Consider the following 121,896-nt stretch of genomic DNA (forward strand, 5'->3'; position numbering starts at 1 on the left):
CCGCCTGCTGTCCTCTCCTAATTTCTGCAAAGCCCTTAGTTTGGGACCCAACGCTGGAGCTACTTCTCCAAAGTAAATCACCAGAGAGAAAGGCAAAGTTTCTGGCAGGTCCCCGGGTCTGGAAACATGCGGCTTTCTGGGCGTGCAGCACCCTCTAGTGTCCATCCTGGGTAAGGCAGGCCCAACGTGCAACTTAAATAGATCCCTATCTATGCCAAAGATTTCTTCTCTTAGTTTAGTGCTGTTTATGGCTAAGTGGCTCTCAGGTCTCCGCTAGAAGACAAAACCACTGACAGTTTATGAAATAATGAATAACATAGTTGCCAACATATTTTGAGCACTTATTATATCCCAGGCCCTGGGTTAACTGCTTGCCTGGTTACCCACAAGCAGGATTCTATTATCATTATCATTATCATTATCATCATTATGATATGATATGATTAGTAATTATTTCCAGTATACAGAGGAAGAAACCAACACAAGTGACACAGCAAGCTAGCAGCAGTGCCAGAATTCAGTCCAAGTGGTCAGACTTCATAACCCTGCTCTTAATTAGTTTTGGTTTATTATCAAAAGAAAAGCCATAACCATCGGCAATCCTAAGATAATTCTGGTCACATTTCTCCTGGCTGCTGGGGAGAATTATAATTGATGGAAATCAAGATTTATTTGAAATATCAAATATGGAATGAGAATGAGCCTTTCTTGGATTCATACTGAAAGGGACAGAAAAAAATAATTATTTCTAGCATTTTTGAACTGTGGGCTGTGACTCATGGATGGTTTGTGTAAACAGCTTAGTGCATTGTGACCAGAACTTTAAAAACAAAAATACAATAGACTGGGAAAGTGCTAGAGTACATAATAACCCAGTACTTATTCTCAAATTCTCTCTCTCTCTCTCTGTATGTGTGTGTGTGTGTGTGTGTGTGTGTATGTATGTATGTATATATATATATATATATAGGACTGACCCAAGCCATACAAAAACCAGTGATCGAATTCTCTTACTGCCTGCCCAGGACTATGGCCAGGCCATTTTCCTCTGAGTGCCCCATGCTGCCAAAACTATTTTCTTGGGTCTAAACTAAATTCTTCATGCCACAAGCCATCCCCTCTCCTTTTTTTGAAAATGAAGAATTTAGATGTCATATTTTTTGGGTGACGGGACCTGCGGTGAAAACAGTAAGCTTATTTTAAAAATCTCACTTTGCAGGGATGCCTAGGTGGCTCAGTCAGTTAAGCATCTGCCTTTGGCTCAGGTCATGATCCCAGGGTCCTGGGATTGAGTCCCACATCTGGCTCCTTGCTCAGTGGAGAGCCTGCTTCTCCCTCAGTCTGCCACTCCCTCTCCTTGTGCGTGCACGCACGCGCGCTCTCTCTCCCTGACAAATAAATAAATCTTAAAAAAAAAAAAAAAAACAACTCACTTGCTTCTTCAATGCTTTTTTTCTCTAAATTCAGGGTTTGGAGTTAACCTTCTCTAGGGGTACATTGAACGATGATAGGCATGAATTAGTCCCAGTTTGTATTTGCGTTTCAGGGAAATGAAGCAATCTGTGCCGTTTCACACAGCTGATAAGCGGAAGATCTGGGGTTTTAAACGCAGGACAATCTGCCTCCAGGACAGCAACTTTGAACCATGATATTGTATAAAAGAAAATCCCCCCTCGGCTGCCGGGGCCGAGAGTGTTTGGGATGCTGATGAACTAGGTGGGAGAACAGGGTGTGTTGAGTCGTGTTGTACGAGCTGCTACATTTTATAGAGATGTTCGGGTTCTAGAGTGTTGGAGGTCCCACGACAATAACCTGGGTCATTGGTTCTTGGTGTTTGGGCCCTGTTCTGTTACACAGAGGGTATGTGAGTTCCAGTGTGAGACACTGGGCAAGGCCTCCAAACAGCCCTGAGATGCTCACTCTTATTTTCCTCACATAACAGATGAAGAGACCAAGGTTCAGGTTTGCTCAGAGAGTAAATAGCAGAGAAGCAAATCAGGTAAGAAACATGCTCTTAAGTTCTCGAAGGCTTATTCCATGACAGGCACTATGTTAAACCACTTCCATAGATTATCACATGTAATCGTCTCAAAGAACTATTAGCTGAGTTTTTTTTTTTTTAAAGATTATGTATGTATTTATTTGACACACACAGCGAGAGAGGGAACACAAGCAGGGGGAGTTGGAGAGAGAGAAGCAGGCTTCGTGCTGAGCGGAGAGCCTGACATGGGACTTGATCCCAGGACCCTGGGATCATGACCTGAGCCTAAGGTAGACACTTAACGACTGAGCCACCCAGGAGCCCCATGAGCTGAGTTTTAAATTAAGTTAAGGAAACTGGGACTCAGAGCAGCTGGTTTGGTGCCCAAGGTTACACAGTGAGTGTAGAGTCTATCACACTTCGGTCTGCCTGTCTCCACTCTAAGGCCACCACTCACCACTCCAAGGCCTAACCAGAGATTGTTTGACCTTTTCCTGGGTCATAAGGCAGAGTGAATTTAAAAACGGAAAAAAAAATTTATAGCCATATAAGCATCAGGATGGTATTGTGGTTGGTACTCAGTAAATATTGGAGAGGAGCACCTGGGTGGCTCAGTTGGTTAAGTGTCTGACTCTTGATTTTGGTTCCGGTAATGATCTCAGGGTCAAGAGATGGAGCCCTGTGTGGGGCTCCAAGCTCAGTGGGGGGTCTGCTTGAGAGTCTTTCCCTCTGCCCCTCCGCCCCCAATTTGCATGCAAACATGTGCACTTTTATCTCTCTCTCAAATACATCTTTTCAAAAAGTAAATGTTGGGGTGCCTGGGTGGCTCAGTGGGTTAAAGCCTCTGCTTTTGGCTTGGGTCGCGATCCCTGGGTCCTGGGATTGAGCCCTGAGTCTCTGCTCCACAGGGAGCCTGCTTCCTCCTTTCTCTCTGCCTGCCTCTCTATGTACTTGTGATCTCTGCCTTTCAAATAAATAAATAAAATCTTAAAAAAATAATAATAAAAAATAAATGTCGGTGATTATTTTTTCCAATAATCTATTGCTGCATAACAAATTGTCTACAAGCCTGACAAGGCCATCAGTGCCTCCTTGCTAAAATAAAAATATCTAGGGGAGCCTGGGTAGCTCAGTGGGTTAAGCCTCTGCCCTCGGCTCAGGTCATGATCTCAGGGTCCTGGAATCAAGCCCCACATCGGGCTCTCTGCTCAGCGGGGAGCCTGCTTCCCCCTCTCTCTCTGTCTGCCTCTCTGCCTGCTTGTGATCTCTCTCTCTGTCAAATAAATAAATAAAATCTTTAAAAAAAAAAATCTACAGGGCAGAGCCAGACCTGGTCTTGTAGCATATTCCACCGGTAAGAGGGGGGATGCTCTCCTGCTCTCAGTTCCTGACCATAGGCCACAGTGGGAGAAGGTCATCCCTGCCTCACACTCCATGGCTACTTGGGAAGTCCCTTAGGATCAAGTGAGGAAGCAGCAGAGGGACCTCATATATTTTAAGGATGACAGTCCCATTGTCACACCCGATGAGTCTTGCCTTCTGTCTCTCCCTTCCATTCCTTAACAGACATCTCTGATTAAGGACAGGACCCCAGGGTCCACAGGATTTCCCAAATGTTGGCTGTTGTCTTAGCAATAAAGGCTGCCTTGGACAATAATCAGCCCCATCTCTCCATTTTTTCAGACTTTTAGGCCATCGCCAATGATCTAGCCACCTTATCGGACCAGTGGCAGTAACAATGACAACTCTTTATCCATGGTCACTCCCTTTGGGGTAAAGGCATGTTCTTGCTTTACGGATACCCCAAAATTCAAATCAAGGTCAGCCACGGCTCTGCAGATATACTAAGGCCACAACATAAGGCCTCGCCCAGACACTTTTTATCCTCTTCAGAGTCACAGATGTTACTGAGAGTGACTAAGGCGTTCATTTCCCTTCTGAAAATACATAACCCTGGGCTCCTAAACAAGGTGTTCAACAGAACTTTCATGGAGCCATAGGCCTCCTAGAGAGCCATGATGGCTGACTCAAACAAGTTCAAATTTAATTAAGTGAAACAACACATTTTAGTTATCAGTCAAGTATCAGGATGAATTGTAATAGAGTCCAGGTTTGTTGGTGGACTTGACTATCTTTCCATGTGGTAATCAGTTTATCATGTGGGCAATAAAATAATTCTCAATAAATTTAAAAGGATTGAAATCACACAAAGTATGTTCTCTGACCAAGACAGAATTAAACCCAAATCAGTAACAACAGATCTGACAAGTCATCAAAATTTCTGGAAATTAGGGGCACCTGAGTGGCTCAGTTGGCTAAGCATCTTGATCTTGGTTTCAGCTCAGGTCATGATCTCATGGGTCCTGGGGTCAAGTCCCCTGAGACGCACTCAGCATGGAATCTCCTGGAGATTATCCCTCTCCCTCTGTTCCTCCCTCTGCTCCTGTGTGCACACGCGCGCCCTCTCACACTCTCCCTAATAAATAAAATTTTTATTTAAAAATTTTTTTGAAAATTAAATAAACACTTCTAAATAACATCAAATTAGAAATAACAAAGGAAGTTAGAAACTATTTTGAACTGAACAAAATTGAATAATAGTGTATCCCAACGTTTGGGGGCAGCTAAGAAGGTGTTTCAAAGGAAATTACAGCATTCATTACTTATATCAGAAAAGAAACAGGGGCGCCTGGATGGCTCAGTTGGTTAGGCGTCTGCCTTCGGCTCAGGTCATGATCCCAAGGTTTTGGGATCGAGCCCCGCATCTGGCCCTCTGCTCAGCAGGGAGCCTGCTTTCCCCCCACCTTGCCTGCCTCTCTGCCTACTTATGATCTCTGTCAAATAAATAAATAAATAAACAATAAAAAATAAAAGCTTAAGGGCACCTGGGTGGCTCAGTCTGTTAAGGGTGTGCCTTAGGCTTGGGTTATGATCTCAGGGTCCTAGGACAGAACCCTGCATCAGGCTCCTTGCTCAGCGGGGAGCTGCTTCTTCCTCTGCCCCTCCCCCTGCTTCTGCACTCTCTTTCCCTCTCTCGGGGGCACATGTCTGTGCTCTCTCAAATAAATAAATAAAATTTTAAAAATAAGAGTAAACCCTTAAAAATAAATACATAAAATGAGCTAAGGTTTTAAATAGGCAATTTTTAAAAAAAACTTTATCTTATTTTTTTTTTAAGATTTTTAAGATATTATCCTGGATTATCTGGGTGGGATGATCTAATCACATGAATCTTTAAAGCTGGAGAAACTTCTCAGGTAGAATCAGAGAAATGAGACCAAGGAAGAATGAAAAGAAATTTGAAGCACCAGAAGGACAGGGCATTGGTGGCTTTGAAGGTGGAGGAAAGAGGGAAGGGCAGGGAGAGGAAGAGAGAGAGAACCTCCAGCAGACTCAGCCCTGAGTGTGGAGCCCGATTTGGGGCTTGGTGTGGGGCTCAATCTCAGGACCCCGAGATTGTGACCTGAGCCGAATCCAAAAGTCGGCTGCTTAACTAACTGAACTACTCAGGTGCCCCAAGGGGAAAGTTTTTTAAAAAGAAAAGATGCAAAGAGCACACCCAAGAGATATATCAAGAGATATCAAGAAGGGCACCTGAGTGGCTCAGCCTGTTGAGCGTCTGCCTTTGGCTCGGGTCCTGGGCTCGAGCCCCACATCGGGCTCCTTGCTCAGCAGAGAGCTTGCTTCTCCCATGTCTGCTGCTCCCCCTGCTTGTGCTTGCTCTGTGTCTCTCTCGCTCACTCTGTGTCAAATAAAGTCTTTAAGAAAAAAAAAAAAAAGGTAAAAAGTTTAAAAAAAAGATATCAAGAGATATATGAAAAGATGGACAGCCTTGGCAATATCTCAGGTAAAAGCAAATGAAATAAAAGAGATAACGATTCTCTATCATACTGGCACATGATTCATCACTGGCACGTGATGAAGGATAAAAACACTATAGCCAGAAATTAGAGTGCTGAAATTAGAGCTTCTCCACCTAAGAAAGTTGTCTGGCAACAACTATGGAAATGTGTGTACCCTGTGACCAGCTCCCCAACTCCTAGAAACAACTTGGCTCTAAGGTAATATATATATATTACGTTATACATATTATATATATTATTTATAATATTTCTATCTTTTTAAAAATTATTTTATTTATTTGTTTGACACAGAGAAAGAAAGAAAGAAGGCACAGACAAGTAGGGGAGCAGCAGAGGGAAAGGGATAAGCAAACCTCCTGCTGAGCAGAGAGCCCGATGAGGGGTTCAATGCCAGAACCCTGGGATCAGGACCTGAGCCGAAGGCAGACGCCCAATGACTGAGCCACCCAGGATCCCCAAGTAAATATATTTTAAATGAATGGAAGGCTCCCCTCTCCGGCCCCTCATTCAGGTAAGGGCCCTCCTTAGGGTCCTTGGACCTATTTCTTGACACTTTGCAAAGTGGCTTCAGGCTTCCTCTCCTCTTCCCCTCTAGAATGTGTTTTCTGCCAGACTTGGCTAAGTCTTATTTGTCACTATACCTCCCAATGCCCAGCAGTTGACGATTTCCAAGGAATGAATTCTTTACTGAGAGAAGACTCTCACAGAGGATATAGGAAAGGCCAATAAGGCCAATAAACATGTGAAAATGTGTTAACCTCACTAATCTTCAAAAAAAAACTGTACATTAAAACTACAATGAGGGGCGCTTGGGTGGCTCAGTGGGTTAAGCCGCTGCCTTCGGCTCAGGTCATGATCTCAGGGTCCTGGGATCGAGTCCTGCATCGGGCTCTCTGCTCAGCAGGGAGCCTGCTTCCTCCTCTCTCTCTTCTCTGCCTGCCTCTCTGCCTACTTATGATCTCTCTCTGTCAAATAAATAAATAAACTCTTAAAAAAATAAAACTACAATGAGATAATACCTCATACTTATTAGAATGACAGTTACAAAAATAAATAAACAGAAAGTAGCAGGCGTTGGTGAAATGAGATGTGGAGAAATTGGAATCCTTATGCACTGTCCATAGGAATGGAAAATAGTGCAGCCTCTGTGGAAAATAGTCCAGAGGCTCCTCCGAAAATTCAAAATAGAGTTACCATATGATCCAGCACTCCCATTTCTAGGTATAGATCCAAAAGTCTTGAAAGCACTTGGGGTGCCTGGCTGGCTCAGTTGGTTGAGCCTGTGACTCTTGATCTCAGGGCCATGAGTTTGAGCCCCACGCTGGGCACAGAGATGACTTAAAAGTTAAATCTTAAGGCATGTGGGTGGCTCAGTAGGTTAAGCATCTGCCTTCGGCTCAGATCATGATCCAGGGTCCTGGAATTGAGTCCCTTGTTGGGCTCCCTGCTAAGCAGGGATCTGCTTTTCTTTCTCCCTTTGCCCCTCTCCCCTGCTCATGCTCTCTCTCTCTCTCTCTCTTTTTTTTCTCTCTCTCAAATAAATAAATAAAATCTTTTAAAATGTAAAAAAATAATAAAACTTTAAGAAAGAAAAAGACTTGAAAGCAGGATCTTGAAGAGCTACTTGCACACCCATATTCACTGCAGCATTATTCAAAATAGTCAAGAGGTAAAAGCAACTTAATGTCCATCGACAGATCAACTAATAAAGAAAATGTGGTATACAAGGACCTCACATCAGTCAGAATAGCTAAAATTAACAAGTCAGGAAACAACAGGTGTTGGTAAGGATGCGGAGAAAGGGGAACCCTCCTACACTGTTGGTGGGAATGCAAGCTGGTGCAGACACTCTGGAAAACAGCATGGCGGTTCCTCAAAAAGTTGAAAATAGAGCTACCCTATGACCCAGCAATTGCACAACTGTGTATTTACAGTGTATTTAAAGATACAAATGTAGGTGCCTGAAAATAGAGCTACCCTATGACCCAGCAATTGCACAACTGTGTATTTACAGTGTATTTAAAGATACAAATGTAGGTGCCTGGGTGGCTCAATGGGTTGGGGCCTCTGCCTTCAGCTCAGGTCATGATCCCCGGGGTCCTGGGATCGAGCTCCGCATTGGGCTCTCTGCTCAGCAGGGATCCTGCTTCCTCCTCTCTCTCTGCCTGCCTCTCTGCCTACCTGTGATCTCTGTCTGTCAAATAAATAAATAAAAATCTTTTAAAAAATAAAAATAAAAAATTTTAAAGAGATGAAACAACAAAAACAATAGCTGGAACAAAAAAAATTAGTAATAAAATACCTATAATACATATTATATATAATTGACAGTTATATAAAATATATGTGCATAAAACAGAAAATACTACTATTGTAAAGGAACATTTAAAAAGCACCTAGTAGCTTTTGAAATTAAAGTGTTTAAGGGCATCTGGGTGGCTCAGTAGTTAAGCATCTGCCTTCCGCCCAGGTCATGATCCCAGGGTCCTGGGATTGAGTCCCTCATTGGAGCCTCTGCTCAGGGGGAACCTGTTTCTCCCTCTCTAGCTCCCCCAGCTTGTGTTCCCTCTCTTGCTCTCTCGCTCTCTCTCTCTCTCTCTCTGTGTCAAATAAGTAAATAAAATCTTTTTAGAAAAAGAAACTAAAATGTTTAAAAATGAAAAATTAAAGTCTTTTTAAAAAATATTATTTATTTGTCAGAGAGAGAGAGAGTACACACAAGTAGGCTGAGTGGCAGGCAGAGGCAGAGAGAGAAGCAGGCTCCCTGCTGAGCAAGGAGCCCGATGTGGGACTCGATCCCAGGACGCTGGGATCATGACCTGAGCCAAAGGCAGCCGCTTAACCAACTGAGCCACCCAGGCGTCCCACAAAATGAAAAATTAAGAGAAACATTGGTATCAGGGTTGTGCTGGAGGCAACTGTGTGAGCCCGTGAGAGCCACTCCTTAAATCTTTGTGACATTTTGTGAGTGTGGTTAAAAGTTCATTTATAAACTTAAATCATATTTAGAAAGATTAAAAAAGAAAAAGAAAAAGTGGTATACACAGTTCAGCCTAAAAAAATCAGGAAATCCTGCCACGTGCTACAATGCAGGCAAACTTCGGGGACATTACACGAAGTGAAATAAGGCAGTCATAACAAGACAAATATTATATGACTCAACTTATACGAGTGATCTAAAGTGGTCAGCCTCATAGAAAGAGAAAGTAGACTTGGTTGCCAAGGTCTGAAGGGAAGGGGAGAGGAGGAATTATTGCTGAGTGGGCATAGAGAGTTTCAATTCTGCAGATGAAAAAGTTCTAGAGATCTGCTGCACACTGATGTTAATATAGTTAACTGTTAAACCGTCCACCTAAAATGGTTAAGATGGGGAGCTTTATTTGTTTTTATCACATTTTTTTAAACGCACCCCCCCCCACACACACACACATTGGAATATCACCAGAATGATTACAAGGAACAAGACAGGCATTGCCGGTATTAGAAAGTATGCAAGTGACCAGCTTTCCCACACCTTGGTGGTGGACCAATAAAATGGTCAACCACTTTAGAAACCCATACATATCATGGTTTCCTTATATAAAGCTTAAGGACAGACAAAACTAATCTATGGGAATAGAAGGCAGAGTTATGGTGGTTTCTGGGGGTTATTGACTAAAAGGATATTGATTAGAAAGAGTTATAAGGGAGCCTTGTGGCAGGCTGGAAATATCTTCATCTATGTGGTGATTATACACGTGTACATATGCAAAATACACTGAGCCATAGAATTAATACCAGTGCCCTGTTCTGCGGGCATATTATAATCAATAAAAAGTACAGAAAAGGAGAACAGAAAAATAGAGTCGTGGAAGCAAAATTTAATTTTACTGTTATTTCTGTATTTGTGTTTAAGTGGCTAACGAATCAAATCACCATCTGGGTGTGTTTTTGTCTCAGCCAGGCAAGTTCACCAGAACCTGCAAACCAGAGGAGGGTGCAGAGGCAAAACACCCAGTCTGCCCCGCAGACACAGAGGAAACTAACTGAAACCTACAGAGGGGGTGGGGCTGAACTTCCACGTTAAGTGCAGGGGAGCTGGGCCTAGAACTCAGATCTCAGACACATTCCATCCCCCTGCCCCCCTCCGGACAACCATTTGCAGGAACGGGGCTGTCTTACCAGTGGGTCCCCAGCCTCATGCTGGCCCAGGTCTGAGAGGTCTCAGGTCTGAGGCCAGGTAATCCCTGGAGACCAGCCAGATGGACTCTTTGCAGCCCTTTCGCTGATTCTGAGTAAGTTGGGATCCCTAGCTGGGTCTCAGAGCAAAAGCAGGAGAGAGCCTGTGGTTTCAGGATGTTGCTCTGGTAACCAGAAGGGCAAAGACACAAAGGAATCCTAAGGGCTGGGAGGGAAAGTGAAACTTTCAAGTTCTTCCTTGACCTTGGCCAAGGTCGTTTCCTTTGGCGTCACTTGTCCTTAAAATTTAATGAGGGGAGAATCCTACTTAAGGCCCTGAGAACAGAAGAAAGGAACAGGTAGTAGGGCAGCCCTCAGCCGGGTGCTGTTGCCCAGGCGGGACCGAGCCCCTGATAGGTGGGGCCGCAGGAAGGGAGCGCGCGGGAAGCCGGTTGCTACAACCAGCCGGAGATGGGCTGCAACAGGGTGAGGGTCTGGGGGAGGGGAGAAGGAGGAGGGTCCCGCGCTCTCCTTCCGCGGTTCTGCATCCACGTAGGTCGCCTCCAGCCAAGGGTCTGAGCGCCCCCTCCTCTTCTCAGACTCCTCTGGCCTCGCCCCTCCCTCTCACATTCCCAACTCCCAAGGACAACTTGTCGCTTCAGAAACCCCGGGGCTTCTTTCTGTCCCCCAGACTCTTTCTCCCCTACTTCTTTTGTCTATTTCTGCATCTGACGGCTTCTCTAGGAAGCGTTCCCTGCATCTCCCTCTCTCTTGTCCGTTCTCTCTCTCTCTCTCTCTACACACACACACACACACACACACACACGAGTCTCTGTCTGCCGGCCATCTCTGCGCCTTTCCTCCGCTCTGCCTTTCAGAGGGCGCAAGGCCCACTCTTGGAGCCGCCGCGCGGTCATCCGACGGCGCAGCAGGAAGGGGGCAGGTGAGATTGGCAGGAGCCCCGCCCGAGCGGACAAGCGGCTCCCGCGCCAATCCGTCGCCTGGGCCCTGTCCTCGCCCCCTCACCCCCTCGCTGGCGCCAAGGGGACTGAGGACGCACGAGTACCTTCGCGCCCCCAGCGCCGCTGTCGGCGCCGCTGCCCCAGACCTAGACACTGAGCCCAGAGGCCTCACTGGGCTGGGGGGTGGGGGCAACCCGCAGCGGCTGAGCCCTTGGCCCTGGCGTCGTCACCTGCGTCCTTAGGCTCTGGAGCGCCCAGAACCCCGGGTCCCTGCAGCCTCTGAAGACGCGTGGAAGACGGCGCGGTACGGAGAGGTAGGTGAGACACTCCCCGCCCAGCCTCTCGCTGCTGGGGGCCGCGACCACGCAGATCAAAGCGGTGGCGTGAAAGACCCCTCTGGGGCCCGGCAGCCTGGCAGTTCCCCTGCAGCGCTTTGAGGACTGGTCGGCCGTGGCCGGCGTGGGCTACCCGGGCCGCCATTTATCCTTGGGCTCCGGAGCAATCCCAGCTTCCCGGGTGGGGCCCCAGGGCACCCCCCTCAACTCCTTGACCTCCCCGCCCCTGCTCCTCTCGCACTGGACTCTCTCTCTCCAAGCGAAGGTGTGTAAGGGGCAGAGACTCGCCTCGCACCCTTTCCCCGCAGCCCTCGCTCCCCAGAGCCGCGCAGCCTCAGGCCCTCACCACCAGGTCTCCCTGCTTGCAACTCCGGATTCCAAGCGGATGCAGCCAGAGAGACCGGGGCGACTGTCCCCAACAGCCTCGTGGTGGGGGTTAGCTTGGAAAGGGACAACGGTTATTCCTTCTCCATGGAAATTAGAAATTGGCCTGGAACTCTGGGTTCAGACGGGAGTACCAGGTCCCCCAGATGCAGAATCAGCTCTTTCTCTAGAAGTCCCCTGGAAGGGATGGAGAATGGTTGGAGCAGTCTCTTGCCTTTGGCTGTTTTTCCGCTGCTGCAAGGGGACCCAGGTTTCCTTGCCCTCTGGATTGTACTGGGGCTAGTGTGGCCTCCTGCCTGGGAAAGCTTGAATCCGAATCTGGTCTGATGTCTGGTGCCGCCATCTTACTTGAAACTCACACTCACAAAAATGATGCTTGTGCATTTTTTGTAGAGGCGCCTGTTGTTTGTGGTAAGGGGCAGAAGGCAGAGAAAGGACCTCAATCTGTAGACTAATTCAGGGTCCATAAGTGCTGTTGAAAAGCATGTAGAAAGAAGTAAGCATAAAGGGTTATGCAGTATCGTGGGGTCTCTGAGGAATTAGTAAACCTCAGGAATCAGTGGGGAACTCCTGTATCATGGCAGCTGTGCCTCTCCCAGTATTTAAACACCATGTAAAGATTGAGGGTTGGTAAAAACATGCAAGAGAGACAGGAAATTATATGCTCCCAATTGTGCTCAATAATAAGGGTTGCTGGCAGGAAATTCACATGTATACCTGTATACTCCCATCTGCCAAATTAGATCAATGCGTGGTCAATTTCACAAATTCCAGATATGCTAAATGTGGAAACATACAGCACAGAACTGTACTTTCCACTATCTGTATAAACACAATGACCCATAATGGAAAGGAGGTGTTCCCTGACTGAAAGTTCACATTTCTCAGTGTATTTCTCTGATTCTTGGAGGGAGAGAGACTGAGGCTTTTCCTCACCTGATCTTCCCTGCAAATCCCTCTTTGGAGCTGCAGCTTCTCCCTTTCCCTAGAATCTGGAGCGCTTGGCTTTAAATCCGGAGAGGCCTCCTCACCCCCCCAGCCCAGAAGGGATGAAACCCCTTTCCACTCCGGACCATATCACCAGATTCCCCCAGGTGGTGAGTTGTCTGTCCTCTGCAGTGGCTTAGAACCACCACCCCAACACGCACATACAGGTATGCACACTGCCCCAGAAGAAATGCAAGGAAAGGCTTTACTAACCCTGGGCAAGGTCCTGTGGGAAAGCTCCAAAGCCTGGAAGGAGAGCCCCTCATTTTTCCACACTACACTTTGGGAGGCTCAGGAGAGTTTTGACTTCTCACCGCCTCAGAAACCACTGACCCCATGAGTGAAGCATCTGTTATGCTGGGAACTTAGTCCCTCACCCGTCCTGCCTCCAACTTCTCTTCCTGGCCTGATTAAAACAAACATCAGGTTTCAGATGCAGTTGGTTTAGAAAGAGAGGTAGATTCTTTTAACCTGCTGGAATTATCTCCCTCGTTTTCTCCTCCCTCATTGCTTGTTCTCTGCCTCTTGGGTTTTGTCCTCTCTTTCTCTCCAGACACAGAAAGACGGAAAGTGCAGAACTTTTCTGAGCTTGGAGGGAACGGACGGAGAGGGAAAGGAGGGAATGTGTGACCCATCCAGGCGGCACTGAGAACTGTGATTGGAGGTGCTAAGTCATCAGAGTAGCAACCGCTGTCCAATGCCTAGAGGTTGTTTGATTCCAGGGTCCCTCACACCCCAAGAATCCAATGGCACGTCTTCCTTAAGCGGAACTAAGGATTTGAGACTAATGCAATTTTCAAAAACAGGAAGGAGAAAAAATGCTCTGTTGTTTGAGTGGCCTGATGTGGAGGGAATGTGCAGTCTGGGCAGAGGTCTGGGCTTATAGAGAAATGAGTCCTCAGGGCGGAGGGGGGTGAGGCAAGGCCTGCCACCAACTGGGGCTCAGTGAGGGCAGGTTTGGCCCTGACCTGGCCAGCAGAGGACCCTGGGCTGTTCACAAGGTGGAGGTGAGATCCGGGGACTGGAGGTCTAGGTCCCTCTCCTGCCTGGCTGCCCCACAGGCCCTAGAGCTCACTCAAAAATCTGAAACAGCTGAAAGGGGGGGCAGAAATCCCTGAAAATACCCAGATCTGTAATCTGCTTAAACATCCAGACCCATCTTGACAGAAAAATTTTTCTCCTTGGTTGACTTGCAATTTTCCACTCTTCAATTTGGTAATGTGCCCCTGGGGCCAGTTTGAGCTTTCAGATTTGGGGGTTCAGAGCTCAGTCTCTAGGTAGCTAGACTGAAAGGTCTGTGGCCTTTCCCCTCCTTTCCCCATGCTCCCCTTGCTTCCTTCCCCTCCCAGAGCTTCTCAGAAGATGACTAGGGCCTTCTTGTAGAGCCATGAAATCCCACCATTTCAAGGATGTCAGACTCTTGGAATATCAGGTTAAGAACGGCTATTTGGATAGATCAGAGGAGTCTGTGCCTGGAAAATGTTGAGACCAAATATGGTCTCTCATATGTGGGTTTCCCCTCCCCCTACCTTGAGCTGATATCTCAGTGCTTACCAGGTTGAGCTCCACCTGCAGAAGCTCCCAGGTTCTCTCCTCTCCCCACCCCTGTCTGTAAAGCAAGGGACAAAAGCCACCTGGGGCCTGAAAAGTTGCCCAAACCTCAACTCCTTCTCCTTCAGCAAGATGCTGGAGTGGCTACCCTCAGCCAACTTTCCATCCTCGCCCTACCTCCCTTCCTCCCCTTCCTCAGCCCCAGTTATAGGAAGAACAGCCTTTGTCTTGTAGAAATAATGAAGGCCAAAGCTTCCCCATCCCTATCCCATCGCCCATGGGATTGGGGCCACGCTCTGTGTCGCCCCCTTCTCAGCCCTTTGCTTTTGAAGAACCCTCAGCAGCTGTTCAAGGCTGAATCTTGGCTGGAGTGGAAGTGAGGGCTTAGTCCAAAATAACCTGGCTATTAACTAATCATAATGAGAAAAACAACCATGAACTCCTGAGCCTTCAATGAGCCTTCACTATCCAACCTTTTTTTTTTTTTTTAAACCCCCCTTTAACTATGGCCAAGGCCCCCGCGCCTCGGCCCTGACCTGCCAGTTGTAATCAGATTGCCCAAAACTCTTTTATGGCGAGAAAAGTCAATACCCAGAGACTTCATCCTTTAAAACAATAAAAAGGGAGAGGAGCCAAATTTCTATTCGTTAAGCCCCTTACCTCTTTCTCAGCCCGTGCGCTCCTTGGTCCCGAGGGCCTCCTGGGCTCGGAGGTGAAGCTCCTCGCAGCAACCTTTTCCCCCCGCCGCTCCTCCTGCGGTCTGAGCTGTCCCTGCCTTGCGACTCCTGCAGCAGCCGCCGGGAGAAACTGCGTCACTGCCCTCTGCCGTGGGACCAGGTCTCCTGGGGATCGGGACGGTCGCCCCTCCGCGCAAGGGGTTTGAAACTGATGCGCCCCTCTGTCCCCCAACTCCAGACACGCTTGGAACTGCGCGGAACGTCCCCAAATCCTATGCAGGGTTCCCTCGCTCCCGGGCCAGCGCAGCCGTCCCCGACGGCATACGCGCTCCACAGCGCTCCGTGGGGGATCACGTCCCGACGGGGCGCGGAGCGAAAGTCCCAGCTCTGGCTGAGCTACTGCCTCCCCGCTGCGGGCAGGAGGACCGGGAGGTCGCCGGGGCCGGAAGGCGGCCGGCCGTAGTAGCCGCAGAGACTCCGCGCGCCCCCAGCCGCCGCCGCCACCCGCCCGCCCAGCTGCAGGCGGGCGCGGCAGGGGTGGAATCAGGAAGCCTGGCGGGGCCTGGCTCGGAGCCCCTGGGCCCCCTGAGGCGGGAACCTGGAGGAGGGATTCGAAAGGAGGCTTTCAAATCCTCCCAGGCGTCCGGAAGCGGCAATAAAGGGGGCGAAGGGAGGTCGCAGTTCCGCGGGTGCCCCCTCGGACGCCGCAACGCCAAGGGCCGGTAGACTCACGGCCTCTGCCGTCTTCCGGAGGAGAAGATGGGCTGGGGGGCTCCGTCCAGCCCCGGGCGGCGCGGGGAGCGGCTGTGAACGCTGACCCAGCGCCTCGCCCCAAGCGGGATCTCGGCGCGCCAAGACCTGCAGAGGCTGGGGCGGGGCGGGGCGGGGCGCCCTTTCCCAGGGAGCCTCATGCGGCGGTTCTGCTCCGGGGGCGAGTGGGTCCTAGGCTCGGCTACTCCGCGCGCGAAAACATTAGCTTCCCTCCGGCCTCTGGCGCCTGCACCACTTGCCCCCATTTCCCGGCCCTGGATTTCCCCTCCTAGATGAGCCCTTCCTCCCCACAATGAACAAACGATCTAGCGGTACCCCGCCAGGTCCACCTCTAGCCTCCCGAACCGACTAATTAATTGGAGAGCCTTAGGAGACCGAGGAGTCATAAATGGGCAGTTTGGAACGAGGGGGCGCTGACGAAGTCATTAACCTCCCGGTAGAGAAGCGGAAAGGAGACGCGCCTGGCTGCCTCCGCGGCCCCTGTGGACCCTTCTCTGCACGCGGGTTTTGCCTGCCCCACCTGCCCCCGCGCTCCGGCTCCCAGCTTCCGTCTGACGGTTTCGGTTCCCTCTTTGTCATTCTCTCTGGTTGCTTTCAAGGGCCCCGTTCTTTGTTTCTGCTTCTGTCTACCTGTTCAGCTGTCTCTCGCTCCCCTTTCAGCGCCCAATCCGAGGCCAAGAGAACTTTAAGGTCATGAAGAGCGGCCTGGCTGGCGGTCTAGGCTCCCGGGGTCACAGACAGGGCCCCTCAGCCTTGGCTGGGACTGGGGAAGCTAGAGATCCGGGGAGGTATCCACAGCACGTCCCCCCCAGGAGCAAGGGCCTTCCCGAGGGGAAAACGGATGCTGAAACTTTCAGCTCCTTTTCGGTATGGACCAACTCGGATCAAGGCCACAAATGGCTGGAGAAGATCCAAGCCCCAGTCGAGAAAAGCTCCATAGCATTTAGAATAGAGACCCAGAGACCCTGCTCACTCCTCCTCTGTGGGGGGCAAGGGTGCAAGGAGGTCAGGTCGGGCTTGTGGGCCATCTGTCTCCGTCCTAGGGTCCTCAGCACCTGTAAGCAGGTGCCCGTTGTTCGTTGTTCCTGGGCAGGCCAGGTAACACTATGCTCCTGACCTTGTGATACACTTACAATTGTTCATCCTCTCTTTTAATTTTTCCCATCAGGTACCCAAATCTATTTCACTGTCTCCCTCTGCATCTCATTTGAGGTATTTGTATGTATATGGTGGATGAAAGGTTCTTAACATTTTTGGGTTCACACAATGATGCTTTAAAATCTGATGAAAACTTTTGGTTCCTTCCTGGGGCAGGGGGAGGGGGGAGTACTTATATAGTGCCCACCAAATCCCACAATTTCAGAGGATCAGTATCCTTGGACCTCAGGTTAAGAACTCCTATTTGGATTGATCAAAGAAGTAGGTGTCTGGAAAATGCTGAGACCAAATATGGTTAGTTAATATAGGTCTTTGCTTTTATTTTCTCCCATAGCTGATATCTTGGTGTTTACCAGGTAGACCTTCATCGTTAAAAACATATATGTATCAATGTTCCTCTCCCCCCGCCACTACCCTAGGGTCTAGGTTCCCAGTGGGGGGGGGGGTGTCATTCTTTCTTTTCTTTCCCTGACGGGGGATCCAGAAAGTGGGAAGAGCTTTGCTGGGGAAAACTGACCATGGAGTGGTCCAGGGTGGGACCAGATGCTGGAAGGAAGTGAGACTTGGGCAGCCACCCAGGAAACTAAAAAAAAAAAAAAAACTACTGAAACTCCTGGGAAGGGAAGGCTATCTGGTGACAGTCCCCCACATGATGCTGTTTGTGAGCCAAACAAATAGGAATCAGGCAGGGAAATGTTCTTTTGTGTCCCTTGTTAATCTACTTAATTCCATTTCCTCAGAGACCCCAGCTCCTCATGGAGCTGAGAGCTTAGCGGTGGGGGTACTGAACTCGGGGTTAAGAGGGGGCAAACTTGCTCCCGAACATTTCTGTAAGTTTCTTAGTAGGAGCCAAACATATCAGGTAGCCCCTGACAAGACTGGGAGACTTTCTCATCTCACCCAGCACGTGTGTTGTTGTGGTTTCTTTAAACTCTTTGTCCACAGCTTAGTATCAGCTTTCTGGCCTCCTCCCCACTCCTGTGACTTGACCAAGATCACCCGGAAAAAAAGTGAGATTTCATTGGGGTCTGGGAAGTGAACAGACTTCCTTCTTCTAGGACTATGTTCAGTCAGATTAAGGGACCAGCTAATTATCTGGCTTACTGCAACCCTCCCAACACACACACACACACACACCCCCAACCCCTCCTGCTTGGTCCTCAGTCATTTACACATTTCAAGCAAATGTGACTTGGGGAAAGAAAGACCCCAACCCATTGCTAGTTGCCTCTCTCTGGGCTGATACAAACACCACTTACCACAGTTCTAGGCTCTAACGGGAAGCCAAGGGCTGGCTAATAGTATTCAAACCCCTGCCTGCAAATAAAAAGAAAAAATAAACAATTTTCTGCTTGGGACAACTTAAACTGAAGAATTCAGGCTGTGAACACCTGACCTAAATACTTCTAATCAGAGCAGAAGAAATATATGCCCATTTGTTCCCTACTTTACTAATTAAAAAAAAAAAAAAAAGCTAATTGGTGTTCTTGGGACTTCCGACTGAGGGTCAGGAGCCTCTAGCCATCTCTCCACCCTTTCTCAATTCCCTGTGTCCCCCACCCCCTCCCAGAAGGCCATCTCCACCATGGAGTTGGCCTCTTTCAGACAGACAATGGGAGGGGGCTGCCCTCAGACCATCTGGCCCCTCCTCTGCACCAGAACTTTGGCCCTGGAAAGGCAGTGCTGTCATTGGCCAGAAGTTCTTGCCCAGCAGGGTCTTCCCCCTTCCCGGATCCCTGGACTAGTTTCTGGGGGCAGAGACCTCTTACTGGCTGCAAGTCAGCACTGCTAACTGGTGGAGTGCAGCTCCTGCTGGAGCCCCAGAGCTTAGCCCCGTCCCGGGCACAGAGTAGGCACTCAGATGTTTCTGGAATGTGAAATAAGAGTTCCCACCAGGCAAAGGTCTAATGATTTGTTTGGGGAGTCTCCGAGGCTGATGCATGGAGAACTTGAGGGCCTCCTGACGCCCAGGAGATAAGCAAGCCCTCGTTTTATTCCGAATTATTTCTCAGATGTTCTGGTTTAATTCCAGCTTTCTGGGCACCCTATTTCTTTTGTATCCATTCTCTAAGGCAGGATCCTGCTCACTCCAGCAAAGGGGAAAGGCTCATTGAGAAGCTGCATGAGAATATGCCACCACTCCCCAGACTTTCCCCCACCAGATCCAGATATTTCAGGCTAAAGGGAGTTTGAACCTGAAATGAGCCAGATAATTGCCCCAATTCTCTGTTTCTTATTGAAGAGGTAGTTACAGGCCAAGGGGTTCAAGGGGCCTCACTTTTATGGACATTGCTCTAAGTCAAAAGAATACATTATACATATACAGGCTGAGAACATACCCTCCAACCTAGACTAGGTCTCTGAGAACAAAGCAGGTTTCCTCCTCCCCCCCTTTCCCTCCTACTCTCCCTCTCCCCCCTCCTCTTCCTTGTTATTAATAGTTATTATTTACTAAATGCTCCCTGTTCACCGGGCATTGCGCTAAATCCTAGACACATTGTACATTAATTAATCCTTACAACAACCCTAAGAGTTAAGACGCCGAGATTTTGCAGCTGCAAAAACCGAGTTACTTTTCCCAGCATAAAGCCTGTGTGTGTATGTGTGCGTGTGCGTGTGTGTGTGCTAATGTTGCTGGGATAACCGCAGATCTGAACGTTCGAGTGGTATGACTCCGATGGAAATGAAGAAAATTGACAATGAGAAGATCTTAAAGTTTTTGAAATATGGAATGTCTTAATAGAAAGCGGATAGTTTCTCCTGCCCTAAAGTGAACAAAGAAGTGATGCAATTAACTGGCTAATTCCCAGCCCCAAATGCTTTCCCTTGAAATGGGCAGATAATGAGGCCGACAGTATGTTCGCAGTTGAATTCGCCTGATGTTGCTCCATTTCTCCCCCTAACTTTGACGAATCGATTGGGCCATCACACTGAGACGCACAGACGCCTCCCCGACGCTCACATACTCGCGCGCGCCCGCGCGCGCACACACACACACAAGACTGCTGACACACGCAGACCCGAATTTATCCTGCCTCTAGAGCCTTTTACGATTCAGCCTCGGGAATGAAAATAGGGTTTGGCGCGGAGTAATGTGCCCGAGGCCGGCTAGGGCGCAGCTGCTCCAGATGTGCTCTCGGTAATTAGGCGTCCACGAGAGCCCCTGCCCCGCGGGAAAGGCGCGTCTCGCGGGCCGGCGGACGAGGACCAGCGCTGCGCCCCTAGCCTTTCGCGCGGTGGGCGTGTGCCCTTTGCTGCCCCGCCCCCCCCCGCCGGCCGCCCCCCAGCCCCTCTTCCCTTCCCTTCTCGAAGGGGACCTGTCTCCTAAGAGTAACTTTGGAGAGATGTCTCCAAGAAGGCCCCGCAGTATAAAATGGCGTCTCTGCCTTGGCAGAAGAAGAGGGACCCCGGTTTCTCCTACACCGTGCTCCTCAGGTTTGGGGCATCTCTGAGCTTAGACTCAGAGGGATGAGATCCCGAACTAGGCTTCTTTTTCCCATCTGTAATATAGCTTCCTTTTCCTGTAATTCGACAGGCCATTTGAACCAAGGAGAGTGACCCAACTGTCTGCGCTAAAGGCCTTTCTCCTTTGGGTTTAGGGGGCAGTCGTGTATCCGACACCTTCTCTTAGTCATCAGGGCCTCTGACAAAGTGTTCAAACCTCACAATATCCCAGTCCAGTAGGGTCGTTTTTCATCCGTGCCCTTGAGGGTCTAAGGCATTTGCCCTCCATCCCTCCATCGGGCACGTCTAGGGAGGTTATAAACATGGAGGGGCCCAGATCCTGGAAGGGAGGGGGCCACACTTGTCGGCTCCCAATCCTAGCTGAGATGCTTTTATATCCGCGTCCACTTCCCTTATGTGCTCCCCCAAATCTTAAATCCAGAAACCCCCAAACTTCCAAAATAGACAACACCCTAAGGCTGCTTTTCTGGGAAGGGGTTTTGCTTCGGAGAAAGACGTTTTTGCTGGGGTCGTCATCACGTAAGAACATTCCATTTGGAGTACAGCGCATGTCTGTCCTCTAGCCCTACCTCACCATTTTAATAGTTGCTGTGATCTTGGGCTAACCACTTCTTCAGCCCCCAGCGTCTCCGTTTGCAAGTTGGGGGGAGGGGTTAAGGATTCTGGCGCTGCCCTTGAGCAGGCTCCTGGGGAGATCAAAGGAGATTGGGCTGTGGAAGGCTCCCTAGAGTCGGGAATGAGTGTAGGGGGTGGGGAGCGGATGGAGCCGCGATTAGCTGCCGATTCCTTTCCCAGCCCTCACTGGTTTCACCGTGTTTCTCTTACTTGGCAGAGGGCGCCAAAGGCGACGCGCCTGCGGCCAGCTCCAAGCCAAGCCCAGTGCGTCTGCAGGAACCGGCCCCTTCGCCGCGGGACCCAGAGCAGCGCGAGGACGCAACGCCAGGGCGCCGCCTAGAGGTCGGCCGCGGCCTCAGCCTCACCCGCCAGCCGCCGCAGACCTGCTTCCCCAGTGGGAGCCAGAAATCAGGAGACAAAATAATCCAGGCAGGGTCTCAGGGATGCGGCTTCCGGTACCTCTGACTACTCCGAAACCCACCCCTCCAACGTGATGAACCGTAGGAAGAGAGACGGAAGAAGAAGGCCCGGAAATACTTATTCTCCTTGTGACTCTAAATGGAAGAGGGTCTGGATTTCGGTTTCTTTGAGGATCCCGAGTTCTGCGTCTGTGTCTATACCTGCTTCCTCTCACCATCCAATGCCCAGTCCCTTCCAATCAAGCTAGACCTCTAGCTTTATCTTCGAGGGGGCCCAAGAGTAGGGAAAAGTTGCCCCTAAGTCATACAGCGTGTTCGTCTACATTTTCAGTTTTCTGAATAATTTGGAGATCGAGGAGCTTTGGGGAGAGTATTCAGAAAACACCTGAGGGTGAAAAGCAACAGTGCCTACATGGCCTTTACTCACTGAGTGACTAACAGCTCAGGAGTCTGAATGGCATCTGGGAGCGTACCTCTTGGCACTAGTGGCCCTGTTGGTGGGTGTCTGTGTTGGATATGGAAAGTTGACTCCTTTGGGGCCAGGCAGCCGTGGAATGAGAAGGCAGGCCGGCATCTATGGGAAGGCATTTGAGGTCTCCGTTCAGCCCCATATAGAGAGTTTTATTTTTTTAAACCACAATCCATGGCCTGGGTTCTGGGAATGGGGGTAGTGGGCGGCTACAAAGCCCTTGAAAAGTGTATGCAAAATCTGTGTGTGCACAGGTCCATCTGTGGCCTCTTCAGATCTCCCAGAGTCTAAGACTCTAAAATGGTTTAATCCCCTTTCCTCGCTCTAGGGAGTAATAGGACCCAGGTCAGCAATGGGCAGGGAACTAGCACATGGGCCTGCCCCCACTGCAGGCTTCTAGAGTGGGGCAGGTTGTGGGTAATAAACAGTCTGGAGGGGTGTGGAAACTGCTGGCCCCTCAGTCCAGCCCTCCGCCCATCACTAACAGCTCCCAGAGGCAAATCCTCATAGGAGGGGTGACTGCCAGTAGCTGCCATTACAGTATTTTTAATAAAAATCTAGCATGAGAAAGAGTGAAATGAGGGAGTTCCGGCACATAATAAGGAGGGAGCTGGAGATGCCTCTTCATGCAAATCCTGGAATATGAATATAGGGATGGAAGCAAGCTGCTTCCGGGCCTCCAGCTGTTAATAAGCTCCCCCCTTCCTCCTTCTGGGTGCAAGGAAGGAGCCAGAGGGCACTGCTCCCATCGGCCCTGGCTGTGGCAGAGTGAGACTGCTTTTCAAAAAAATCTGTGAACCACAGACCATAGTATTTTCCCCGCCCATTCCATTTTTTTATAACTTTATTTTAAAATTTGTCTTTCTTTTTTAAAAAGTAACCCTATGCCCAATGTGGGGCTCAAACTCACCACCCTGAGCTCAAGAGCGACAGGCTGTATGGACTGAGCCAATCAGGTACCCCCATTTAAAAAATCACTTTAAAAAAGAGGTCTCCAGCATTGCCCTGGGGACTTTTCTTGGAAAGAAGGTTGGGCGGGCCTGAAACTGGCGGGTGACACAGGGCCACACCTGTGTGTGTCTGTGAGAAGGAGGGGTGGTCAGTGTGCCCGACCCCCACCTGGGCCCGCAGCTGGGGCTCAGTGGGGCGCCCCAACTCTGGCTGAACTGTTCATCTTAACCCTCTAGCGCCTCTTGGACCTGAATCCTTGGTAATTTTTGTTTGGTGAATAACTGTGAGGCACGATCAAAATTCCTTTGCTCTCCCGCCCAGAAGTGCACCTAACTGCCCCCCACCCAGCAGACAAAGTGAGCAGGAAATCAACACACTTCACTCTCTGTTGCGAAAAAGGGATTTTCCTTGGTGTTGATTCACAACGGCCTGATGGCGATTCCAAATCCGGATTCCACAAAGTTTGGTAAAACAAAAACAAAAACCCAAAACAACTACAGAAACAGAACCACAGCAACAACAACAACAAACGGTCTGGGGCAGAAGAGAACTCTGGAGAGGGCAGTGGAGGTGCAGGTGGTGGTTGTTTCTGTTTGACTTGGAGGCTTTGAAGGAGCCGGACAGCGGCCGGTGGCAGAGCCCGGCAGAAGCCAATCTGGACGCTTCTCAGCGCTGGCCGTCACCTCCACTCCGGCCCGGGACCGGCCTCTCGGTTTCTCCCCTGGGAGCCCTTGCCCGGCTCAGCCCCTTCAGGCCTTCTGAGCCTTTTTCCCCTTCAAGCAAGTACCTGGCTATACCGGGGTGGGGCCCGGCCAAGGTCGGGCGGCTAGAGAGGAAAAAAGAAAAAACAGGGGGGGGGGGGGAAAGGAAGAAGAAGAAAAGAAAAAAAAACCCGCTTTCAGCGGAAAGATGCGAAACCGGAGGCCACAGGGCGTGGTGGGCAGATCCCGGGCCGCAGCGAGGAAGGACGGGGCGTCTAACTCCGCCGCGGCGAAGAGCCCGGGGGAGCCGAGCGGAGGCCGCGCGCGGGGCTCGGTGCATGGTGGGCCCGGGCGGTGGCTTCCAGTCCTGGCCGCCGCGCGGGCGACTCGTGCGACAGAAGAGGCCCTGGCGGCGGGCGCGGCCGAGGCAAAGTCCCGGGGGCCGGCGGCCGAGGCTGCTTCTCTCCACGCGGACGCAGTCCGCTCTCGGGCGAAAGAAAAGGGGCCGAGGCGGCTGCTTCTGCGGCTCGTAAATTTGTTTCCCCTTCCTTTTAACCCGCCCCCGGCCTTCTTTCTTTTCAGGACGTGAGGGGATGTAAACCATTTGAAGTTCATCAACACGGTGAAGTTTTATTGTATTTCCGGTCCCCAAGATTTATACCCGGGAGGGGGAGCGGGCGGCCAGGCAGACTCCCTCGCTCCCTCGGACTTCCCCGCCGGACACGTGGCCACTCGGACCCTCGCCTCCGGGGCCGGGGCGGGAGGGAGCCGGGTCCCGGACGGGGACAGGCCGCTGGCTCCGCACCTTCCGCACCTTCCGCACCTTCCGACGGCCGCTCCCGCCCGGCACCGCCGCCGCCGCCGCCGCCCAGGTGAGTCCGCCGCCTCCGCCCACGGGGCTGGCCGCCCGCTGTGGGGCGTGTGCGTGAGCACCTGCGACGCTGTGGGTGTCTGGAGGGGGAGAGGTGGCTGGAGGGGGACATCGGTGGGGGCGGGGAGCGAAGGGCCCAGGCTGAATGAAGGCCAGGAAAGGAAGATGCAAACTTGTTCTCTGCGTCCCAGTCGGAGTCCTCAGCCTCTCAGGTTCGTTTATGAATTCGGAATGGACAGTCTTACCTGGGGCAGCTCAGCCTCTGCGGAGCCAGGGGGCACCCCCAGGATGTTTCTGGCAGGGTGACTTCACAGCGACTCTTCAGGTCAACCCGCTTCCTGTGCCAGTCATACTCTTCTGTTGGCTCCCTAGTGTTCCTGGTACTTTCTCACACTCTGCTTTTCCGTCTGTGTCTCCTGCAGCCACTTTCTCAGCACTCCCCTCCACTGTCTCGACTGCAGGCTCAAAGCAGGGCTTTGGCCTCTCAGAGCTGCCCTGAGTGACCCTGGAATACAGGCACTAGCCCGCCGGCGAGTGTAGACGCCCCTTGATAACAATTCCAAGGTGAGAAATCTTATCTGTGGAGACCTGCAGCTGCAGAGACGGAGGCGGAGAGGCGGTGACCAGGCAGGTGTATCAGTGAGGCCTTGCCCAGGTCTGGCGCTGGGCCCAGGGTCCCCATCCACCAGGGCTCCTGGAAGAGAGCAAAAGTCCCTGGAATCTGAGCTGCCAGGCCCAGCTCCAGAATGGTTTTTCCTGGAGTTCTGCCTCCAGCTCTTTGGACATGTTGTTTACTAGAACCGGGTTCTGCTGGGGAAGTCGTGGAGGAAAACGGAGTTAGCTGGCCAGCTGCTTGGGCACACAAAATGGCTGCGGGGGGGCTGCCCTCAGGGAGCCCTTGACCTGGAGCGTGAACTGGAACTGCTGAGTGAATTAGGTAGTTTCATGTTGTTGGGCCTGGATTTCTGAACACAACGACATTAAACCACCCGACTCACGGCAGTTACTGCTCCTCGCTTAGCTGGAGGAGTGGGGAGCTGGGTAGGGAAGCAGCCTTAGGGCTGACGTGTCACCCTTGCAAAACGGTGACGAGGTTTGAGGTCCCGCACCCAGAAGTAGCGAGGGTGTTCCCCAGAGGAGAGATCTGGGAAGTTTCTAGGGTGTCTTTCCACTTCCGTATTTTTTAAGTGTGCCTTGGGAAGGAAAGGGGTGGGGGAGCATTCCACATGCCAGAGGCACCTTGCTGGGCTGTTCCCCAGAGCCAAAGGATGGTAGTTTGGGGTTTCAAACTTTCTGCCTTGGGATCTTGGGCTCCTTTCTACATTTAGAGTCTCCAGAGTAAGTCTCTCCAACTTGACAAATGCTTGATTTCAGGAGAAATGGGGTGGGGGGTGGCAGCCCTTGAGGTCTTTGTGACCCTTGGAGGGGGGACAGGACTCCACTTCAACAGGAAACTTGAGGTCCTTGGAAAGGGCTCAGTATGTCCCATTCTGAAAGGGAAATATCAGGATCCCATGTAGCCTCACCCTGTGGGCCTCCAGGGTCCTTCCTAGGGCCCCCTAGTGGGGCAAAGATGGGTCAGAAAAAGCCTTACCTTTCGCAGTCCCTCAGCTCCTTCCCCACAAAGTGGCCAAGGCTTCCCCATAGACCCTGGGGCTGGGCTGCAGGTTTACCTAGGTCCAAAGGGCCACCCACTGGCTGAGGGGCCTGGCTGGCGGGTTAAAGGGGAGCCCAGGTTGTTGGGCTTCATTCCAGACTGATGGACTGATGGGAGATGGAACAGGAGGGCGGGGCAGGGGCACAGCTCTGATACCCTCTTTGACCCCAACCCATTCCAGGCTGCTGGCTCTCTGCCCAGGAAAGGAAAAACTGGAAGTACTGGCGGAAGGAGGGGGACGGTCCAAGCATAAGCTAACTTTTGTTCCCAAACTTTTCCCCCCTGCTTGAGGCAGAGGAAATGTAGAAAGGGGCTGGGAAAGAGGCCCGACCGGATGGGGCTCCGGCGCCAAACTGACATGAAAGGGGGCGGGGGTTGTCTCTGAACAAGGGGCATCTGCTGGGAGTGGAAGGGTCCTTGGGAGACCCACCCCCAGCCCTGGAAGAAATGTAGCCTACAATCCACTGTCAGCAGGCAAAGACCAACAATGCTGTTCCTTGACATTTTCTTGTCCTCCATCCTGGGTGAAAGTGGTCTCGAGTGTCATACTGCCTTACCTTACTTCTCTCTGGGCCTCTCACAAACCTGCCCAGCCACCCGGGGCCTGGAGCCTGACTGTCTTCCATCCCTGGCGTCTCTTGGCCAACCCCTCCCAGGAACAGTGCTGTAAAAAGAAAAAAGGGGGATGTTAGAGAGAAAAGAGGAAATAAAGTCTTTGGAAAGCAGAGAGTTTTACAACAGCCACAGGTTTTATGGAAGCAATTCCGTAATAACCTTCTACCTGCTCAGCTCCTTTCCGCCCCGCTGCCGCCCACCCCGTTTGGCCTCCTGGATGCCCCCTCCCAAAGAGCCAGCCACCCCCACCGCCTTCCCTGTCCCTGATGGCTGAGAGTTGGTAAGAAGATTCCCGAGGTCGGTTTGGGCTGCTGACCTCTCCGTTCCTCCTTTTACCACTGACATCCTGGTAGGGTGGGGGAGATCTGGCAGGAGATTTCGTTTACTTTACAATTAAAACCCCCGAGTGGAGGGTTTGGAAGCACTGAGATTTGAACCCATGGGTGTAGATTTGATGTGATCCATTTTAGAGGCTGTTTTGGATAAAGGCTGAAGGTTCTGGGGACCTTGGTTTCTTCCCCCCACCCACTCCTGAGGAAGCATCCCTGAACCTCTTTCTTCACCAGAGTGGGTCTGGACTCTGGTCCTGAGTCAGAAGAAATATCTCCGGGTAGTTGGGGACATAGGCGTGGGGACATTTCTGATTTCGTTGGAGACAGCAGAGCTTTGTATGGCCCCCACAGACACCTGAGGGCTTTCACAGTCCACTCATCTTTGCCCACTGGCCAGATTCACACTTGTGAGGGACACACTTGTGCACAAGTAAGGGTACCTTGGTTCATATGGCCATCACTGCCATGAAATAAGCGTCCCACGATATACGCTGTCCCTGCAGTTTTGGGTGAGATCCTCAGTAAAGGATGTCATGGTCAGACCAAAAAGTCACAAAATTTCATGCCCTCTCCTGGGCCAATTCGAGGTATTTCCTTTACCTTCCAGAGATATATTTTAGGAGAAAGTTGTAAAGGAATTCAGATTTAAGTCACATGCGCTTGTTTGCAGATACAACATACATTTTGCTTGAATATCAAATCAACAGGAGATTTTCAAGCAAAGCTTCCTAATCAACTAATGTTTTATAGCCAAAATTCAAGTACACACATACTCAAGTTTTTGTCTTTTCCGTAGGTGTGTGATTGTTATAAAAAACATATGTACCAGCTTTTGGGTAATAGATCTTCTTATATGAACAGAATTGTAAACCCACATTATTCACACGGTTTATACACGCGTCCACATATGCACCCCTGGATCGTCTATATGAACGCCCAAGCACGTCCAGTATTATAGCTGGGCATATTTATTGATTACATGGTCTATACACAGCATAGAGCACAGTGCATTTGCACACCGGGTCCTCATAAATAAATATCGATTTGAAATATACCTACAGGATACACACATCTATTCAAATACAACATGCATAAATTTCAGCTTAGCTTATCCATTAAAAGCAAACTTTCCCCCTTTCCCCATTTATTGTCTTTCTTTTTGTTTTTCCTTCTCTCTTTCTTTTCCTTCCCTCTGTCTAGATTTTCTCCTTTTCTATTGATAAGATTCTTTCCAAAAGCCGCCCCTATAGCACAGGCACTCACCGGCTGGGCTGATCCTGGCCAGGGTCGGCCTCTGCTCTCCCCACCTCGGGCTTCCTCCTCGCTCTTGGCTGCTCTGGGCCCCAGGGTGGCCAAGGGTCGCAGCTCTCCCCTGCCTTCCCTTCTCCGAGCCACCAGATCCTGGCCCTAGCTGTGTTCAGGCGCGCGGCTCCTGTGCTGGGAATGACTAGAGGCTTCCAGGGAAGGCAAGAGTTTCCTTCTTTCTCTTTAGGATCGGGGTGGGAAGTGGGGAGCAGTTTGCTCTCTGGACAAAGTGAACCCCTACTCAAGCAACCTCTCCATTCAGCATCTTTAGAAGCTGGACTCCAGGGGCTGCAATCCTGTTTGCCTCCCTCCTCCACGGTGGGTACCATTGTTTGGGAGAGGAAACGAGGTTTTGAGAGCATCCACAGACCCTCACAACACCCAAACAGGGGGCTCCCTCCCAGCTGACCCTTTAACCCTTTCCCTGAGCTGGAATGGAGCTCCAATTTGGGACAGCAGTATTTTCTAGAAAGCCTGGCTAGGGTGGGGGTATTGCCTGATGGTCTGCATCCCCACCTGGAGGGAAGAGAGCTGGGTGGGGTGCGGGGGCCCAGGGCATGGGTGTTTGCTCACTGTCTTCCTTCCAGAGTTCCCGCTCCTGAGAGGACTGAGACCTCAAAACCTGTCATTTCGAGAAATTGTCCCCACCCTCCAGTTTTATGAGCGAAGCCCAAGCTCTGGTCTCAGAAAAGAGGCCTGGGTCTCCTCCTTTCCCAGCACCTGGGAGCCACCAGTGTTTAGGAGCAACTCCTCATACAGACAGCCACTCACAAACTTAGCCCCCCAACCCATCCTATCCCCGTCTGCTAGGACTCTCCACACTTGTAGGGCACAAGTCATGAGCCCAAATGATCGTTCTCTAACTTCTTCCCTAAACTCAGTGTCCCTCTCAGCATCTCTCTTATTGTAAAAGAGGCAGCATCCAGGTCTGGGCCGGGAATGGGAACCAGAAGGGCTGCAGTCAGAGTCCAGCGCCTGCACAGCCTGAGTCTTAAGAACAGCCCAGTGCTGTGACTTTTCTATAAATAAAAAAGGCCCTGCCCACAGTCCACATGGCCTTTTGGGCCCTAATTTATATACTACAGAAAGTCATATACCCAGCCTGCCGTGCTTCATAACACCATTATTTATGGCAGGAGAGGTTTTTTTTTTTTTTTCTTTGAAGAATATATTTATTACAGGTAAAGCCAACAGCAGACTCCATACGTCTGGCAAATCGAGAACAGGTGCTTTACCCTAACTGTGATTCATACGCTCTGCGCTCTGCTTTCTCGCTGTTGAGTCCAGGGAGCTCCCTCGACTTTCCTAAGCGTCCAACCGCTACTTAGAAGAATTTGCATCAGATTTTTGTTTCCCCACTTGGGTCCCATGGAAAAAGCAGATCTTCACGCTGTTTGGTTCCGGATCTGCTGGGCTGTCGCCCTCGGAGAGCTGGGGCGGAAAAGGAGGGGGCCGGCTGGGCGCTGGCATTGATCTTTAAAAAATCATTTTGAAATCGCCATAATGTGAAGAAATATGGCGCTTCACCCTCGTATTTCACACGTAATGACACGAGATGGCTTCATTTGGAAAAGAAAAGCGTGTGGGAGTGTGTCTGTATGTGTGCGTGCACGGAGGTGATCCCGCAGCCTTCTGCAGGGCAGAAGGGTACGTGGCCAAAAAGATAAAACCTCAAATTAGAATGGCCTCGCTTTTGTTAAAAGGACACGGCTGGGGACAGCCTATCGGTTGAGGGCCCAGGGCCCGACAATGCTGAGAAAACCCGCCCCAGCCTGCTCCTAGATCCAACCGGAGGAGAATCGGTCTGTCCAGGGGCTGTGCCCCCCTGTGTGCCTACACCACAAGACACGACTATACCCAGGGCAGAAGCTGGAGGAGCAGCAGCGGCTGGGAGATGAGCCAGGAAGCCAGCCGGTGGCCCCAGGGGAGTCCCAGCGCAGGGCCGCATAGTAGATACCAATAAAACGGGCTATCTGAAAGCTCCAGCCCGAGTTCACAGGAGGGAAGACGACGGGTGGTCCGGAGACTGACCTGCCGGCTCTCCGCCTACACGGGTACCCAGTTCGGTATTTGGAAATCTATCAGGACACCAATGCCCGGGAAAGGAGCCATCCAGAAGAGGCGATGGTCCCCTTCTTCCCTGGGTGTAAGGGGAGATAACCATCATACCCCTTTCCCATTCCTCTGCTATGCTGACACCTTAGGGAAGTTCCCTTAACCTTTTCTCACATTCAGCTTCCCCAATGGGCAATTTTGAGGGCCTGGGTGGTTATCAGGGAAGGAAAGGCATCATGGCTATGTCTCCACCCCAGGGACCCCATACTTCCATACTTCGCTCGCTCAGAGCAGGGCCAGAGAGAGGCCCTAAAAATTTAAAGGAGCTTTGGCTAGTTGTATTAAACTCTTTGTGAGGCTCAACTTTCCAGAGCCTTCCAGAATACCTTTACCTCATGTAGGTTCTGATTTTAAGAGGGCTAAATTTTAGGACCAGATCATTGGACACTCATCCCCTTTTATTCCCCTATCTCCTCTCTCAGCTATGGAGGGGGGTCGGGAGAAGCTCCCAGGCCTGTAAACCTCCCATCATAGTCACAGAGAACCCTCCAAAGCAGATAACGCCCTATAAACCCCCCAACTTCTCTCCCATCCGCTTTACTTCATCTCCAGTGGATTGCCGCTGCACTGCTGTTTAATAAACATCTTGTGTCAAGGGGACAGAGGAGAGGAAACGAGGCCTGCGGGGTGGAATGGCTGCGCATTTGGGGGGTGGGAACAGGACCACCTCCTCTTTAATTATGCTGTGGGCCTCTGGGTCTGCGCCCCAGGCTGGCTCTCTCCCTCCCTCTGCCCGGCTCTCCCTCTCTTCCTCCCGGACCCGCCTGGGGAGAGGGCTCCACAGCCTGCATCCCTCCCGAGGCAGCCCGCTGCTTTCCCTCCGCCTCTCCTCCGCCCCCGCCGCCCCATGTCGAGAACAACCCCCCTTCCTGCAAAAGGGAGGGGGGGTGGCGAGCGGGCGGGCGGCCGGCAGCTCTGGCTGAGGTTACGTGGCCGCCGGAGCCCTGACGTGATAGCACATTGCATCAGCATAAAACAATCCATCCTCGATATGGAATGCGGTGCGGACGGATGACAGCGAGAGCGCAGCCCCCTCGCCCGATTGATTTATGTCGGAGCTGACGCTTTATCAGGCAGTCGGAAAAACTTTGACCAATCATTTTGCAAGGAGCGCTGAGCCGGGCTGCTCCACTGTACTTTGTTGGCTGAGAAGTTGAGCAGGGGGTGGGGGTGGGAGGGTGGGGGGCTGGGGGGGTCGCGTCCGAAAGCCCTCACACCGGTCTGGGTGCCACCTCTCCCTGCTTGGGCGCCGCCGCGCGAGCGCTTCCCTTCCCCCTGCGAGCGCCCGGATAATGTCTGAGAATGTCCATTTCTGGGACGCTTAGCAGCTATTATGTCGACTCGATCATAAGTCACGAGAGTGAGGACGCGCCTCCGGCCAAGTTTCCTTCCGGCCAGTACGCGAGCCCCCGGCAGCCGGGCCACGCGGAGCACCTGGAGTTCCCCTCCTGCAGCTTCCAGCCCAAAGCGCCGGTGTTCGGCGCCTCCTGGGCGCCGCTGAGCCCGCACGCGTCCGGAAGCCTGCCGTCCGTCTACCACCCCTACCTGCAGCCCCAGGGCGTCCCGCCGGCCGAGAGCAGGTACCTCCGCACCTGGCTGGAGCCCGCGCCGCGCGGCGAAGCTGCTCCGGGGCAGGGCCAGGCGGCGGTGAAGGCGGAGCCGCTGCTGGGCGCGCCTGGGGAGCTGCTCAAACAGGGCACGCCCGAGTACAGTTTGGAAACTTCGGCGGGCAGGGAGGCCGTCCTGTCTAATCAAAGACCCGGCTACGGGGACAATAAAATTTGCGAAGGAAGCGAGGACAAAGAGAGGCCGGATCAAAGTAAGTTATAAAAAGTGAGGAAATACCAGGCCGAAGGCCAGGCGAGGGGGAGGGGAGGGGAGAGGCAATAAACTGCGGACAATGTGAAGGGAGACCGCGGCGGTGGCCGGAGAGCGAGCGGGGGAGGAGGGGAGAGGGAGGCAGGAGGCCAGCGAGCGGGGTGCCCCCCGAAGGGGAGACTGAGGCCGCTGGAGGAGCGCCGCCCCCAAGGCTCCTTGTCCTGGAGGGAACCGGGACGCGGGCACCACCTCGCTGCCCTCTCGGCCTCCCTTCCCCCACTCCCCCGGGGCTCGGGCTCGGAGCCTGGGAAGAGGCTGACGACCGCCGGCCGGGAGAGGGGCTGGCGGGGCTGGGGACCGGGCGGCCGCCAGCGAGGCCGAGAGCCCGCGCGGGCGAGGGCGGGAGCGCACGGGGCTGCCCGGGGCCGCCCGGCTGGCAGAGCTCCCCGCGCCACGCGCAGACCGTAAAAGCCGGCCAAGGGGAAGTGGGAGGGGGCTCATTAGGATTTTATTTGCGATGCAACAGCTTGGCGGAGGATTGTTCCTAGCAGATCTCGCGCAAGAGCCGCTCAGGGTCCGCAGCCGGCGCCGGGAGGGGCGGGGAAGCCCAGGACCCGGTGGCTGAGCCCCCTCCCCGGATGCGCCGGCCCCTCCCCGGGAGCCTTCCCTCCGGTCGCCCCCTCCCCTCCTTGGCATCCTCGCCCAGGTTGCAGCTTCCTTTTCTGCAGCCCCCGCTGCGCTCCGCGGGGCTCCCTAGTCCCAGCCAGAGCTGCCCGCGTCTGGGGGAGTCCGGGAATCGCTTCTGAACTTCGGGGCAGACAGCCAGAGTGAAGAAGGAGAGATCCCGAAGGGACCCTGGGGAGAGGAAGTGGGGGGGCGGGAAGAGGCTTGCGGAAAGGCGGAGAACTTTACCCTCCGCTGGTAGTTACTCCCCGTATCCCACTCCTTCTGAAGCACCCCGCCAGGAACCCAAGTCTGGCTAATTTCCAGGAGGTGCTGCTGGCGGGATGTGGGGTGGGGTGGGGGAGTCTCGTATTTTTCGTTTGTGAGGTTGAGAAAGGCAAATTGGTTGGGGGCTCTCAGCTCCAAACATGACCCCCAGGCTGGCCAGAACAAGCCTCACACCTTACTCTTTTGGGGGAGCGAGGGTCAGATTTTTTTTCGTCTCTCCTTGCCTGCCAGATTTCCCATCAACATAGTGGCCCACAGGCCCTTGGGAAGTCCTCATCTGCTGGAGGATAGAGAGCTGCCCCCACTACCCTGAGACCCCTGCAGGGTGCTACTTCTCCTGCCTGCCCTAGTTCAGAACCGGGATAACGTTTGGGCAACACGGGCTCTTCCCAAAACCTACCGGCTCACACCCAAACAGACCCCCCACCCCAAACCCCCAAACTCTGCCTGGAAAGCCCATTACTGAAAGGCAGCGGTTTGGCTAGGATCAATTATTAACAGTTTTTTTCCTCTTTCATATTTAATGCGGCTGTGGGTCCCCATCCCAGGCAATCACATTAAGGAAATAGCACTGCAAATTGGTAAGACACGGTACTTAGTGTAGGAGGAACCGGATTATTTTTTAAAAATATATTCAGTGCTTTTCATTTGGGGAGAAGAATCTAGCAAAGGGTGGCTGTTATTTTTAATTGGCTCTGCTTTATTTGGCAACTTTTCTGAGTTCGGGAGGGTAGGGAGAGAGCCGGTAAGAAGGAGACAAGCCTGTATATATTTTTGTTTTCTCTCCCCCCCTACCCCTTCCACTCAATTACCCCTTTCTCTGCTCCTCCTCACCACATGGAGCTGGTTGGAGTTAGGTGTGCTGTGAAGGGTTGTTACCCCCCATCATCCACGGTTCCCCACCTTGGGAGTGGAGCAATCTTGCTTCCCAAATTCCCTGAACTTGCTTTAACCAAACTGCGAGCTGAGCAGGAGCGGAAAAGGAGAGACTATTGCAACCATAAGTTATCTGTGAGCCCCTGGCGCTCCCTTGTCCACAGGCTGGAGTTGATAAATGGTTGCAATTGGGTTGCATGTGAATTGGAGTGTGCTGGGTGTTTGCGTCTCTAAGTGCAGACCCATGTTTGCGGGTGTGTTGGGGGGGAGGAGGATAAGATATCTACAGACACACATGCCTGCTGCCATGTGGCCAAGAGATCCAAGCTTGTGATTAAGGCAGGGTGTCCTCAGACTGGACTGGAGAGCCAGGAGGTGTCTCGCCTGTGGCTGAACAGAAGCCTCGGTGCTCCCTCAGCTCAGCCCTATGCTAATCTCCCCAGATCCAAGGCCAGGACCCTTCAGGTCAACCGCCTCTGGTTAGTCTGGCGATTGCTGGGGCGGGGGTGGAGGTGGGGTGAGCTTTAGCCACGGGGGGGGGGGGGGGCTTTGACCTGAGTCCTGACCAGTGTGGACCCAAGTGGAGAAAGAGATTGAGAGGAGGCCTGAGGCAGGCGCAGGTTTGGAAATGCCGAGAAGCCTGGTACATGTTTGGCTCCACTCTGCCCCAGTAACTCTCACCTGAAAGTGTCACTAGCAGCTCCTGGCCCATCCCTGGGACCCTTTCTGGGAACTCGAAGGCCCAGGTCCCCTCTCTGCAATGCAAGATGGGGAGTGGAAGCCAGGGGGACGTCCTCTTGGAAGGAGAACATGGGGCCTTTCATCCCCCCTTCCTTTCTTTGATTCTATCGCTGCTTCTCTTTCAGCCAACCCCTCCGCCAACTGGCTGCACGCTCGCTCTTCCCGGAAAAAGCGCTGTCCCTACACGAAATACCAGACGTTGGAGCTAGAGAAGGAGTTTCTGTTCAATATGTACCTCACCAGGGACCGTAGGCACGAAGTGGCCAGACTCCTCAATCTGAGTGAGAGACAAGTCAAAATCTGGTTTCAGAACCGGCGGATGAAAATGAAGAAAATGAATAAGGAACAGGGCAAAGAGTGAAGATTCCCCCCACCCCAAACCTCCCCGCCCCTTCCCCATCTCACGCGTATTTATAAGTGATGGCTGCCTGGCCAGTGCTGTCTGGGATGTATTCAAGTGAATGGGGAAGGGAGTCTTTCTCCTCCAAGTCCTTTTCTGCATCTAGAGCATCTCCCTTTGCCCTTACCTGTCCTTCTCTTCTCCCTGAGCCTCAGAAGGAAGTTTTGTTGATTTAGAAGGTAGACATGTAGTTGGCTTCTAACAAGGTGATGGGCCACAAGGAAAGAGAGACCCTAGTCGAGACCCTAGCAATCCCCTTAATTTTTCTGGGAAGCCCCAGCCCCTCACTTCCAGCCTACCTATCTCCACCCCTTACCCACTCCCACCCCAAAGTCACCCAGGGACACTCCAACTGCATACAGCCCAACAGAAGCCCACATACATAAATCCTGGAGCCCAGAGTAGTAATAGGCAAAGCTCACAGCCAACACTCAAATGAAGTGACACCCCAAAGGCAGACCATCGCACCCTAAATCTGGCAGAACAGCCCTGAGACCACCAGCAAGCCCAGATTTTACCCTTGACACAAATATACATCAAGAAGATGTCTAGAGACACATTCCTGAATGAGGCTCACAAAATCATCTCTATGGAGTCCCCAACTATAACCACTCTGGACCCAAGGGCAAATGGGGGTAAACTCAGCCCCCAAGCTGGTGGGCTAGAAGGGGCAAGGAAAGGAGCTGTAGTCTTAGGAAGGTATCCTAGGACTTAGGAAGGTGTTACACACACACATGCACACGCACACACACACATTCTGCTGCAGGAAACGTTTAATTCTGCATGTTGTTTTCCTCTCCTTCCAACAAAAGGAGGTCAAATCGTGGGTCGTAAGCCTTGACAATGTCGTCTGTTCTTCTGTGCCCTGCTTGACAGAGACTGTAACTTCTCTTGCTCTCAACCAGCCCTGCATCCTTCCACATCCTCCCCAGCTCTGAAATCAACTCTGTTCGGCTAAATCCACCTTGCACCAGCGAGTCAAGCCGCCCCTTGTAGAGCCCCCCCCCCCAACCCATCCACCTTCTATCCCCTGCGAGCTCAACCCACTAGAGGCAGGAAAGCCAGGTCAGGAGAGTCCTACTGAGAATTTATTGTGAATCGATTCCCGAGCTCCCTTCCGGGATAACTTGTGGAGAACAGGGAGGAGCAAAGGCTCCAGCGCCGGGGAGCCTGGCGCGTTCCTCCCCATCCTTCCCACGTTTCAACCCAAGCAGAGGCTTGGCGGCTGCCCGCCCCAGCACAGAAGGGAGACCTGCCCCAGGCACTGGGCTGTGCCTTCTGCGACTCGGGCCTGGATGGCGGTCTGCTCGGCTGCTGCGAGCGCTTCTGGGGAACGGTCCCGCGTGCAAAGGAAAGAGGCGAAATTGCACCTAAGCATCAGGGGCTGAAGCTTACTCTCTGCTTCCCTCCTTCCCTCTGCTTCCTCATCTGTCTAGTCTCCTTCAATTCCATGAACTCTTCTTGCTCCTGCTTCTCCCGACCCTGCAAGGGGACATTTCCAGTAGAACTTCTTTGCTTTGTCGGTGGCTGTTGTGAAATTGTGCTGTGTTTTGTGATTTCTTTGGGGGTGATCGTCTCGTCTGTTTTCAGTTGTCGCTTATATGGGAGGGTTGAGGGTGGGAAAGGGGAGGGCAAGGGGCCTAGAGCTCTGATTGTTTGTTTTGGAAGAAAAAAAAAAAACAAGAAAAAGAACAAAAAAATATATATCACTCTAGAAAATAAATCTCTCCTTGTGTCTCATTCTGTGTTGGCTCTCCTCACCTGGCCAGAGGTAGAGGTCCTAGTTCCAAGAGGGCAGCTTGGAAAAAACAGAGAGTCGGTGCCCAAGAGGTGTCTCCTTAGGCCTTGCTGAGCAAGTTTCCTGGCGGAGCTGAGAACTGGTCTGGACCCAGGGTCCCAAGACCTCTGCTCAAAGTGAGCAAGAGCCTTCCAACAGGAGAGCTGGGAGACAGGAAGGGGATGAGAGGGAAGATGAGTGATTTGGAGAGGGGTCTGGGTCTGCGGGGGGTGGGGGGCATGAGATAATCCTCCAAAGTGGCACTGCAGACCTCCCTACCAACTCCAGAGCCAGGGGAAAGGCAAGGCCTGCCTTGTTACTCCTGGAAGCGGCTCCTCTCTCAGCTGGCCAAGAACATCACCTTGGTTTGGCCACTTAAAAATAGCATGCAAGGGGAAAGGCACTACCTTCCTTCAGTCATTCCCTGCAGCTGGGCTGCCGGGTGTAGAGAGAGACCTTAGGAAGGCCATGCTGTCGTTCCTTCCACTCAAAAGGACAGAACCTCTGAGGGTTCTGACCCCCACCCGGAATCTGAGGATCGGATCTGAGCCACAGGGTAGTCGTCTTGGTGTGAGGCGGGTCTTTTGGTAAAGGGAGAGGCCTGGGCAGGCAGTTCCCATAGACAGGCAGGGAGAGGAGATTAGGAGTGGAACAGAAGTGTCTCACCAGGGGGAAAAAAATCGCTCCCCAGTCGGACCCCCAAATTAAATTCGATTTCCAGAGGCACTTTTCTGTCCCTATCAGACCGTGGTGTCCCCACCAGCGCCTCTTAGAAAGACCGCTGCTGCCCGCGGCCTTGCGGGTCCCGGCTGGCCGGGTGCTGGGATTGGGCTTCTGCCGGGCTCGACTGCCCGGAGCCTCCCGCCAGGCCCACCCCAGCGGCGCGGCAGCCCCGCCGAGCCCCCCAAGGGGTCGGAGGAGAGATGGGGACAAAGCGTGTCCCGAGTGAGAGGCGCCTGGAAGTGAAAAGGCCAGGCCGACCCCTCTCCAGCGAAGGAAAGCTAGAATCGGACAGATAGCCAAAGGCAGGAGCAGGGGCGACGCTCCTGGGTACGGCCCTGGGTAAGGTCCCCGGAACCGCCTCCTCCAGAAAGGGTTCCATTCGGGTCATAAAATGAATCTGGCTTTAGAGCTTGTGTAGACTAGGCTCCCTCCCCATCCTGGGCTCCCGGGAGCCCGCCGGCGCGGAGGGTGAGCCGAGCAGGCAAGCTTCCGCCGAGAGGAGCGGCCAAGGCGCGGCTGGAACCGGACGGAGAGCGGCGGGGCAGGGGGCGAGGCCTCCCGGGGAAGCCTCCGGCGGCGGCGTCTGGGTCCCGAGCCGGGGGTGGCTTCTTTAAAGACAAACAAAGGCGAAGATGCGGAGGCTGGGAAGCCGGAGATGGGGAAATCTGCTGTCATAAAAGAGAGCGAGAGATTCAGAGAGGGAGACCGCGAGAGTGCGAGACGGAGAAGCCGGGAGAGGAATTCAGTGCCGTGCGCGCAGCCATAAAAGAATATGACCGCTATAAAACTTTATAGCGTATAAATTTCTGAAGGTTAAGAAACTAAACAGCAGCAAAGCAAACAGTGAGGGGAAACTTTCCGGAGCTGAGCGAGCCGCAGCTGGGCCTGGGCTCTGGGGCTGGCGGGCGAATGGGTGGGCCGGGCTCCTGGGTGGGGATGGGGTGGGGGGTCCCCACACTCACCCGCCCCGGGGTCCGCGGGGCTTGGAGTTTCCGAGGACGGGGGTGGGGGGGCCCAGGGGGCAAAGAGGGGAGAAGAGGGACGGGGAGGGAAGAACACTTTGTTGTCACACAAGCTTCAGAGAACGCAGTTGGGACTTTTGTCTTTGTTCCTCACACCCACTCCAGAATCATAAACGAGAAGCCCCCTGCGCACACGCACGCACACACACACTCACACACACACACACACACACACACACACACACACACACACGGGTCCGGGGAGGCCAGACGTCTGGGCGCGGGCAGCCTCTTGATCCTTTTACAGCCCCGTCCCACCCTCCCAGGCCTCCTCTGCCCCCCACAAAAAGCCCAATTGTTTCTTCTCAGAATTTGAAACAATCGTGTTGGGTTTGAAAAGTGCTCGGCTGCCCCCCTTTTACGGGCCATAAACGGTGCACTGCCTGGCGGGGTCCGCCAGAAATTAGGGGGTTGGGGTGGGGGTGGAGGACGGGGGGCGTCGGGGGTCAGTACCAGAAGAAAAAATCTTATGGTTTCTTTTTTCGTTTTCCTACCCCTTCGCCTTTTTTTTTTTTTTTTTTTAGCTTATCTGCACAATTTCATGAGCCATTTCCTGATTTCCGATGGCTTTTCTCTCGCCTGCTCTCGTTTCCCTCCCCTTTTCTGCTAATAATGAAAGTTTCTCCCGCTTGTCGCCTCGGTGGCTGACTCTTCGGAAAAACCCGCCGAGCCTGTGGCGGCGGCGGCGGCGCCTGTTCTCAGGAGGACCGCTAGATGGCACCCTTGCTCCACGCGAAAATCCCCGGTGCGGCGGCTGCGGACTCGCGGCTGCAGATCGCACCTTGGCCGGCCCTGAATCTGTGAACTGAGCGCTACCAAAAGTCATGAATAATTTGCGCGTAATAAAAATATAGGGTTCATTATGGCCGTTTCCCCCATTTTATAGATTTCAGATATAGCCTATTGTTTCCCCCCACCCCTTCAAATGGTCAATTTTCTGAATTTCCCCCAGGAGGAGGTCTCCGTGCTTCTCACCCAGTTTCTGTGGTCGGTAGGGCAACAAATGCATGAGAACGGGGAGGAATAATAATAATAGGAATAGGGAAATGGGCAAAATAAAAGAGGAGAATTGGTTCGGAAAAATGAGATTTTCCGGGAGGGGGCTGGAGGACTGTCTGCGGATACGGGTGAGCAGGTCAGGTGAAAGGGGCGAGCGGGCAGAAGAAGGTCGGATGGAGAGCAAGCTGCCCCGAAACGGGATCAGCAGCCGAGGGAACCGGGTGAGCCAGCCCAGGGTGTAGGGGTACAACATGGGGGGGTGGCATGGATCCCCGGCTTTGGTGCGGATTCGGAAGTGCCCAAAGCCCGCGGGGCGGATCAGCACGGACTGAGGCTTCACAGCCTTTGTACGCGGCCGGGGCTGGGCGCGCGCCGGGTGACCTAGGCGCGGGGCAGGGGCTCCCCAGAACGGCAGGCGTGGGGAGGCCTCGTACGTTTTCTCGGTTGTTCTGCGCGCCCCAAGTTGGGCGGCCAAAAAAGTGTGCATTTTCCGGATGGAAGTGAGGGTAGGCACGGCGGCAGGAAGCAGGGGCTCGGTTCCCCGGCGTTCCGTGGTTCCCAGGTGAGAGCTCAGGCTCGGTGCGCGGCGGCCCCGGCAAACCTAGGGGACAAGGGTCCTTTCGCAATTTAGCACCTGGAGGCCTGGGCTCGGGCAATTTTCCTTCTGAGACCCGCGCGCTGTATGCCCACAACTCTTTTAATTCCAAATCTTCCATTTCCTCGCGGCCCAGCCTGATCCGTGCCCCCCATCAGGACAAACCTGCCTGCGAAACACACACACCGCCCCCCTCCTTAAAATTAGCCCCGCCGAGGTCTCTCTTCTCTTCCCCCAGGACCTGGTGCAAAGAGGCAAGCGGAGTTTCTCAAGTTGAGTTTCTCTAATAAATCTGCGCTCCGTTGGGTGTTTATAAATTATCTCCTCGCTCTTTCTTGTTTTTTCTTATAATAGAAACATTTTCCTTCCATCAGGAATTTCTGGCACGGTGTAGGGATGATTTAGAACAAGCCATTGAATTTCTACCTCACCGGTGAGTCCTCAAATCATGACCATAAAATCCCCCGCACTTGATAAAAATGTTCTCTTCCGCAACAACTTAACTGTGCCTTCTGCTGCCTCCACCGCCCCCTCAGCCTCGCACGGAAAATCCAAGACCCGGGTTCTCTTCCCTCCTCTTCTCCATTCCCTTCCTCCCTTTCAGCCTCTCTCCCATTCTCCCGATTCACTTTTGAAGGATCCGGTGGCTCTACTGGGAACTTCCTCTTGGAAAAAGCTGATGGTTTCATTTTTACAAAGGTTGGGGTAAATGGGATTCCCCCTCCCACCAAAGCACCCTTCCAAAAGCAAACTACCCTCTGGCGAATAAACAATGGCTTGGATGGATTTGTGAAGGCTCTACCTTTGTCACTAGAAATTCTCCTTCTTTCTCCCTCTCTCTCCCTCCCTTCTTTCTTTCCTTTCCTTGGCCAGTGAACTGATTCAGGAGGCCATTGGTTGGGACCCTAGGACTGGCCTTGGAAAACCTGGCCACCACCCTCAGTAGTCCAGGAAGGCTGGGGAAGGCAAAGGCAGGAGAGTGTGGTACCCACACAGCTCAGCCCTGTAGACTGTGCCTCAGCAGGCCCCAGGACCTCAGGTCTGGAGAGAGAGTTGGGTTTGCCTATAGGCTCCCCAAAGAGAGAGGAGAGAAAAGGGAGGGACTCTGTCGGCTTGCTCCATCCAAATCCCCTCTATCCCAAGGTCAGTTTAGGTAGTGATGGTGGCTCAACGGACTCAGAAAGCTAAAAGGTGCCCCCCCCCCCCATGCATACACTCTGCAGCCTCTACCTAGAGCCAAGGAGAGGATAGGACGGCAAGCCTCAAGACCAAGCACCTGGGCTTCAGTGTCCAACAGCGGCCTCCATGGCCCTTCCCTCCCTTTGATGTGCTGTCACCCTAGGGTGCCGCAGAAGGTGTAGAGGGCTGGTCTGGAAGGTGGAGAACCAGCTGAGCTTGGCTAGCAAGTCTCAAGGCCTGGGTGCAGGAGTGGGACTGTCTAGCTGGGCGTCATCCTACCGGTGGCACCAGGCCTCACTCCCCTCACACAAAGTTGGTTCACCCAAAGCACAGACTGGAGACCCTCCTCCCCATCCCAGCACCTCTCTCCAGGCCAAGGAGGTCGTTCAAAACTGCTGATTGGGTGCTTGCTGGGCGAACTTTGCTCCCTGCTTCTACCACTGCCCATTAACCGGAAAGTTTCTTTCCTCCCCTCCTTCTGCGTCCTCATGGCCTGCCAGGACCATTTTCCAAAGAAAATCCTTGCTTGTTTGTTTAATGAGGGAAAGTGGGTGAGTGGTCTGGGTGGGGCAGAGAGGAGGTGGTTTGGGGGCTCCCGAGTAGGGGGTAGGGGCAGGTGCTGGCCACAGCTGAAGGAGGTGAAAATCTCAGAAAAGTCACCGTTTGCGCCGAAAAAAAACCCATCATCGTTCTCATTTCGGCTTGGTCACCCCCACCGCGCCGCAGTCGGGCGGCGGGGCGGTCGAAGCTGCAATTTTATAGCTGTAGAGGAAAGAACTCGTAAAATGCTAACAGCTTTTATGCGCTGCGGCATAAACAACAACAGACTCCGGCTTTATTGCGTTTTATAGTTTGTTAAAGAGTTTACGGCCGTTTTTGGGGGGCCGGTTACCCAGCCAATTCCCTCCACACGATAGTTAAACCTTTATCAATAATAAGGAAATTGATCATTAAAGCCTTAAATATGACTACCTCGTTTGTTTGAAAATATGTTTAGGAGAGGAAGCTGTATGATTTGATAACTTGTATTAAAATACCAATTACATTTATAGGACCTTTTAAAACTCGGCGCAATTAAACCGTGTTCTTTTACATTTTTCCGAAGCGACCCTGACATTTAAAAAGACTCCAACTGCCTCGTTAAAATCGCGAAATTAACAGCGTGCCTACGCCTGGCGCGTTGTGTATATGTGTGTGTGCGTGTTTTTTTCCGTGACGCCCCCACATCAGTCTTTGGGGGTGGTCTGCGAAGGTATTTGATTTGTTGTGAGGCGAGAGATATCTCATTAATGTAGGTAGTTAAACAGATTTAATCCGTATTCATTCTCTCTCACCCCCACTCCCTCTCCCCCTCTCTCCCCCTCTCCTCCTCGCTCTCCCTGGGTGTTTTTTTTTTTCTTCCCCTCCTTTTTTTTTTTTTTTTTTTTTTTTTTTCGCTCTCTCCTCACTCCCTGGCGCTCTCTCGCTCTAGCTCTCTCTCTCGCTCGCTCTCGCTCTCTCTCGCTCGCACCCTCGCTCTGCGTTCTGTCCGGGAGGAGTACGGAGAAGCCAATAGGATGCGGGGTTTCTAATGGATGCAAATGATCATGAAAAGACAGTGCAAAATATGAAACAACTCATTTGCAGGGAAGTAAATCACCGAAAACTGTTTATGAACTGGCATCCCTTCTTCGAAATGTAAAGCGAGGACCTCTTTAAGTGGCGGTATATTTTTGTTTGGGGGGTGGGGGGTGGGGGGAGGGCGAGCGAGCCGCGGCTGCCATGCAAGCTTAGACTTTTGGAGGCTTCGCTGTCCTTTTCTATTCCTGGAAATCACAAAAAGTGTGGCGGCTTTGAGATCTTCTTCGCCTTTTCTTTCTTTTCTTTTTTTTCCCCTCCTCCCTTTCCCTCTCCTTTCCTGGCGAGGGTGACTAGGAGCCGGCGAATCCGCGTTTTTTTCTCTCTCTCTCCCTCCCTTTCCCCCTCCCCACCCCCTCCCCAACAGCCCCCAACTACAGCCGCCGCCGCCGCCGCCGCCTCAAAATTCAATAAAATGAGCTCTTATTTCGTCAACTCACTGTTCTCCAAATACAAAACCGGGGAGTCCCTGCGCCCCAATTATTATGACTGCGGCTTCGCCCAGGACCTGGGCGGCCGACCCACCGTGGTGTACGGTCCCAGCAGCGGCGGCAGCTTCCAGCACCCGTCGCAAATCCAGGAGTTCTACCACGGGCCGTCGTCGCTGTCCACCGCTCCCTACCAGCAGAACCCGTGCGCCGTGGCGTGCCACGGGGACCCGGGCAACTTCTACGGCTACGACCCGCTGCAGCGGCAGAGCCTGTTCGGGGCGCAGGATCCAGACCTGGTGCAGTACGCCGACTGCAAGCTCGCCGCAGCCAGCGGCCTGGGCGAGGAGGCCGAGGGTTCAGAGCAGAGCCCGTCGCCCACGCAGCTCTTCCCCTGGATGCGCCCGCAAGGTGAGCTCGCGTCGGGGCCGGCGGGAAGGGAGAGCGGAGGGCCGGAGGCCGGGCAGGGGGCCGGGCAGGCCGGGAGCATTTCCTCCAGCTCCTGGAAGACGTGCCTGCTCCGTTCCGATTGCCTCCCACTTCTTTCCTTCCTCCTCCCTCCCTTCCTTCCTCCTTTTCTTCCTCTTTCCTTCCTTCTTTCCTTCCTTCCTCCTTCCTTCCTCCCCCCCCCTTTTTTTTTTGTTTTTTGTTTTCCTTGAAGGGGGGTCGCTAAGCGACATTTCCTGAATCCATAAACCCCTCACCCTGCCTTACTTTTCTTCTTCTCATCCTTCCCCCCCCTTTTACTGCTTTATGGGGGTAGTGGAGAGAGGGCGGCGGGAGTGGGGGCGCTCAACTTTTGCACTTCTCAATTGCTTTATAGTTTAATTACCCTGAAGAAACTTTTCTTCTGGGGCAGAGGCTCTGGGGGCTTTTCAAGGTGGGTCCACTTGTCCCAGTCCTGGCTTTTTAAATTCTTATTTTCCCCCTCCCCCTCCTTCACACCCTTCCTTATAAAGTTTATGGCACTTTTACTAGATTTGAGCTACCCCCCCAACTCTCTGGTGCTGGTTACCAGAGGAGGGGGCTCCCCCTTTCTGGCTCCCTAAGAGTCAATGATGTCTGATCCCTCTCACCACCCCCCCATCATCCCCCCCCCCCCCCACTGCTGACCGCGGCCTCCCAGCGCCCCCGCCCCTGTACGGGATAGAAGGTCCCCTTCCCTTATTATACTGGTCTCCCAGGCTGGTTCACGAATCTTCCAACCTTCTCCGTCTCTGTCCCCTCCCCCATCCTCCCCTCCCCCCCCCCACCCTGTCTTGCCTTTTCCCCCATTCCCAGCAGCCGCCGGACGCAGGCGAGGCCGACAGACCTACAGCCGCTACCAGACCCTGGAGCTGGAGAAGGAGTTCCTATTTAATCCCTATCTGACTCGCAAGCGGCGGATCGAGGTATCGCATGCGCTGGGACTGACAGAGAGACAGGTCAAAATCTGGTTCCAGAACCGGAGGATGAAGTGGAAAAAAGAGAACAACAAAGACAAGTTCCCCAGCAGCAAATGCGAGCAGGAGGAGCTGGAGAAACAGAAGCTGGAGCGGGCCCCGGAGGCGGCGGACGAGGGCGACGCGCAGAAGGGAGATAAGAAGTAGGCTCCAGCTGGGACTGCCAGGGCCGCGGCCGCCCTGCGTCCGTGGGTCCCCCGACCACGCCACGGCCGTCGCCCGCCCCCGCCGAGAGAGCTCTGGCCCCGCGAGCGGGGCCAGGAGCCCGGCCTCCCGCCGCAGCGTCCCCCGCCGCGCCAGTCCCCGCTAGTGGTAGTATCTCGTAATAGCTTCTGTGTGTGAGCTACCGTGGATCTCCTTCCCTTCTCTTGGGGGCCGGGGGGGAAAGAAAAGGATTTTAAGCAAGGACTCCCTTGCCCTGCGAGGGTGAGCGGCTGCGGCCTGGCTGAGCCCCCCACGCCCCCGCCCCGTGTAAAAAGCCTCCTTGTGCAATGGTCTTTTTTCCTTTGAACGTGCTTCTTTGTAATGACCGAGGTACCGATTTCTGCTAAGTTCTCCCAACAACATGAAACTGCCTATTCACGCCGTAATTCTTTCTGTCTCCCTCTCCTTCTCTCTTCTCTCTCTCTCTCTTCTCTCTCTCTCTCTTTCTCTCTCTCTCTCTCCGTCCTCATTTCCCCCTCCCAACCCTTCTCTCCTCGCTGCCCTCCCTAGCTCGCTGGCTTTCTCTCTTGCTTCTCTCTTTTCCCCCCACCCCCCCCCCCCCCCCTTTGGTTTGGCAATTTCGTCCTAAGTGTTTCTCAAAAGAGGTTACTTTAGTTAGCATGCGCGCTGTGGGCAATTGTTAAAAGTGTTCTTAGGTTTACTGTGAAGAGAATGTATCCTGTATCCGTGAATTGCTTTATTGGGGGGTGGGAGGGCTAATTATATATTTTGTTGTTCCTCTATACTTTGTTCTGTTGTCTGCGCCTGAAAAGGGCGGAAGAGTTACAATAAAGTTTACAAGCGAGAACCCGAGACTGGCCGGGCCCGCGCTCCTCATTTGCCCCCGGCGCCTTGCAGAGCTGGGGGGAGCCGGTCACCGGGCTCCTGCGCCCGCCAGGCCAGGCAGCCCAGAGGAGGGGGCGGGGGCTGGAGGCAGGTGGTGCGAGTCCCTTGGCCCAGGGGCGCAGGGGGTGAGGGAGGCGGCTGCGCCTGATTGGAGGAGAGAGGACGGGGGAGGGGAACCCAGAGAAACCCCCTCCCTTCGCGTTCCGAGGCTGCGGGCGCGAGACCTAGGCGCCGAGGCCACGCCGGAGAGATGCGCCCGGGCTGGCGGCTGTATCCCCCCTCCACCTCCCCCTTTGTTTCTGTGGGCCCTCTCCTGTCTGTGCCTAATGTGGGGGTGAGTGGATACAAGTGGAGTGCAGGGCCGCTGAACAAGCTTATACATTTATTTTTCCCGGATTGGGTGGGTGGGGGGAGCAGGAGGAGAGGAGAGATGCTCTCCCCCGCCTCTCCTTCTTTACGACTTGGCCACCTTCGCCCAGCTCCGAGGTCGTGGCTCGCCGCCTTCCTTCCTTCGCTGCCCCTGCTTCTCCGGCAGCCACGCTCTACTTGAGGCATCCGCCTCCCGGAACCAGGAGAGCAGAATACCCAGGCCGCCTTCCTCCCTTCCTTTCTCTTCCCACCCACCTCACCCCACCCCCTTCCTTTTTTACTTTCAACCCCCACTCTTTTTTTAAGCCACCAGAAACCGCATCATCCAGAGCCCGTGGGCTGGATCCCGCGCCTGCAGGAGCACCCACGAAGCCTCACTCCATTCCTGCCTGTATGTCTGGGGGGCACCGAGAGCGAGCAAGGAAGCCGGGCTCACCTCCGCTCCTCACCTCGGGAGGACTGGACCAAGTTCCCCCAAAGGCCCAGCCAGGCTGAACTGGCCCAGATTAATAAAGACGTGACCTGCCCGCACCCACCCACCCAGTTGCGGGCAATCCCTGCATTTGTTTCTCGTTGGGTAACGGGGGGAGGGAGCGGGGGGGGTGACAACACGGATCGCTCGGAGGTTATTTATTTTCCCTGCCACTCAATCCCTTCCTCCCCAAATCTCGCCTGCAAGCTGCCTCCAGCCCAAGGGGGTCGACAGCGGCCCTTGAGCTCCCAGCCCCAATCCACAGGGCCTGGCTTTCCCATTCATTATTGATCATATTTTATAAATCTAACGCCACACAATTTTTTCCACATTACCGGGAGCCGTGGGGAGGCTGCCCGGCCATTGGCGGAGCGGACATCACGTGGGTGGGGTCACGTGGTCCGGAGAGGAAAAAGGGGGTCCTTTTTGGTGTAAATCTGGACTCTAATTCTGTAATATATCAAGGAATCTCGTAAAACCGACACTAAAACGTCCCTGCCTACAAATCATCCGGCCAAATTATGAGTTCATTGTATTATGCGAATGCTTTATTTTCTAAATATCCAGCCGCAAGTTCGGTTTTCGCTACCGGAGCCTTCCCTGAACAAACTTCTTGCGCGTTTGCTTCCAACCCCCAGCGCCCGGGCTATGGAGCGGGTTCGGGCGCTTCCTTCGCCGCCTCGATGCAGGGCTTGTACCCCGGCGGGGGGGGCATGGCGGGCCAGAGTGCAGCCGGCGTCTACGCGGCCGGCTACGGGCTCGAGCCGAGTTCCTTCAACATGCACTGCGCGCCCTTTGAGCAGAACCTCTCCGGGGTGTGCCCCGGCGACTCCGCCAAGGCGGCGGGCGCCAAGGAGCAGAGGGACTCGGACTTGGCGGCCGAGAGTAACTTCCGGATCTACCCCTGGATGCGAAGCTCAGGTAACGCCGCGCACCGAGCCATCCCGAGCCGCAGTGGCCCGAGCACATTCCCCGGAAGGCGCCCCCTTCCCGGCCAAGTGCTCCTTTCCGCGTCCAGAGTGCTCCCGGTGGGAGGTCGGCCCTGGGGACGCGGCAGCCCCTCCGCCGCAGCCCGGCGCGCCGCCCCCACCCCCATTTTTTGCTCGGTGCTCTCAGGCTCCTTCTGCTCCCTCGGCGGATCTCTCTCCGCCGACGCCGTGGCGCTCCGAGCCCCCCGCCTGCCCCCCACCTTTCCTCCTGGCCTTTTAGCTTTAAATATTTATCAGCCGCGCCGGCACGGGCTGGAGACGAGGCCGTTTGTCTTGTGGAGGAAGGCTGGGGTTTGCAGAGAATAGCCATTAGGGTCTCCCCCCTCCCTTCTCCCTTCCCCCGCCGGGGATCTCAGCTCTGGGTGTGTCCCCCAGCCCCAGCTTGAAGGTCTGGGGGAGGGGGCCCGCAGCGCCGAGCAATTCTCCCCTCCCCCTTCTTTCCCAGCCAACCCCGCTCCCCCATTATTCCCTTCTGGACAATTAGAGGTGGGCTCTAGAGGCTTGGCGGAAGGAGGGGGTATGAGAAGAGATGAAGATCCAGCCAGGGACACAGAGCCAGAGAGGCAGGTGGAGAGAGGGGGGCTGAGGCCGAGAGAGATGAGGCTCCTGACCCCCCAGTGAACTTGGGAAGGGGGAAGCAGAACTAGAGAAGGGGTCAGAAGCCCCACAGGAGTACAGCTGGCTTCCTCAGGTGCCCTGCCTAGGGCTCCTAAGTGCCCCCTGGAGAACTGGCCAGCAAGTTTGCAGGTATCATTCCAAAAGGGTGACTGTCCTCTTATGGGAGAGACTAGGACTCCATGGGAGCTGCATTATGAGTTAGAGAGTGCAGGCCACTGAGCCAGCTGCTTCAGAAGCCCCAAGAGACCCAGGCTCTGTGGGGTTTCCTGACTAGCTTGAACCAGACTTCTTTCTTCATGCTGCCCTGGGCTCGGGGACCAACTCCAAGGTTCAAAAGCCCCAAGACTGTGGTCCGAGGCTCCCCAGTCCAGTCAGAAGGAGCCCAGCTCTTACACCATCAGTATTGGTGGTCACGGTCCCCATTACCTGCTCCATAATTCAATTGCCTTTCCAGTTGATTTATCAAAGCCTCAATTTTTCTGCTCGTAAACATTTCAGCTTGGCTTTTATCTGACTTGAAATTAGGGCCCCTAGGCCCTCCTCCCATGTCTACTTCCCAGGAGGGCTGGCACCAGCTCCTCCCCCAGTATGCCCTCAGGTTCCTCAGGGTTTTGGCCTAACCTGGAAAGCTCACCTCTGCCCTTCAGCCCCCACTCCCCAGATATGTTCCACCCCAAACCCGGCTGCTGTCTCTCCTGTGCCTTCCTGGAGGCCCAGAGATTGATTTGGAAAACTGGGTTGTCTGGGCAGGTGGGCAGGCCGGACAGCCTGTCCCTGTCTGAACCTGAGCCACTCACTGGAAAGAGTCATTATAGGGCTCCTGCTCTCTGGCCGATTCCAAGCTCCAGGGAAATCTGCAGATTCTCACCTCCTCCTCATTCCACAGCAGGCTGTGTGTGTGTGTGTGTGTGTGTGTGTGTGTGTGTGTGACAGAGAGAGAGAGGGAGAGAGAGAGAGATTGGGTCTGTGAGCCTCTTTGTTTCCTTTCTTTTTGGGAAAAGCACTGAGGCCAGGCCTAGAGCCCCACTCCAACTGCATGGTTTCCGTGGCCTCTTACCTAAAGATCTTCAGAGTCGTATCCAAAAGGGGAGTCTTAGGGTGCCTGGTCCCAGGGGTGATGGGAAGATTAGACTTCCTTCATCCCACATAACACCCCTCAGGTGCAGGGCCTTCAAAAGCTAACCGGTTAAATCTTGGGTGCAGGAGCCCTAGTCCGGAAGACTTTCCAGGTGGCCAGTGGGGACGGCTGCCTCAAGAAGCCTCGAGAAAGTCCTGCACATTGAGGGAAGAGGGAAGGCACACGCTGAGGGGTGTGGAAAGTAAGACTTTGGTTTACTGGGGAAATGGGCTCTTCCACCCACTGACCCCAAACCTAAGAGTCTGTGAAGGGGTGGGCAGTCTTGTGGCTTTTCCCACAGGCACTGATTATTCTCCTTTAAATACTGTGCGCAGGAACTGACCGAAAGCGCGGCCGCCAGACCTACACGCGCTACCAGACCCTGGAGCTGGAGAAGGAGTTTCACTACAACCGCTACCTGACACGGCGGCGGCGCATCGAGATCGCGCACGCGCTCTGCCTGACCGAAAGACAGATCAAGATCTGGTTCCAGAACCGGCGCATGAAATGGAAAAAGGAGAACAAGACATCGGGCCCTGGGGCCACCGGCCAGGACAAGGCCGAGGTGGAGGAGGAGGAGGAAGAGTGAGAGCCAGAGAAAGGGCAGAGAGCCAAAAAGGGAGAGAGAGGGCTGAAGCCCAGCTCTGAGAACTGAACCAGGAAACTCAAATTAAAGAGGGAGGGGGAAAACTATTTAAATAGTGGAAAGCAGTTTAAAATTTTTTAAGGAGAGACGGTGGAATTTTGGTTTCTTAACACTGAAAAACAAAAACAAACAAACAAAAAAATACACCATACTACCTATAGAAAAGCCCGGTGGGTTTGTTTTGTATGCTATGGGAGGAACATCACCTACCTACCTGTTCTCTAGATTTTCTGCCTCCCCTTTTCTATGTCGCTATTGTAAGGTCTTTGTAAAATCTCGCCGTTTTGTAAGCCTCTTTCTTTGATGCTGTCTTTGTGCTCTGTGGGTCTGGACTAAGGTGTGTGGTTCCCTGTACTCCTGAGCCCACCCCCCACCCCCCGCCTTACCAGTAGCAGCACGGAAGGGGCCTTAGGGAGCCCCATGGACCCACCGACTAGCTCCAGTGTCCCCTCTGTGCCCCTGGCCTACCCGATGCTCCTTGCTTCCGCCAGCCCCTGTGAACCCCTTTACATTGTATGTGTACCTGAAGGATGGAGAAATAAAAACACAATTTAAAAATGAACAGACCTATTTTCTGTGTTTCCCTAAAGCAGGGGTGGGGGCTCTGGGTGAGCCAAGCATCCCAGAGCCCCTTGGCTCCAACTTCTGCTGCTAGTCATTCCGTTCTGCGCTGGGGTCTGCCCTTTACCCCGGTGCTCCTGGCTCTGGGGGCTGCCCAGAGTGAACCCCTATAGGATACACTCACCTCCCTTTACATTCTTTTACACATACTGACATACACAAATGCACAAATCACACCTATTTATAGGCTGACATCACACATAAGTAAATCTATACATTGTCACCTACAGTCACCAACAAACACCCCATATTCATATGTCCATAAATAAACATACAGGCATTCATTCACCCATCCCAACAGTACACTGGAATGCATGCTTTCATGTTCACACACACTCACAAGTAAACACACATTCACACTCACTCACAGAGACATTTATACATATCAATGTACATTCACACATCGGCTTATAAACACAGATTCACATTTGCCCCCAAGTAAACACATCCCTGAGCCCACAGGCTTGGTCACACACCCATTCACAAAACAAAACCCCCACCGTTTGCAAACTCTGCCTCATCCAGGCCTTCAAACCAGGCTGCGGCTCTGTGGTGCGGCTGGGGCACAAAACGGAGCTGAAATCCACAGTGTTAGGCCCACAGGAAGGAAGAGAGGAAGGAAAGGGAAGGTGAGCACCCAGATCCACTCCCGCTTCTTGGGCGGCTTTGGGCAGAAGCCAGGCCGGCGGGCAGGCGCTCCCCCGCCGGTCCAAAGAGGCCTCCAAACCGAGGGCGCTCCCGGCTTCCGCTCTCTCGGCAAGCATTTTCCGCAAGACCTACTCGGTTATTTTATTTCAACTTATTTTACTTCCATTTATCTCATTCTAAATTAACACAGCGATCCAAATAAAATTTTTGAATTGTGGGGGAGGAGTAGATGATCCCTGAGAACGGGTTCCTGAGCGGGGCAAGGTTACCCGGCTAGTGTGGCCGCATCCCCGGCCGTTCGGCGCCCGGCCGCGCCCGGGCGCCAAGCTCCGCCGGCTTCCTCCGCGCCTTGCTGCCCGCGGTCCGCGCTGCCGGCGACCTGGAATCTTCTCCAGAGTGCAGAGAAAGAGAGAAAAGACAGAAAACATTTTTGGGGGGATGTTATTTCGTTTCCTGCATTTGGGCGCTGGTAGCTCAATTAAAAAATACAGGAATATTTCAGGGGACCTGGGAAACACGGGGTGAATTTTGTTTGGTGGTGGTGGTGTTTTGTTTTGTTTTCCTCCAAAACACCCCTTGATTGAGGAACATAAACCTGGAGGACAGCACCGACGCATCTAGACCTGTGGAGCTGAGGTTTAGAATTTATTCGATTATAAACCTTGGATTATTTAAATGCAAAGAACAAGTTTGGGACAGAAAGGAGGAAGCAGGTTGGAATGGAACCAGGTTTTAGAAGAATCTCTTTAATTTGAATTTGTAAGTAAAAATCCCCTGAACCTGCAGTTTCCCCCATTAATGACCGCAGAACCCCCTGGAGAGCATATGGAGCTGTCACTGGGAACCTGGACATGTGGACATTTGGGAAGGAGAAACAGGGATCCAGCCTCACCCTCTTACAATTTCTGGGGAGCAGAGGCAAGAACCTTGGCCTCTCTCAGGGCTGCCTTTCTTCCCCCCCCCCCCCCCCCCCCCCCCGGCAAAAAAACAGGCCCTAGGGGATCTAGGGCCCCCACACCCGCAATGCTTCAAGCCTCACAGGTGGGGGTCCCGCTATCTAGAGGACTGAGAATGAGGGGGACATTCAGAGAGGAAGAGGGGGCACTGAAGCCTTCCTTTTGCCCTGATGCAAGTGGCAATTTTGGATACCCGCTGTTACTTCCGACTCACCCCAAAACTGTATTAAAATAGTCCCTGTGTGGAGGATTTGGGGTGTATTCATACTAGAAGAGGGGGGCAGAGCTCCTGCGAGAATAGGGAGGTTCTGGAAAGAATCCCCTTCCCAGATGGACCCTTGTGGCTCCTCCGCCTGATTCCCTGCACCCCAAATCTCACCCTTTCTCAGACAGGGGTTTCCCCAAATAGCGAGAAGGAGAAGAAAAGAAGATGGCGACTGAGAAAAGGGTTGCTGGTGGAGCAGCCATGAAGAAATGCAATAAATTCCTTGTTGTTTTATGAAAATTTACAACTTTGTGATAGAAGTTTATGAGTGGTTGAATCCAGCGATTGGCCGGCGCCGGTCATGTGGCCGGGCGATCGTGAACATGAACTTTTTATCATTTCCCTGGTGGTTATAATGCAGCATTCTTTTGGACACCACACCTAGGTCGGAGCACTGTCGTCCTTCAGGGCTCCAGCCTCTTGATATTTTTATACTTCAGTATCAGCTCGATAAAGCAAAAGAGAGAGAGGAAGAGAGAGGGAGAGGAAAGGAGAGGGAGAGAGAGAGAGAGAAAGAGAGAGAGAAGGAGGAGTGGGAATTACACAAAAGAGAGAACCAAAAATAATTTTTAATTTCTAAGTTGATTTGCTTGCTGATCTGGGATTTTAGTCATCATGGAGGGTAAATGGACAATCTGCCCAGGACTGCAGGCTGATACCATTTTTCAAAGCCAGAACTTACTCCATTTTCTATGCAAATATCAGAAAAGCGAAACACCCTCTCTCCCAAGTCAGAGAAGGGGAAGCGACGGCTCTCAGGTTGGGACAATATTATCTGGAAGATGAAGAAGAAACAGAACGCTTTCCGCCCCCCTTCCTCCTCACCTCTTTCAATCGGAGGGAAGAAATCCCAAGGTCTACAAAGGTAAGAGAGATTCTACAATTCTCTTCTTATTCTTTTGCACCGATTCTGTAGGGGGTGGGGCTTAGGTTTGTCTCCCTCTCACCCCCACCCCAAGATGGGGCTGAACCCCACCTCTGGGCGCTGCAGGGAGAGGCTTCCCAGGAAATTCGGTGGCCGAGAGAGAGGGGGTGGCTGCTTCCTGGAGGGGGAGCCAAGGCAGGGAAGATGGGAGGAGGAACCGAAAGGGGCCACGGAGGCGAGCTCTGAGATGCCTTTTTAAGCTGGGAGAGGAGGCTCAAGTGAGGGGGGTTCGAAAGAGAGGATGGGGTGTCTGGGCTACAGGGCGCCCCAGAAGCCGGTTACTACCACCTCTGTGGGTGTGCACCCCCTCCCCCTCCCACTCTCCCTCCCTTGTTCCGGCCTCCCCCAGTTGCCCCCCGCGCAATTCTCTTGCCCAGCGTGGGTATCGGCGGTTTCCCGGCGGCACTGGCACAAGGGGCGGTGGCGCTGAGGGACGTCCTGGTCTCTGGAGGGCCTGGAGTCTCCGCAGAGGCCCGAGAGGGCGAGGAGGCGCGGCTAGAGGGACAAGAGGGAGAAAGATTCACAGAGAAATGCTCGTTATCTCCCTTCGGAGACGTTTCTGAAATTAAAGGGCCGTGGGTGGAGGCACCCAAATGGAGGGAGACCCCCTCCCCCCAGGAAGCCAGCCGGAGAATGCCCAGGTCTCTCGCCACTCCCGCAGGAGGGAGCCTCGGTCTGCAGGGAGACAGTTTTGTGGTTTTTTAATGCGGTAGGTTACAGCATGTTGGTTTCTGTGCAATATTGATTCTATTACTTGTGTTTTATTGGTATGGGCGTGTGGATTTCGGTGGAGAAAATTGCCATGTGTGTGTCTGGAGTGGGAACATTTCAAACTTTCGTGGAACCAAACGTGTTGATTGTGGAGAAGCTTTTGAGTGTGTTGTGGTGTTTTAAGCTTGTAAACAAACAAAAACAAACAAACAAAAGAGAGAGAGAGAGATGGGGGAGAGAAGAAAATAGAAGGAGAACCCAGTTATAGAAGGAGAACCCAGTTAGGGAACCTGATGGTGTCGGGACCGGAGAGCTGTCTGGCTCTGAGCTCGGACAGCTAGCTAGTCCTGTCCCTCAGGCGCCTGATTTCATCCTCCAGCCAGGCCTCCTGGGGGTGAGGAGGGGGGAGAAGAACTGCTGGGCGGGAGACTGAAATTCCTAAAGTAGATGGTGGGGTGAAAGAAGGGGGAAAGAACCTAAAAACCGAGAGAGAGGGGCCTTCTGGGGAAGCTGCCAGCGGAGAGATAAGCGGCTTTGGGCATGGAAGGCGGGAGAGGCTGTGATTCACTTTGGTTTGCACAAATAGGTGATTGCTTTTCTCTTTTTGAAGATCAAATGCAGAGCGTTCAGCCTCGGGCCTCCGGTTGCCCAGGGATTGCAGGGGATGGGGGTGGGTAGGGGAATATTGGCGCTCTCAAGCCTGGGCTGGGAAGAGAGGGGTGCAGGCCACTTGTGGCGCGGGAAGGGGGCCTTTGGAGGCGCAGGTAGATACCCAGGAAGCAGGCCCCGGGCTGGGTGCCTGCGGGGACCCCTGGGCTGCGCTGCGAGAGAAGTTCTCGGCCAGCACCCACGGCACTCGGGGCCTATTCTCAAAGGAAAAATTCCCCAAACACATCCAGACTAAAGGTCTTTTTCTCCTGTAGTCTTGGCGGGGTATAAATCATCCTTTAGACGGTTTGCTCTGACCCAAATTATGCGGTTTGCTGCCATCTACCGTCCGTTCGGAGACATGCGGCTTCGGCGCCGCGACCCCGGCGACACCTCCTGAACCGTGCCCGACGCCTGGAGCCCCCGCTGCTCAGGTTCGGCGGGTTTCGGGGGGCACGCCGGCCCAGATTGTCGCTTTCCGCTGGATCTTGGTACCCGCCCGTCCGCGTGTGGATTAGGGAACAAGTGTGCCCTCGCCCGCCCCATCCCAGCTCCAAACCCAGCAGCTGGCTGGGAAAGCGGCTCTTTCTAGGTCATATTTAAAAAGGACTAATACTGCATCCCGCGGGCGGGGGCCCTGAATCCAAGGGTCGGGGGATCAGAGTCGCGAGCCCTCACCCGCCTGCCCCTCCAAGGCTCAAGAGGGGATCATCCGGGCTGCTCGGGAGGGAGATGCGAGGCCAAGGCTGTTCAAGGTTTATTTGGTTTTCTTTTCGGCCAAGGGAGGGGGCCAGCGGGGAAGGCGCCGGCCCCCGCAGTTCCACTCGGCTGTCAAAAGACAAACCGGGTCTGTGTTCTCCCGGTTGGCTGGTGGGTCTTGCCAGTTGCTTGGCTGGTGAGTCCGTGGTGGAGGAATTGAGACGAAATTTTCTGGAAACTGTTGGTGTCTGCAAGTGAGTGTGGGTCCCCTCCCCCATTCTCGATCGTTTCCAGCGAAATCGACACAAATATGCTTTGGGGAAAAAAACTGGGCGTGGGAGTGAGGATCAATCATTAAGGAACTAAAACCATTGTGATTTCCGATCCTGCCAGACCCCTCACACCCGCTTAACCCGATCGCTTTCCCAGAAGGGGGTGGCGAGGGCCGGGGTACGCGCCTCTGCTGCAGCGTTTGAATATTGGCCCCTGTCTCACGGGTTACTGATTAGCTCCGGCTTTCAAGCCACAGGAGGAAGCTCTGGCTGCTCCTTTCAAGGTGCTGTGGCCCCAGTTCCTGGGCGGGGGCTCCAGGAAATTGCCTGCGGTGCCAGGCAGGCCGAGGTGTTACTAGGGTCTGGCCCGGAGCTGGAGGAGCTGCCGAGGTCGAGGGGGCAGGGTGGTGCTGGGGGGCAAACCCGGCGGCTGCGGTCCCGCGTCTATGGCGCCTCCAGAGCCTGGACTATGGGAGCTGCCCTTTCAGCTTTCTGGCAGCAAGAGCGACTTTCCGCGGCCAGAAGGCCCCGCCCAATGAGGAGGCCCCCAGGGAGCCGCTGGAAAGTCTTGGGCCCTTCTTTCTTGTGGGCGGCCGGAAGAACAGGTAGGGAGGGAAGGCGGCTGGTACAGGGGGGTTGAAACACTTCGGGTCTAAGGTACTCTTAGGTACCAGGTGGACCTGGTTAGGGAGAAGGAGAGAGACCTGTGCCACCGCCAATCCCACCCCCCCACCAAGATCAGAGACGAAGATGTTCATTTGCATAATGGAAATGAGGTCTTTGTACCGCGCCTTGGTCGGGCCAATTTTAAGGCAATATCCCATGTAAACCACTCCCAAAGGTTGAGAACTCCCCCTGGGAACATTTATGTTCCCCAGATTCACAGTCTAGGGGAAGAATTGGACTGAGATGTCTTAATTTGCTCCACCGCAGCCCGAGCTGGGAGTGGGTTGGGGCAAGATGCTCACAACCCGGTGACCTAAAGGTTGGCGGGGGGGCTGTGTAGCTGAGAGGAAATGGGAAGCCTGGACAGTGTCTCAATTCCCTCTCTCCTCCATACCTATCAAGGCAAAACACGTCCCTGAGGTTACCAGTACAGGAGCGAGCTGAACACAACTTGGATATTTCCCTGGGAGATGAAAATGCGTGCACGTCCACGGGAGCTCAGATTCACAGCACAGAAAATCACCATTATAAATTCTGCCTGTGGGATTTCTGTGCAGTCTTTCTGTTGTGTCCTTCAGACTTGGTACACATTTATATCCACCTTTCTACATACACACTTCCTCAGCGAGGCTGGGGGAGACACCCCAGACTGGCAGACAGCTGTGCCTGCTGGGTATTTACATATTCCCCTGTGGAGACAGACAGACAGACGGTGGTGGACCGAACCACAGACAAATTCATAGAGATCTGGCTCCAGAAACCAGGCGGCCTCTGGCCGGGCCCTGCCTGTAGTCTGCTCTTTCTCCCAAACAAACGGATCAGATGAATAAACGCTCATAAATACCTCTGGGCTTAGATAAGAGCGATGAGGCGCTATTTCCTTTCATGCTGGACTCCAGGCGCCCAGGCCCTGCCTTTGCGGCTCCATCTCACGACAGGCAACCTGCAGAGGTGAGGTTAATTTGGGGCTGTGACTCTAAGGATAAAGCAGTTATTCTCGTGCTTCTATCACAGGGAAGTCTCCCTCCCTTATGGCATCCTACTTAGTCCAGACTCTGCAGCAAAGCCCACACTGTCCAGTTCTAGGAGGGGACACTGTAGCCAGGGAGGAGGCAGGACAGAGGTGGTCCAAAGCCCAGCCCCAGTGGCAGGACTGAGGTAGGGTGCATACCGGCACTCTCCTGACCTTGCTCCCCCAGACCAAATGCTCCCCAATCGCAGCTAGACTGGGGCACTAGATTCTTCATCATTAGGAGGCTCCAGTTTTCTTAAATCTTGATAACCGCCCCCCTCCTGAGTTTGGCTAGGAAGTTATTGGTGGGACATGTTTGCCACTCAGCCATGAAGTAGTATAGCCTAGAAGTTGTCCTGAGTTCAGAGAGCCTTGTAGGCCACTTTGCAACCAACCACGTCCCTGCCCTTGGTCACCACCTCAGCCCTCTACCACTTTCCCTAGTGTCTTGTGCCATCTGCAGTGGACAAATCTGGCCCATAAAAAGGAGCCCAAAGAACAAGGCAGAGGAGAGTCAGCCTGGCCCCTTTATCATCAGATTTTTGTCACACATCCTGGCTCATTCCAGAACCCAGGTCTGAAGGTTAAGGTTATCACCCTTTACTGCCTGGCCTCCACGTGCATAGTTAGAATGTTGAACACACATTGTGCTTCAGTCTTCCAGCCTGGCTTCGGTGCTCATTTTCCTTAGAAGAGAGGAGAGAGAGAGAGAGAGAGAGAGAGAGAGAGAAATATGAACGGAGATAAGCACTCTTTCTCACACCCAAGCTTGTGCAGCAGCAGCGCTGGTAATCCAAATATGAGACATAGGAGGGACTGGAGAGATGCTGAGAGACAGACAGAAGGGTGGTGAGCATCTGGAGAGGGGATCCGGGCTGATAGTTGTAAGCTGCCTCCTGGGTCCCCAGGAGGATCTGGACATCTCTCCCTCCTTAGAAAAGTAAATCCAAACCACGTCTTGGGAAAGAGTTAATTTTAAAAAGAACTGCCAGCTTCTGGAGGGACCGGGAAAAGGAGCAAGGGCCCCTCTCTTTCTGGGTTGTCTTGGATTGCCTCAAATATCAGGAGGGTTTAAGGACCTGGAATTGGAGGAGGAACAATTTCTTCCCTGTGCTCAAACGTACTGAGACATCTTTGATTCCTCACACTCTGTAGCCCAGGATATTATAATAATTGGGGGGGGGGGAGGTAGAGGGTGGAGATTTGCAGTCAGGATAGGGATCAGATAACCTAGGTGGGGGATGCCCCTCACTCTTCCTCTTCCTATCCCTCAATCGAAGAGAACTCTAGTCCCTTTCCCTAGTGTTCCTTCCCGTGCCAAGAGCAAGCAGCACTTGCCCGAAACAGGCAGGATGTCTTGGGCAGCAGAGGCAGCAGCAGTAACCTTCCAAGAAGCTCCTAGACTAGGCTAACCTGGCCAGAGTCAGAGGGACAAGCTTGGACTCAGACCCTCCTCCCATTTCACAGCCTTCTGGGTCCTCTGGGCAGCAGCCTCTGGCCTGCCCTTCAGACCAGAAGAGCTGAGGAGAAACAGAGATAATAAACCCAGGCTTGGAGGAGGCAGGATAGACCTGAGAAATAGGAAAAACCAGTTTTCAAAACCTGGGGAGGGGAGTGTTTCTTCTTCTTTGCTTCTCCTTCTGAAAACGATGCTAAATAGTGAACTCTTCTCTTCTTCTACCGATACAAAACCCTAGAAACAAACCTTTTCTTTCAGTTCTCACCACTGGGAGAAGGACATTTACGCACCCTTCCCTTGAGGGAAGGGGGCTCGAGCAACGCAGGGGTTAACTTTTCTGAAAACACAATTAACTTTTTCCAATCCTACATGGGGAGGGGAGGGATATATTTATTTAATCACTGGGGGATGGGGTGGTCTCCATCCAAATGCTCCCTCCTCCCTGAAAGGCACAGACGCCTCTTCGCAGATCTACGTAGGTGGAACAGGACGCGTTGTGTTGTTGGGGGGGGGGGTGAGAGAGCGAGAGAAAGGAGAAGGAGAAGAAGGAGGGAGAGGGGAAAAAAAAAAAAAAGGTTGATAGGTTTGTGCGCGGGTCCCTCGCGCGGGCTGCGCTCCTCCTGGGTGCTATTTGACAATTCCTGCCTCTGCCATTGGTCAGTGTTGGATCAGATGGTTGTATTTCCTTCTGGCCCTCACTGGCACCTCGCCATCCCCCCTCAGCTAAAACCCAATCTCAGATATACTACTAATAGGCGCGGCGCTCGGACTATAAAACACAACAAATCATAAACCCGGCGGAGCAGCAGCGGCCGAGCGCGCCTCCCCTCCCAATGAGTTCCTATTTCGTGAACTCCACCTTCCCCGTCACTCTGGCCAGCGGGCAGGAGTCCTTCCTGGGCCAGCTACCGCTCTACTCGTCCGGCTATGCGGACCCGCTGAGGCACTACCCCGCGCCCTACGGGCCCGGGCCCGGCCAGGACAAGGGCTTTGCGGCTTCCTCCTACTACCCGCCCGCCGGCGGCGGCTACGGCCGAGCGGCGCCCTGCGACTACGGGCCGGCGCCGGCCTTCTACCGCGAGAAGGAGTCGGCCTGCGCGCTCTCGGGCGCCGAAGAGCCGCCCCGGTTCCACCCCGAGCCGCGGAAGTCCGACTGCGCGCAGGACAAGAGCGTGTTCGGCGAGGCCGAGGAGCAGAAGTGCTCCACCCCGGTCTACCCGTGGATGCAGCGGATGAATTCGTGCAACAGTGAGTGAGCCCTCCCGCGGCCGCCCCGACCCCCGCGGCCCCCCCCCCGCAGGGACAGAAAGAGCGCCCCCCTCCACTCCCTGGGGTGCCGGGTGGGCATCTCTGCTAGGAGCTAAGGGAAGACTGGGCGCCCGCCCGAGGTGTCCCGCTCTGTCCTCTAGCCGTCAGGAGTTACAAAGTTTGCAAAGTCCCAGCTACACTGGGAGCCAGGGGGAGCGAGTGGGCTCTCCCGGAGCGCCACGCCAGAGCCCGATTCCGGGGCAGGGGAGGGGGCAGGGGCCGCAGCCACTGGCGTGGCTTTCCACCCCCACCCCGCTGCGCCCCCAGCCCCGGTTGGGTCCCCCACCCGAAGACGGTTCCATTAAGAACGGAGTGCGTCATGGGAAGGGGGGGCGGCGTGACGCTGGCGAGGGAGAGTTGAGTCCGTCCCGGACTGTGTTTCCCTGGGGGTTCGGGGTTGGGGAAAGAGGAGGCACCAGGAAAGGGGTGGTAGTCAGAGGAAGGAGCGAGGCAGAAGGGGAAGAAAGGGAGAGGCAGCTGGCCAAGGGGGAGAGAGGGGGAAGCAGGCGCCTGGGTCTCAGGTTGGATTATTTGTCGGCCTTAAGTCCCAAATTGATGTCCATTAGCGGGACACGAAAGTGAGGAGCCGTTAATGCCGACTCTGGATCGATCCACGTCATTACGGATTAAGGGCTGGAATCTATCACGGGGTGGTGGGGGAGCCAGATAGATGGAAAGAAAAGATAAGGCCAGGAAGAGACACACCTGGCCAGTGCTTCCCCAGCCCCTCCCCCTAGGCTCAGGTGGGATTTTAAACTCTCCTCCCATCCCCCACCAAGAGTCTACACCAGAGGCACAGGCCTGGGAGACCCGGAGGGAATCTGGAGGGGGCGCTGGAGGAGTGAGGACGGGGGGGGGGGGGTGGTGGTGGCAGGAAACTCGAAGAGTGGAGGGCATCCCGGGACAGGCTAGAGTCCCTGTTTGAGGGTCGAGTGGGGGAGGGGTTCTGGCCCTGCTGACCCCAGGCCTCAGCATCTTCTCTCTGCGTAACAGGTTCCTCCTTTGGGCCCAGTGGCCGGCGCGGCCGCCAGACCTACACGCGCTACCAGACCCTGGAGCTGGAGAAGGAGTTTCACTACAATCGCTACCTGACACGGCGGCGGCGCATCGAGATCGCGCACGCCCTGTGCCTGACGGAGAGGCAGATCAAGATCTGGTTCCAGAACCGGCGCATGAAGTGGAAAAAGGAGAGCAAACTGCTCAGCGCGTCTCAGCTCAGTGCCGAGGAGGAGGAAGAGAAGCCAGCCGAGTGAAGGCGCTGGAAAGGGAGGGGGGACGCGAAGGGAGCGGCCTGTGGGGAGCCGAGGGCATCGGAGAGCCCTGAGAAGGCTCTGCGGGCGGGGAGCCCGGGGGACCTGCTCTCTAGCACCCGACAGGAGGGGCCCAGCGCTCTCCTGAATGCCCCCGCCCGCAGAGCTCTCACTGGGTGCTGGGAGGCCTTGTCGCCTGAGCCCACCCAGCACCCGGGAGCGCCCCCTCCATCCCTGCGGACCCGCTTCAACCCCATCATGCTCCCCTGTGAGAACTGAGGACCAGACTCACTTGATGTTTCCTGGAAGCAGAGCAATATGCTCTTGTCCGTGTTGCGTCTCATTTCGTCCATGTTCCCTGTGCACGGTTCAATGGTAGATTCGCAGCCCCCTCAGCGGGGGGGCCTCGAAGACTCCCTGACCCCAGACCTCTGTCCCACCCCCTCCCTAAAGCCACTGGAAGGAGCACATACTACCTAGAAGTAAGAAGAGGAGCCTCAGAAGAAAACAAAGTTCTATTTTATTAATTTTCTATGTGTTGTGTTTGTAGTCTTGTCTTAGCTCTGGACGTGAAATACTTCGGTAATAATATTAATATTATTAATGATGATGATGATAATAATAATAATAATAATAAAGATGTAAAAACTCGCCGCTCAGTCACCTCTGCTCCTCCCCTGCCACTCCCCCACCCTGGAGGCCACCCTGGCGTCCCAGAGCCGGAAACTCCGCAGCAAAGGCAGGAGCCCAGGTCGGCCCCAGCGGGCCCGACACGACTCGGAAGTTACAGTTGAGATAAAGGCTGGGGCGGCCCCGCCGGGCCTCGGGCTCCCAACAGCCTCTCCTGGTGCAGACCTGGGGGACGGAGCAGGGCCATTTCCCTCTTATTCTCTAAGCTTTTCCTCGTTTGTCCGTGGCACGAGGGACACCGCCAAGGCCCGAGCCTGGAACCCCTGCAGAGACAGCCAGGCGGGTGTCGCCCCGCAGCTGTGCCTTTCTGTCCTCCCGATCTCGAGGCCCGTAGCCTTTGGTCTGCCCACATGGCTTGATCTCCGCTGGCCTTGGCCCTCGGCTCCCGGCCTCTGACTCCAGAGACTCCATCGGGGCCACCGGGTATCTCTCTGCCCACGGCCGAAGGCTCCAGGCGCCCCTTCCCGCCTCAAGCAGGAGCTCATCGACAAGTAGGGGAATTCGAAGCGGCCGGCAGGCACGGGGCGGAGGGTACGACTTTCCCCGGCTCCTTGGAGACCTGAGGGCAGGAGGCCAGGTGGTGGGGTGGTGTGGTCTCATCCCCTCAACCAAAAACCGACCCATTTTCTCCCCACCCCCACCCTCACCCAGGCGGCAAGCTGCAGACACTGTTTTCCTTTCTTCCTCCTCCCTCTCTCTCCCTTTTTTTTTATTTTTAAAGAAAATAGCCGCCCGGCAGAAGGAGCCCAGCTGCGGCAGTCTGTGGCCGCCCAGCGCGCTCAGCAAGGCGCCGCTGGTCCTTGGAACCCCTTTACAGGGAAGATTTGGGCCACCGGGCAAATCGTGAAACTACCCAGACGTCAGTAAGGGGCCTCGAGTGGGGCCTCCCTATGTAATAGCGGGCATTTTTTGGGACGAGGGGAAAGCCTCTTGCCTTGATCCCCAGTTCTCAGAGCCCTGAACCCCAGCCACGGATTCAGTCACCACCATTTAACCCCTGATACTAGGCCGCTTCACCCCAGCCCTACACATCCTCTAGGGTCCCTATCCTGCTTTGCCATTCTCCAGGCCTGGGCTGAGGAGGAGGAGGAAGCCAGGAAGAGGATGTCAAACTTCTAAGGGGCACAGAAGTGAAAGCTTCTCCGTGGAAGCCTCAGCCCAGCCCTGCCAGCTCCGCCTGGTCACTATGCCTGGGCCACTGCAAACCCTGCAAACCCCCGGCAGGAAGCAAGCCAGGCGGAGCTCACGGGGAAACGCGTTGCAATAATTGTTTTTCATACACATCTTCCAGCCCTCCCCCGCACCATTTCCGCCCCTAGCTCGGAGACTTGCAAAGCCTAAGTGAGGGAAAAGCAACTCAATTTTTGATCATCTCATCCGGAGTGAAAATAATAATAATAGTAATGATAATGACAATAACAACAACAATAATAATAATGACAGGGAGATGGGCACAGATAGTCTAACCCCACTCCGAAGAAAGTGGGTGAAAGCTCAAGTGGGTCCCTCCTCTTAAAGATTCAACTCTGCGGGTGAGCCCAGGCCGGGTTTCTTTCTCTCCCGGCGGCTGCCGGGAGCCAGCAGGGAGGCAGCCGTCTCCGCCATGGCAGTCTGCGGCCCGCGCTCCCGCCAATCGCCGGGAGGTGGCGCGCTCTGCTCAGAGGCCGCCGCCAACCTTCTCCCTGTTTCTCCCCCTTCTCCGATTTTCCCCCTCTCTCCGAGGCTCGCATTGAATCGGCCCTAACGATTCTCGGATCGTCATTATTTGTAACCATAGAGCATGAATTACCTCTTGAGGTCATCAGCGAGAATTTACGACTGGTCAACAAAAGCACGTGATTCCCTAACGCCCCCCCATCCCCCTTCCAACCCCCCCCCATATTTGGCCGCATACATAGCAAAACGAAGTACAGTGCATCGCTATAATTCATTAATACATCATAAATCGTGAAGCACAGGGTTATAACGACCACGATCCACAAATCAAGCCCTCCAAAATCACCCAAATGAGCTCGTACTTTGTAAACTCCTTCTCGGGGCGTTATCCAAATGGCCCGGACTATCAGTTGCTAAATTATGGCAGTGGCAGCTCTCTGAGCGGCTCTTACAGGGATCCCGCTGCCATGCACACCGGCTCTTACGGCTACAATTACAATGGGATGGACCTCAGCGTCAACCGCTCCTCGGCCTCCTCCAGCCACTTTGGGGCGGTGGGCGAGAGCTCGCGCGCCTTCCCCGCGCCCGCCCAGGAGCCCCGCTTCAGGCAAGCGGCGTCGAGCTGCTCCCTGTCCTCGCCCGAGTCCCTGCCCTGCACCAACGGCGACAGCCACGGCGCCAAGCCCTCTGCTTCGTCCCCCTCCGACCAGGCGACCCCGGCCAGCTCCAGCGCCAATTTCACCGAAATAGACGAGGCCAGCGCGTCCTCGGAGCCTGAGGAAGCGGCGAGCCAGCTAAGCAGCCCGAGCCTAGCTCGGGCACAGCCAGAGCCCATGGCCACCTCCACAGCCGCGCCCGAGGGGCAGACTCCGCAGATATTCCCCTGGATGAGGAAGCTTCACATCAGCCATGGTAATTCTCGCTTTCGCTCGTTTTCCTTTTTTTTTTTTTTTTTTTTTTTTTTGGTCTCCTCGGCTTTCCTTCTCTGCGTTTGGGGAGGTGGGGGGGGCCGAGGAGAGCTTGGCTTCTCCTCAAATATAGATTTATTCCCCCCCCCAGAGGGGAAGAAGTCTCTAAGAGGGTCCTCACAGCTCGGGGGATAGAGCCAAAGACGGTCTAGGTCTTTAGCTGGGGAGGAATATTTTTAATCATTTGTCTCCAGCTTCGGCTAAGGTTTTATTCGACCAGCTGTACCAGCTATAGGAGGAAGGATGGGGTTTTATGTAACGTGGGGAAGGGTCCTGCTTGCCCCCGAAATTTTGAGGCTGCTGCTAGCAAAGAAGAAGGGGCGAGCAGTAAAACGAGCTTTCCAGGGCAAAAGTGCAGCCGCTCTCCTCCCTCCCGGGGCGAGCGGCCGCCTGAGCCCAGCGAAGGGTGAGGCACGGGGAGGGAGCAAGAGACAAAGCCGGGCGCATTCACTGCCGGCAGAAGTGGGGGCTGCAGGAAGAGGGGGTGTAGGAGCGAGCTCGGATGAGGGCGTCTGGAGTGGGGAGGATTGGAGCTGCGGTGAGCTGGGTGCCGGGGACGCCTGGGTCCTGCTCACGCCCCTCTCCCATCCAGTGCCCCCTCCCTTAACCGGAATAACGTTGCCTCGCCGCTCTACTCTGTCTGCTCCAGATATGACGGGGCCGGACGGGAAAAGGGCCCGGACCGCGTACACCCGCTACCAGACCCTAGAGCTGGAGAAGGAGTTCCACTTCAATCGCTACCTGACGCGGCGGCGGCGCATCGAGATCGCCCACGCGCTCTGCCTGTCCGAGCGCCAGATCAAGATCTGGTTCCAGAACCGGCGCATGAAGTGGAAGAAAGACAACAAACTGAAAAGTATGAGCCTGGCTACAGCCGGCAGCGCCTTCCAGCCCTGAGCCCGCCTGGAGGAGCCCTGGGTGGCCCAAGAGCCCTTGCCGCCCCCTAGCCCGGGCCCCTCCGAGCCTCCCTGCGCTGCCACTGCCCGCTGGGGACCGGTTCCCACGAGCCTGCCTCGCCCCGGCCTTGTGTTACGATTTTTCGTTTGGTCTTAGGTCTTCCTGTGGCTCCCTCTCTCCTGGACTGGTTAATCTTGTTATTATTGTTAATAATAATGATAATTATTATTTTCCCTCCCTGCTCCCCACATCCCTCCACTCAACCCCAATCCGCCAGTGTTTCTGAATGTTTGTGTCTGTGGTTGCACTCCTTCCCCCAGGAAAGAAAGAAACTCGCATGTTTAATGTGAACTTTCCCCTCCCCATCTGTGTTCTTCTAACTTATTTATAAAAGGATGGTCGCTGTATTTTGAGTTTCAGCTGGAAACTTCTCTAAGGGGCAGCCCTTGAGGTGGGGTAGTGCCGCATCCCCGCATCCTGGGGGCCCAGCTGAGCCGGCCTTGGAGATGGAGTCCAAGACTGTCTCTTTCCACCTTCCTCCTCCTCCCTCCCCACGCACCAGGCCCAAGTCTCCCAGTGACTTGGTCCGAGGGTGGGAAGGGGGCCAGGAGGACCCAAGGGGTGATCTTGAGAAGAGGGAAGGTAAACCGTGAGAGTTAGGTTCCTGCCGCCTGGGTAGGCCCCACAAGGCCTGGCCTGGGAGTGGACGGAAACAAAAATAATGCTCAGTGTAAAATGTCTTGTGTACTTCTCTGTGAATCACTGGGTCTGGAGTAAAGGGCCCAAAGCTTGTAAATATGGGGATAGTCTGGGTCAGACCCATCCCCTCTGCCCCCCCCCATTTCGCTTCCGAGACCATTTGTAGTGAGTGAGGGGATGCTGTGCTACGTGTGAAATCTGTCTTTGCCTTTGCCGGGCCTGTCTTCAGTGATCCGCTTTTGGTATTTGTTTGTAGCTTTCCTTGAAGTCAAATAAATGTTTCCCCTATTCCACCGCCCTTCCACTTGTCTTTTCTCTGGGGGCCTGTCTCTCCCATCACTGGGCACACCCTAGACCACTCTTGACAGATCTGGGGTGTAGGGAAGGGAAAGCAGGCTGTTCCCCAGCAGCCCCTCTCAGCCACCTACATTCCTCGCTTGGGAGCCCGTGCTTGGGTCAGGGGATTGGCTTTCATGTCTGGGGGACTTGAGAGGCCCAGAAATCCCACGTGGGGCTGAGGCAAAGGAAAGGGTGAGCTGGACTCCACCCTGGCCTTCCACCAGCCAGCCAGAAAAGCCTCTGGAAACCTCTTCAGGGAAAGTAATGTGGGCCTAAGTCCTGAGCAGGAGGCTCCTGGCCTTTTGGGAGTGGCACAGGCCTGCCTAGCCCCCCTGCCCTCTGGCCCAAATCCCAAATCAGCCCCGCCACCTACTAAGACCAAAAAAGAAAGAAAAGAAAAGAAAAAAAGAAGAAGAAGAAGAAGAAGAAAAAATCAGGTCAATTTCAAAGGTTTCCTCTCAACCTCAGTTTTCTCTGTACTTATCAAGGACTCCCTCTCTCCAGGGGCCCAACTGACCTTCCCTCTTGGTAAGGAGTTGGGATCCCTCCTGGAAGACCCCTGGTTCCCCTGCCAGCCCGGAGAGGCCCAGGGTTAGGGCCCAGTCCTCCTCCATCCAAGTCCGCCTTCACCCTGAGTGCAAGAGTCAAGTCTGGACACTTACCCGGTCAATCCCTTCCAGCTTGGCCCAACTTCTTACAGGACTTGGGGGGAGGGGGAGCTGGTGAGGAGGCAGCCAAGGGTCGTAGAGGCTCTACTGGGCCCTCCTTCCCCCTCACCCCTTGACTTTGTCCCCCTTTGTCCATAGCAAACTATCCCAAAAGTCGCTATGACATTTAGATGTCAAATGGATAGGGGTTTTATCTCGAAGTTAGATCGTAAAAATCGCCGAGAAGTCAGACAGATACCCCTCACTGGCTCGAGAAAGTCACGTGAGGTCCATAAAGTTAGTTTTATGGTTTTGGGGAGTTGACACCGCGCGGTATATTTCACATTCTCCAGAATGTTAAGTGACACTTTAACTGCTCGCCGTGGTGGGGAAGGGGGCAGAGGTAGGTGAGCGCTCTCCCAGCCCAGAAGGCGGTGGCGGCACTCCCGCGGTAAGTGGCTTCCAGCTTTCGCTTTCTCCCCCTGCAGTTTTGGGGCTTGGAACCCGGGGCAGGAAATCTCGCCTCCGGGGCAGGGCTGTAGGAGAGCAAGTGGGGGACATTTAGTCTGCTTTTTGCACCAACTTCTGACTGTCTGGGCGTCTGAAGTGGGGGCTCTCACTGCTGTAAGGCCTCAGCGGCTGGGGTGCCTGGTTTTTATTCACAGGCGTGTCTGAGTCTTTGTGGGGGAATAGGGCTCGGGTGGGTTCCTTCCGTGTCCTCGGAAATTTAGGGGGCAAGAAGGAAGGGTGTGTACTCTTGAAAGGAGGGCCCCTTGTGGGGGGCCACTTCACTGCTGGGTGGCTTCAGACGGACATCTCCCCCCACCCCCAGGAAAGAAACTTTACGACTTTCATTTGTCAGGGGTGTATGGGGGCGCGCCGCTGGGCACTTTTATCTGGATACATCTGAGCTGAGAAAAAGCACCAGGAAGGCTAAAGTGGCTGCTGTGGGCTGCCTTGCCCTGGGGCTCTCTCAGGCGTTCAGATTTTTGAACGCTGTGAGAGGGGGGTACCTCCCATTTCTCCAAGGCCTCATGAAGGTTACCCAGAATGGGGCGTGGGGCGCTTTCGCACCCAGCTTCGGCCTGTTAATTCCAAGCCAGCCCTTCTGCTTGGCTCTGAGGCGGGTCAGAGGGGGTACAATCCCCTCAAATTCCAGACCTAATTCCTGACCAGGAGTTGGGGGGAAGGGGAGAGCTTCTTCCCTTGCCTGGAGGAGTTTAGATATTTCAGCAGATCCCTGGCAGGCCCCCGCATAAATAAAACTTGCTCAAGAATACAGACCCCAACTGCCCGGGAATGGGAGAAAGAAAGGGGGGGACTCAGGAGCAGGAGAGAAAAAATCAGAGAGGTTCTCTTATCCTCTCCTCTCCCTCCCTCTTCTTCTCTCCCTACCAGACCCTTAAAAGCCCCTTTGTTTTGTGGCACCACAGACCAGAGGGATTTCATCATTTGACCCCCAGGGGGCCTGTTATTTTCTAAGGGTAAATCACCCTCTTCTAAACTAGAGGCCTCCTCTCCACCAGACTGACCCCCAATTTTAAGACCCATGGGGAATACCACCCTGTTCCGTCTGTCTTTGCCAGCCCTCCGTCTCTCGATTCAGCTTACCACCTCCTGGGAATAGTCCCTAGAATTGGACATGTGGCACCTTGAGGAGCTTCTGATCTTTGGGACAAGAGGAGGGCCACGAGATTGCCCCGATTTCCCACTGAAGGACACCGGGCACTCTCTGTCTCTTTCTTCTCTTCCCTGTAGCCATTCTCTGTTCCCTGAGCTCTCCAGTCCCTGCTCAGGCCTGATTTACAGGAGAACCTTGACGGGTTTGAGAGCCAAGAGGACAGAGAGCTTGGGGTCCCCACCCTGATTTGAAGACTAATTTCCCCAAGAATGATGAGGCATTTGTATTCCTTGGCAAGGAGACTCTGGTCAGCTCCCAGAGGGTCCCCAGCATCATTTTAAAGATACCGATACATTGTGGAGGCACAGCTTCCACAGGCTTGGACTCTGGACAAGGCAGATGAGTTGCGCAGGGTACAGAGGAAGGGTGCAGCAGGGGCAGAATCTGACCTGCGGCCTTCTGGGAGCCCCCATTCCCGTGTGCCCTGGACTCCTTCCAATGCCGCCACCCTCTCACAGAAACTCCAGACCACCAGGCCTGCCCCTGAAGATTTTTTTTTTCCCCCCTTCTGTGTCAGCTCTGCAAACTCTGATAAAGAATGTGTGGGGCTGGCGGCCCGGGACATCTGCTGGGCATATCTAGACAGATTTTCCGGAATGGCGAAGAGCGGCCGGGGTGGGGGGGGTGCCCACTTCCGCCCCCGGAGGTCAGAACCCTTGAAGGGTCTCCTCCTCCTCTAAGCGGTTCCCGGAGAAGAACTCCCTAGCTGGTTTTCCTCTTCCCCTGCTTCAGGTTCTCTGGGCAATGTTCTCCCTTGAAACCTGACAAGGAGGCGTGGGGCAGGGAGAGAGGGGGAGAGCTGAGAAAGGGGGGTTTTTGGTGCAAAGGAACTCTTCCTTGGCCACAGACCCGTGCCCTCCCTTCCTGGCTTCCCCAAGACCTTCTCTGGGAAAGCTGCTCCTCAATCTGGAGGACTCTTTTCTCCCTCCTCACCCACCTGCTTCACCCTCTCCAGCTCGGTCCAGGCCTCAACCTTGTGAGCCCCAGGCTGACACCCTTTGGCCCAGATCCCACCACCCAGCCGCCGAACCACACTGCACCCTCTACCTGGGCAGGGCTAAGGAGGCAGCCAGGGATTTAGGCTGTAGTTGGCTTTGCCCCTCCAAGGCCTGCCTGACCACCTCTCAGCAGACAATTTGATTTTGGATTTTTTGTTTGATTTGGTTGTTTTGTTTTGTTTTGTTTTGTTTCTCTGTGAGAGGAGTGGGAGGAAGTATAAAGAAGTGTAAACAGGAAAGCCAGCCGGCCCTGGAGTTCCGAGCGCCCATATTTCATCGGCTTCCTCTCCATAACTGCAGCAGGGACACTTAACCCTTCCCTGGCTGTGAGAACATGTTCACTGGGGGTGGGGGCAAGATCCGTGTGGAAGCTCCTCTCCTGGCCTGGTTCCTTTATCCCTAGGGTCTAGATGCTGGAGCAGAAGCCAAGGATTTGGAACAAGAAAGAAGGCAGCCCACTTAGAACAATCTCCCAAACTCAGTCCCTTCCGGGGTAGAGAGGAAGAGGCTTCCCTGCATGAGCTTTTCAGCTTGGGGAACCAATGGATCCTCCGAGGAGGACAGAGCTGGGAAGCACCCCTCCCATCCTTTAGGACCGCTCTCTCCATTTTTGGAGTTTCTAGAAGTAATCAGATTTGGAGGCTGGGATCTGCCCACAGCCGGATTTATTGATTGCTGCAGTTCTGTTACACATCCATATTAATTAACCCAGACACCAGCTTGGAAACTGTGCTGCTTGGGGAGGAGGAGGGAAGAAATGGGGGGCCCTTAAGGAAAATGGACATTTCTCCCTAAGTGCTCCTGGGGCCCAGATTGGAGAGATCTTCCCCACCAGAGTCATGTGGCCTTCCCCAGGCTTGAGGTCCCTGCTCCTCTCCGCAGGGGCAAGTGTGTCTTACTGTCCTCAGCCAGAGTCCACACACAAATCTTCTCCGGGTGGAATTAAACACTTCTCAGGGCTGACCCTTCCTTGTCAGACGTAGGCTGTCCTCGGAGGGATGGATCCTTTGGTGGATGTTCCCAGTGCGTTGTTGCTGGAGGGCTTAAGGACTCCTCCCCACCTTCCTTCCAACTTCCCCAAGGTAGAAGCTTTTTATGGCTTGGGGGCTTGTTTTCTTTTTAGTGTTTGGTGGTGGTGGTGGTAGCGATGGCCTTCCCCTTCTTCTTGCCCCTCCCTCCAAAAAGTGATTAAAATCTGTTAAAGGATTTAATTAAGACAGTTAAATGAAAAGGAAGGAGGCGCAAATGAGTTGGGGGAAAAAACCCACACCAAAGCTATTCTCAACGATTAAATCGCCATTTTAACAATATAATGGAGTTTGCATCCTGAAAGGGGAAATCAACGCTCATATCTCATCAATAATTCATAGAGTCCGGGATCACGCAGAGGTCAGCAGACGCGGCCGGAGCGCCGGCCTGCTTGGGGCTCCGAGCCGCTGCCGCATACATTACGCGCCCCGGGCCGCGTTGCCGCCACCTCCGCCGCTCAGCCTGGGCCGGGGGCTCGGCATGCCGACAGGTTTAGGCCGATTTTTTGATTTTTCGTTCTTCCTTTTGGCAAATTTATCGGGACTCACATTGCGGGCTCTCAGGGGGACATGGGGGATTTCGGAGACTGGAGAGTTTGGACTTCGGGCAATTCGGGACCTGTCAGACTCGGAATATCACCACCTTTACAAGTTTTAATCTCTCCCCCACCTTCCCCCTCCTTTTCTCTGTTTTAGGCTTCTCTGTCCAGTCTCTTCTTCTCCCAAATTTCCTCTTGGGGAGGAAAATGCACTCTTCTGCAGCATCCTCTAGCCTCTCTTTCCTGGAAATGGCTCCCAGGCTGCCGGGCCGCTCTCTGGCTTTGCTCTCCGTGTGGATTCGGGCTGAGCCCACATAGCTTCCACCCCGTTTCTGGCCTCTGAACACCGAGGCTGCCTTTGAGTGCTGCCATCCCTGACCTCGGAGTCCCGTGGGGTTAGGGATGAATGCGTCTAGGGAGGAAAGGGACCTGGGCAGGCCCGGGTCCAGCTTGCTTAGTTAAGAGATGGCCCAGGCCAGGTGGGAAGGGGAGGATTCAGCTTGGAAGGCAGCATCTGGGGGGAAAGTGGAGGGAAAGTGCCAGCATGTGGGAACATCTCCCCTTGGGGCTTGAAGGCGAGGTGCCGGATAATCCCTATATTTTGGAGTTTCTGCAGGCTTCTTCCATTCTCTCTGCATGACCCTCTCTAATTCACTCTTGTTTCCTGTCCCCTAAAACGCCACTAGGGAAGGAGGAATGAACCCTTCCCTGTGAGAGGTGGGATCCTGGAAAGGGATATTTGGGCACAAGGGAAACGGAAAGAGCGCAGGTCGATCGCGCGGCCCCGGAGCTGGCCGAGAGGCAGAGGCTGTAACGTCCCCGAGCTGCCAGTAGAGTCCGCCTTAGACCAAGTTCACAGCCAGGCTGGGGCTTCGGAGGCGCCAGCGAGCGGAGTGGCGGTGCAAGGTGGCTCTGGGCCCGCTGGGTCTCGTAGGGCCTGGACACTGAGCTCTGCCTCTCCAGCCCTGTGGGGACTGTGGCCCCCTCTCTCTCAAGGAACTTTTGCTCCAAGCTCTCTCCACTCTTCACCCCAGAAACTCCCTTCTCCAGGTCAGCCAAAGAGTCGTACTGCATCCAGTATGTCCCCACACCCAGCAACTGCAGCCCCACGGGGTGGGGTGGGGGGGACAAGAATGGAGTGGTGGGTCATCAAAAGCTTTCCCAGGCACTCCATATGAGAGGCCTGTGGAAATGTGGGAAGTGGGTTCGATGTGGGAAGTGGGGTGGCATCTTTCCCCAAGAAGTTATTTAATAAAAGACTTCTCTTCCCCAGATCTAAGGCCCTTAATGGGGGGACTGGGGAGGGTATGGGTGGGGGGAGGGGCACGGAAGGCGTTTTGCGCTTGGTTTTCTGCAGCCAGGCGCAGCAGAAAGAGACCCTGGGCTCTCAGGCCAGTGTTATTGCCAGAGGGGTCGCAAAGTTGGAGGGTCAAAAGTTTACAGCGTGCGTGAGCAGGCGGCGTCGGCGTCTAGCGGTGGGGGCGGTCTGGGCAGGGGGAGGAGGCTGTGTGAGCAGAGAAAGAGGAGAGGGAGCAAGGGGTGCTGGAGGTAAGGAAGACGTGTGTGTTTGGGGAATAGCGGAGCAGAACTGGGGAGGAGGAGAGAGGCAGATAAACTGGGGTGGGGGAGAAATCCTTCTCCAACCCCACTACCAGCTGGTGGGGTGGGGACCTGCCCAAGAGCGCTGGGGGCACGGAGAACCCTCTGCGCAATTTTCTCTCCCAAAGATAACCTTTGAGTCACCATATAAAATTTAATTAAAACCTACCCAGCCGCACACATTAAAAAAAAAAAATCCAATTACCCATGTGTCCTTGCAGGACATTTGATGGGGTCAAAGAAGGCTTCCAAGGTGAAGGCCTGATTCTTACCAACATCAGCCCCACCCAGTTCCCCCCATCCCTCGGGCTGGCCTGTTCTTCAGGGATCCCTAACCCCCAGGATGGGTCCAGACAGCTAGAGTCCATGACTGTGGACCAGGACAGGAGGGTTTCTAAACTCCCTTTCCTCTTTCCAAATTGCTTGGTGTTAAGAAGTTGGATATTGAAAGAAGGCTGGCTTGCTAATCCTCACACTCTCTCCCAAACCTCCACTTGTATGTTCATCCAGAATCCCTCTCTTCCTATTTGGAGGAGGGAGGAGAATTGAGAAGGAAAAGTACTGAATGGCCTCACAGAGATCTTTTTAACTGGAGTAGAATGAGCAGCCTGAAATGAACCTTGAATCTATGCATTAGGCTTAGCTCATGAGTAAAATGTTTACAGAGACTCTGTAATTGAAACACCAGGGTATATGCCTATTTTTGGTCTTTAAATGACTGTTTGTCTCGTTATGAAATGTCATCATAGTCTCTCTTCCAAACCTTGGATATGGGAGGTGCGCTGTGGGTGTTTGCCCTGCCAGAAGAGAGATAACCCGAGAGTTTGCATAAAGACACCTTTTGAAATAGGACCAGAAGAGACAACAACTTACTGTCAAATTTCAAATCAATTTGCCCCAGTTTTTGACTTAGCCAAAGAGGTGTGGGTCCTCATTTCTATTCAGCCTTGAGACAAATTGCTCTAGGGAGTCAGGCCAGGAAGGAATTCTTGAGGTCCAGAAGAGGCAGAGGTCAAAGGCTGAACTAGAGACTCTGTTTCCTTCTGTTCCTCCTCTGTCTCTTTTCCCTCTTTTTCCAGGACAGAATGCTAGCAAATGTATGGTTCTGTGGAATAGCCTGGAACAGCCAAAGAGCCTCTGCTGCAGGGGGCCTCAGGATGGGGAAAGAAAGTCCTCTGCCATCCTAAGCCAAGCGGGGTGCCTTGGGATGTTCTCTCCCACCTCCTTGTACTAGAGGGATCTCTCCCTGAAGACACTCTCCCTAGACTTAAGCTGGGTGGAAGGGAGTCACCTGACCCTACCTCTGCTGGTCCCTTGGAGGCTGGAGAAAGGAGAAAATGTGTTGTTGACAGTCCAAGCATTCTAATTCTTGGGAGACAAACCAATGAAATCTCTGAGTATTTTTAATGTGTCCTTGCTTTACTCCTGTACCTCTTTGTGGCAGTGGTGGCGGTAGGCAAAGGAGTTACTGTATAGACGAGAAGTGGTTTTAAACAAAAATTGGGGAGAGGGTGTATCGTTTTGTTTTTAAAGGGAAATTAAAGCCTCTGAAAACCAAGTCCCCCACTTTGACCAGCACTGTCCAGCTCCTCTCTCAGAAGTCTCTCTGTCTTCCCCAGATGTGTTGGTCTAGGGACCAAATCTCAGCCCCAGGAGGAGGAGGAGTCATTCTTGAGGCCCTGAAACCTCCAAAGTTTGGGCAGAAATGGGATATCTCTGACACTGGGGGAGGGAATAAGGCAGATGGAGTGTACAGGGGGGCAGGGATACAGGCCTTGCCAACAAAGCCATTTAACTGGGAAGGCAGGAGGGAAGGGGGCTCTGGCTCAGGCCTGTTCTCTGGGACCCCAAGTCCCAGGGCCACATTTCCAATTCTCCAGGTGCCATTCTTCCTCCCAGGCCCTCATAGAGAACCTCTGCCTTCTCCCATTTTGCCCAGGGAACCGGAACTGCCCAGAAAATAGGAATGTTGGAATACCAAGGCAGCCGTGGGGTAGGCTGCGTCCTACCGGGCCTGGGACTTTTTTGGGGGTGGGGGATTGGGTGAAGGGGAGAGAAGGTTCTGGCAAGAAGTCGAGCTGGAGAGGATGAGCTGAATCAAATTCCTGCTCCGTCATTTTTCTCCCAAGTAATGACCTGCGCAAAATTCAATATGACTGAGCGAACTGTGCGAGCGTATTATAGTAACTGCCTGCTCGTGGGGGAGGCCCGGAGAGGGGTGAACCGTAGGTCACGGCGTCTAAAAATTATTAAAATGTTCGAGAGCCTCGTGACGCGCCTCGCTGTTTAACAAAGACTGCCAAAGTATGAGATTAATACGAAAACTTGCGCTTCAAAAACAAAAACACATAAAAAAAAAAAAGTCTTGTTCCGGCCTCCAAGGGGGCCCGTAGCGGCGGTGCCCGCAGCCGCGGTTCGGTTTTCCGGACACACAATAGTGGACGAGAGCGAGCTCATCTGTGGCCGAGCGGGCCCGCGGGCGGGTCTGCGGCCGGAGGGCGCGGGGAGCCGCCCGGTGAGTACTCTTGCCCGCTCCGCTCCGGGCCTTCCGCTCCTCCGTGCGGCCTCCGGGGCGCCGGCCGGCTGGGGACTCGCCTCCTCGGCCCTTCGCTTTTCCTCCCTGGCTCTGGGCTCTCTCCCTGGCGACAAAAGGTAGAAGATTCCGTACGGGCTGGGCGCGCCCGGATCGGTGGAGGGGGCTGAACCGCGAGAGGTCACTTTAGCAACCTGTGGCTGCCAGGGGAAGGCGGCCCGCGAGCCAGCGAGAGAACGACCCGGGAGCGCAGGGGAGGTGGCCCGGGGCGCGCGCGCACGGAGAGCCCTTGTTTTTTCTTATTTTTATGATGGGTACTCGTGTTCGCATTCTTTTGGGGGTGGAGGGGAGAGGCAGCCTCCGGTTTTGGTGAAATCCGTCTAGGGAGTCGCTGATGAACCTTGTCCCCCACCCATCGCGGCTGCACCCGGCTGGGGTGGGGTGTGTGTGGGGGGGTGCGGCGCCTCGGTGGGCTGGGCAGGTGGCGGCTCCCAGCGCGCCGCAGAGAAAAATCTCTGCGCTCTGTCCCTAGGATCAGCCATACGCATCCCCGCAGTGGCTCTGCCTCCCATACCTCTCTCTTGGGGTGCTCCAAGCACCTGGGCTGCATCCTTTGTGAAGTGTAGAGCAGCAAAGAGGCCCGGTGGGCAGCCTAGGCGCCCTCCCCAAATTCCGAAAAGCCGACTGAGTTGAACGGGTTTCAGAGAGCGAGCGAGTTGAGAAGGACAGGAGGTATGGGGTGGGGGAGGGGCCTGGCTAGTTGGAAGTGGTCGTGGAACCCCTGACTAAGTGGCCTTTGACAAGACTTGGAAAGATCCCTCCTTGACGCTGAGGGGCTGGTGGTGGTTCTACCCAGGCATTTTTGTCTGTGGGCCCAGGGCCAGACTCTAGTTTCCCTGGGTACCATGATGGGGGTCTATTGGACCCTGTCTTGGCAAAGATAATTAAAACATAAATGTGTGTGTGTGTGTGTGTGTGTGTGTGTGTGTGTGTGTGTGTGTGTGTGATTTTTCAAATATAGGCAAGTGAGTCTGGCTGGGAGAGCGTTGGTGTTAGAAATCAGGCCCAAGGCCGAAATTGGCAATCCGGATTTGGTATAGAAAAATCAAAAGGTCTCTCTGGACCTAGTTTCTGGCAAGAGGGAGGGAGCATTCCTCCAACCCACCTGCAAGGGTCCCAGGACTGGGGATGGGCAGGGACTTCTGCAATGTGGTGGTTCGAGGGTTGTTTTTTTTGTGTCATCGTTTTATTCATTAATGAAACTGATATCGTTCAGACTTGATCACTAGGAAGGCAAGTATTTCTCAGCGAGATGGGTAAGGAGCCCGAGCAAGGTAGATGCTTTCTCTGTGCCAATTCCCCTCATCCTGTGATGGTCTCAGCTTTCAGTCTGGGACTCAGTTCCCTCCAGCCCAATCCCAGTCTCCCAGTTGGGTAAATTCAGTGGTTACTGGGACCCTTGGGAAGTTCATTGGGAAACCCCAGATTCCCCCAGGTTTACCAGATCCCCATTTTGGTCCCACTGCCTGAGACCCTAGCAGGTGGCAGAGTGAGCAAATTTAGACAGAAAGAGCCTGCCTGGGGCCAGGGAGGTGGGGGAAACGGGGTTCCCCCACAGGCTTCAGGGATTATTCCCCTTTTCTGGCCCCAGGAGGTACGGGAGGCTGGGAGGGGCCGGAATATCATCTGGCTGCATCTTTTATGGTTCCTCATTGCCCTTCATTCGGAAATGAAACGCCTTTGATCTTTTTCTCAGGTTGTAAACGGAATTGCCCATCATTAAATATCCGGGGCCCCATCTGTTTGGTCTCCCAGCATTTTTCTTTACAGCTGTTTCTCTCTCTTTTTACCATTGAATTTTTCCAAAAGGACTTTTATGACACCTCCTTCACACCCAGCCGCCTCTGCCTCCTCCCTTCGCAGAGAGGCGCCTAGGAAAATATCTAGATACTCGTTTGATGGCAAACTAAAGGCTGCGAGGGGCACGGAGGAGCCGATTGGGGTTTTGTTTTTCTTTAAAAAAAAAAAAATAAAAGTCCTGGGGGGAGGGGAGGGGCGCAAGGGCACCCAGAAGGGCCTGATTCTGACTTCGCTGCAGCCTCGGGATGACCCTTTCTCCTTTTGTGCTTAGCTAATGTTTACATCTCATAATTCATGCGCCGCCCAGGGTTGTGCGGCAGCCCCGAGGTTCGCGTCCCTTTGCGGGACCGGCTGCTTCTATTTCTGATAGAAGAGAAAGAGAGTTGAAAACCTTGAAATCCCCAAAATGGACCCGCAGTGTCTTTTCCTGCTCCCAGAGCTCAAATGTAGAACAAAACGAAATAAAATCAAAGCACTGAAACTACACCCCAAACGAAGAAGGCGCGGAAAGTAGGAGAACTGGAAAATTTCTGGGCCAAGAAGATCTGTCTGTCTTCTGTATATACCCTGTAGATCCGAATTTGTGTAAGGAATTTTGTGGTCACAAATTCGTATCTAGGGGAATATGTAGTTGACATAAACACTCCGCTCATTTTTTTTCCCCGAAGAATTTTTTTTTTTCCCAAAAAGAGGACCATCCGATGACTGACTGCTCGAAGACTCCTTCCTCTTTTTTTTTTTTTTTCCTTCCTTCTTCTTTTCCTTCCTCATTAGTTAGGGATGGAGGAATCATCTACCTGAAATCTCTCATGCCTGCCCCTGGAAGTCTTGGTCACTTTTCCACTTTTCTTAATAGGTTAATATTGGTGGTGGTGGTGTTTTATCTTCTCCTCCAAGCCCACTTATTCTCTATTCTGGGATCAGGGAGGCTTTACTGAGAATCCGGAAAAAATGACTATTGTCGTCAGTGTGAGAAGGCAAAGAAAATCGTTTTTCAAACGGATGTTGAGGTCGCCTTTTCGTTTGGGATCTGAACAAGATGCCCTGGAAATATGCAATTATTAAGGGGTGTTACTGTATGTGGGGGTCATCCTAGGGCTCCTACACTCAGCAACAGAAGGTTGTGCGATTTCTGTTCACTGCAGAGGCAGCTGCATTAGCGGCAATTAGAACGTCTGGACACCGTGGTTAGCACTGCTCGGGTGGTTCTGGAATTAGCAAATTGCTATTCGGCGTGCTCTGAAAAGTTGCAGGATTTTTACTCCAGCACTCGTGTTCAGTGTGGGAAACCAAGTCGTTTCTTCCGGCGTGGGCCGTGTGGGGCAAGGGGAGAGGAGTGGATAAGAGAGGTGAACGGACGGACTGACTGATACAGCCAAACTAATAGCGCAGCTAAATGCGATTTGGAAGGGGAGGTCTCCCCGAATTAGTGCATGAATTTCCTATCGATCCGCCCGCGGTTCCATTCATCTCTGACAAGTCCCTCCTGCACCCGCCTGCTTGCTCCCGACGCCTCCTCTCTCACTCCCTACCCCTCCCCAGGCGACTGCGGAGAAAAGCCCGCTGCTCAGTGCCCTCTCGCCCCCCATGTAGGTTCCCCTCTCTAAGCGGAGCCCCCAGTCTGCCCCTCACTTAACTCCCCACCCAGACTCCTGGGCTCCTTCCCGTCGTGAGGAGGGGATGGGGGACTCTGGGAGGCAGAGGATGCGGGGCGGTGAGGCGGGACAGGAGGGGGCTGCACCGAGAGCCCCAACTTCCGAGGGGATCCAAGGATTGTTCTCTGCCCAGCGCCCCAACAGGCCCTCCGGCGGCACCCTGCCCTCTTCCTTTCATTCTCTTCCCCTCTTTTTCTCTCACTCTCTTTCTCCGATCCCGGAGAGAGCTAGGCGAGGAGGCGGTCGCCCCGCAGGAGCCCTATGTAAATCCTGGTGTTGGGTGGGTGGGGAGGGGGAAAGAGAAGAAGGGGAAATAAACCTCTTTGGCTGGAGTAGGGTCCGGGTGAGCAGATTTCCTTATCCGGGAATCGCAGGCGGGGCGGCCATTGGCTCCGAGGATCACGTGGGCCCCTAACTTTGTTCACTTGACAGTAAGTAGGAGGGCTTTCGGAAACAGGAAAACGAGTCAGGGGTCGGAATAAATTTTAGTATATTTTGTGGGCAATTCCCAGAAATTAATGGCTATGAGTTCGTTTTTGATCAACTCAAACTATGTCGACCCCAAGTTCCCTCCGTGCGAGGAATATTCACAGAGCGATTACCTACCCAGCGACCACTCGCCGGGGTACTACGCCGGCGGCCAGAGGCGAGAGAGCAGCTTCCAGCCGGAGGCGGGCTTCGGGCGGCGCGCGGCGTGCACCGTGCAGCGCTACGCGGCCTGCCGGGACCCGGGGCCCCCGCCGCCTCCGCCACCACCCCCGCCGCCCCCGCCACCGCCCGGGCTGTCCCCTCGGGCTCCTGCGCCGCCACCCTCCGGGGCCCTCCTCCCGGAGCCCGGCCAGCGCTGCGAGGCGGTCAGCAGCAGCCCCCCGCCGCCTCCCTGCGCCCAGAACCCCCTGCACCCCAGCCCGTCCCACTCCGCGTGCAAAGAGCCCGTCGTCTACCCCTGGATGCGCAAAGTTCACGTGAGCACGGGTGAGTGCGTGGGCACCCCTTCCCCCTCCCACCCCCGGTGCTTTACACCGAAGGGACCTCGGAGGCATGGGGCGGGGGGAGCTGAGGGAAGCCAATTGTCCCCGCTATAAACTCGCCATTGCCGGAGATTTACGGTCGCCTGTTTTCAGAGCCACATAATTACATCCCCCATAAATTTTTATGGCCTGGTGGGCCCCTCGCCTTTGAAGTCGGTTCCCCCATCCTCTTTGCCATTCTCACCAGCGACTTTTCGCCAGGGAGATGCAGTCTTCAGTGAAGTTGCAAGCTGGGGAGGGGTGTATGGTGGGGGAGGAGGAGGAGGAGGTAATCTGTATTTGAAGGGAGAGTTGAGTCAACTCTCCGTATTTATTTTTTCCTTTCTTTCCTCTAGTCTGGCTCCTTGGCTCCAGAAGTGGGCAAAAGTTTTTACAGGGGTCAGGCGCTACATGGGATCTGAGCACAGAGGGTGGGAACTAACAGAAGAAAGGTTTAGGGAAGCCCCCTCCCTCTTTCACCCCTCGTTCTCCCATCCCGGGCCCCAGGCCAAGGGGGCAGAGAGGAGCGGTTAAAACCTTGTGAAGATTCCTCACTCCCCCCACCCCCTCTCCAGACACCCAAACAACAACGTGGAGACAACACAACCCTCCAAAACTTTGAGGTCTCTTTCTCTTCCTGGGGGCTCCCCGCTTTCTTCCCTTTGCATCCCCACCCCCCTCCAGAGGAAGAGGTGGCGGGAGAGGGAGGGAGGGAGACGCGGTGGTAGCTGGAAGAAAGAGCTCTCCCTCCTCCCTTTCGGGGCAATAAAACTTTCTCTTTCTCCCTCTCTCTGTGTGTGTCCAGTAAACCCCAATTATGCCGGCGGGGAGCCCAAGCGCTCTCGGACAGCCTACACTCGCCAGCAGGTCTTGGAGCTGGAGAAGGAATTTCACTACAATCGCTACCTGACGCGGCGCCGGAGGGTGGAGATCGCCCACGCGCTCTGCCTCTCCGAGCGCCAGATCAAGATCTGGTTCCAGAACCGGCGCATGAAGTGGAAAAAAGACCACAAGTTGCCCAACACCAAGATCCGCTCGGGTGGCACCGCAGGCTCAGGCGGAGGGCCCCCTGGCCGGCCCAATGGAGGCCCCCCCGCGCTCTAGTGGCCCCCACGCGGGAGCCAGGAACCTCGGGGCGGGTGTGGGTTGTGAGCGCGGGGAGGGGGGCGGGGGAGAGAAGCGGGAGGGGACCCTGGGGCCTGGGTCCGCCAAAACCTACCTGCCGCCCCCCACTTTATCTATTTACACGAATAAACGCAGAGGAGGGGGAGGGGAAGCTTTATTTATAGAAATGACAATAGGGAGCCGGGGGAGGCCCCCCCAAAAGCAAGGTTCAAGTCTCTTGCTTTCTTCCTTAAAAGAAGAAGAAGTAGAAGAAGAAGGAAAAAAAAAAAAAAGGAAGGAAGAAAAAGAAGAAGAAGAAGAAGAAGAGAAAGAAGAAGACAGAAAGAGAAATAGGAGGAGGTTGCACTCCTCGCTTTCAGCTTTGGCGAAGATGGATCCACGTTTCATCTTTAATCACGCCAGGCCCAGGCCCATCTGTCTTGTTTACTCTGCCGAGGAGAGGACGGGCCTCGGTGGCGACCATTACCTCGACACCCGGCTAACAAATGAGGCCCGGCTCGGCCGCCGCCTCTGCTGCTGCCGCCGCTGGAAGACAGCCTGGATTTTCTTTCTTTGTCCCCTATTCCTGACACCCAGCGAAAGCACCCTGTGACTGCCAGATAGCACAGTGTTTTGGCCACGGTAACACACACACACACACACACACACACACACACCCTGCTCCCCTCCCGTGCCCCTCCACAGGGAGAACACTGACTTCTCACCCCCCTTGCACTGCTGGGCTGGGCTGGGGGCGGGCAGCAGGAAGGGGACAAGTGGAGGCAGGGGTGGTCTTGGCAACAGCAGGAGCAGGCAGGGAAGTTGAGTCCGAGGGAAAAAAAAAGAAAGAGAGAGAGAGACCAGAGCGAGACTCCGGAGGGCCTTTCTTCTGCCAGGTCAAACCATTCCTGGCAGAGCAAGGGGCCAGTTGAGTTCTGGGACCTGGGGGCCAACATAGAGTTGTACAGCCCCCAGCCTTCTCCTCTAGACTGCAAACGAATGTGAAACCAGTAAGTCAAACATGGTGCCCCTCCTGGTCTGGGAGACGATGTTGTGAAGACCTCTCCCATAGTTTATCATTGTTTTACATTATTATTATTATTAATTATTAATTATTATTATTATTATTATTTTATGTTCATGTGCGTCCTCTCTCCTGTTCTCTCTCTGACATTCCAAACCAGGCCCCTTTCTAGTTCTGGGGCTGCCTGAGTCTAGAACCCTTCGTTGGCGTGAAAATTTGTGTCCTGTACAGAGTGACAATAGAAATAAATGTTTGGTTTCTCGTGACCAGCACGGCGTGTTTTTGTTGAAACCTTGGTATAAAGATACAAATGCCACCCAGCGTTTATGCTAAGCACCCCAGTCCATTCGGCCTCATACTAGAGTGGTTGAAGATTTTTTTTCAAAGGGTCCAAGGGGACTTTTGAGCTCAGAGGACTCCAAATTGTGGTAGCTCGCGTGTTTTCCTTTTGGGGTGGGTGTGTTTTGTTTGGGGCTTTTAATTTTTTTCCCTTCAGTCCAAAAATGGATTGAAAGTACTGGGCGGGCTGACTCCAATCCCTGATGGAGGGGGGGGGAATGTTTCATTGTAGGACACGAGAGGCTTAAGTATGGCAAAGGCTTTCATATCGTGATTTATTTGTCATAAGCAAATAAAATGCGGTTAAGCTGTCTCTTTCTAGACAGACGACTCTTTGCTTATTAAGGTTCGGAGGGAGGATTCTGCGAGGCCGGCCTCTTTCCTCCCGCCTAAGAAGGTATCGTTTTCCTCTGAGGTGTTTAAAGCTTTAATGAGTCTAATTTTTTGCACAGATGTTTCTGGGTGTTTGCAGGTTTTCAGAGTATTTTTATATTACAAAGGAGCTAGCCGGTGCCATAGCTCAAACTCTGACAAGCAAATAGATAATCAAGAAGACAAATGGCCTCTTTTGTGAAGCCCTGCTCCTGTATTAATTTTCATTTTCTTTCTCATAGAAAGTATCGAAAGTATGACTGGGGACCAAATAGCTTTCTGTCTCTGAGGTCCCAGTCACCCCTAGAATGGAGTGGGGGAAGGGGTTGGGGGTGCCCATGACCCTCACAAGCTTTGGGGCAGCACCCAAGAGAAGTGCTAAGGTCTGAGGGCTCCAGCCTGTGGAGGGGGGTGGGTTTCTCTGGTCTTGTGGCAGCCGGGATACTGCCACCCGCCTCCAAAAAGCTTGGGGCTCAAAAGAGCATTCGCAATTAAAAGTGGTTTTTTTTTTTTCAGTTGGTCCTGTCTCCCTCCAGAAAATAAACATAGCTGATTCTACCAGCGCGTTTTATTGTTATTTCTTTTGTATTCCTCCGGTTTGCAGCGCCCGGGAGTTTGAGGCTGGGTAGGGCCCAGGACACAGGGGCCCGTGTCCACAGCGCGGGAAAGGGCCATAGAACGGCCCGTGGAAATGCTTCTGGAAGCCTCATAAAAAAATTGCCCAGACCTGGAGGCTCAGAGCGGCGAGCTTTGTTTCGGTGGAATCGCGGTGTGATGTTTAAGCTGCCCGGGGATGCGGCCGCCCTTAGTGGAGGGGGAAAATAGTTCTTAAAAAGCATATGCCCCCCCAGGAATGTCTCTATAGAACCAAATCAAAGCTGCTCCTTGGAAGGTATGAATAGAATAAAAAAAAGATTTCTATGGAGCTTAAAGTTCACAGCCATTCTGTGTAGACAAGAGCTAAGAAAAATGTGAGAATTATACAGAAAACCATTAATCACTTCTTTTCTTTAAATACGTATCCTCTCTCCTTTGTTATTATTCAACAGCAAATCTCCGCAGACCGGCTGTTGGGGGAAAAAAGTGTTAGCTGGCTCTCCCAGATCTGCGAGGGGGAAAAAATTTGGAACCATAAAGTTGAAAACTTTTTTCTCTCAGTTTGGAAGCAGCCCTTCGTCATGAATGGGATCCGTGGAATTCGGGCCAGAGGCGGCGAGAGGCGCAAAGGTAACAAAGCCCCCGCCTGGGCTGTCTTTTTTTTTTTTTTTTTTAATCGTTTTATGAGCTCTTTTTACAAAGGAAAGAAGAAACTCTCTCGCCTCCTTCTTTTCCTTTTTCAACTTTCTTCGCCGGGTTTTTTTTTATGGTGGATGCTTGGGTCAGATTTGTTGCCTTTTATGATGACGGATGCTTGGGTCAGAGGGAGAGCGAGGGGCCTCACACCTGGAGAGTGTTTGAACTGCTTGGGACGGAGGTGTCAGAGCCCCTGAAAAACCCCAGAGAACGTCGTTTGGGAGGCAGCTCAGAAGGGCTTTTAGGGTTTCAGAAAATGCAGGCGGGCCTGGAGAGCTCCAGCATGTGTGTGTGCAAGTATGCGTGTTTTGGGACACGCACATGTGGCCAGTGTGTTCTGTGACTTTGCTTGTCTACACTGGGGGCTTGTGTCCCCTATGTCTGTTTACCGGGGAGATGTCACTGCCGCCTCCTGGAAAAATGGAATGCAGTTCTTGGATGGAATGCCCCAGGCTTGGAGCTGGGTATAGGTAGATGTCTTCATTTTCTTTCTTTCTTTTCGTTCTTTCTTTCTTTCTTGTGTCTAGCATGGGATTCTGGATAGATATTTGCAACTCTGGAGCAGGAAACTGTTCCGTTTACAGGCAAGGTTCTTTGGTGCCAGAATCTTCCTCTTCATCTCTGCTCCCCCCTTCTTCCCCTCTGGAGGCTCAGTGCTCACTTTGGTTTCCTTTTCCTCTCTTGTTTTGGGGGTTCTGTTCCCCCTTTGTGGGGCCCTGCTTCTGAAGGCAAGGGAGCCAGCAGGCTCTGGCTCAGACCTGAAAATGTGCTGGCCCTTTTACCCTGGGGCTCACTGAGGGTTAGGAGGCAGGAGGCTGGCAGGAGAGAGAGTTCATGGAGAGGCCACGTTTTCTAGGCGATTAGCTCAGTATTAGAACCACAAAATGACCTCGGAAGCCCCTTGACCTCTCTGAGACTGGACAGTGTGCTGCTCCTGGCTCCTGACTGCTGCCCAGGAGGGAAAGTCAGACCTCTGCCAGGAGGGCCCCTCCCGGGCTGTCCTGTGGCCGGCCTTCTGCATCTCCCTCTGGCCCCCAACCCCTTCTTTGCTATCTGGGAATCTCTGGATTGTTTTTCTGTGACTGTCCACTGGGAAGAAAAGGAGTAAAAAATTTAGCTCAGGGGTACAGATAGGGGAGGGAGGTGAGGTGCTGATCTGGCCCTCGGTGTAGAGCTCCCTTCCCAGGCCAGGTTCTAACCGCTCCCCCCACCATGTCCAACTCATGCCTCCTTTCCTCCTTCTCTTGGAGGGAGCTGAGGGAGGAGAGACAAAGGGAGGTGAAAGGAGAGGTCCACAGGGCTTCACAGCGCCAAGGGAACAAGCTTCTGGGTTCTAAAGAGAGGGAAGCCCCCCCACCCCCGCCAGTCCCTTGGAGGCAACTTTCTCTCCAGGTCTCAGATCCAAATCCACAGCTTCTCAACCCACTTTCTGAAGTTCCTTTGTTTAGGAAGCTAATCCTAGAGTCGCTTGTGCCCTCTTCCCCTAATCCCCAGCCCCATCCCAGCGACTCACAGAGGCCATGGATGCCTTCCCAGCAGAGGAGCAAGAGAAGTGGGAGAAGGGTCAGGACAGGCTGTTCTGCCCATTTCCAGGAACAGCTCTGCCACATTAACCAAAGTTTTAGCAACTTTTAATTTTAAGAGATGGGTGGAGAATTTGCTAACATGGAGCCTTTCCAAATCTCTATTCTACTCTGATTCAATTCTTAAAATCCACACCAGCTGCCGTTATTTTAGGAGGAGATAGAGACAAAGAGAGACAGACAGACAGACAGACAGACTCCAGCTGGGAAGAGAGGAAATATTCCTTCAGTTAAAACTAGGAGAGACCGAACCTTGCTGGGATGTGTGTCGGGTACTGATTTGCATTTTGTAAATTGTCTCCTGTAACTTGGGGTCTCTAACTCAGGCAAGAAATAGCTAGTATCTGTTGGTACCATCTCCTTTGTCCCTGAGTGGGGGAATCCACGCAGGGGCTGGAGGTCTCAGGCAGGAGAGGGAATGAGTAGAAAGGGGGTCAGGCCGCTCCTGGGCTGCAAACGTTTGGGGCGCATGTCAGATGTGCACCCATTACTCAGAAGGGCAGATAAGCTATTGTGGGCCCTCTAGAGGCCCAGGTGAGGAAGCTGTAGCCACCTCGGACTTTAGGAGGTGCTCTCTGCCGTGTGAGGGGTCCATTAAAGGGAAAGAGGAAGGAAACAATGGAAGGGAAGATTGGGGTTCATTCAAGGGTTTCAACCACTGAGGCAAGAGCTTCGAGATTTCCCTATTCCCTCACTCCCAGACCCCCAGTCTTTTCAGGGCTGAGCACCTCCAGCAGGCTCCCCAGCTGGATGGGCTCATCTTCTAGAATTCCAGCGGCACCCCTCATCTTTGCCCTCTCTTCCCTTCAGGTTCTTGGGCCCTTGCCGCTGGCCTTCTACTTGCACCTCTGGGGACAGAGGGGCTGCCCCAGTCCTGCCCGAGTGCGAGCGAGCGAGCCGGGGCAGCAGCGCCGGTGGTGGGTCTCCCTGGGAAGAGTGGCACGCTGGGGAGGGGAGTCTGGTTGGAAAACAGAGTTGGGAAGTTTCCCAGCGTGAGTTGAGCGCTGACGGATTTGTGATCAGCCATAAAACCGGAGCGTTCAGATTCGTAAATCAATCTCGCCTTTCTCGCAGAATGAACGTTCGCTTTATCGGCAGCAAGAAAGCGCTCCACTCGCGCTCAGGCGCTTGTTTATTTGAACATGGACATTCCCAGGATCCGAAAAGAGGGTGGGCATTTTAACAGAACCTGCCTGGCGTGCCTTCCTGTCATTCTGCTGTTTTCTTGTCCTTAAAGACAATTTCTCGGTTTCAAAGACAATTTCTCGGTTTCAGAGAGTGCTGTCTTCCCATGCTCCTGCTTATTTCTTCCTTCCTTTCTCCCTCTCTATCTCTCTCCGTCTCCCTCTTTTTTTTTTTTCTTTTTTTTCTTTCAGACTTTAGTGGACTGTGTTCCTATAGGGGACCATTTGTAATAGATCCGTGGCCAGGATCTTGCAAGGAGCTGCCTGGGCAGGAGCCAGGCTAAGGGCCCACATCGGGAGCAGGCTGAATTCAATACCAGTCTGTGTTTTGTATCTGGACAATCAAAGCCGACTACCCCCCCTACAGAGTGCGGCCCTGTTGGCGCCCCACCCGGGCGGGCGTCAGGAGCAGGGATTCCGAGGAGAAGGCAGGGGTTGCTCAGCCACCCCAGCTGGAACTTACCGGGGCCGGCAGGCAGGGTGGCTGTTTCTTTGGGGGGTTGGTAAGGCATCTGGGTCCTCAGCCACCTCCCCAGTGAGTTGGTTTTGGTTCGGACCTTTCCAGACAAACCAGTGGTGCCCCCTCGGCCCCTGCTCCCCTACCCTAAGCTGAATTTATTCTCCTACCCTGCCTGCTCCGACGGCGTAGGCCAGGCTGCGCCCGGAGCTGCTGAAGATAAGGCTGGGAATGTGCCGAGCGGGCGGCTTCTCCAGGAATGTCTTTTCTGCTCCCCTTTGCACTCCCACCCCTCCCAGTGGCCCAGGACTCCAATTCTGGTTGTAACTGGTCTGCAAGTTCTGGGGCCAAGCTGTAAGGGAAGGTTTGGGGGATTTTTGGTTTCGTTTTGTTTTGTTTTGTTTACATCTGGGACGAAGGCGTGTGTGTCCCTTTCTCTCTCTAGGCCTAGGGAATGGATTGGTCCTACCATCCCTCTGTTTAACCCTTTATTATGAGATTCCCTCCCTTCCCCCCAATCTTTCCCCATCGATCAGGCTCCATTGTCTGCTGATTGGGAGCTCAGGGTACTAACACCTGGGAAATAGGGACCCCGGGGCTGCCAGGCCAACTTCAAAGCTGCTTTCTTCCCTTTCCTTCCCCTCTAGTTGAAATCTTCGGCTGTCTTCACTGATGTGTTGTGGGTAGAGGGGGTCACTGGGATGGGGTGTGACATAGGTAGACAGACACTGACTGTCCACTTCTTTTGTATAGACACCTTAGTCTGGGATCTTTGTCTCTAGAGCGTATGCTCAGTTGGTCACTAGAATTTGATTTCCCTTGGTAATAACACAAGGGACAGAAAAAAAAGTCCCCCTTGCGGTTATTCTCAGCTGTGGGAGCTCCCGAGTCATCTCCTCACCCTGTCCCTTTTCTGCCCCTTCCAGAGGTACCACAAAAGATCAGAAGGAGAATTAAACCCAGAAGCCCCATTCTTTATACATATGTAACTTGGACTTAACGAAGGGTTTCTTTTGAAGCTGGTCCCTTTAGAAAGGTTGTTGGTCTTTTAGGAAGGGGGGAGTGGGCCCCACTAAGATCAATATCCTAGGAGTGAGAGAGAGAATGGAGTTGGGGGGAAATCTTGAGCTTAGAGGATGCAGAGAGAGGAACGGGGAGCTGAGAAATCCAGGGGCTTGGAGCAGGGCTCCGCGCCCACCCCACCCCCACCCCCCAGACGCCCCTGCAGACTATTTCTGCACCTCCACGAACTAAGCAGAAGCAGGAGGAGAAGGGAGAGAGGAGAGGTGGGCTGTGGGTAAGTGTGTGTCTGGGGGCGGGGAGGTTAGGGAGCTATAGGGAGGATAGGTATAGATGGGAACATGGGAGAGAGTAGGAGAACTCACTACTCTTCCATTGGTGGGTTGGGGGGGAAACCTATTTTGCAGGAAAATTTCTCCTCCTGAAGGGGAAGGTCACAGTGGTCCTTTGAGTCTGAAATCGAAAGACCCCCTTCCCCCTCCTGGTCACGTGATTCATTAAATAATTAATGCCGAGGTTGCAGAATAGATATGTATTTGTCAGGAAAATCGCAGCCTCGGTCTCCCTGTTTCTGACGTGCAATTCAACTGTCCTTTGAAAAACAAGCCTGTACCCCGAGAAAAAAAAAAAGAGAGAGAGAGACAGGGGGAGAGAGAGGGAGAGAGAGAGAGAGAAAAAGAGAGGGAGGCAACAATAAAAGAGCCCCGCAGCCGGAGCCACACCGCGGGCTGGGGTATTGTAAGTAGAAGGGATTTCTCACTACCTACCGCGTCTTATATGTCCATGTAAATTTATTGTTTGTTATTAATGTTATTGTCGTAAACTGTGACAAATAGCCATCTTCATTTCCTGCCATTTCTCTTCACACGGTGCTCTGTGTGTTTATACCCATTGAGGCATTGCATAGAGATTTTAGGAATATTCCTCTTCTCTCTCTCTCTCTCTCTCTCCCCCTCTCTCTTTCTCTGTCTCTCTCCTCCAACCTTTTTCTTGATTTATAGCAATATGGGTGTCAGCTTCTCGACCGGCATGCCCGCCATTGTGTGTGTGTGTGTGTGTGTGTGTGCGTGTGCGCGCACGCGTCTGTGTGTGTTTGTGAGCGAGTTGTGTTGTTTATGGCCATGTCTTCGATAAATCATTTCTCACGGAAAATGATGTGGAAGCTCGGCTATTTCTGCGGCCGGGAGAGACTCGGTCTCGGAGCCACTTCCTCCCTCTCTGCTCTGCTCCCAGGAGCTGGTTATTTCAGACGATTTGCAGTAATATATCAGCAGTTAATATGAAAGCTCTATGGCTGGAGGTCTTAAATTACAGCATCTGTGATTATCAATTAAGGCGAGATTTGTATAAATTTGGTAAACCAGAAATGCCTCATTGGCATATAAACCCAGTCAAAGACCACGACCTAATATAAAAATTATATTTGCAAGCCTGATAGAGCCAACATTCCTGAAGCAGCAGACAGAACTCCATTTTTTTCAGGCATTCCCTTCCAGGAGTTTGGCTGCTCTGACTCCAGCCCAGGGTAAAGAGCCCAACTCTGAAGGCACAAGGGACCTGGGGGCAGGAGAGGTGGAGGCAGAGGGAGAAATGGCTGGAGTTGAAGGCAAAGATTTTGGTCATCCATGGGGGTCAAATTGAAGCAGTGTGGGAAGGGGGCTGGAAGGATGCGGTTGTAGTACTGAAGTGTCATCTGTAGGATCAATGTACAGCAAGATGGTGAGAGTGGGGAAAGAGCCCCCCAAATTGGGGGGAGATCATGGGGACAGAGGGTGAAGGGCTGGGAGAGAAGCTGAAAGCCTTGGCTCCCCACCCTCCTGGCTAACAAAACAAGGAAATGAATTCACACCCCAGTAGCCTTCCTTCGACCTCCTGAAACAAAGAAAGTTTCCTCGGCAGTGAGGGACTCTGTGTGTTTGGGGCTAAAGCAGGGAGAAGTTCTCTAAGTTTCTCTAGAAAAGAAATGCTCCAGGAATCAGGTGGTCCCAGGGAGTTGGTGAGGGTTCCAGGACATAGGGTGTGTTCCCCTCCTTAAGGCCCCCTCCAAAGAGGGAGCAAATGGGGTGCAGATTGGGGGGGAGGAGAGCTGGTAAATTTCCCTTTGGGTTTCATGTGGGGGTCCCAGTCCCTCCCCATTAGAGAAGAGCCTGATGGTCAAGGGCAAAGCCAGAAGTAGCTTCTGGGGACATTCTACACTGCACCCCAAAGTTGTGGTGGACGAGGAGAAGAGGGCCAGAGTCTTTGCCAAGTACAGTGCAAGCTGCTGGTTTTTCCTTTACTGGCTGGAGCCCGGCCAAGTGACTTTATAGCCACGATTATCCATGATATTTAACTCTGCCTGCTAGTGTAAACCTTCGAGGAGAAAAATTAGAGCGACACCGCGCCCAGGTGTTAATTATTCATGGCATCAGCCTCATGGAGTGGTGGTTTAGGCCTCGGGGTCCTGGAGCAGCCAGGAGCTTGCTCCCATGCTCGGCTCCAAGGGGCGCTGAGTCCCGTCCTTGTTAACCTGCAGATTTGTGGGCAGGGGGTGGAGGAAGCCTCCCAGATTGGGAGTCTGGGTTGAAAAGGGTTTAGGGAAAAAGAGAAGGAGAGGTCAAGACCCTAGGCTGGGATGGGTGTGGTGTTACCTAGTCTGGATAAATGGAACTGGGGAGAGTGTGGATTCAGGGGCAGCTTTGATGGCACTAGAGAGTGTGGGGAAGAGGGAAGGTGCTGGGGAAGGCAGACTTGAGGGATGGGGGCTCCAGCCCTTCAGGCCTCCCTCTTTCAGTGTTGGAGAATCCCACACACACTCAGTGTGAGAGACACTCAGTGTGAGAGGCGAGTATGTATTTCTCCCTTACCTGGGAAGTTGTGTGTGTGTGTGGGGGTGTTCATGTGGGGAGGCGGACTTCACCCCCAAAGCAGCATTCCAGAACTTAGGCCAAAGTCTTGGAGTCCCTAAGAAAGGCGGGGAAGGATTACCTCTTCCTGGGAGAGGAGGAGGGACCCGGGGAGAAGGAAAAGGGTAGACCCATGTTTTATTAGCTTCTGAATTCAGCATGTTTTGGAGAATGAGAAACAAAAGAGGAAAGCTGAAGGATTTGCTCTCTGGGACAGGTCAGAAGTAGGGGTGTGAGCTGGGAACCAGTCCTACAGGCCTCTACCCCTGTGTTACCAACTATGCCTCCTTCTCTGTCTCCCCTCGTCCTGCTGCCTTTGCCTGTGACATGGAGGTCTGATCCCCTCTCTTTTCCTCTCTATTCTCTCAGCCTCCTTCAGTTCTTTGTCTCTTCTGGCCCTGGGGATACCCTCTTCCCTTTCCTTTCCCCAATTTACACTCAGAGTCTTCCCCGGAGAAAAAAAAGCGGGGAGAACCTCCCTCCCCACCATTATCTTTTAGTTGCTGGCTCCTTGCAGAATCTCTCTGTGTAAGGCCTAATGCCCTCTATCCAGAGATATAGGCCTGCTCTCAAGTCAGCAAGTTTGGAAAAAAAAAAAAAAATATATATATATATATATATATATATATATATATGGTTTACTTAGCCATGAAGCACCCTGGCTCTTATCTGTTCTGCACATATGCACCCCATTTGCTTTTGTGCTGTCCAGGGGATGAAGTAGAACGTATTTGGTGGAAGGGGCTTTCGGAAAGCTGCTGAGTCCGTCTTCTGTCTAGACTCTGCCGGTGTCCTTCTTTAGTAATGATAGTGTTTATCTCCATGCCTTTCAGAAGCCAGGCTGCCAATGCTTTAGCCATCAGAAGAATTGGATAAAAAGATGAGGAGAGAGAGAGGATGAAGGAAAAAGGGAGGGCCCCAGAGAGAGAACAAGCAGCAGGATCCTTTTCTGAGGGGAGAAGTTAAGGCAGAGCCCAAGGAGAAGATGACAGGGAGAATAAAGACAAAGGCCGGTCAGAGTGGCAGGGAGGCTGTCCTGGGACAAGGAACCCCACAACTTGGATGGACACACACACACACACACACACACAGAGTTAAGTGAGAAGGAGGGAACTAGAAAAGAAACCACTCACTTTGTCTTTGTGATGGAAGGATGTGTTTTCCCTGCAGATGAAAGGGCCCTGAGGCCAAGGGCTCCACATTGCCCCGAGGAGAGGAACAGCCTAGTGAGTGAGCCCAGAAGTGATTTCTGGAGATACTGCTAAGTCTTTCACGGACTCAGTTCACACTCACAGAAGACAGAGAAGCAGAGTATGAGAAGACAATGAGGCCGTGCGAAAGGGACAGAAACAAGGAGATGGTTAGAAAAGGCACAGGGGGAGAGAAAGAGGGAGGGAGGGAGAGAGAGAAAGAGAAAGAGAAAGAGAAAGAGAAAGAGAAAGAGAAAGAGAGGGAGAGACAGAAGAGAGAGACATGTTGAAAGAGTCCAATCGCTTGGGGAGGGCAGGCACGTGGAGGGGTCTGGAAGCTCCTGGAGACTGTGCTTTCTTTCCAGGCAGCTGCCCACAGCCCGGGGCTGACCCAGAAGGAACTGCCCCTAGGGTAGGCCCTTAGTCGGGAGTGCTAAATCAGGTGTGAGGCAGCTGGGGTAGGAACCCAAGTGTCAGGGAGTGGCCAAGACTGTCCTAGCGGGGCAGTCTCCTCTTTCACGGACCACCTTCAGTAACTTAATGGCCGGAATCTCCCAAAATTCCGCAGGGGTGGTGGCGTGGTGGTGGTGTTTGGGGTCATGCGCTCACACCTGGACCCCGGAATCCTTCCTTGGCCTCTCTTCCCCCTGGCCGGTTTGATCTCTTCTTTCCCTCTTCAGGGCGAGGGAGAAGAAGTCGGTCTGCCAGCCGCCTAAGAACTTTCCCTTTCACCTCCAATCCACATCTCCTCCCTTGAAGCCCCAGCAGGAACAAACGGATGCTGCCCTTACTAATCTCCTCCCTCCCCCATCTTTCAGGAAAAGAAAAGGAAAAAGGGAAAGAAAGTTCCTACCAGCCTAAGCTGCTTTAGAAAACTCCAGGGAACCTGAAAAATGCAAACCTTCTCGCTTCTCCCATCCGTCCCTTTTCCCCCTCGCGCCCCTGCTCTCTCCCTCCACTGCGCACCCCCACCCCCATCCTCCCGTCCCGTCCTGCCCAGAACTCTCTCTCTTCCCCTCCCTTCTCCGCTGGGCCGGACATATGGAACCCATTTCGCTGGTGACATTGAAGAGCCGCCCGTGCGCCCGCCTTCCGCCATGGCGCCCCCGGCGCCCCCCGCGCCTCGCCGTGCCCCCTGTCATTCGCGGCTCCTCTCGCCCGGCAGCTCGGCCAGCTCTCGCAGCCCCGATCCGGCTGCGTGCCAGGCGCGCCCGGCCGCCCGCAGCCCCACGCGGGCAGTCGCCGAGGGGGCGCTCCGGCTTCTCCGGCCCGGGACCCCGAGCGCCCCGAGCGCAGCCTCCGCGCGCGCTTCGCCGCCCCGCGGCCTCTAGGGCCTAACAAAGCCGGGGGCGGGGGCAGGGGCAGGGGCGGGGAGGGGGCGAGCGCTTCCGGGCCTCTCCCCGCGCCGCCCGCCGCTCCGGGGCCCGCTGGGGTCTGCACGAGCGCGATGCGGCGGGCTGCGGACGGGGCGCCCCCGCTGGGGCCCAGGGACCCGGGCCTGGCAGTCGGCTCCCGCGCACCCGCTGCTCCCCGCTGCCCGCGGCCTGCGCCCTAGCGGGAGTCCGCACAGGTAAGTGGGGGCGCGGAGCCTGGCGGCCGGGATCCGGCGAGGGGTGTGGGGGTGTCCGTGGGGGGGCGGGTACGTGTGTGTAGGGGCAGGCCGAGTCCCCAGCCCCCAGGTCTCTCTCCTGGGTCAGGAAAGAGGCCGGATCCCAATTGTGGAAGACAAAGATGGGAGCACCTTAAAGAGGCCGGTGGGTGCTGAGGGGATAGAGGGATCCGGGTGTGCCGGGCAATGTGGAGGAATGTGGGCTTGCACGCCGCCCCTCCCAACCTGTGTGTGGACAGGAACCCGGTTAGGGGGTGGAGGAGCTTTCTGGCTCAGGAAGGGTGTTGGACGCTCTGGAGGGTTTTCCAGGGGAGCTGGAAGCTGTGCATTATGAAGGAAATGCGGGGGCATCTCCTGGGGTTGGGGGGACAGCTGGGCCCTGCTCCCACAGTCCAGCTGTCACCATGGTGAGCCTTTTAGCACCTGGCGGGTTATTTGAAGCTGAAACTACAAGGGTTGCGGTGAGGCCGGGTGTTAAACTGAGAAGGTAGGAGAGGGGGTGATTTATGGCTTCAGAGAAGCTATGTTTACTCCCAGACTGCTCTGGAAACCAAAAACCAAACAGAGCAGAGGCGGGAGGAGCCCCTCTCCTAGGAGCGGGAGGCGATGCCAGCTTCCTTCGCTGGGATTTATTTTCCCAGATGTGGGGAGATGGTGGGAACTGTCCCTTTGCAGGCGCAGGATGTGGTGGGTCTGTGTGATGTATAAGGATAGTGGGCAAGCATGCACACGTGGAGGTGTGTTTGTGTGTTGTGTGAGAGTGTTAGCACGCAGGGGTACACATGTGCTCAGACTGGGGTCCATGGGGGTGCAGCGTCGCTTTGTGAGTGGGCACACGGGGCTGGGAGGGAGGCTTGGTGTTCTCTGGTCCTGGTCCTCTGTGATGTGGTAGTTTAAACACATTTTGCTGCCCTGTGCCCTCACCATGGGGTGGTGCTGGTCCAGAATGTGCTTTCTTTCCGCCCACAGCCATGTGCAGACAGTCCACTTGGACTGGTCCTTCGCCCCTCTGGGCCATGTGCATGGACTGCCTGATCTTCACTTTGAACCTTTAACTTTGCCATGGGAGGCTAAGGAATTAGTGAGCATGGCTGCGTGGGAAGGAGAGGAGGAGAGGAGAAAAAGACCCCAGAATAGTAGCAGAGCTCAGCGGTGTGACCCTGGGCCTTGGCAGGCATGGGTTCCACCATCACTGCTACAATTTTTCCCAAAGTCTCTGCTTGGGAAGGGGCAAGTGAGCACAAAGGGGAACAGAGCAAAAGAGCCATACAGGATGCTGAGGGGTGGGGAGAGAAATATTTTGACCCCAGATAGTTATTTCCTCAGGCCAATTGGTAGCTCTTGCATTTCTGTCTAGAAGCCTGGCTTTGCCTGGAAATTGTTTTGCATTAAATTTTCTCAGCCGCAGAATTATCTTTCCTCGCCTCCAGCTAAACTTGCATTTTTCCACCAGACACTTGGGCCCCGCACCAATGAAATCTGAGAGGAAGCGGCTGGGCCCTAAGTGGCCGTAATTTAATTGATTTTATCATAAATCATCAACTTGATGAAGAACCCGAGGTTTCAGTGAAGTAAATTGATATTAATGGGAGTTTCTTGAAATGCAAACTCGCTGCATTGTTGGGGCATCTTGAACTGGGGAGGTGGATTTCATGTGTCCCAGGAGCAGAGAGCCTGGACCTGGAGCTCGCAGAGCATTAGGGGGTAGGAAAAGCGAGCTTTGAGGGGTAGCTGCATGCAGACCGATTTCTGTAGAGGGAAGCAAGGCAGAGAATGGAACTTTCTTGGGGAGGGAGCAGAGTCTGATCCTGAAACCTTCTTTCTGGCCATTTTGGAAATGCTGGTCTCCAACTGGGGGAGAGGCAGCTGGGGAGGCTGGTAGGTGTGTGGGCAGAGTTGGGGGTCGGGTGAGAAGGCCAGGCTGGTACAATGGGTGCATTGACTCCTGGTTAAAAATTGCCAGACCAAAGCCTTCCTCCTCTAATTATACAAATTAATTATTTACTGCTCAGGTTGCTGTGTCCAAAAATAGCACTTTTGATTTGGTGATGGAGATAGAGAACATCCCCCCCCACACACACACATACATGCACGCACACACGCACAGAGTGGTGGTAAAAACCAGTGTATGAGCCTTGGGGGGGCAAGGAGAACCAGGCGTGGGGTTGGTGCTCAGCAGTGGGGGGTGTAAACATTTAATTCCAAGAAAAAATACTCTGCTTTTGGCAGAGGTGGTGCCCTTTATTGTCCGAACTCAGAGATTATATTGTCGCTCGCTTTTACATGAACAGACAGAGAACCGCAAGCTGTCAGTCCAAAAAGGGACCTGAGAGATCTTTTAGACCAACCCCTCCCACTCCATGCTCTAGCTTTACAGAGGGGACACTGAGGCCCAAGGAGTTCACTGCTTCAGATCACACAGCCAGTCTGGAATGCCTAGAATCCAAGCCTCCGGACTGCTGAGCCTATGGACTTGAGACAAATCACTCTCTGGCTGTGAGCCTCAGTTTCCCTGTCTGTAACAATGTAACAATGGTTGGAGAGGACAGTGTCTGAGTTTCTCCCTAGGTCTGACCTTGGGAAACTCTCTAGTGCTTGGGAGCAGCTCTCTTGTGTGTCCCGGAGTTTTCTTTTCTTTTTTTAAGATTTTATTTATTTATTTGACAGATAGAGATCACAAGGATGGGGAGCAGGCTCCCTGCTGAGCAGAGAGCCCGATGCGGGGCTCGATCCCAGGACCCTGGGATCATGACCTGAGTTGAAGGCAGAGGCTATAACCCACTGAGCCACCCAGGCGCCCCGTATCCTGGAGTTCTGAGGGTATCTAGGCATAGAAGTTACTGCATGCTTGTTTGCAAATATTCAGGGAATTTGTACGTGCCCAGAGCAGAGGATGGTTACTCTGACTGGCTCTAGGAAATCTGTTAGAATCTGGACCATTCCTCCTCTTGAAGGTGTCTTTATTCTCAGCAGAGAAGCCCAGGCTGAGAGCAATTGAGTTAGAAGTCAGTGGAGAGGGGCCAGCTAGCTGGGTTGGACTGCGATTGGCATTTGGGGGGGCATGCAAAGGAAAGGGGGAGTTCCCCCTCACAGAGGAAGGCATTTTTCTTGCCAGGCACTGGGTTGAGGCTGGAGTTATCCGGATTTCATTTTTTGAAATTCTTCCTCCTCCAGCCCAGGGACTGAATTGTGGTTTCAGAATTTGGATTATGTAATGGTGGGCCACTGCCTGTCCCCCCAGCCACACCCTGACCCCAGGGTCTTTGGGCCCTCTCTTTTTGGAAGAGGACACACTCAGGGTGGCACAGACTGTAGGTGTCTCCCAAGGGCAGCCAAGACAGAAGGCCTATGCGGTGGGTGACCCCCACCCTATTTTTACCCTTGTTTTCATCTCTTTCCCCAGCTGGAAGTAGATAAAATTCGAAAGAAGTGAGGTTCTCCAAAGTTGTGTGGTTGTGAGAGGGAGATTTCTTGTAGGGTCAGGGATATGCGAGGCCACTAGGGGACCAGAGGTTTCCAGACTGCCTTGGATAGTGTGGTCAGATACATGAGTTCTGGTGGGGGAGTGGGAAGAGACAGGCACAACTTCATCTTTGGGGTTCTGGAAATCAGAGTCTCTGTTTTGAGAGAGAGGGAGGGGGGAAAAAAAGACACCCAAAGGACTGGCAAGTCCACACTCTGGCCCTATCCCATTCTGACTCTGGGGTTTTATATTTGGAGGCAATTCGGAAGGCCTTTCGCTGATTGGTCATTAATCCGGTGAGTTATTGTCTGCTAAACAGAGGTCACTGGGAGAGAGACTGCAATCTGTCAGGAGAGACCTGCCCAGTCACTCGCAGTAGGCCCGGCCCCTGTTCCTTTCTTGCCTGCTTCTCCTTCCCTTCCCCAGCCACCCACCTCCTCCCCAAGCTGGCCAAGATTCGCTCCTTCTCCTCTTGCCCTCTCCAGTCTGCCCACCTTTGTCTCCAGGCCGCCCGGGTGGGGTCTGCCAGGCTGGGACTGAGCTGAGTCTAGACGCTGCCAGCCCCGGATTCAGAACCGGTTCCAGCGCCAACCAGGCGCCCGCCTACCCCTGACTCCGGAGTTGGCCCGCGGCGTCGCCGCCCGCTCGGTCAGCGCATCCAGGCGGCCTCTGTGGTCCCCGAGACACACTTAGCGAACCCTCGTGGCTGCCCTGTTTCCCGCCCCCCTGCTTCCCTCCCGCGCCCCTCCACTTCGAGTGGGGGGAGAACAGAGCTTGCATTTTTCTTCTCCAACCTTGGCGGCCTCCCTCTGTCTTCTTTCGATCCCCGCTTCCGCTGAGCCGGGTCTACGCGGGCCTCCGCGGGCCGCACGGAACCTTCTCCTTCCCGCTTCCCCTTTGTTTCCTCCCGCACGGGCCTTCTTAGAGAGGTGGGGGTTGGGAGTCCAGATACCAAGAGTCATCTTCATTAGCAATTTAATTTTACAACCGCCAGCTTTGAAATCTTTATTAATATGCAAGCAGAGATGGACGTTCCGGTGCGTGTGTGAACTCCACACGACTCCGCAGCCGCCACAAAGTTGGGCGGTGAAGCCGGAAAAGTGTGGGGCCCGGAGCCCAGACAGGACCAGGAAGAAACAGCTCTCTAATCGCCTCGCCCCCTGCTCCCAGGTCCCAGCTTCTCAGTAAGCCGGTGGGTTGGTTGAGCTGGAGGCCAGATCCTTGGTCACCCCAAAGCTGGTATCAGAAATCGATTTTAAAGGAGCCAGCCATTTTGTCCTTATTGAGAGGAGAGTTTTCGTTTGCTCTTTGGCGGATTTTTTGGGTCGGGGGTGGAGAACAGACATGATCCCTCCAAGGCCTGGAAAGGTGGGCAGCCAGGAATGGCTCTAAGAGATTTAACTCGCTCCTTATCCCCTGGTACTGGGTACGCATTTAAGAGTGGGGGAGGGGGGTGCTGTAGCGAGTGAGAGGGGAAAATATGCCCAGAAGGGGGCCATTTTTTCCAAGTTTTACCTTTATTATTAATTTCTGCCTTTGTTAGATTACCTTAAAGTCTTTATCTTAATCTTTTCTCAATTTTTCTTTTTCACAATTCCTCTCTCTCTTACACACACACACACACACACACACACACACACACACCCGGTAAGTTTGCCCAAATTTCCCTACTTGGGTCCAGGAGGAAATTGTTCACTCCTCTCTCTGGTCTGCCCCTAAATCATCACTTCCTTGTCAGGAGTGATAAACTTCTCTTCTCCCTCTTTTTCCAAACCCCAGTCTTCCCTCATAGCCCTGTGATATCTCCTACTCCAAGTCCCCCCGCCAAGCTCCTCACTGCCCCCGCCTTTGTCCCCTGAAGTTTGAAGGGTCCCAGCCTGCAGCAACAGCTCAGAGGAACCCGGCACCCTCCAAGCTGCCTGTTCTCCCATCCAGCCAGAAATCTCCAAGAAAGGAGGAAAAGAAGACAAGAAAGAAACCAGACTGAGACGTAATTTCCTCCCAAGCAGTTCAAATGGGCTGTGTTCTCCAGGATAAATAACCCCCCACTCCTTCTCCTACCGCATTTGGGGGGTGCGTGTCCTCTGATATTTTTCTCCAGGTTAGCTTTCTGGATCCCCAGTCCTCCTTTTCACCCCCACCCCACCGTGCCCCTGGGCTCCTGGTGTTGCCAGAAGGGACCACAATGGGTTGAGGAGACTCTGGGAGGAGAGGAGTCCTTCTCTGTCTTTGGAAAGCTCCTCCAGCCTCCCTCAGCTCAGCTCCAGGCCAGACCCTCAGGCAGCCCAGTCTCACAGGCCCGCAGCTGGCTAGGTGCCCTCTGGGGTTTCTTAATTCCTGGAGGTAATGCTGTGCAGCCCCACAGTGACCAGGTTCTCCTCTTCCCTCAGTTTTGCAATGACCTTCTCTAGCTAGTGGTAGCAGCAGCTTAGGAGAGCTGAAGGTCTGAGGTACATTTTTGACTTTCAATTTTGGGGAGTGAGAGAAAAGACCCAAAGGTGCCCTTTCTCTCAGGCCTCCGGAAGCCTCCCTGGGCTGAGTCCCCAACCCACCAGGCCCAAAGCTACATAGAACCAACATCGCAGGTCTCTAACCAGGGTCTAGAAATCTCAGGACAGGCTCCGTGCAGCCACGTACACACACACACACACACACACACACACACACACACACACACAAGCAGCCATGATGGCGTTCTTTGAGGGGCCTGGCTTGAGTCGAAACATAGGCTTGGACTTGGGCATTTTCTGTTCTTGTTACTCCTAATAAACAGAAAAATGGTTCCCACCCTCTATCCTCACCACTCCCCCCTTCCTTTAGCCACCAGCTCTCTAGGCAGGGGGTAAGGTCCTTGGGACGTCACAGTAGGAGTTTCTGCATGTGGTTCCTGTTGCTGGGGGCCAGGGAAGCCATGGGTCCCACCCACCCCCTGCTCAGCAAGGCCCCAAGAAACTGGCTGCTCCAGCCCATGAAAAAACTGACTTAGCGGGACTGAAAGCCGTAGGGGCAAGAGGAGGCCCGGGGAGCACTCTCTAGGAGAGTAGGACTCTTTCTCAGCTCAAAGCAGAGCTTGTGAGTAGGGTGTGAGGGAAGCTTTGCCAGACAAGGCCACCCTCTCCTGGAGGGGACAAAATAGCTGGAAACATCTCTCACCTTTGTTCTCCCAGTCCCATCTCTTCTGGTGCATCCAGATGGGAGAAGGCAAAAGCCAAGCATTCTAACCAGGAGGTCACAGGGTATTGGCTGGCTCTGTCTACTGGAAGTTAACAGGTTTTCCAAGCTGCCTTTTGTAGAGAAGAGAGACTCTCTGCCTTCTATTTTATCCCCTAAGCCCCGAGTCAGCAGTTAGGCAGAGTTGCAAACACTCCTGCTTTGGGAGATGTCCTGGTCCTCTGTTTGTCTCTCCTCCACCGGGAGTGGCGCTTCCCCACCCCCACCCCAAATCTGCAGACACCTACATTCTTGACTCATGGCTCCCTCCTACAGGCCTCCTCGCCTTTTCCTGCCCTTCTCAAACCCACCCTAAGAAAAGTTTAGCTTTTGTAGTCCTCCTCACTTGGGCCAAGAGCCATAAATCTTGCAGAGCTAAGAGAAACAAACAGGTTTGTTCTGGATAGTAATAATAACTACCCTCCTTCTCTTTTGCCAGCGCATTTAAGATGAAGCCATTTTGGTAGCTCTTCTCACCTTCTTAGAAGTACAAATGTCCTTATCACCCTTAGTCCCTTCTGCCTATCCGGAGGTGAGAATCTTAACAGAAACTTCTCCCGTTAAGTTCTTACAGCCTCTCTATTGCCAGCCGTGTCTGGAGCTCAAGCGAACAGAGTGCTCCTTTTGTCACCCTCCCCTCAACCCCCCTCCTCCTGCAAGATGGTCTGGATTTTTAAAATAATCACTCACCGCTTGTTGTCTGTTCTCAAAAGGGGGGGGGTGTTTAAAAAAAAAAAAGGAAGGTCTGGCTGTCCCCCCTACCGGTTAGAAACTGAGCCTGGAGATTTGCGGGGTGAGAGAAGAAATAGGGAGGGTGTGGGGGAAGAGAAGAAACAGACTGGGAGACTTGGAGTGGGGGAGCCAGGGAAAGAGGGCGGGAGACCTAGCCACCAGTCCCGGAGAAGTGAAACTACTTAAAAAAAAAAAAAAAAAAAAAAAAAAAAAGGCAGCAAGCCCCAGTGTTGCCACTGCAAATCAACGCAGAGGGGCACCCCGCACCCGCACCCCCCAGGCACCTTGGGTGCCTTTGACTAGGCCTCCCCACCTACTTCTCAGTTAGCATAATGGTTTACCAGTGGGGTGCGTTGGAGCTGTGAAATCCACCGGCTTTGCCTTGCCTGTGCCCTCCTCTTCCTCCCCCGCCAAAATCTCAATTTAAAAATTTACCTGTTCCTAGAAAACAAAAACAAAACCAAAAATCTACACCTTTTCTTTCTCACTTTTTTTTTTTTTGGAAGGGGGGGGTTTAAAAAACGGCCCCCTCCCCCATCACCACCAACACCTTCTTCCCTCCTTATCAGGCATCTAAGCTTGCTAAAGGGGGAGTGGTGGGGGTGTGTGTGAGCTTGTGTGTGTGTGAGTGAGTGAGTGTGTGTGTGTGTGTGTGTGTCTGTGTGGTTTTTTTCCCTGTGCAAAAGCAGAGGCCATTGTTACGGAGAGTAGGGCGTACCAGTCTTGTAGGGCAACCACACTGTGGCGGCTTGGCCGAGCCGGAGCCCGGAGCTGGATTCTCAGCGAGCTGAGCCGCCCGAGCACCTTTCGGTCTTCTTCTATTTTTTTCCCCGCTCCCCACCCCCTCCCTCCTGCGCACCCCCCGCTCCTAAGCCGAGTGAATTGAAGCGGACGCCGCGCGGCTCCTCCGGCCGCTGTGCCCCTCGGGCTCCCCAGCCGGGGTGGCTATTGGGGGGGGGGGGCGACGCAGCTTTAAACAGTGGTCTTTTTTTCCTTTGCCTTCAAGGAGGGGAGATTTCTCGCCTGCCGCTCGCGCTGGGGCTCGATGTGAATATATATTATGTCTGCCTGTTCTCCCCTCGTCGGTGGCTAAGGTAAGCTGGACTGAAATAGGCTATCAGTTTGTGAATGGCGGAGAGTATGTCTCAATGATTTATGGCCCATATGACTCCAATCTCGGTTCAAGAAGAGTTCACAAGCTTTAAGCTTCCTTCCACGCAGCGACTCTCCTCTCTCTCCTCTCTCTCTCTCTCTCCCTCCCTCCCCCTCCCTCCCTCTCTCTCTCTCCCTCTCTCCCTCTCTCTCTCTCCCTTCTTGCTTCTCTCCTTTTCTCCTCTCTTTTCTTTCAGCAGCCAGATCCAGGGCTGAATTTCCCCCCGGCTGCTAAGAAGAGCCTAACCTTTCTCTCTTTTCCTTTCTTGTTCTTTTATTTTTCTTCCTTCCACTAATTTCTTTTTTTTTTTTTTTTTAAGTCCTGGAAGAGGGCCTGTCCCCTTTCTGCGGGCTTCCCCAGCTATTGTTACTCTCCCTGGCTCATTTCAGGGGTGTGCCTGGACAGGTGGGGTTCTTGGGGCTGCTCACCGCCCTTCTCCAACGAGACCCTGGGGGGAAGCCGGGAGCCACCGTCTCCCTCCCTCCCTCCCTCTCTCCGGAGAAGCCATATGGAGCCTGGATTTTTCCAACATGGAGGCAAGGGAAATAGACATGTTTGGCTTGGTAGAGCTGCTCCCCACCCCCGCTTCTCCCAGATCCCTAGATCTCGGATCCCCTCAACACCTTAACCTCTTTTCACTGTCCCATCAGCCGGGCCTCTGCACCCTGCGGCCGATCCAGACCTGCCAAAGTCCCGGAGCAGAGTTGCCAGGGCTCCTTTTAATTCGGTTACCTCCAGCACCCAAACTTGCTGCCCTCAGCCCGGTGTGCTCGGAACCTGCGGCCGCGAGCCGTTTAGGCGTCCTGGACGCTTTCTCTTCGCCTCCTTGGGCCAGCAGAGCTAGTCGCCTGCTTGCTACCACGGCAGCCGCGTCCCAGACAGCCGGAGGCGGCAGCCAGGGGCTAGCTCCGGCCACAAACCTCCCGGCCCTGTCTCGCCGCCGGCAGAATCTCCATTCTTTCCTGTTACGTCTCTGCCTTCTCCGCTTCCCACACTCGCCTGGCCTCTGTCCTACGATGGTTTGCAGGTTTATTGCAGGGGGAACGACAGGAATTTCGGCCCCAGGCGTCTAGTCAGATTATTGCTTTATTATCACCATCATCATCATCATCATCATTACTGCCGTAACAATCATTTAGACTAAATAAAGCCAGGGCCCGGCCAGCCAACCCCTTCCAACGTTTTTATTTCATTCTCTTCTCTATCTATTAATAACAAACTCAACTGATGCCTGTTAATTAATTCCCCCTTCATCCAGGGCTGCTCCGAAGCTAATTTTGGTTAAATCATCAGAGGCTAATGGTAATAATAATAAAGGGATTGGGTCAGCCTGGTCAATTGAACTCCAGTTCTTCTCCCTGGAAGGACCTGCTGCTTGACAGACCCATGTGTATTTCCCAGAAACAAATTCTTCCCAGAAACCAATCGGAACTCAGGGCTACCCTGGCTCCCTTTTGAGTGTAAATCTCTGCCATTAAGAAGGGGATTTATGTGGGGGAGGGACTCCTTTCACCTGCACTCCTTTTATTTTATTTTCCTATCTTTAGTTTTCTTTGGAGTTGACCAGCTGGGCTGAATGAGATTTAAGGAGTCCAAACTCACATGTCAGAAGACAGGGTCACTCTGGAGGTTTTATGAAATGCGATGGTGAGAGATGCGAGAAGGCAGGGAGAAAAAAATGCAGTCAGAAGTTTTAGAAGAAATACACAAAATCCTATGACAGCTTGGAGCTTTATTTTTTTTTCTGCACAGTTTTAAAAGTCTGTGTTAAAATAATGATTTTTTTTTTTTGCCTTGGAAAACTTCAGTAAACAAAGTACCCCATTTCCAACCCAGAGAATAATTTTTTCTGATTGCTCTGTTGACTTTCTTTTTTTGCCTTGGGTAAAGGTGTTCTTATTCAGGAAGCACTCTCGTATCTCTTGGTAGAAAAGTCAAGCAGTTACCCAATTTCTCTCTTCTTTTCTTCTTTTGGAGAAATCAAAGGAAACAGACTGTCAAGGAAAAGGGTGGGAAAAAAATTAGGTCTGATGAAAAAAAAATGGAGCCGGGAGAGACTTGGGCCAAATGGTCACCGCACCAATCAGGCGGGCCAGGGAAATGGAAACAATCCTGCTCCATTTGGGGGCCCCATGGGGGCTGCTATCCACTGGGTCCCAGACTTGGCTGAGGAGAGACTCAGACTGAAGGTGCTGGTACCTGCCGCAGGGCCAGTGAGGAGGTTCGGTTCTGCTGGCTCTGGAGGTTAAAAAAATCTTCAGGAAGTTTCTAGGTCAGGCTGTTGTCTTCGTGAGGTGGGAGGAGAACGAGAGGGCTCCTCACAGGAGAAGGTTCCCTGCTCAACTTGCTTGTCCTTCCTGTCTCTTGCGGAGATCCTCTTTTTTTTTTTTTTTCCTCCAGGCTAGACTCTGCTTGGGTGAGAGACCTAGATGGACATGGAGGGAGGCAAAGACAGGCGGCAGGAGGCCTCTCAGCTCAGAGGAGGGTGTTGGTGATGCTTTTATTTTGGAGTCTCCTAGTACCCCCCCCCCTTGAGCCACCCTATCCCAGAGCTGGGAGGGGGGGATTGGGAGAGGGAGGCAGAAGAGGTCAGGGGCTAGCATGCAGGCAGGAGAGAGAAACGATGGCCTTTGCGGTAGTAAGATATTGTACCTAGGCAGTCCTCAAAGCAGTAGAAGTGGAAATAACAACTGGTGGACTTTTTCCTTAAAATTAAAATAAGAAATAAGAAAAATCCATTTCAGGTCAGGAAAGTGGCCTCAGCATCTGCTTTGAAGATGTTGGGGTGGGGGAGAAGAAAAAAACCCTATTGATGTCAGTTCCCTTTCAGCTCCTAAGATGGATTCGAGCCCCAGTCCTCTTCTCCCCCTTGTGTCTCTTCTCTCGCCCCGCAGGTCAGCCGCTCCCAACGGATTCGGGAGGAGGGGGGCAGAAAGGGGAGGGGGGGTCCGGCGCCTCACGTGACCCCCGCGGGTGCCAATGTCCGGTCGTGAGGGTATCAGGCTCTTGCAAGTTGCCACCCACTGCCCGGGCCTCGCCCAGCGATGCAGAAAGCCACCTACTACGACAACGCCGCGGCAGCACTCTTCGGAGGCTATTCCTCGTACCCTGGCAGCAATGGCTTCGGCTACGACGGTCCCCCCCAACCCCCCTTTCAGGCCGCCACGCACCTGGAGGGCGACTACCAGCGCTCGGCGTGCTCGCTGCAGTCCCTGGGCAACGCCGCCCCGCATGCCAAGAGCAAGGAGCTCAACGGCAGCTGCATGAGGCCCGGCCTGGCCCCCGAGCCCCTGCCCGCCCCGCCCGGCTCACCCCCGCCCAGCGCCGCACCTACCAGTACCACTAGCAACAGCAGTAATGGGGGCGGGCCCAGCAAAAGCGGCACCCCCAAGTGCGTTCCCGGCTCCAACTCCACCCTCACCAAACAGATATTCCCCTGGATGAAAGAGTCAAGGCAAACGTCCAAGCTGAAAAACGGCTCCCCCAGCACAGGTACCAGCTCTCTGCCTTCCTCGTCGTCAGCTTTTGTCCGGGCCAGGAATGTCACTGTTATTCTAGCACCCAGCCCCTAGGCGCCCGGGCGGCGGCCTGGGAACAATATCAGGTGGCGGCGGCTGCGGCGCTTTGCCCATACCCATCCCCCTCCCCCTGACGACCCCTGACCCCACCGGCACCCTCTCCCGCCAGCCACCCTCCACCTGAGCTGCCGAGCGCTCTAGAAGGCCAGGTGTTCGCGCGGCCGCAGCCCTTCGCAAGGCCGCAGAGCCACGAGACCCGCCAGCAGACGCAGAGTCGTCAACGATTGATTATTATTAAGTATGATTACTGTGGGTATTAATCACAATCGCTCCGGCGGCCTGGGGTGCCGGCCCCCAGGCAAAGCAGCCTCTCCGAGCCGCGCTTCCGCGCCCTGCCCCCCGAGTGTCCAGATTCCCCCAGGGGTTCTCGTTGGCCGCCCACCTTGTCCATAGGACCCAGCAGGAAGTGTAGGGGTGGGAGGGTGGGAGGTGGGTGTCTTCCCAGAACCTGGAATTGGGGATGGGGGGAGAAAGCGTGCGCGCGAAAATCCAGCTCTAAATAAATGGCCATGCGGCTCTGTCTGCGTGACATGATCAAATTTTCATAAGCTGGGGCAGCAAGAGGAGAACAGGTCTCTTAATAAATGCCACTATTATAGAGTGTCCGCTAATGCGACGGGCGTTGGGGGGGGGGGTGGTGGTGAGGAGGAGGCGGGGACGAGAAGGGGAGGGCGGCGGGGGCTCCGAGTCCAGGCCTGGATTTATTAAGAAACCATGCATTCAATTTCGGCGTGTTCAGTAATTATCTTTTATTTCATTTTGTCCCCTTCCCACCCCTCCCCCTCGGATCCAGCGGAGGGCTGCGGCGGCGGCGGCAGTGGCGGCGGCAGTGGCAGCGGCGGGGGCGGCGGCGGCGGCGGCGGCGGCGGGGGAGGGGACAAGAGCCCCCCGGGGTCGGCGGCGTCCAAACGCGCGCGGACGGCGTACACGAGCGCGCAGCTGGTGGAGCTGGAGAAGGAGTTCCACTTCAACCGCTACCTGTGCCGGCCGCGCCGCGTGGAGATGGCCAACCTGCTGAACCTCAGCGAGCGGCAGATCAAGATCTGGTTCCAGAACCGGCGCATGAAGTACAAGAAGGACCAGAAGGCCAAGGGCCTGGCCTCGTCGTCCGGGGGCCCCTCCCCCGCCGGCAGCCCCCCGCAGCCCATGCAGTCCACGGCCGGCTTCATGAACGCCTTACACTCCCTGACCCCCAGCTACGAGAGCCCGTCCCCGCCCGCCTTCGGCAAAGCCCACCAGAATGCCTACGCGCTGCCCTCCAACTACCAGCCCCCTCTCAAAGGCTGCGGCGCCCCGCAGAAGTACCCCCCGACCCCGGCGCCCGATTACGAGCCTCACGTCCTCCAAGCCAATGGGGGCGCCTATGGGACGCCCACCATGCAGGGCAGCCCCGTGTACGTGGGCGGGGGCGGCTACGCGGATCCGCTGCCGCCCCCTGCCGGCCCCTCCCTCTACGGCCTCAACCACCTTTCCCACCACCCTTCGGGGAACCTGGACTACAATGGGGCGCCCCCTATGGCCCCCAACCAGCACCACGGACCCTGCGATCCCCACCCTACCTACACAGACCTCTCCTCTCACCATGCGCCTCCTCCTCAGGGTAGAATCCAAGAAGCGCCCAAATTAACACACCTGTGATGGGAGAGGGAGGGCGGAGGGTCGAGGCCATGGGGTGGATGAGAGCCAGAAAGGGCGCGAGGCCGCGGGGCTCCAGGAGGGCAGCCTGGAGGTCTGACGGAGAAGGCCAGGAGGTGATAACCACACTTCCTGGGAAGGCCAGGCCTGCAGCTCCTTTCCCTTCCCCTGGCCTGAAAAGTTACATTTTAAGGTTCCCCCAGTCCCTGGTTGGAGAGGAATCCACAGCGGATTGTGGAGAAGACCCCATCAACCCTAGGCCTCCAGCAATACCCAGTTGGGATCCTATGCTCCCGAGTGGGGTGGAGGAAGAGGAGATAGGGAAGCAAGGTAGAAAAGCACATTAAAACAAACAAAAACAGACAAGATGGCTAGGCCATCACCAACCAACCAACTTACCTTCCATCTCTGTGGTTAATTCCTCCAAATCTTGATTTTTTTACCCCCTTCCAATTCTCCTTTTAAAAAACAAAAGAAAGCGCATTTCAAAACCAAGGGCACAAAGCACGCTCCCCTCCCACTTCCATGAAGCCTCAAGTTTTTTCCCAACTATTTGAGGCTTACTGGGCATTCCCTCCATTTTTAGCCCCATAGTTTCTGCTTTAGGACATTAATATCTCTTCCCCGCCCCCATCTATTACGGTTTTCAGAGGGCTCAGGGATGGTGAGAGATCCTGAAAGTCAGAGCTGTCTATATTATAAATATATATTTTTTTCTTTTATGGAAACTGGGAGGTCAGAGCAGGCAAGGTGTCAGGACTAAAGGTTTGCCCATTCTGCTGCCTCCCATCTCAGCTCCAGAACCATCCCCCTCTCTCCACAGAAAGCAATCAGCGACACGAGGTTCTACACTTTTCTTTTCTTCTGTTGCTCTCTTGACTTAACGTGAAAACAGGGTATATTTTAACAAACTGTCTGTCCCACGCAGGGGCTGCAGCTGGGCCTGTGCACCTTGCCCAACCCCCTGACAGGACACTTTTGTTGCACTTAGAGTTTACATTTTAATGGATATAAAAACAACTGTGAGAGATGCCTGGGCCTGCAGGAATCCAGCATCGCTCAAAAAGTGTGTTCTAGTGAACATTTTCATATATATTTATTGGTTATAGCTTGTTAAAATATTTTCTTTTTTGTATTATTTATCCCCCCTACATTATGTATTTATATGAGGGAAAAAAATGAAAAACTGTACTTTTTTAGTATTTACTTGTTATAAAGGACATTGTGTTTCCTGTCATGTAAAACCAGCTATTTTAGTTATTATTGTACTCTAGAAAAGAGCTGTAGATTTATGTTAAACTCGTACTTATGAGCAATTGTAATTAGTTCTAAAAGGCATGAACTCAGCTCCTATTGTCACTGTATAGTCCTGAATTTGTAGAATTAGACTTAATTCCCTCTTGGAACTTTCTTTGTTCTTCTGTAGTTACTTTTTTCCTTACTTGAAAGGGTTGTCTGTCAAACAATTCTTGAATAAACTTTCTGTTAACAATTTTATCTTGTCCTGGTGGTCCAATTTAGATAGCAGAGCAAGGCTGCTGACTGCCACATTTCCTCCAAGGAAAGGAGGACACCGAGACCCTATACTGGCTTTTGTACCCAGGGCTCAGGTCCCTATCCCCTCCCTTACCATGTCTCAGGCCTGGAACATTCTGCCAACTTCTTTAGCTAAGATTTAAGTAGCAAGTTGCTGTGGGGGAGCAGGGGTGGGGGGTGCTTTGGAGATAGGGGATGAGGACCCTTGGGTGCTCTCTTTGGGCCTTTTTGTTTGGCTTACTTGCTTCTCAGTTTTTCTCATTGACCTTCTGTCTTCTTGCTCCTTTGGCCACAACTTCCTGGCCACCCCTTACACAACAACAACAACAATAACAAAATCTGGCCGTTTACTGCTTCTTCCAAGCAACCTAAACTTCACAGTTCTCTTCCGGAGCTACAAAGAAGTCGTCACGTGACCCGGAGCCCAACCACCATTGGGTCTAAAATGAAAACAAAGGAAAATGATTAAAAAAAAAAAATCTGAGGCCTAGACTTCTCAGGTCAAACCTTACAACTAAAGTGAAATTAAATCACTAAATAAAACTCGGGGCGGAGGGAGAGGAGGCGCTGATGATTTCTTCTGCCAAGGAAAGGGGAGAGGAGGAGGATGGAAGAAGCGCTTGGATCCCAGCGTAAATAAAATGGTCCCCAGGCTAATGTGCAGCTCCGTTTCCACGATCCTTGGGAAAACTTCATTTCTTAGTCGTGGTTCCATAAAAGTTTTATCACATTGGAGCGAGGATAGAGAGGGTCTGTCAAAGATGAAATGTCACCGCCGCGTCGCTGGAGCCGATAAGAGCGAAGAGACAGGGCGGCTGAAATATGGAGCTAATTCGTTGAAAGGGAAGCGATGGCTGCGCTGAAGAGTTGCATAATTCTAATTGTAAGCGATGCACCCGCATTGCTTAATTAGGAGCATATATTTGGTGGTACTGATGGTGGGGGGGTAGTGTCAGTGAGAATCGTTCCAGGCCCACAGCCTTAAAGCGAGGGCTGATTTTCATTTTTATGTTGCATCCTGGCAGTCCAAGGTTAGTAATTACAGTCTTTATGCAACAATAAATAACAATAAAAAAAGCAACCTGAATTCTACACCCTCCCCCTCCCCCCACCAAGTAGGATTTTAACTGGACTCGGCTCATCCAAGCAGCAAGCAATTTAGCATCGGGTCAGGCTATAATTTAAAGGCATAAGAGCGTGCAAAGTTTGATTGGGATCAAATAACGCTCAAGGGTTTTTCTCTCTTTCCGTCTTTCCCTCTTCCTCTTCCCTGAATAACATTTTCTGAATGATGTAACTACATGAAGCGCCATGTTTGGCTCTGGGGGTGGAGGGGATTGATTATTTATCTGGCTGGAGAGAGGCAGGCCAAGAGAAGGGATTTATTTCGTTTGAGTTTGAAAAGCAGAGCTTTGGCTTGAAACTGGAATTGCAAAGGAAAAATAAGGGCCCACTTGGCTTGGTGTCCTCTACCCTTCTTTCTGTGAGATTCCAGGCCTTAGCTAAGCAGCCAAAGTCGTGGGGGCGAATCTCTGTGCTCTAAGAGTCACAGCACCACAGGAGGCGGCAAGCGGTGTCTCTGGGAACGAGGGCTCTCTTGGCCCCTTTTAACACCCAACTTTTCTGCTCTTCTCTAATCTGGCCGTAAAATCTGTCAGCAGGGTTAAAGAGAGCCGTATTTCCTGCAGGGACAGCCTGGGCCGGAGTGGATGCCCAGAGAAGCGTTCCACCCTGCAGCCAGCTGGAGAGGCTGTGGAAGAAACTTCCACGGCTTCTCAAGGGCGGGGTGGGTGTAGGTGGGGGTGGCCAGAGGGAGAACCCTCTTTTAGGCCTCACTGCTCAACTTCCAGACAACTTCAACTCGGATTCTTCTGTGCCCCTCCCCCCAGCCCCCACCCCCATCCACACTCCCATCCACACTCCCAAAGGGCAAAACAAAACAAAACAAAACAAAACAAAAAAAACCCGTCTTGTTTGGACTGGAGTGGGGCACAACGGTCTCTGACCAGTTTGCCCAGTGCAGAGCAGCGCTGTCGGTTCTGAACCCTCCAGAGCCAGCCACCCCCTGTCCCTGCAGCCCCCACCTACAAATCCCCTTTCTTCCTCCTGGCTCTCCTCTGTCCTTCTCTGCCCGTTTTAAATACTCACCGCCACCCACGCGGATGAATACTCACCGCCACCCACGCGGCTGTTACATTGACAGAAAGTTTCTAGTTCCAGCTCCCGGCTGAGTTGCCATTTCTCTGCTAACCAGCCTTCGCCTCCTTGCCCGGCAGCGGAGAGGAGGAGGGGGAGGGGAGGCCTGAGCCGTGGGAGTTCTCCAGACAAACTTTCCACCCAACTCAGCGACCTTCCCTCTGTCCCCATTTCCCATCTGTTTCCCCGCTCTCCCAGAATCACCTTTCTCTTTTTCTATCCCCCCCACCCCCAGGCCTTTTAAAGGGATGTGGAATTTCGGCTGTTCCCTCTGCTTTCCCAAAGAGCCAAATTCTTTGATGCCATCGGAGGGAGCTGTCAGGGGGCTAAGATTGATCGCCTCATCTCCTCTCGGTCCCTCCGACCCACTTATTTAAAAATCTTCCCCCAGATCGACTTTTCATTTTCTGCTTTGAGATCTAGTTTCCCACCAATTGCTTGGGGCCCCGAGTTTTGTGTCCCCTCTCTCCAGTAAATTACAGCACTCCCTAAAGTTCAGAATATCTTGATCCCCTCAAAATAAATTAAAAAAAAAATCTCCTTCGGGGATCAGAAATGGAAAATCATCTCCTTATTCATTGTTTTCACCCTCTCCACGTTCAGAGAATTCTTTCTTGCCAGGGATTACTATTGTTGTTTTTAAACTAGCACGCTGGCAAAAATGAGATGGGGGATACTCTTTGTCCCAGGACGGAAATCCTCCCCCCAGACATTGACCTGAGTTAGAGTCCTCTAAGTTAAATCAGACTCCCTCCGTTCTTGTTCACGTCCCTGGATGTGGATGCAGAGACAGACTTGAGACTCTAAAGGGGAAACAGGCACCTTAGATCCTGTCTGTTGCGGGATATCAAAAAGAGTGAGATGATGACTCCTCGTGAGGAAGACAGGGGGACATAGGGACAGGGGCACTGCTGCAAACACTGGGGAGAGGAGGGACCTGAGACCACACAGCTATGGTGGCCAGAGGTCCAAAAGGGCCCCTCACCGTCTATCTCACTCCTCGGTGTCAGCCTGTGAGTGCCTGTCGATTTTCCAAGATTTATCTGTTGCTTTTGGGCATTGGGATAGGGATGTGGTGCTGGTGACTGTAAATCTCTTCTCTTCCTTATTGCACCGTAACACTGACCTTCCTCAAAGGATGGAAGCCTCTTCCTACCATGTCTTCCTCCCACATTGAGATCCTTCCTCAGTTTGCTTTCTTTTGTTTTTTCTTTCTTTTTTTTTTTTTTCCTTTTAATGGGGGAAGGGTAGGGAAGAAAACACTGCTGGCATTTTAAAGAAAGCATTAATGTAGTCTATTATGTATTCTATATTACAAGTATTTGGAAAAGAGGAAGATTTCTCCCTTAGAGTCTCTTGTTTTCCAGCTTTTGAAACCTCCCATCCTCTGTAGGGGATAAGAGAAAGGTTCCTCTAGCCTTTCTGGAGAAAGGGAGGCTTTGGGGACAGGGAGTGTAGGACTTGGGGCTCACAGTGTCCAGGTCGTGGTCCTCTAGAGTTTTTGAATCAATTAAAGCAAATAATGCTCTCTGTTTTCCACCAGGCCCAGAGAAGCGATTGGCCGAGGCCAGTCCCGTGACCATGAATTCCCTGCAATTTCGCCGGAGTCCTGGGTTTAATAGAGAGAGTCCCCATACGCTTGTATTTATCAGCAATATACAATTATAAAGGCCCAAAATTTTAAAAAAAAAAAAAAAAAAAGAGAGAGAGAGAGAAAGAGCGAAATCTCCCCCTCCCAAAATCGCTCCATCACATAAACCTGGGGGGGGCAAGAGGGGGGGTCCCTTCAGATCCTCCCTCCTGACGCCCCCCCCAGCAGGCCCCCTCCCCCACCATTGAAAGCCATGAATTTTGAATTTGAGAGGGAGATTGGGTTTATAAACAGCCAGCCATCGCTCGCGGAGTGTCTGACTTCCTTCCCCGCTGTCTTGGAGACATTTCAAACTTCATCAATCAAGGAGTCGACATTAATTCCTCCTCCTCCTCCTTTCGAGCAAACCTTCCCCAGCCTCCAGCCCGGCGCCTCCACCCTTCAGAGACCCGGCAGCCAAAAGCGAGCCGAAGATGGGCCCGCTCTGCCGCCGCCGCCGCCGCTCCCCGCCGCCCCCTTGGTCCCCGAGTTCCCTTGGATGAAAGAGAAGAAATCCGCCAAGAAACCCAGCCAATCCGCCTCGTCTCCCCCGGCCACCTCCTCCGTTTCGGCCTCCGGGGTCGGATCGCCAGCAGGTCGGTTAGCAGGGTAGGGGTGGGGTGAGGGGCAGCTAGAAGAGAGGGGGAGAAAGCGATGGGGGAGGTAGAAAAGGTGTCGAGCCTGTTGGGGATCCTTGCCGGGTCGATTCCAGGGATGAGGGAGCGAATACGCTGCTGGGGTTCAGGCCTGGCCGCTGCCAGCAAAAATTTTTTTTTTTTCCACTATAGCAGATTTTTGGAAGCTGGTTGGGGAAGAGCTTTTTCTCTGCTAGAAGAAAAGGATTTGATTGAGGTTTTAACCTTTATCTGTGTGGAGGAATGAAAGTGGTGTTGCTGGGTTGTTGAATCTGAGGGCAAGAAAAGATTCGGCCCCAATTCCCCTGGCTCCAAAAGAGGGGGCTTTGAAAGCAAGGGAGGAGAGGAGGTGAGGAACAATCTTTTTTAAGGAACCCTCTCTCTGGGTTGAGCTCCAACGTGCTGAATTGAGGGGTCTACTCCAAGGACTCAGGAGGGAGGCTCTGAGGTTTGGGGGGCAAAAGAGAGCCGCTCCCTACCCCTTGCGTGGCCCGTGGGCGGCTCTCCTAATGCTTTGCCCTGACCCGGGCCGGGGCTGCCGGCAGGAGGGGGACAGGAATGAAGGCAACGCCGTGAGAGCGAACCGCTTCGATAGGCGGGGAGGAGGGAGGGTACTGCTGATACTGGCTTTTTTTTTTGGCGGATCGGGTGGTCTTCACTTCAGCCGAGTGAGCTGGGGCCGGGGACACGGCCCGCTCTGACGCCCAGCCCGCTTTCCCTGCAGATGGCCCGGGACTGCCGGAGGCCGCCGGCAGCGGGGCGCGCAGGCTGCGCACCGCGTACACCAACACGCAACTGCTGGAGCTGGAGAAGGAATTCCACTTTAACAAGTACCTGTGCCGGCCGCGCCGCGTCGAGATCGCGGCCCTGCTGGACCTCACGGAGAGGCAGGTCAAAGTGTGGTTCCAGAACCGACGCATGAAGCACAAGCGGCAGACGCAGCACCGAGAGCCGTCCGATGGGGAGCCGGCCGGCCCGGGCGCCCCGGAGGACGGCGGCGAGCCCGCTGAAGAGCCTGTGGCCAGCCCGGGCCGCCCCTCCGCCTCGCGGGCGGCGCGGGAAGCCTGCTCTCGCCCGTCCCAGGTCGCGCCGGCCCCCCCGGGCGCCCAGGGCCCCCAGCCTTTGACCGCTCACGTGGGGGGCGGTCCGCGCGCGGCTGCCGGGCTGGAGCCCGAGCCGTTGCCGGAGGATGCCTTCCCGGAGCGGCAGGATTCGCCTTTCTTGCCTGACCTCAACTTCTTCGCGGCCGACTCCTGTCTCCAGCTGTCCGGAGACCTCTCCCCCAGCCTGCAGGGCTCGCTCGACAGCCCCGTTCCCTTTTCCGAGGAGGAGCTGGACTTCTTCACCAGCACCCTCTGTGCCATCGACCTGCAATTCCCCTAAACTGTTTCTCTTCCCGGGCCCTTCGACCCCGTCCCCTCCGCTGTCTGCGGGAAAACCCGAGGACCCCTCCTCCCCCAAGTCGTTTAGACTTTTTGTTATGTGTTTTGCTAAAATTCAGGTATTACGGAATTAGCGTTTAATCCATTTCCTTTCTTTTCTCTCGACAATGCTGGGCACTCGGGCGTCTTTTGAAAAATCACACCGGAAAATTCCGTTTGGTAGACTCCTTCCAACGAAATCTCAGGAATAATTAAACTCTAGGGGGGCTTTCTTAAAAAAAGAACTAGAGGAACTTGTTTTCCTCTCTCTCTCTCTCACTCTTTTTTAAGTTTTAGACCGTAGATTATTTATTAAAACTCTTTAATAATAGGAAAAAGGGAAAGTATTTATTGTACATTATTTTCATAGATTAAATAAATGTCTTTATAATACGACAATGAGTGTTTGTGTTGGGACCCAGTCCCTTTCCCTGCATCCCCCCACTAGGCCTGCTGTCACTCCCTCGCGCTCGGCTTGCCCGACCCTGGGCCGCTAAGTCCGGGTGGTACAAAAGTAACCCTATTTGGCCACCGCTTCTCGGCCCGGCCCGCAGCTCCGGAGGAGTTGTGTGTGGGGGGGTTGCTGGTAGCTCTGTCACCTCGACACCCTCTAACGGATGGCCTTTGGCCCTGCGCTGGGGTTCTGGGACCTCTTCTTAGAAATAAAGGTGGGCGGGTGACGGGAGAAGGTTTAGACGAGGGTGGCAGGAGAAGAAGGCCTCGGGGACGGGCTTTGGGGTCGTGGGAGGGGGCGCAGAGGTTCAGCCAAATTTGGAGGGGTCCGCAGGTTTCCCGGGTTCCTCGCTTCAGTGCCCCCAAGCGAGGTCGAAAGGCTTTATTTTTCCTGAACGCAGGAAGCCTGAGACTCGAGGCCAGGGGACCTGGGCCGGACCAAGGCGTCGAGCGGAGGGATCGGGCGTTTTCTCCGGCAGCAGGTTCCAAGTGGGCCGGAAAGGCCGGGGGAAGCGCGGAGCGGGCCGCGCACCAGGGCGGCCACCACGGGGCTTCGGGGTAGGGAGGGCGGCGGCGGAGCGGCGGGGCCGCGAGCCCGGGGAGGCCCGGCCTGTATCGGGAGACGCTTGGCCTGCGGGGGCGGGAAGGAGGAGCGAGGAGAGCGGGAGGGCGACTGGGCAGCAAGGCAGATGCTCAAAATGGCGCTGGGGCCCGGCTGCAGGGAGGGCGAGGGAAGAGACGGTGGCCGCCATGACAGCCGCTTCGGGAGGCTTCGGTCCCCGCGCCCGCCGTCTCCTTTCCGGACCTTCCAGACGCTACGGAGGAACAAGAGCCAGGGAGCCTCCTTTTCGTTTCTGTTTTATTTAGACAAATGCCGCCGGCGGAGGCTGAGGACGCGAGGCGGACGCGGAGGCCGCGCGGGGCGGGCGCGCAGGGCGGGGGCTGAGCGTGCAGGCCCGGGTCGGCCTCGCCGGCTCTGACTTTGGGTTCCTCGCGCTGGAATCTGAAGCTCGGCCGGAGCTCGCTCCAAATGCAGACCCGCCTGTCTTACCAACAACTTCATCTGCCTTCTCACCACGGTCTGCTCTCCCCCACCGCACCCTGCCCGGCTCCTTGCAAACCCGGCAAAGCGGGAAGCCGAGGATCGATCTCCCCCATCTGCCTCCTGGTTTGTTCCGGGGAACGCGGAGATTTAAAGGGCCCTGGAAAGCCATCCATCCTCCTTAGGTTTACTTAATATTTCTCTGGCTCAGAAACAGACACCGCAGGGTTACCTCCCCAGCAGATGCTGCCATTCTCAGAAAGCAGTTTGTTTCCTGGGCCTCCCAGACTTTCCCCTGGACCAGCAGGACGGGGACTTGGAGTACCAGGCACCGAGAGGCAACAACTGTCAGGAAAAAGCCGGGAGCCAACATAGGTCATGACACATAGGACTAGACAGGTGCTCCCATATTTTTTTAACTGGTCCCTCAGTGTGGGAAGTGCACACATCTTATTCAGTTGGAATTTAATCCCTTAAACTGTCTTAATATAGAATTCATCTCCTGCATTAAATAATCTTATGTCATGTTAAGTTGCACTTATTTCTTTCATAAATAAATTAATATAGAACAATTAGCTGTGTTATTATAATAATATCGTGTATCTTATTAGTTTATTTTCCCTCATAAAATATATAGGTATGAAATAAATTCAATATATTAAAGTAATAATACACAGCTTATTGGCTTGTGTATTTATTTTCTCCATAAATAAGCAAATATAGAATATATTAAAACCACACTATACATCTCACTGGGCTGTGTGTTTATTTCTCCATAAAATATGCCCATAGGCAGTGCTTAGCATCTTAAAAATCACAGCACATAGCCATCTCTACACCAACAAAATGAAACAGACATTTCAGCTGGGGCTTTGATTTCTATGGACAGCCAAACTAGATAATTTGGTCTAATTAAAAATGCTCTTTCCGCTATAGCAGGTTGTTACAAAGATCAAGAATACCAGAAGGATCTTGCTAATTGCCCACCTTCCAGCTTTCTTTGGTCAAAAGGAGAGCACCCTTCATCAATGCCAAAAATACAGGATCTGCTCTGCTGGAGAGAATTCACACCCTGGGATCATGCCTTGGTCTGCAACACTCTGGGGCCTGTGAGGCCTCCTTTCTCTAAGAGGCTTGCTACTCCATGGACCAGCAGCAGCAGCAGCACTCCCTGTAAGCTAGTTAGAAATGCAGACTCTTAGGCCCTCCTCCAAGTCTACTAGATCAAAATCTCAATTTAGCCCATCACCAAGTAATTTATATGCACATTAGAGTTTGAGCAGCCCTACTAGACCATAGTGCCACCTTGCTTCCTGCCTTTCTCCTGTGCTTAAGAATTTTTGAGCTGCTTAACCTGGCTGCTCCCTTCCAGTCCTCCCCAACTCAAACCAGTGGCCCCAAAGGACAGGGAATCTCAGCTCCTGCCTGAGGCTGCACGGGACCTGACTCCTCCCTGCCGAAGTGAGTGGAGGGCCAGGAGGATCTAGCCAAAAGATCAATCTACCTGTTCAGATCTAGGTACTTTCTGTATCCTGAGGATGGGAAGCAATGAATCCAGAGAATCAGGAGCATTTCTAGCATTTTCCTCGGTTGATTATTAGAGAGGAGTTGGAACTCTCCTTACAGGCAGCACAGGAATCTTTCAATACCTCCTTTTCCATATTCACAAAACTCACCATCTCTGATGCCACTATAGCAGCACAAAGAGACAATGCATTTCCAGAAGGAAAGGACTCCTGTTTTCAATCTCCCCATGGAATTTCAAAATCAAAGGAATGCCCGGCAATTTGGGATTCATAAAGGACTGGCACTCGGAATGCCTGTGTTCCAAATCAGCTCCTTTTCCATGTTTCATCTCTGGGGCCATCCTCTTTAGCCTGAGTTTTCCCAGCTGGCTTTGGAGAAGGAAGGAGAAGAGGAAGGGGTTCCCAGATTCGGCAGCAGACACCCTCCCTTGCCCACATGATGGTAAGCTGATAGTGGTGCCAGGCAGCTGCACTCAACTTATCCCATTGGGGCAGGGCTACTCTAGGGTCAGGACCAAGTACCAGTGGTCTGCAGCACAGACTGGTTATAAATTGGCTGTGATTGGAGTGTGACGGTTTCGGTGCAGTCCCGAAAGCTGCTGGTCAGTCCGCCCTGCTCTTGATGCGTCATCTTTTAAGAAGAATGGCTCATTAATATTATGGTGAAAAGAAAAAGGACCATTAGATTGAGAAATTATTTGCCATCATGATAACCTGGAGTCCTTAAAAAAAGATTTTCAACTCAGGACCAGGCAAGTACCTTCCCCTTCTAGACCTCAGTTTCTCCATCTGTAAAACAAATGGAAAAATTAATGCCTCTAATATCCTCTGCATCAATAAATGCCCAAAGTATATTTGTTAAGTCTTCACAAAGTATTCAATATTTATTATGGCTGGTGTCATGGGCTTTTAAATGGAGGTGGTGGCTTTTGATGTTTGACAACAACTCACCTCCCAAATATCTGGTAGAGCCATTTTAACACATTTTAATTTGCATCTTTATACCAACAATCATGCCCGCAATCATTATTTAAACTAACAGGGAAAGAAATCTTTTCTACAAAGGAGTCTTGGGTGTAGTGAAATGTGCCAAGTATTCAATAGACATGAGTATGCAGAAGTGTCCTAACCAAGTTTTCCTTTGACTTTTTTTTTTTTTTTTTTTTTTTTTTTTTTTTTTTTTTTTTTTAGATTTTTTTTTTTTTTTATTTATTCATTTGACAGATAGAGATCACAAGTAGGCAGAGAGGCAGGCAGAGAGAGAGGTAGAAGCAGGCTTCCCGCTGAGCAGAGAGCCCGATGCGGGGCTCGATCCCAGGACCCTGAGATCATGACCTGAGCCGAAGGCAGAGGCTTTAACCCACTGAGCCACCCAGGCGCCCCTTCCTTTGACTTTCATCTCTTGTCACCTTCCCCAACATTTGGTTATGTTTTCTCTTTCTTTTTTTTTTAAGATTTTATTTATTTATTTGACAGACAGAGGTCACAAGCAGGCAGAGAGGCAGGCAGAGAGAGAGGGGGAAGCAGGTTCCCTGCTGAGCAGAAAGCCTGATGAAGGGATCAATCCCAGGACCCTGAGATCATGACCTGGGCCGAAGGTGGAGGCTTAACCCACTGAGCCACTCAGGTGCCCCCGTTATGTTTCTTCTTGTGTCAGAAACAGTAGGATGGGGTGCCTGGGTGGCTCAGTCGGTTGGGCATCTGCCTTCGGCTCAGGTTATGATCCCAGGGTCCTGGATGGAGCACCGCATCGGACTCCCTGTTTCTCCCTCTCTCTGCTTGCTGCTTTGCCTCTGCCTACTTGTGCTGTCTCTCTGTGTCAAATAAATAAATAAAATCTTAAACACACACACACACACCCCAGTATGACATTTTGTACAAAAATAGTCACCAAACTGTTTTGACACAGTGTATTAGAACCTTAAAAGTCCCTTTAAGTCAAGTTTTGGTTGGTTGCTGGGGGGTACAAATTCTGGGTACAAATTCTGGGGCTCCCTGAACAGCCCTGATGAATTTCCCTGCCCACCTTTCCTCTAAGTTTCAGACAAGCATTCCGTGGCCCTCCTGTACATCTTCTTGAAAGCGCTCTCGTCAAATATGTGTTCTCGGTTCAAAAAAAATTGGCCTCTAGCCCCCATGCCATCCCCCTCTACCTGCTGTGGCTGGTGTGGCCCAAATCCTCCTTTGAGCTCTCCAGCTCAGCTCTGCCCTCCTGTTCCCACCCCATCCCCCCTCTTCACACTCAGCTGGGAAGCAGATATGTAGTGCCTGAAGGAGATCTAACAAACTTGCTTCCTCCTGAGAAGAGAGTCAACAGTGAAAAGAGCCCTCCTAAAGCCTTCTCTAATTCCTAAGCACCACAGAAAAATTGTAGTCTGGACAGCGTCCAGATACAAAGTCATCTTGATCATTGTTCTGTAAAGTTTCTAAAGTGGGGACACCTGGGTGGCTCAGTCAGTTAAGCCTTGGGCTCAGGTCAGGTCATGATCCCAGTGTCCTTGGATCAAGTCCCATATCGGGCTCTTTGCTTACCGGGGAGCCTGTTTCTCCCTTTGCCTGCTGCTTCCCCTGCTTGTGTTCTGTCTCTCCCTCTGTGTCAAATAAATAAATAAAATCTTAAAAAAGAAAAAAAAAAAAGTTTCCAAAGTGGGTATCTTGGCCGCAACTAACACACTCAGAGAAACCCAACTGAGTATAAGATTATTTCAACTCTTCATGTCACTCTAAACTTTCATCTTAGAAAGATTCTAAGTCTCTGACTTACCTTTCAGTCCAAATGAAATCTATCCAGAACACAGAAGTCAGGTTCAACCCCTGCTCCCACCCAGGAAAGGCAATATGTAAGCTAAGTTCCTCAAGGAAAGAGAGAAACAACATCCTCCCTAGAAAATTTTTTCTAGGGCACCTGCGTGGCTCAGTTGTTAAGCGTGTGCCTTCGGCTCAGGTCATGATCCCAGGGTCCTAGGATCGAGCCCCACATCGAGCCCCACATCGGGCTCCCTGCTCTGTGGGAAACCTGCTTCTCCCTCTCCCACTCCCCCTGCTTGTGTTTCCTCTCTCACTGTGTCTCTCTCCCTGTCAAATAAATAAATAAATAAATAAATAAAATCTTTAAAAATAAAAAAATAAACAGAAAGTTTTTTCTAAATATTTGGAAGATCAGGAAGTTCTTGCTAATATGTAACCTCATCCTTCTGCTACAATTTTAATCATTTG

The 121,896-nt window shown here is 53.4% G+C and overlaps 9 protein-coding genes and 2 long non-coding RNA genes across 30 annotated transcripts; 8 read left to right on the top strand and 3 right to left on the bottom strand.

Moving 5' to 3' along the window:
- Positions 1-31,529: 31,529 nt before the first annotated feature.
- Positions 31,530-36,842, top strand: HOXB9 (homeobox B9). The gene is made up of 2 exons (XM_032322232.1): positions 31,530-32,161; positions 34,854-36,842. The coding sequence occupies exons 1-2, from the start codon at positions 31,645-31,647 to the stop codon at positions 35,087-35,089; spliced, it is 753 nt and encodes a 250-aa protein (XP_032178123.1). The 5' UTR covers positions 31,530-31,644; the 3' UTR covers positions 35,090-36,842.
- Positions 36,843-42,890: 6,048 nt separating this feature from the next.
- On the top strand, positions 42,891-45,922 carry HOXB8 (homeobox B8). 3 transcript variants are annotated; one of them, XM_032322407.1, is made up of 3 exons: positions 42,891-43,127; positions 43,408-43,879; positions 44,750-45,922. In XM_032322407.1, the coding sequence occupies exons 2-3, from the start codon at positions 43,456-43,458 to the stop codon at positions 45,055-45,057; spliced, it is 732 nt and encodes a 243-aa protein (XP_032178298.1). In that variant the 5' UTR covers positions 42,891-43,127; positions 43,408-43,455; the 3' UTR covers positions 45,058-45,922. The 3 variants fall into 3 exon arrangements, with proteins under 3 accessions (XP_032178298.1, XP_032178301.1, XP_032178300.1); XM_032322409.1 differs by having other exon boundaries at positions 43,086-43,100; XM_032322410.1 differs by having other exon boundaries at positions 42,892-43,879; positions 44,753-45,922.
- A 1,251-nt stretch (positions 45,923-47,173) lies between these two features.
- HOXB7 (homeobox B7) lies at positions 47,174-50,733 on the top strand. The gene is made up of 2 exons (XM_032322278.1): positions 47,174-47,722; positions 49,861-50,733. The coding sequence occupies exons 1-2, from the start codon at positions 47,323-47,325 to the stop codon at positions 50,112-50,114; spliced, it is 654 nt and encodes a 217-aa protein (XP_032178169.1). The 5' UTR covers positions 47,174-47,322; the 3' UTR covers positions 50,115-50,733.
- Positions 50,734-51,579: 846 nt separating this feature from the next.
- On the bottom strand, positions 51,580-67,833 carry LOC116577119 (proline-rich receptor-like protein kinase PERK9). 9 transcript variants are annotated; one of them, XR_004280398.1, is made up of 5 exons: positions 67,523-67,830; positions 57,427-57,525; positions 53,638-54,081; positions 53,344-53,436; positions 51,580-51,829 (listed from the first exon to the last, which is right to left on the bottom strand). XR_004280398.1 is itself a non-coding variant. In XM_032319917.1 (5 exons), exons 1-5 carry the CDS (start codon positions 67,472-67,474, stop codon positions 51,714-51,716), a joined length of 513 nt encoding a protein of 170 aa, XP_032175808.1. In that variant the 5' UTR covers positions 67,475-67,501; the 3' UTR covers positions 51,580-51,713. The 9 variants fall into 9 exon arrangements, 4 of the variants coding, with proteins under 4 accessions (XP_032175808.1, XP_032175806.1, XP_032175805.1 ...); XM_032319917.1 differs by lacking the exons at positions 53,344-53,436; positions 57,427-57,525; positions 67,523-67,830 and adding exons at positions 53,487-53,518; positions 67,378-67,501 and having other exon boundaries at positions 51,580-51,826; positions 53,638-53,786; positions 53,960-54,081; XM_032319915.1 differs by lacking the exons at positions 53,344-53,436; positions 57,427-57,525; positions 67,523-67,830 and adding exons at positions 53,487-53,518; positions 67,378-67,501 and having other exon boundaries at positions 53,638-53,786; positions 53,960-54,081.
- HOXB6 (homeobox B6) lies at positions 59,789-62,262 on the top strand. The gene is made up of 2 exons (XM_032319918.1): positions 59,789-60,301; positions 61,355-62,262. The coding sequence occupies exons 1-2, from the start codon at positions 59,887-59,889 to the stop codon at positions 61,612-61,614; spliced, it is 675 nt and encodes a 224-aa protein (XP_032175809.1). The 5' UTR covers positions 59,789-59,886; the 3' UTR covers positions 61,615-62,262.
- HOXB5 (homeobox B5) lies at positions 63,925-66,811 on the top strand. Its single transcript, XM_032319911.1, has 2 exons — positions 63,925-64,869; positions 65,575-66,811. Exons 1-2 carry the CDS (start codon positions 64,308-64,310, stop codon positions 65,820-65,822), a joined length of 810 nt encoding a protein of 269 aa, XP_032175802.1. The 5' UTR covers positions 63,925-64,307; the 3' UTR covers positions 65,823-66,811.
- HOXB3 (homeobox B3) lies at positions 67,783-108,267 on the top strand. Of its 10 annotated transcripts, none has more exons than XM_032319901.1 (5): positions 67,783-67,958; positions 84,299-84,476; positions 102,882-102,969; positions 105,923-106,520; positions 107,400-108,267. In XM_032319901.1, the coding sequence occupies exons 4-5, from the start codon at positions 106,073-106,075 to the stop codon at positions 108,242-108,244; spliced, it is 1,293 nt and encodes a 430-aa protein (XP_032175792.1). In that variant the 5' UTR covers positions 67,783-67,958; positions 84,299-84,476; positions 102,882-102,969; positions 105,923-106,072; the 3' UTR covers positions 108,245-108,267. The 10 variants fall into 10 exon arrangements, with proteins under 10 accessions (XP_032175792.1, XP_032175794.1, XP_032175795.1 ...); XM_032319903.1 differs by lacking the exon at positions 67,783-67,958 and adding an exon at positions 75,785-75,867; XM_032319904.1 differs by lacking the exon at positions 67,783-67,958 and adding an exon at positions 75,987-76,004.
- On the top strand, positions 76,886-82,349 carry HOXB4 (homeobox B4). The gene is made up of 2 exons (XM_032319912.1): positions 76,886-80,375; positions 81,216-82,349. Exons 1-2 carry the CDS (start codon positions 79,919-79,921, stop codon positions 81,512-81,514), a joined length of 756 nt encoding a protein of 251 aa, XP_032175803.1. The 5' UTR covers positions 76,886-79,918; the 3' UTR covers positions 81,515-82,349.
- LOC116577122 lies at positions 104,753-105,944 on the bottom strand. The gene is made up of 3 exons (XR_004280400.1): positions 105,681-105,944; positions 105,228-105,453; positions 104,753-105,022 (listed from the first exon to the last, which is right to left on the bottom strand). It is a non-coding gene; the product is annotated as an uncharacterized LOC116577122 (long non-coding RNA).
- Positions 108,268-108,321: 54 nt separating the features above from the next.
- On the bottom strand, positions 108,322-115,162 carry LOC116577121. The gene is made up of 4 exons (XR_004280399.1): positions 115,073-115,162; positions 110,019-110,217; positions 108,641-108,699; positions 108,322-108,414 (listed from the first exon to the last, which is right to left on the bottom strand). It is a non-coding gene; the product is annotated as an uncharacterized LOC116577121 (long non-coding RNA).
- On the top strand, positions 113,627-116,052 carry HOXB2 (homeobox B2). The gene is made up of 2 exons (XM_032319910.1): positions 113,627-114,199; positions 114,963-116,052. The coding sequence occupies exons 1-2, from the start codon at positions 113,818-113,820 to the stop codon at positions 115,619-115,621; spliced, it is 1,041 nt and encodes a 346-aa protein (XP_032175801.1). The 5' UTR covers positions 113,627-113,817; the 3' UTR covers positions 115,622-116,052.
- The last annotated feature ends 5,844 nt before the right edge of the window (positions 116,053-121,896 follow it).

The sequence above is a fragment of the Mustela erminea genome, chromosome 18 (assembly GCF_009829155.1).
Source record: "Mustela erminea isolate mMusErm1 chromosome 18, mMusErm1.Pri, whole genome shotgun sequence".
NCBI lineage: Eukaryota > Metazoa > Chordata > Mammalia > Carnivora > Mustelidae > Mustela > Mustela erminea.

Bases quoted from the DNA above. Each gene is read 5' to 3' on its own strand.
- HOXB9 (XM_032322232.1), top strand. From the start codon at position 31,645: ATGTCCATTTCTGGGACGCTTAGCAGCTATTATGTCGACTCGATCATA. The intron at 32,162-34,853 runs GTAAGTTATAAA...CTTCTCTTTCAG, and splicing joins CAAAGAGAGGCCGGATCAAA to CCAACCCCTCCGCCAACTGG.
- HOXB8 (XM_032322407.1), top strand. From the start codon at position 43,456: ATGAGCTCTTATTTCGTCAACTCACTGTTCTCCAAATACAAAACCGGG. The intron at 43,880-44,749 runs GTGAGCTCGCGT...CCCCATTCCCAG, and splicing joins CCCCTGGATGCGCCCGCAAG to CAGCCGCCGGACGCAGGCGA.
- HOXB7 (XM_032322278.1), top strand. From the start codon at position 47,323: ATGAGTTCATTGTATTATGCGAATGCTTTATTTTCTAAATATCCAGCC. The intron at 47,723-49,860 runs GTAACGCCGCGC...TACTGTGCGCAG, and splicing joins CCCCTGGATGCGAAGCTCAG to GAACTGACCGAAAGCGCGGC.
- HOXB6 (XM_032319918.1), top strand. From the start codon at position 59,887: ATGAGTTCCTATTTCGTGAACTCCACCTTCCCCGTCACTCTGGCCAGC. The intron at 60,302-61,354 runs GTGAGTGAGCCC...TCTGCGTAACAG, and splicing joins GCGGATGAATTCGTGCAACA to GTTCCTCCTTTGGGCCCAGT.
- HOXB5 (XM_032319911.1), top strand. From the start codon at position 64,308: ATGAGCTCGTACTTTGTAAACTCCTTCTCGGGGCGTTATCCAAATGGC. The intron at 64,870-65,574 runs GTAATTCTCGCT...TGTCTGCTCCAG, and splicing joins GAAGCTTCACATCAGCCATG to ATATGACGGGGCCGGACGGG.
- LOC116577119 (XM_032319913.1), bottom strand. From the start codon at position 67,474: ATGGAGGAGGACTGGGCCCTAACCCTGGGCCTCTCCGGGCTGGCAGGG. The intron at 54,082-67,377 runs GTCAGTTGGGCC...TTGTCCCTCTAG, and splicing joins ACTCCTTACCAAGAGGGAAG to CCGCGCCTCCTCGCCCTCTC. The intron at 53,787-53,959 runs GCAAGAGAATTG...CTCCTCTCCCAG, and splicing joins ACCGCCGATACCCACGCTGG to CTTAAAAAGGCATCTCAGAG.
- HOXB4 (XM_032319912.1), top strand. From the start codon at position 79,919: ATGGCTATGAGTTCGTTTTTGATCAACTCAAACTATGTCGACCCCAAG. The intron at 80,376-81,215 runs GTGAGTGCGTGG...GTGTGTGTCCAG, and splicing joins CAAAGTTCACGTGAGCACGG to TAAACCCCAATTATGCCGGC.
- HOXB3 (XM_032319901.1), top strand. From the start codon at position 106,073: ATGCAGAAAGCCACCTACTACGACAACGCCGCGGCAGCACTCTTCGGA. The intron at 106,521-107,399 runs GTACCAGCTCTC...CCTCGGATCCAG, and splicing joins AAACGGCTCCCCCAGCACAG to CGGAGGGCTGCGGCGGCGGC.
- HOXB2 (XM_032319910.1), top strand. From the start codon at position 113,818: ATGAATTTTGAATTTGAGAGGGAGATTGGGTTTATAAACAGCCAGCCA. The intron at 114,200-114,962 runs GTCGGTTAGCAG...CTTTCCCTGCAG, and splicing joins CGGGGTCGGATCGCCAGCAG to ATGGCCCGGGACTGCCGGAG.